This window comes from Vombatus ursinus, unplaced genomic scaffold (assembly GCF_900497805.2).
Source record: "Vombatus ursinus unplaced genomic scaffold, bare-nosed wombat genome assembly UNPS02014798.1, whole genome shotgun sequence".
Lineage (NCBI taxonomy): Eukaryota > Metazoa > Chordata > Mammalia > Diprotodontia > Vombatidae > Vombatus > Vombatus ursinus.
Genome location: NW_020954576.1, coordinates 50,460,890 through 50,594,708, shown reverse-complemented (window position 1 = coordinate 50,594,708; position 133,819 = coordinate 50,460,890). Strand labels below are relative to the sequence as shown.

Genomic DNA, 133,819 nt, shown 5'->3' with positions numbered 1-133,819 from the left:
TCTCTCCCTCTCTTACTCTTGCTCTTCCTTCCTCCCTCGTCTCTCTGTCTCTTTCTCCTCTCTCTCCAGGAGAGTAAAAATAGTTACATTTATTTATTGCTTTAAGGTTTACAAAGTGCTTTTCAAGTACTTTATTTAGTCCTCAAAACAATCCTGGGAAGTACGTGCTATTATTATCCCCATTTTACAGATGAGGAAAGTGAGGCAAATAGTGGTTTTAGACTTGGTCCAGGGTTACCCAGCTATTAAGTGTCTAAGGAAGGATTTGATATCAGGTTTTCCACCCTCTCCACTGCACCACCTAGCTGCCCAGACCTGAGCACTTGCCTAGCATCAATGCCCTGACGACCAAGGAGTGACTTTGGGGCTCACTCTCTCAGACGTAGCTAAGACAAAGATGGGAGAAGGAGGCCAGAGTAAAGCCAGTTATACATCCCCCTCAGAGTCCTGGGGGGACCCAGAGGGATTGGGGTATCTCTAATGAGGCCAAAGCATAATTGATATACTTGAACTTTAAAAAAAATCAACTGTGCAAGTATATGATGGGGGACAGACAACAGTCTACTTGACAAAGATACAGGCTTTTTTGGTGGACTCAGCTCAGCATGAGTCAAGTGTGACGTGGTAGCTAAGAAGCTAATATGATCTTAGGCTTGCTTTTAGCCACAATGAAGGAGGCCTTTGTGCTACATCCTGGTCAGCCCACACTCAGAGTATCGTGTTCAATTCTAGGCCTGCATTTTAGGAAAGATATTGATAATCTGGAAAGCATCCAATGGAAAGCAATCAGGATGGTGAAGAGTTTTGTGCCCTTGCCAAATACGGATCTATTGAAGAAACTGGGGGTGTTTGGCCTGGATAAGAGAAGACTGGGGCCGGGGGGGGGGCATAATAGCCATGTTCAAGTGTTTGAAGGGCTGTCATATGGAGGAGGCATTAGATGGTTGGTCCCAGAGGTGGGAACTAGGAGTAATGGTGGGAATTTCAGTGGCAGATTGTGGTTCAATGTAAAGAAAAAATTCCTCAAAGAGATTTGTGGAAGTGGAATGGTCTTCCCAGGGACCTAGTGGATTCCCCATCATTACAGGTCTTCAAGCAGGGAGTGAATACTTATCTATCTATCCATTTATGAGTTCATTCATTCATTCATTCATGACGTGAAAGACTTCCTCTTCAGGCAAAGACTAGCCTACATGACTTTGGAAGTCTCCCTGTTCTATGATTCAGTGACTTGACTGTTCCATTCAGTTTATTTGCCTTTTTCCATTGTGAGCTTTTAGAAGACAGAGAAGAAATCTGTAATTCTTTACGTGAAGTGCCCAGATTGTTGCTGTTCAGTCATTTTTTAGTCATGTCCAACTCTTTGTGACCCCATTTGGGGTTTTCTTGGCAAAGATACTGGAGTGATTTGACTGTTTTCTTTCCCAGCCCATTCTACAGATAAGGAAACTGAGGGAAACAGGGTTAAGTGACTTGCCCAGGGTCACACAGCTAGTAAGTGTCTGAGGCCAGATTTGAACTCATGAAGATAATGAGTCTTTCTGACTGCAGGCCAGCACACTATCCACTGCGCCACCTAGCTCTATCTAGGTGCCCAGAACATGGAAGTTCTTGAGGATAACAAAGGCTGTCTTCCTTTTAATTTGGAAAGTAGAAAAGCCCTCTACGAGAAAATGGAAGGGAGAATTTAGATACAAATACAGAAGAAAGTCCTTGGAGGATGAGCAGTGACTTGATGTACTGAAAAGATTACAGGATTAGCAGGCACAAGACTTGGGTTTAGTCTCAGCTCGGCCAGTACTGGCTTTATGCTCATGGACAAATCACTTTATCACTTTAGCTGTAAAACAGGGACAGAAACATCTGGCTCATCTACTTCACAGAGATATTGTGAGGATAAAATTAAATGAAATAGTGAATGTGAAGGCACTTTGGACTGCAGAGTGGTCCACAAATGATTATTCTGACATCATGAAGGTGAGTAGGATGAGTCCTCCCAAGAGAGGATGTGTATTCTAGTGACAAGCTATGGACTGACAGCCTGGAGACCTGGGTACAGTACCTGGCTTGGCCACATGTCATCAGGCTGATTTTGGATGGGTCACCTCATTTCTCTGAGCCTGTTTCCTCCTCTATAAAATGAAGAGGTCAAAAAAAAAAAAGGAAAAAATAATAAAGAGACATCAATGAATCGTTATAAAAGTAAAACAATGAGAGCAGGAGGAAATTCAGAAGTGGGCATAGAAAAACAGGGAAGTTCTGGAGCTACCATATTAAATTTGGATTATTTAAAAAAACAGACCCACAAGCTATAAAAAAGATAAAATGTTTATAACAAAAATTTCATACATAATCCCCCTCTTATTATTATTCTTTGCATGCTAAAAACGCTCATGTTTTTTGGTGTTTAAGTTCATAATAAGAAATTTGTGTTAAAAAAATTAATCAATTGTCAATAAACATTTATTAAACACCTACTGTGTGCCAGGCACTGTGCTAAGCACTAGGGATACAAATGTAAAAAGAGAAAGGTAGTCCTTGTCCTCAAGGAGCTTACAGTCTGATGGGGGAAGACAGGACACAAAAGGAAGTTGGAAAGTGGGGTTGGGGGCAGGGGAGAAGGTACTCAACTTGGAGCACAATGGAAAAGTCAGTCAGAGAAGTCCCAGAGTGCAGACAGGTGGGAGATGAGGAATTGTCTGAGCTGAGTTCTCTCCTTAAATGGAATACTGGAATTCATTCTTCCCTCCCCTCCCCCCAAATCAGAGAGGCCAAGAGTGGAGATGGAGTCCCTGCGATGATGAAAGCTTATGGGGTTTTCCCAATAATGAGCTTCCTGGGACATGATGGAGAAGTCCCAAAGTAGTGTAGCCGGGTGAGAAATGAGAGGAATGATGGGTCTCTAAGCTCCCCTCCAACTCTAAAATTCAAGAACTTAAATTTTCTCCTTCCCATTCCTGTCACAGCCTCCCTCCTTGTGCCCACTGTCCCTTCTTGGCCTTCCCTCATACCTAGTCAGCTTTACCAATACTTGCTGTGTGAATAAGATGTCCACTAACATCTTTTCTCAATTCCTTGTGGTAAGGAGGTGACCCTGAATTCTAGAAGAGGTTCTAGATCAAGAGTTAGAAGGGACCTAGGAGACTACCTAGTTCATGCCAGTGGAGCACATCCATGCACTAAGCACAGTGCCTGGCACATAGTAGGCACTTAATAAATGTTTATTGACTGACTGACAGGTCCTACTAAGATAAACTGGCTTTGAGTACTGATGACTGTAGTCTCTAGTCTGTCCTCCAAGGACTAGCCTGGCCGAGGTCTGGAAGGCTGGTCAACAGAAGGCTGGCTATTAGGTGTTGAGCTATTTCATCCATAGCAACTCATGAAGACAGAGACACAGAAGGATTGGGATTGGCATTGATGGGAGAATAACCATACTATGGGAATTATGGATCTTGGATGACTGTATTGAGGTTGTAGTGAATGGTGTCAAAGTCAAATAGAAAGAGATTCCCATGAGGCTGCCTTGACTTAGAAAACCACAAATTAACATTATCTATGTTTTATTGCATTTTTGTTTTATTAAACATTTCCCAATTACTTTTTAATCTGCTTCACCTCAGGGATCAAAGGAGACAATATATGCAAAATGCTTTGCAAACCTTTCAACTCTACATACATGTATTTATTATTATGTATGGAAATATTGAACCAGAGCATCAAAACATTCCTTAAGCTGAACTAGAATTTGGTAGGATCAGATATTTGAAACTGTAAAAGGGCATCTGGTCCAACTGCCTGATTTGCAGATAAGGAAACTGAAGCTCGAAGTGAGGAAGTGATTTGCCCAAGGTCGCGTAAATGGTAACTGTCAGTCAGTTGACTAGCATTTGCTAATGAGTGTCTACTATGTGCAGGCACCATGCTAAATGATGGGGATACAAAGAAAGGTTAAAAAAAAAGGCAAAATCAGTTTGTGAACCTTTGACTCTAAATCCAGCCTTCCTTCCCCTGTACCATCCTGCCTCTGAAGTCTCCTTCCTCTTTTCCCCATACTTCATTTGGTTTGATCCAAACAATAATGATAATAATAGCTGGCATTTTTTAAGATTTATAAAAATCATGTCATTTTATCCTTACAACTTGGGAGGTAGGTGATATTATTCTCATTTTACAAATGAGGAAATTGAGGCACAGAGAATTTACGTGACTTGTTGCGAGTCACACAGCTAGTAAAGAACTAGCCTGAATTGGAACTCAAGTCTTCCTGATTCCACACCCTGCACTCTATCCACTGTGCCCCCCAGCTGCTTCAATAGGAGAGAACTGAGGCTCAGAGTGGGAAAATGACTTAATTATCTACGGTCACCCAGGGAATTAGTGGCAAAGCCTAGATTAGAACCTGAGTCTTTGAGTTCCCTTTCACTACACTATAAAGGCTGGTGCCCTGATGCTGATTCTGTAGTATTTGCAAGCTATCTTCACATGACTTTTCCCTCCACTCCCTTCTCCTCTCTGCCCCCTCCTTCCCTGTAAAAGCCTGCCTTCCATAGGTGGGAATAAAGCCATACTCTAGACATCCCCAGGAAACTTGCCTTCAATCCAGGATCAGCCTGTTAGGGCACGAGGGCAAAGAATCAGCAGAGACCCAGAAAATGAGTCCAGCTATGAAGGATGTTGTAAGCACCCCTGTCTAGGAAGCTTTTTGAGAAGGTTAGCTCTCGGCCTGCAGAGGGAGTGTGTCCTCTTAATTAATTAACTCTGGATTCCTGCTGTGGGGATTGAGACACAACTCCTGACAACTTAGCCCATCCCCCTCCCACTGAAGCACCAGAAAATGAAATAAATGAAATTATCACTTGTCCAGCACGAAGAAAGGGGAGAACTCTGAGGCAGGCCTCCCCTATGTGATGCCCTGGCCAGGCGGTCAGGCACTGGAGAAATTAGCTTAGCTTTTGCAGTTTTCTGAGGCTGCTGTTGATTCCGATGCCAGTGGGGCTTGGGTGTGGTATAACAAGATATTAGTCTATCCACAAAATGGAGTCAGTCATCATTCCTTGGAGAATCGGGAACCAAAGAGGGAGATAAGTTTGTGGAGGAATCCAAGCTCCAGCTTATCTCACCCTCTTCACCATCTGCTTTAACTTCCCCTTCTCTGAACTGAGATAGGCCTATCTATATTATCCACTTTTCTGGTCACTTAATAGAGTCTGCCTCGTATTATTTACCTATTTGTCGTGCACCAGTTATGTCTCTGTAACTAAAAAGTAGGCAGCTTGAGGATAGGGTCCATATCCTTCATTTCTCTTGAATATCCCACAATCCTAGCACTGGGCTAGGCCCTGCTGTGAGCACTAGATCAGTAAACAATAGGTGGAATGAATGAATGAATTTCAGTAGAATGGGTATTAAAGCAATAGAAATAGAATCATCTACTGGTGCAGAGTCGGGGAGGGGGCTGAGAATAAGGGAATGGATGGAGTAAGAGGTTCCTTCCATCTCTGAATTTCTATGAGGCTGTGATGGTTTAGAGCAAGGGTGGGGAACTTGTGGCCTGGAGGTCACATGTGGCCCTCTAGGTCCTCAAGTGAGGCCCTTTAGTTTGGATTCAGTCAAAGGGCTGCACTTGAAGACCTAGAGGGCCACATGTGGCCTCGAGGCCACAGGTTCCCCACCCCTTGGTTAGAGAAAGCAGGTTTAGGTAATGAGACATTACCCCTGGGAGCTGAGGTGGGAGGGAGGGAAATAATAACATGCATTTTAAAACATAGGATGATAAAAGCATTTTATATAAATTGTCATAGCTGATAGAGCACTGGATTTGAAGTCAGGAAGACCTGAGTTGGAAATCTGCCTCAACCACTTACTAGCTGAGTGACCTGGGCAAGTCACTTAACCTCTGTGTGCCTCAGTTTCCTTACCTCTAAAAGAGGGATAATAACAGCACCTACCTCCCAGCATTGTTGTGAGGATTGAATGAGATAATATTTGCAAAGCATTGTTAGCTATTATTAGGAAGAAAGGAATAATGAGATAATATTTATAAAGCATTGCTGGCTACTATTAGGAAGGAAAGAATAAGCATTTATTAAATATCTATTATGTTCCAGGCCCTGTGCTAAGTACTTTATAAATACCATTAGAAAAGTTGTGACTTGACTAAAAACCATTCATCTACTAAATAGCAGCGCCAGGATTCAAACTCACGTCCTCTGATTCTAAGTCTAATCTGTTTATGCTGTGGAAACTGCTCTGTTCATACTTTCGCAGAAGAAAAGGAGAGAGCAGTGGCCCCTGGACACTGACCAGTCCCCTGGTCTCCTAGGGATGGTCCCAACCTCCTTGGAGAGACTTCTCTACCTGATCTGTAAAATGAAGGGAATTGACTGGGTGATCTATAAGGTGCCATTCAACTCTAAGTCATTGGATCTTATTCTAGACTTAGGATTTCTAACTTTGAAGAGGGTAGAAATGAGAAGGCAGAAATATTAGGAGACCTAATCGGGTCACACAGAAACTGGGATTCAAACCTAGGCCCTCTCATGCTAAAATCCAATATTCAATCCTATGATCTGCAGGAGGGATAAAACAGGAGAGAGACTTGTTTGAGGAATAAGGAAAAGGGAGAAGCAGCCACCAGTTGGGTGATTCCAGGCATAAGACTGAGGGAAAAGTAGCGGAGCTAGCCTGTGACCTTCCAGCTGCCTGAAGGCCGGGCCCCTCCCTGCTGCCACAGAGGGGCAACTCGACTTTCCCACATTAAACTGCTATTTTTATGGGTGGATTTATTTTTACCCATCCTTCCCCGCCAGCACGTCAGCCCTCAAACCTGCCTGCGGAAACCAGGCGTCCAGGCAGCTAGGGTCACTGCAGAGCATGGGATGCAGATGTAGGCCCCACAGGCCTGGAGGTGACAGGGTTCACCTGGCCCCTTACGCCCCTGTGCCAGGCGGGGCTTCTTCAGTCCCCTTCACTCACCGGCCTCAAGCCTCTCAAGTGGATGGCAGCCCTGGAGGCCAGGCATAGTCAGGCCTACCTCAGCTATCACTGGCCAGTTCCTCTTTAACGATTCAAATCAGCAAACATGTATTAAATGGATGGCTTGGGCAAGGCCCCTTGCTACCAACACAAAAATGAAATGATCATGGCCCTCAAGGCACTAATATTCTCCTAGGAGGGCATACACTATTGGGACAGGTATAAGGTATAAGATAATTTGAGGAGAGAAAGAACCCCACAGAGTACGGCATAGGTGAACAGGGAAAGGTGAATGAACTGAGGAGGTGGTACCTTAGCTGAGCTTTGAAGGAAAGGAAGGATTCTGAGAGGCCAAGATTCATTTAACTAGCACCTACTATGCTCCGTGCACCGGGAGATACAAGGATATAAACAAAACAGAGACAGTGAGGGAGTGCAGGGTATGACTTACGATAGTCCATGGAGCCAAGAGAAGGAATGTTGAGTTCAGAATCTAGTGAACACACAGTTCGACTGGAAAGGAGTCTGTGAAAAGGAGCAAAATGAAGTAAGACTGTGAAAGGCCTCCGATGCCAGGCTGAAGAGATTGCATTTTAGGATCAGAGCCCCAGAGCTGAAAGGGATTCCAGAGACCATCTGCTCCAACCATCCCATTTCACAAATGAAGTAACTGAAGCTTATGTAAGTAAGTGACTTACCCAAGGTCACACAGTAAGGATCCGAGATGGCATTTGGCTCCAGGGCTAGTGCTTGTTCCATTATACCGCTAACATAATAATTAATTGATTAATTATTAATAGGTACATTATTATTATAACCAGTATTTATATATCACTTTGAGGTTTGCAAAGTACTTTACAAATAGATCTCATTTTATCTTCATAACAACCCCTGGAGGTAGGTGCTTTATTATCCCCATTTTACAATGAGGAAACCGAGGCACAGAGCATTTAAATGACTTGCTCCATGTAGCTAGAAAGTGTCTAAGACAGAATTTGAACTCAGTCCTTGCTGACTCCAGGTCCAGGTTTTGATCAGAGAAGAGCCCTGCCCCTTCCTGTGGCCTAGGGAGATTACCATGACAGCTATGCGGTGGATGGACTAGAGGTCACATGGAAGATATTATAAAAGTGCTGGTAAGTGGTGATGAGATCCTGAAGCAGTGTAACGCCCCTGTGAGTGAAGAGACAGGGCTATTCAAGGTAGTTTGTGTGGAGGAGTTCTTTCTGTAATAAAATAAATGCTATATAAACATACATAATACAAATATTAAAATAAAAATAAGGCCCAAGTATCATATCAACCAGTGTATTTCCTTCCCCTATTCACTCCCAAACTCCCGTATCTCAGAGAGGGATACAGCAGGCAGCCAAAGAAATGGGCTCAGTCTTTGGAAGCACCCCACATCCAGCTTCAGTTGTGATACTCCCACGCCTTCCTAGGACCAGGGTATTGAACAGCCAGGCAATGATGCCATAACAAGTCGCTACAGACAAGTTTTAAAAATATTTTGATACATTTAAAGAGGATCTCGTTAGGTATTTTAGGGGCTGTGCTTCCAGTGATAACAAAACCACTGACACTCCCCATGCAAATAGAAAATTAAATTGTTATGATCCACCTGGAAATTTGAAAATAGGTGAAATATGGGATTCTCTTAAACGAAGTTCTTTTCATTCCTATGTTCTTCACACTTTTGCCATCATCTCGGTTCCCTTCTTTTCCTTCCCAGGGCCAACACTCCTACTTGGGCCCTGGTCATCATACAACTTAATTATTGCAATAAATTTCTGAATAAACCTTCCCCTTGAGCTGGTATTTTGATCTGAAGGCCATTGGTCAGCTCTGTTGTAAAGGAAAGGATATTGGTTTTGGAGAAAGACAACACATTTCTGGATTTGGGAGTTTATATCACTGGTCTGTCTATCCAAGTTATCTTTCCCATTACCTCCTCCATCCCAGAGCTTCACTTGGGGGAAAAAAAAGCTGGGTCCCAGGTACCCAAACAAGTCAACTTCATCTCCACCCAGACTTGAGCCAGCCTTACTGTGGTGGAAGCTGACATTCAAAGCCTGACTCTTTAAGGCCTCACAGTGAGGCAAGACTAGGAATACAATGGGTGGATGTTTGCAGAGAGATTTGGGGACTGATAAAAGAAACAATTTCCTAAAAATTAGAGCTATCCCAAAGTGTAATGGTCTGTTTAGAAAGTAATGCATGTAGTAGTAGATAGAATAACTCCATCATTGGAGGTATTCAAGAAGGTCCCAGGGAATCATTTCTCAGGATTATTATAAAAGGAATTCCTGTGCAAGTATTGGTAGGATTAGCATGATCTCTAAGCTCTATTTCCAACTCTGATATTCTATGACCTGAGTTTTGCAAAGTGCTTTCAGTCATCACAACCCTGTGAGGCATGTTGCTCAAATGTTATTATCTTCATTTTATAGAAAGAGAAACAGAGGTTCAGAGGGGTTCAGCAACTAACCCAAGGTCATACAGCTAGTTAAGTGGTAGAGCCAAAACCTGAAATCAGATTTTCTGACTCCTATGTCTAGTGCTCTTTTCATTAAGCCACACTGTCTGATTCGTGGTGGGAGTGGTGAGAAAATTTATTATTAATAACCGATGATTTGGGGAGATCCAGAGTTCCCCCTTTTTCTATATTCCTCATTTCAAAGTTCAGCTCTGAAGATTGAACTTTCTCCTCTATCAGATCTCACCCAACTTTAGAAGGAATCTCTAATCTAAGGTGAATTCCACCCAATCAAGCTTGGGTGGATGTGGATCCTTTGTCTAGATTGCCCAAGGCTGGAGGTGGTCTGGGTATAGGGATAGTCTCTCCAGGACATGTCACTCTCAGCCCCTCATTCTAATATTTGTTCTCTCATTAATTGTTAACCAGAGTTGATTGTCACCCTCAATAACATCCCTCTTCCAAGGGCATATAAGCCTTCAGCCTGTGTCATAAGGGTCTTTGACATGAGAGTGCCACTGACCTCTTTTTATTAAAATGCTGGCATTATTAATAAAATAACTAGTTACCCAGAAATTGTCTCTCAGACTTTTTAAATGTTACAATATGCAAGTCACCTCACTTTTCTAAGCCTCGATTCCCCCATATATAAAATAGGAATGACAGTTACTGTTGGGAGCTGTTGAGACAGAGACAGAGAGAGAGAGAGGAGACAGAAAGAGAGACAGAGAAATCAAGAAGATAGGTCAGATATATAGATGCATAGATACACATATAGCATTTATTATGTGCCAAGCACTGTGTTAAGCACTGGGGATACAAATGAAGGTAAACAACATGGTCTCTGCTCTCAAGGACCTTATCATCTAATAAAGGAAGACTACACATAAGGAGATCAGGGTTCAAACCCAAAACAAGATAGATCCAGTTCTAAAATTAGTTGCTCCAATCCTGTTGAAATGACTGTATGGGAAAGAAACAGGGGTACTTACTTGGGGGAAGGGGAAACAATAGCATAAGTAGCCACAAGTCAGGTAGGAAGAAATAATAATTTCAGCTTCCTCCAGGAGACTAAGAAGGATGAACATTAAAATTCAGGAAGAAAAGATCCTTTGGAAAATAACACATGGATTATGTCCACGGACACTGTACTAGCAAAGTTTTAGGGGTTTTTTTTTTTTCCCCTACTCTCTCTTCCATCAAATGTGCTGTATTTGGGATGGTACAAATAAGCACAGGGGGCTATTTTGGATATTCCCAGGACAGATGAAGTCAGGAGTGCCTGGGCTCCAAAATGAGGGACTTCAAGTTCTAAGCCTGGCTTAACAACTAAAAGCAAGGCCCTCTGTCTCTCTTGCTTCACTTTTCCCAGCTTCAAAATGGTGCATGTATCACAAGAACTTAGAGCTGGAAGGGATGTTAAAGATCATCTAATCCAATCTTGTTTTTTATTTTTTACAGATGAGAAAACACGTCCAGAGGTGAAGTGATTTGCCCAAAGTCATACATCAAATTGGCAGCAGAGCAGGAAATAAAACTTAAGTATCAATTTTATCCATTGCTCATTCCATTAAAACTTTAACCAGGCCCCTCAGCTATGGGGACACGCATGTAAGAGACAGGTCTAATTTAATTATACATAAACTGAGATGCTTAGCCACACATTGCTTTTATAAATCCTTGAGAACAGCAGACTCAGCTTCCTTTCTCAATCTCATGGAATATACCCCCTAGAAACTAAAGAAAATAAAAATGGAGAAGAACGAAAACCCCAGGGGGGGCATCATGAATCAATGGTGATTGAAAGATCTCCTTTCCCAGATCTGCAAGGCTCTAAGGCCAAATGTCTCAGGACCTGGTCTTCTGCTTGTGGAGTTTGCTAGGTCATTCTGGTATGGGAAGATTCCCTGAAGTGGTAGGTGGGACCTTTGGGGATTGAATGGGTAGAAAGAAAGGACATGGAGGTTGGGTGAGGAGAGGCAGCTCTGATGGTTCACTGGCTCTCTTTCCCTTCTATTAGAGTTATACTCAGTTTATAAGTAATACAGACTTTTCTTGAAGCTGAGTGGTTGTCACATATTTTACTCCATTCATTCCTTCAACAAGAATATAGTAAGCAGGCCCTGCTTGATGATGACGATAAGGATGAAAAGTATTGATAACTATATGTGCCAGGCCCTTGGGATGCAAAGAAAAAAAAAACAAATGAAATAATTCATGCCCTCAGAGAATTTAAAATCTATTAAGGATATGGTGACCACTAGCTATGATAGCAGCTAGACTGTACGGTGGATAGAGTGCCCAGCCACGACCTAAATTAAAATCCAGCCTCAGACACTTACTAGCTTTGTGACCCTGGGCAAGTTCCTTAAACCCTGTTTGCCTCAGTTTCTTCATCTGTAAAATGAGCTGGAGAAGGAAACAGCCAACCACTCTGGTATCTTTACCAAGAACACCCCAAATGTGGTCTCGAAGAGTGGAACACAACTGAACAAAAAAGAAATGAGAGAGTAGTATGACAGAACCAACATTGGCTCTGGAGTTAGAAGACTGGTTTTGTGACCACGGATAATTCACTTTGAAAGCCACAGTTTCCCCCTCTATAAAATGAGAGAATTGAGCTAGGTAATTATAATGGTCCTTTTTTCAGGTCTGTTATTTTAACGTTCTATGGTTAGAAATGGAAAGTGGTGGGTCATTGTTTCCATGGCCTAAATAGCATAAGTGTGAAGGCTGTCTTCTGTCAGCATGTAAATATGTGTGTGAGTTGTATGGAGGGTGTATGAATGTATCAGTGAGTGAATACGTGCAACTGTAAATAAATAGTGGGTGTCTCTGGGAAAGCATGTGGAGGAGACTAGGTAAAAGGATGAGAACAATTTATCTGTGTGTGCAAGTGTGTGTTATGACAAAGTGTATGAAGGTATCTGTGTGTGTGGTCAAAGGCACTTATGTGGGGCTGTGCATCTGCGTCTGTCGGTACATGATGGTGGGAAGGAGGCTGTAGATGTGAGCATGTGTGTATGAAATCTCACTGAGAATGAGTGTGGATGTGCGCACATCTGAGTAAACCCTTCTTTTCCGGCAGAGCTAGCTATAGGCTGCTAGCACCATCAGGGAGTTCTCGGAGTTCACACTGAATGTTTCGAAGTCCAGCGAGTGAAAGACGTGGTAGGAAAGGGACGCAGAGCTCACCACCTTTAGACGGCTTTCCCCTCCCCCCCCCGCCTTTTTTTCTCCTTTCCAGGGCTCCAACGGCCGAACATCTCTTCCCCCTCTCCCCCGCCCTTCCCCGCCATTTCTCTAGTCTCTACCGCCCTTCTCCCTCCCCCAAAAGCTTGTCCAGGCTGATCACGGCGAGGGCGGGGAGGACGCCAGAAAGACCAGAGAGGATTCCTCCCCTTTCTCTGCCCTCATTCCCCCTTAAGAAGATGCCAGGAAGCAGCCAAGGAATCAGACCACCTTAATAGGAGAGTAATGGCTGGGCTGGCAGCCTAGTCCCACCTCTCCTGTTCCTGCTCCTGCTCCTCCTCCTCTCCCTGCGCTGGGAGAGAGTGAGAAAGAGAGAACCAGAGCGAGTCTGGCAGGGTTGTCACTAGCTGTTGCCATGACAAGCATTTTCTGAAGAAAGATCAGCCGTTGAGACCGTCCAGAGCTGGGGGCCCACTAACTTGCCAGGACAAACCCTCTGCAAAGAGTAAGGGCCAACGAAACCCACCCCAGCCTCTCCTCCACCCGTTTTCTTCCAGGGCTCCCAAGGACCTTCTCCCTTGGAGGGCCAGAGTAGGAGACCCAGCCCACTCTCAGACCCGAACCGGGAAGGCGAGCAAGCAAACAGGCGTCTTTAGCAATTATTACTATATTAGGAGGGCCGGTGGGTGGTCCTGCCCACCCCACCCCTTCACTCTATGGAAGCCCGCTGGGAGATTCCCGCTTGGAGAAGTCTGGATTATTGCTAGGAGGAGAGGTAGGCTTGTGGAGAATGAATTGACTTGGGCTTTTCAAACTTTGCTAGCTTCTTTCCTCTTCCCATCCCTCCTGACACACCCCGGACTCTCCCTTCTTATCATGCCTTGGGTGGGTCAGGGTTTGTGAGATTGTTTTGTTTGAGATTTGGTGGTAGTGGTGGGGTAGCCGTTTGATTTGGGGGTGCAAAGATTTGTCCAGGCTTCTTTTCCCAGGCTCAGTTCGGAGGCACCAAATGATTGGTTTGTTTTTCTTCTTATTCCCTTTCAGTTTTGGTCAGGGCTGGGCCACAGAGAGAGGAGGAGGATCGGGGTGAGATTGAGGGGCTGGGGTAATGCCTCTTTTCTTGCAGTCCGGAGCTGATGGGGGCAAGGGGTGGGGGTGGGGGGTAAAGCGCTTTGGAAAATGCATATATTTCTCCCCCCCCACCCACCTCCCCTTTGGCTCGGGAATGAGACGCAGAATGGAAAACTGTTGCAAAAATATTTTCCGCGTCTGTTCCTTTTCTTGAAAGCCCCAAAGAGAGAGATGGAAAAAAATAACCCGGTGAGAAATCTTCAGCAGGGAGGAGGAGCCGCAGTGGGGACTGGAAAGGGGTTGCAGAGGGGGGTGGGTGGGAAAGGCAGCTGGGGGGAGGTAGGGGGGTGGGGGGGGTTGCAAATTGAATTTCTTTGGCTTTGCCTAGAAACCTCAGCAGTTTTCTCTGTGCTTCTTGCAAAACAGTCTCAGAACGCTTCAGACTTTCAAGTCTATAATTAGCTATGGAAAAAGCAGGGAGTTCCCTTGTACCGTTTTGTGTGTGTGTGTGTGTGTGTGTGTGTGTGTGTGTGTGTGTGTGTACACGCGCGCGTGAGTGTGAGACTGTATTGTTGAAAACCAACTGTAGGAGTGTATTCGAGGGGTGCAGCCCCACAGTTCTGCTCAAATATGGAACGTATGCATATTCTTTTGAAGTTAAAAAGTTTGCGATTTTTCAGGGATAGATACCAAGGTTGCTGTGGAGTGAAGCTGGTGACTATTTGTCCCTTCGGTTTTAGCTGTCAGGATCCTTGAGGGGAGAGGAACAGCCTAGGGGGGCTGCAGACAGGCTTGCTCAGGAGTTCAAACCCCCGATCCTCTTTCTCCCTCTATAGAACGAATTTTTGGCAGCTTTCTCGACCCTCTGTAAAATTCCCCGAGCTCTTCCAGAGGCTCTGATAGAACTGAGTAGGGCGGGCGATGGTGTTGACCACGAAGAGTGAAATGTGTCCTGGGCAAGGTTGATGTGTCTCCCTCTGGCACATAAGGGCAGAACCCACAGTAACTTGCAGGCATGATGCTGGCGGGTGGGGGCAGTTATCAGATGGTGGGATAGGCAGGCTTCCGGACAGACAGGCAGAGAGTCCAAGGAGGGAATATAAAATCCCATTCAGTTACGCATCATCTGGTGAGTTGAAGAGGAGTCTCCAAGAAACGCTGATCGCCAGCCCCTCCCCAGTACCCTTCTCTTGCGCCGCTTCTACGCCAATCCGGGTCCCCTCCCCCTCCCCCTCCCATCACACATGCCAGATTATCTTCTTTTTGTGTGGAAGGGGAGAAGCTAGTGGGTTGTCTAAACCGGGCTGGGGAGTCTGGTATGGGGAGGGGCTTTTGGACCTGGGATGTTGGTTAGGAAGGGCATTGAGCACTGGATGGCAGGAGGGAGCCTGTGGTGGGAATGGCGTGAGAGACTGTGCTGCCCACCTTGCAGAGGAGGGAGAATACGTTAGAGCTGTTTGTGAGATGTGGGATGCCACGACTCTGAGAAAGCCGAAGGAAGGGTGGACATGAAGATTGGAGGGTGGAGTTCAGCTCTGATTGATGAGGGGAAGGCACTAGGTACGGACTGAATAATGAAGTCAGGAGAGTCAGAGGTGTGTGTGTGTGGGGGGGTGCATTCAAGAGAGATGAGCTGCAGAGTAAGGTGCAGGTGAGTATGGGCAGAGGCGATCAGGTGCCTCTAACGATGAGGTTTCTGCCGCAAGCTTGGAGGAGGGAGACTGAAAAAGTTGCCCCTCCTACTTCTGGTGAAGCTTGGTTTATGTGAGAGGTAGTCTGGTCCTATCTGGGTGTGTGAGGTGGCTGAGGACACATTAAAATGCCATTGAAGAGAATCCTTAGGATGAATAAAGGGGGCTGGAATGTATATAGGAAGAGACATGAGGATCTGATTCACTGGAAGGGCAGAGGGAAGGAATGAACCTTCATGTTATGTTATATATAGTGGAAAGAATGTATTGCATTGGGAAATGGAAGTTCTGGGTTTGAATCCGACCTTTGCTATTCCCTGACCTTGGGCAAATTGATGATTCCTTTTTCTAGCCTCAATTTCCTCATTTGTAAAATTAGGAGGTTGGACGAGATGGTGCTAAATAAAAGTCCCTTCTGCCTCAGTGATGCTTTATTTCCAGAAGGGGAGGGTAATTTGGTTGTTAGATAACTCCTCTGAATTTGATTTCTATAGGAAGGAGTAGAGGGGTATGGGAGAGTGGGACAGAAGACTTAACACAGTGCTTGGTACATTTTGTTGTTCAGTCTTTCAGTCATGTCTGACTCTTTGTGACAAAGATACTGGGGTGGTTTGACAATTCCTCCTCCAGCTCATTTTGTAGATGGGGAAACTGAGGTGAACAGGGTTAAGGGACTTGCCCTGGGTCCCACACAGCTAAGTGTTTGAGGCTAAATTAGAACTCAGGTCTTCCTGCCTCCAGGCCTGGTGCTCTGTCCATTGTGCCACTGGGCTGCCCCTTCTTGGCACCTAGTAAGTGCTTAATAAATTCTCTCTGTCTCTGTCTCTGTCCCTCTCTCTCTCTGTCAATCAAAAGAAAAAAATCATCTTCCTTCTGAGAGCAATTGGGGAAACACTGTTTTTCTTTTGTTTTTGTTGTTCTCGCCTGTATTGCCCAGTGGCCCCAACTGAAATGTCAGGGCCAGACCTACCCCTTTATCCCTCAGAAGCTCTGTCAGCAGCTGAAAGAGCTGAGGGCTCACAGCTAAGCCTTTCATGTGAGTAATTTGAGAGGTACCATGCAGGACCTACCTTAAAAACCTTTTCCCTTCTCCTGTCACAGAGGCCTGAGTTTTCACCTTTAGAGGTGATATTTAGGAGTTGTGACATCTCTCACTGGGAGCAAGGCCCTCCCAGAATAAGAAAAAGCATCTGAGGGAAGAGGCAGGGATGTAGGAGAGTAGACCTGCAAGTCTCTGAGCTTGGATCCAGCTAACTGGAATCCAATCCTTGTCCTTTGCTTCAAGAGAAGAGAAAAAAGGAAATCCCTCCTGGAGAGGTTTGAGGAGCAGGGCATAAATTCTTGGATAAGAGGCATCTCTTGAGGAATGACAAATGACTGCCTGGTTAGAGCTGAGCTGGGCTGAGCCAAACTGAAGAAAAGGTAGAGAGAGGCCTAGAGATAGTTCAAGTAAGAGGAATGGTAGTGGCACAGATGATGCCTTTGTAATTAAAGCTTCATGGAATGATCATAGACATCTCCACTGTGTCCTGTGAAATAGGTTTGGGGAGGGGTAAGAATGAACAAGAGTCTTCCTAATGCCCCTTCACCTCAGCCCACATTCCCCTCATTCTGGGTCCTAAACTGGGAAAGTTGGGAGAGAGTAGCCAAGCTGACTGGCCTGTCCAGCCTAGTAGCTTGCCCTTCCCTATTGTCTCTGCTCCTACTGAGCCTTTAATCTAAGTGCTGGCAAAGGAGGTGCTAGCTGCGGAGTGGAGGTAGGAGGATAGACGCTCTGGCTGTCTTCCCTTCCTCTATGCCATGAGCCCTGCTGGTTTCCTAAGTTCTTGGCAACTTGAACTGGCTGAGCTTCATGTTTTTCCTTTGCTCTTTCCCATCTCTAACCCTGGTCTCAAGGTTAAATTGCAGGGTGCAAGGTTCTAAGTCCCTAATGAATGGAAATATACTGTGGTACAAGACCCAGTTGGAAAGTAGAGTTTAGTCATTTTTCAGTCTTGTCCAAGTGACCCCATTTAGGGTTTTCTTAGCAAAGATACTGGAGTGGTTTACCGTTTTCTTCTCTAGATCATTTTACAGATGAGGAAACTGAGGCAAACAAGGTTAAGGGACTTGCCCAGGGCCACACAGCTAGTAAGTGTCTGAGGCTGGATTTGAACTCAGGAAGGGGAGTCTTCCTGACTCCAGGCCCAGAACTCTATGATTAAATCCTGATTTTACTTTTTACTAACTGTGTGACCTTAAGCAAGTGACTTAAATTTCTGGGCCTCAATTTCCTCATCTGTAAAATTAGGGGGATTGGATTGGATCACCTCTAAGGCCCCTTCCAGCTAAACCATAGGATTATATTATCTGGAGATAAATTTAGTGGGTAACACAAGAGGCTGTTTATTCCAGAGTAACCCCTTACTTTCTAGATGAAAACTTTAATTCGAAAGGCTAGCTGAGTCAGATAGCAGTGATCTTTGATCTTAGGAGAAAATCAGAACAAAATCTGGTGGGGACAAGGTATTAAAAAACTCGATTTTATTTGCCAAGGCGTAGGTTGAAAAAATGAGGCACTAGGCTTGGATCATACTAAATGTGGTGGTTGTGGGGAGTGAGGCAGTGAGGTGACTAGAATTAGAATTATCTAGCTAGAAAGGTGATCTTAGAGATCATCTAGCCTAATCCCTCCCCTAGCACCACCAGCCTCCATTTTCCAGAAGGGGACACTAAAATCTAGAGAGGGGAATCCATATACAACAAGTCAACCATGGAGTTAATAGCAGAACTGATATTAGAATTCAAGTCTCTTAACCCTCAGTCCATTATTCTTTCCATTAAACCACATTATCTCTCTAAGATCTCTGAGAAAAGGAGGTTGAATTTCCTCCCTTCTCCCTCCCTGCTGTCTAGGGATGGGAGGAAGGGGAGGATGTCTTTGTCCAGTTGCTCAACTTGGCTCAGGTCAGCTCAGCTCTCACCAGGAAGCAACCTGTCAGGGAACTTTATCCCAGGATTCATATCCTGCCCCCACATTCCTCCGGTAGGCTCTTGACTTCTCTCCTGAGTCCCTAGCTTCCCCTATAATTCTCAAGGGCAGGTCAGTCCAGCCCACCTAGCTCAGTGTTATCCAGATCCAAGCAAGCATGTTTTTAGAAGACAAAAGTGCTCTGATCACCCACTCCCCTCTGCCTGTGGGACTCTGGATCTGTGGCCTGAGTCTCCTGTGCAGAATCAAGCAGGCAGCATGAACTATTCCCCTTTCCATGTTGCTCCTCAAGTCCCCTTCCCTCAAACCAGACTTTTATCCCATATCCCTTTAAGGTCCAAGACTTTCAGCAGGGCTCTGCCAGCTTCTACCCAAGTGGTTTGAGTGTCTGATTTGGGCTAAGCAAGTGGCAAACAGAGTAGAGACTAACAGAAAATATTTATAGATCATGTTAGCAGTTTACAAAGTGCTTTTATTTAGAGCATCACATTTGATTGTCCTAACGACTCCACCACTCCTACCCCCACCCCCAGGTGATGGATCAGACATTATTATTCTCATTTTAGATCAGGTACCTGAGATTCTGAGAGGCTGAAGGCCATGCAAGTAGGAAAAATCACAGGTAAGGCAAGTAGAGAAATGAGGACCCCCAAGTTTTTGACTTCAAGTCTAGTACCCTTTCAATCATACCATATTAGGACAGAGAGGACTTTAGACATCGTCTCTTCTGAACCTGTCATTTTCAAGTGAGGCACACCACTAAAGCAAACCATAGAAAAGATGGTGGCAGGTCTGCCATCTGGTGGAAGGAACCCTGGCTCAAGAGTTGGAGGAGGTGGGGTCAAACCCCCACTCTCATGTTTGATAGACTGTAAGCTCCTTGAGGGCAGGGACAGCTAACTTCATTTTTACCTTTATATACTCAGTGTACATAGTAGGCACTTAATAAATGCCTGTTGACTGATTTGTGATCTCTAAAGTGAGGAGATTGGACTAGATGACTCCTAGGTCCGTCCCAGCTCTATGACTTTAAGTAAGGCAGGATGCCTGACTTCTGTCGGGAGTCTAACCAAGCTGGAGTGAAGCTCTCTCACCCTGAAAATGGGATCACAATGGCGGAATAGAGCCTTGGGGCTGGTGGCCAAAAAAACCTGGATGAGGAGACCTCTGTTGTCCCTTTCCAGCCCTGAGACTGTGCTAGTCTATGAATGTTTCCCATTCAGCTTCCTCTCCCCTTTGTCTCCTCTTTCCTTTTTCCCTCCTGTGAACCATTCTTGTTCCACTGACTTATTTCCTCTGCATGTGTTGAAGCAGAAATTGCAGGGACTTCCTCCCTATTTGCCTCATTTCAGGCCAGCCTCTAGAGCCCGCTAGCCTGTATGAAGGTCTAATGGGGAGACAGGCCCAGCAAGAAGGATCCAGTCGGAGCAAGGGCTGAAAATAAGAAGGAACAGGTGGGGAGCCAGCCTGTTTGGGCCGGTACTGAATTGGCCCTGGGAATCCTGAAGCTCCCTTCTGTGTCCTGCCACAGTTTGGGGGAGGAGCAATTGAGGTGTCCCCTAGACCGATTTCTCTATTCCCTTTTTCCTCTCTCTCTTATCACTTCTTTGCCTTTGTTTCCTGTGTTTGGGACACATCCCTGGGAGTGTTTGGAGAAGGCTGACTGGGCCGGGCTCAAAAGGACCCCTGGCATCCTTTGTTCTCTCCTGGGTCACCAGGGGAGCTCAGAGTGAGTGACAAAGAAAGGGGATTACAGATCAGAAGGTTAGGGACTCCAGAGGGTGACCCCCAAACATAAGGAAGGTGACTTTCAGTTCCAGGCTAAACTAAGACACAGTAAGGTTTGCTTTAATATCACATTTGTAAAGCATTTAGCACGATGCCTGGCACATAGATGCTTAATAATGTTCCCTTCTTGTCCCTTCCCTCAGTCTGTAGAGGAATCCCAAGTAGGGAGTTTTGGGGCTTGTGGGTAGTGGTGGTGTTGGAAGGACCCACAAAGGTCAGTCATCTAGCCCATTCCTCTTCGTCTGAGTGACGCCCTTCCTAAGGTAGAGCCAGCAGATTCTGAAATATTACTGGGAGAAGAGTCCTACCACTTCCCTTGGCTATTCTCCCACTCTCTCCAAAAGCCTTATAGCTCAGCTCCTAAATGCTTGATGGGGGAGGAGGAAAGTAAGCCTTCCTGTCCCAGTGACTTTCTTCCAGAGAGCTGTTCTTCCCCATCCCCGTTGCCATTCATCCTTGGAGAGCTATGAGCAGCAGGACCCATTCACAGGCATCACACCAGGGTGGAGGACGGCTGGTAAGATGAAGGCACTGGAGTAGAGGAGGGAAGAGGGGATTGTAGGGAGAGCCACAGAAAGAGACCGGCTTCTGCCTAAGGGTGTTCAAACCCACTAAACCCTTGGATTCTTCTTAAGGTATAAATGCAGACTGTTGGAGAGAAGCCAGGCAGCCAGACAGATTCCTAGTCTCAAAGATGAGGACGAGTGCCCACAGTGCTGTCTTGACCAACCCTGTGCTGGAAGCTAAAAATGGTATCCCAGATACTCTCTTGGCAGTGCCAGCACACGTATGTTGCCTGCCTGTGACTCAAATCAAATCACCAACTTGTTCTCCCTCCCTCCCAGGGAGTTTCCCTCAGATTGTTCACTTCAGATTAAGTTCCCAGGTCTCTTCCTTTATCTCTCCTTTTTTTCTGTCTCAGAAAATACACTGGGCCCAACAAGACTCAAGGCTCTTTTCATTATGGACATGGCTGTTGATCACTTAGTCAATTGTCCAAATGTCTTCCTTGGGAGGCTCAACAGAGAGGAAACCACGGGAGAGGGAACAGGGTCCCTCTCTCATTTGAGGAGGTGATAGAGGGAGTTTAGAGGTGGAGGTCAAATGAAGTCTGGCCAGAGGAGCTTTGGGAATGGGAATGCTGCGAATATACTCTTGACTTGCTATATGATCTTGGACAAGAGACAGCCTCCTTGGACCTCCATCCTACTATAAAATGGATAGAAGATTAGGTAGGTAGCCTTTTGATTCTACTCTCTGCCTCACTTCCTTCCCTTTCTCCCCTATCCCACTTCACCTCCCACCCTCGACACAGAGGGTTTATAATTTATACAAAGCTTTAAGTATCATAAAGCTAGGCCTTCAAAGCAACCCTCTGAGATAGATTTTGATAGTAAGTTATGGCCATTTTACTGATGAGCAAACTGAGGCTCAGAGAAATTGTAGGACTTGCTCAAGGAAGAGCCTGATTTTGAATCCTGCTTTACTCCAAACCCAGCTTCTTCTCTGCCTCTCAAACCTCAATTTCCTACCCAAGCCCAAACTATTTTCATCTCACAGGCAGCTCGGAGTACTCATTCCACAGACCCAACTGTCCAGACAGGGGGAGATTTGGCTTTGACAGCTAGTTTACCTAGCTGGCGTTGATCACTGCCCATCAGCTCTGCCACCCCTGATTATGATACCAGTCAGGGTGAGATTGCAGCCGGTTAGCTTGACATATGGCCAGAAAGGAAGAGGTAGGTACTGGCAAGTGGATTTGGGCAGGGGGAATGTGGCCAGCAGTCACTGAGTGTCTGGAAGTCGGGCTGAATTTTGAGTATCCCTGCCCCGATTTGTCAGGGACAGTTATTTTAAAATAATAAGATCATAGAATTTAGAGCTAAAGAGACATTTGAGATCACTAGTCTTCCCCTTCATTTTTTAGATGAGGAAAATAAGGGTTAGAGAGACTAAAACTTGTTCAAGATCACAGAGGCAATAAGTAACAGGTTTTTGAACCCATCTCTTCTGACCCTCAAATCTTCAGTCTTCTTCCCACAAGACTATTTTGCACCCATTACTGTGAGACCCGGTACTAGGTACAGAGGGAGGGGGGTGGGAGGGGATGTGTAGAGATGACGGGAACAAAGAGGTAAGATACAATATTGGGTCACTAATCCTAGAGACCTTATAGTTTAAGCAGAGAAGATAGGCCCATGTTTAAATAACAAACAATATAAGGCATGTATGATAAATGCCTAATGAACTGAACAGTCAGGGTGGTAGGATTTCAGAGGAGGGGGAGTATGGCTCACTAGAAACCCTTGCACACATTCAGAGACAGGTCCCTCTTCTCTTCCCTGGCATTTATCTCAGGCAGTAAGCCCACTGGATGGACTCACTCCTCCTCATGTTATTTTTGCTTATATTTTCATATGTTAACATACATGTTGTTTCTCCTGATAGAATGAATATTCCCTTAAGGGAACGGGTCTGCTCCATTTTTGTCTTTGTTGTATTCCTAGCCTCTAGCACAGTGGCTGGAATTGAGTCAGAGCTTAATAAGTGCTGGTTGATGACTGGCCCATGTCATTGTTCTGGTTAGTGATTCCATCCCAAACCTCCTTAGGACCAGTCAGAATAACTCATTATTGGCTCTACTATTTTATGATTCTAATTCAGTCTGGGTTTCACTTTCTCCATCTGCACTATGGGGTTAATCCTTTCTTCTCTCAGGAGTAGAATAAAGTACAAGGGGGATCTAGTTCCCAAGAGTATTTATGTCACCTTGCTGTCCAGAAGTACTGAGGGTGTCCTGTGTATAGAGCATCATGGCAACTGAGAGTGGGAGACATCAGTGAAGAAATAGACAGAGACCCTGCTCTCAAGGAACTTCAAATCCATTGGGATGAAAAGGTGTTCTTGAAAATACACATGGCAAGTGCCCATAGCAACATCTAGCAATAGGAGGGGCCAGGCAGGAGGTAGACCTGGATTTGTGTCCCAATCTGGCCACTCACTCTGGGCCAGTCAGTTGTCTCTTAACCTCAGTGTCTTATCAGTGAAATGGGCAAGATCATTTTATTTGTGCCTTCCTGCCCCCACTGGGTGGATCTTGAGGATCAATAAGATCACAGAATTAGAGCTAGAAAAGATCAGTCCAATCTGTATCTGAGCTGGAATTTCCTTTACAGCAATCACCTCTCCCCTCCCTTCCCCCACCACCGAATGTAAGCTTCTTGGGGGCAGGGACTGTTTTGTCTTTTGTCTTTGCCTTCCCAATAAATCCTTGTTAAATTCAATTGAATTGGCATTTCCCACAGTGGTCAGTTTCTTCCTCAAGACTTCCAGTGATGATGGGAAAGGCAGTAGGCAGCTCCATTTGGTAGAGAATCTCCCCTTACATCCAGTCTAACTGTGTCTCTCTTCAATGTCTCTTGCTCCTGATTCTGCCCTCAGGAGGCAAGTAAAACAAACCTAATCCATTACTCTCCTTGATACTGCTTTAGGTAGTTGAAGACAGCTATCACAGCCCCTTCAATTATTCTCATCTCCTAAAGAGACTAAACATTCCCAGTTCCTTCAGTCTTCAGATATCATGGTCTTCAGTCTTCTCATCAGACTGGCTACCATCTTCTGGACCAACCTGTCAATATCCTTCCTAAAAGGACGTGTGTAGATAATGGGTGTACAATGTATTATAACCATAAAGTTGTACTTATTAGGGAAACCTGAGTCAGGTGGAATTAGTCTGAGAAGGCTTCCTGGAGGGGATGAGTGTAGAGCAAGGAAGGAAGGGACAGCACTCAGCTGGAAAGAATGTATAGCCCTACCCAGATGAAGGGATTTGGGAGCAGGTGGAGATAGTTCTGTCTACTCACACCCGCTGGAAAGCCTGCCGCTTTTGCCTGAGTTGGTGTCTTGGGATTGAGAGCATGATGGCATCTCCTTCTGCCGTACCCCCTTTCCCCTCACCCCCGTGGCCCATTCCTTGTCTGTCAGCCTGCTGACTGCTCTTTGTCTGCTCCGTGGCATTCACAGACCTTTCAGGTGATCTTTTGGTGTTTTTTCCTGTTGTCTGGCTGTCAAGGCTGTCTGCTGTTTGAGCTGTTGAGGCTGGTGCTGTTTAAGGGCACCCCTTAAGATGCCAGCCCAGGCCCAGCTGTCACCAAAGCATCAACAAATGTTCTAACTTTGTCCCAGGAGAGATCACCTTAGTTTGGTGGAAGTAGGGAATGAGGGCAGCCCCAAGCATATGTAAGATGAGTTCAGACATTTTTGGAATCGTAGTTTGTCAGAATGCAAAGGCCTAGAAAGGATTCTCAGCATAGAGTATATCAGATGCACTGGCAATTGAAGATGACCTAAGAGGTTATTTAGCTCAACACCTTCATTTTATAGTTGAGGCAATTGAGACCAGAGAGGACAAATGATTGGCCCCAAATCACCAAGTTAGACTGTGGAAGCATCAGGCCTGAAGCCTGGGTCTCCCAATTTCCAATCCTCCACTCTTTCCATCACGTCATACTGCATCATGTCTGAAACTGAGCCTGGTACCTGAGGAATGGGGTTAAATGACCTTCAGAGGGCCAGCTGAGTAATTCCTCCAGATGCTAAGTCACTGAACAGTGTCCATTTTCTTAGTCTGTGGCTGAATCCACTCTTTGCTCTCAAAGTACATGTTACGCTCAGAGACTACCAGGTCTGGATAATTATAATCATAATCATTCACTACTTACCTTACACCAACCTTAAAGGTTTATAAAGTGTTTTCATTACTTTTACAAGGAGATGGGTGAAGGGCACATGATTTGGGGTCACAGCCCTAGGTTTGCATGCTAGCTTTGCTTTTTATACTTAACTTCTCTAAGGCTCAATTTTCCTGTGAAATAGAGTGAAATAATGCTTGCACTCCCTACCTCACAAGACCGTTGTGAGGAGGGTGCTTCAGAAACCCTGAAGCCTTGTAGAAGCAGGAACTAGTTAGTAAGACCCTGAAGTAAGGAAAGGCTTGAGGACTCAGAGCCTGAAAAGGCAATGTAGTACCCAGCAAAGAACAATACACCTGGAGAGTCAGAATTTGAGGTAAAGTTCCAGGCCCAGCTCTGTTATCTACTAGATGTGAGACCAAGTTAGTCTTCCCCATGCCTCAGTTTCCTCATCTGTAAAATGGGGGTAGTAATACTTTTAAAATCTTTGTTGATACCTTTCATTTTTACATCCTCTTCATTGCCAGTATTTCCCTTCCTCCTCCCCAACCTAGAGAGTCATCCTTTATAATAGGCAGCTAAATGGTATGTTCCCTAAAGTGCATTGGAGTCAGGAAGTACTGAGTTCAAATTCTGTTTCAGACCCTTATTAGCTGTGTGACCTTGGCCAAGTCAGTTAACTTCTCTGCCACAGTTTCCTCATCTGGAAAATAAGGATAATAATAGTACTAACCTCTCAGGATTGTTGTAAGGATAAAATAAGGTAATATTTATGAAGTGCTTTATACTACATAAATACTAGCTATTATATTATATTATGTCATCTCATGTTATATATTATGTTATATTTTATGTATCATATCATATATTATTCCAAGAATATGCAACTCTTATTATGTGTGGTTAAAGTTGCCTTCATTCCCTACTTCTACCAAATGAATTATATTGTTTTTATTAAAAAAACTTTTTTTTACAAATAACGAAAAAAAAGGAAGAACAGTTCATCAAAACTAACACATCAAGCATAACTGACAGTTTATGCAGGAGTCCACACACATAATCCCCCACTTCTGCCAAGAAGAAAGGGGGTTTAGTCTTTCTTTGAGGTCAAGCTCTATCATTATAATTAGATTGCATTCGATTCCATTGTGTTGTTTTTCACTTACAACATTGTAGTCATGTATATTGTTTTTCTGGTTCTGCTTACTTATCTTTGCATCAGTTCATCCAGGTCTTTTTTGTGCTTCTCTGAATTCTTCATATCCATCATTTCTTATGGCCTAGTAATATGTAATAGTACCCCTTGTACTCCCTGTCTTCTCAGGTTTGTTGTAACAAGACACATTTTGTAAAGTGCTCAATAAACTTTAAGAACTATACAGGGAGTAGGGATCAGCTTATTAATATCTTAACCACAGCCTCAAGTCCCATTTGCCATCTCAGACTACTTGGTCAATAGTGATGCCTACCCTTGAGCATCAGAGTTTGCCCTCTGACGTCCTAGCTTCCTAAACTACCAGCTTCCCATCTCATTTGCTACATAATTCCCAAAACCAAGTATATTTTTGTGTAGAGGTTTATTTACAAGAAGAAAAAAAATGATCCATACAACACAAATGGGTACAAGGAACCACAGTGCAGAAAAAAGCATCTGGCCATGAAATGTACCCTAATTATAATAGCTAACATTCACATAGCCTTTTAAAGTTTGCAGAGCACTTACATTATCTTATTTGATCTTCACAATAATCCTGGGAAGTGGATACTTACAGGTATTATCCCCATTTTACAGCCCAGGAAACTGAGGCCCAATGAATTAAAGTGGTCTAGTGATCTAATAAGCTCCATACCTCTAAAATCCTTCAGGGGCTTGCCTAGTGTGACAGAAAGAGGACTACCTTGGAGTCAGAGAACCCTGGTGCTGCTCTATTACGTACAACCTGTGTGATTGCAGGAAAGTCACTGCCCTCTCTAGGACTTTCTAGCTAGATCAGTCAGTCAGCCAGCATTTATTAAGCACCTACTATGTACCAGTCATCAAGCTAAGGACTGGGAATACAAAGACAAAGTAAAACTGTTTTGATTCTAAATGTTCTAATGAAGCCCAGAAGTCTCTGGGATGAAGCTCCTGTCCTCATGGACCCCCAATTCAGAAATCATCATGATTTAACCCCAGTCCAATTTCCTGATCCCTAAGCTTTGCCCATTTGTTAGCTTTTTAAATCCCTGCTCCAATTAAATCCCCTGCCTTGGCTACCTGGTGAGCCTGTCCTTTGTTGATTTAGCCTTATATATTTTATCTCCTGGGGCAGCTAGGTGGTGCAGAGGATAGAGTGTTGGTCCTTACATCAGAAAGACTCATCTTCCTGAGTTCAAATCTGACCTCAGACACTTAGCTGGTGACCTCAGGCAAGTCACTTAACCCTGTTTGCCTCAGTTTCTTCATCTGTAAAATAAGCTAGAGGAGGAAATGGCAAACCGCTCCAGTACATCTGCCAAGAAAACCCCAAATGGGGTCAAAGTTGGACACGACTGAACAGCAACACATTATAGGTGTTCTTCCTAGCTAGGTCAGGCCTTCTTAGGCCCAGCTCTGATTCCTAAAGGTAACTGCGCAGTTGGGGCCAGCATGATCGACCAGCGGAAGGTTTCTTCTCTTTCTTGATGAGCAGATGGGTGTTCAGCAGACTGGATCTGTGCCAAGCTTGGAATTTGAATCCCACTTACCTCTTAACGCTTCCTAGCTGTGTGGCTATGAGCACTGCATTTAATTTCTCTGAGCCTCAGTTTACTCATTTGTAGAATGGGGATAGGATGCCTATGGTACCTGCTTCATAGGGTTGTTTTAAGTCTCAAAGAAGATAATGTCTGTAAAGCGCTCAACTAAAGCATTACATAAATGTCACCTAGTATTATTTTGAGGACCTGGAGAATAAGGGCCAGGGAGAACTGAGCACCCACCACTGCGACCACTGCTATCCTCCTCCCTCCTCCTTGGGTAAGGAGTGGCTGAGTAGATCAGACACTTTGTGGGTACCTAGCATATAGTAGTTGCTTAATAAATGCTTGCTGAATAGAATTGGCCAACAGTGCTGGCAGAAGATGAGACTCACAGAATCAAAGAGCTGGGACGAGACCTTGAAATTTTGAATGGAAAGGAATCTATAGCATTCAGTTTATACTGCCCACCATCATTATAGCAGAAGAAACTGAGGCCCAGAGAGGGGAAATCAAGCAAACACTTATTAGATGTCCACTACAGTTCCTGGCACAACACTAGATGGTGAGGATACAAAGACAAAAATGAAACAATTCCTGCCCTCAAGGAGCTTACATTCACTCAGAGGAGAAAAAAATGTACATATATAAAGTTACTTGTCTGAGCTCATTTGCAGGGCCAGGATTCAGACAAAGATCTCCTGACTCCCAGTTTGGTGTTTTTATCCATTGTACTTTGGTATGCATGGCATGAGAAGTTTGGGGTCAAATATTGGCCCCCTTTGGCACTAGGAGCCCTAGTAGCACAAGTGAACTAGGAAATAAACATTTATTAAGCACTTACATATACTGTGTTAAGCACTTTACAAATATTTATCTCATTTGAGCCTGACAGGGAGGTAGGTGCTATTATTATGCCCATTTTACAAATGAGGAAACTGAGGTAGTCAGAAGTTCTGAGTTGCCCAGCTAGTTAAATGTCTAGGGCTGGATTTGAACTCAGGTCCTCCTAAGTCCAGGTCCAGTGCTATATCCACTGAGCCACCTACCTGCCTCCAAAAGCACTACATAAGTCTGACTTATTTGTAGGATGCTGGTGTTCCTGGCTTTCATTTTCTTGGTGGGGAGGTGGTTTCCTACTGCCCCAATGTGTGCAGTATTCAAGATGGGTCTTAAAACTAATAAAAAATTTCCTCCCTATGTCAGTCAGCCAATAAACATTTATTCAGCACCTACTGTGTGCCAGGCATTGTGTTAAGCACTGGAGTTACAAGGAAAGGTAAATGACAGTCCGTATCCTCCAGAAACTCACAATCTAATGCAGAAGATGATATGCAAATGATCAATTAATATTAAGCACCTACTATATGCTAGGCACTGTGCTAAGCTTAGGGGATACAAAAAGAGGCAAAAGATAGTCCCTGCCCTCAAGAAGCTTACAATCTAAGGTGGGAGACAATGTAAATAACAATGTAGGAAAAAACTATATACGGGATAAATTGGAAATAATCAACAGAGGGAAGGTACCAGAATTAGGGATGACCAGGAAAGGCTTCCTGCAGAAGGTGTGATTTTAAGTAGGATTTGAAGGAAGCCAGGAGGAGGCCAAGATGAGGAGGGAGAGCTTTCCGTGCATAAGGGACAGCCAGTGAAAACATCTTCCTTTCTACTCTCTGTTCTGGTGCCTAGTCCCCACTTTAATCTCTACCACACTACCCATTCCTTTTTTTTTTTTTTTTTTTGGCTAGGCAATGGGGTTAAGTGACTTGCCCAAGGTCATACAGCTAGTAAGTGTTATGTGTCTGAGGCCAGATTTGAGCTCAGTTCCTCCTGACTCCAAGACTGGTGCTCTATCCACTGTGCTACCTAGCTGCTTAATTAGTCTTTTTGCTTCAGTCTCTCAGATCTTTTAATGCATCTGGAAACATCCACTGGAATTATCTTTCTGATAATGCACAGATCTGACCACATCACTCTTCTGCTCAAACATGTTCACTGGCTCCCTCTTGCCTATAGGACAAAATAAAAAGTCTGGCCCTCCACAGTCTGACTCCAACCTGACTTTCAAGACTTCTTTCACATTATTCCTCTTCACACACTCTTCCCAACTAGACTACTCCGCTCCTCTCTCTTGTTCTGAATGGCGTTCAAGGCACCAAATTTATATACTTCAGAATTTGTCCCTCTTTTCAAGCCCACCCCATCCTCTTTCAGGTGCTACCTCCTTCATGAAGCCTTCCCTGTTCCCTTGAAAATAAAATGGATTTCTCCCTCAAATTTTGCTAGTGCACTTTGTCTGAATCTCTCCTTTACCCATACCATGTTCTACCTTCTATAATGCCTGTTTCTGTGTGTATCTGTGCCCTATTAGATTTGTATTGGTTTCGATGACAAAGACCTAGTCTTTTTTCCATCTAGCCTTCATCTTGTCTCCATCTGGACAAGTGTTTAGCCTTTCTCTGTGTGATTCCCCCTGCAGCTGGGGGATAAAAGGGGTGGGCAGTAAGGGAGAGAAAGGCTGGAAGAGGAGTAACTCCAGTAGAAGAATAATAGGTCTCTGGTTTGCCAAGTTCCATGCTCCCTTTTAAAGACAGCTTCCTTCGGTGGCCCTAGTGATAGATTTTTCACAACCAGGCCAGGAGTTTTGGGGAAAGATGGTGAGGCAGACCCCTCCCCAGGCCCTGTCCCAAAGCCCTCCCTGCTTAAGGACTCTTGGTTTTTTGGTGGAGAAAGAAAGGAATTCAGTTCAAGTCAACAAATATTTATTAAGTATGTGTGCTGAATGTGCTGGGAAGATACAGAAAGTTCAGGTAAAATTGGGTCTTGGCCTTCTTGAAGCTTATTTATCTAATGGGGGGGTGAAAACGGACACTTGACTAAAATATGTAATTATATATACTCAGTAATTGCATTTGAGAGATACAAAACAACAAATACATAATAATACACCATGAGTACTTTGGCTTGGTATCTCGAGAGGCCCTGGGGCATCAGGCTTACAAAAAAAGGAGGGAGCCTCTAGAATTGGACTTTTAGTTGAATGGGTAGGCTTTCTACAGAAGTCATGAAGGAAGGATGGGGGAAGGCTCTTCCAGGTGTGGAGAACTGGATGGACAAATTCAATTCAATTCTACAAGCATTTATTATGCACCTATTTTGGGTCTGTTTCTGTGCCTGATACCGAGGATACAAAGAAAAGAAATGAAAAGTCCCTGACCTCAAAGAGTTTCCATTCTCCTGAAAGGTGGGAAACCACGGGGAGTTTTCCTGGCCCTGGGAATGAGTGTTAGGAAGAGAAGAGAAATTCCTTCCTAAAGAATAAGGATGCACTGCACCTGGGAGGTAGGACTCCTGAGTCCAGTGCGGCAAAACAAACTGGGACAGACCTCATTTGGGTTTGGATCGCTGAGGACTGAGGGCCTCCATTGCCCTGGCAGCCATCCAGCTTAGCAGAGGCCAGTCTCCTCCGGGGGTGGGCGGTTGCTTGGGTGCTAGCCAGATGACTGGCTTGCCTTTGGGGCACAAAACCTTTCGTCATCTCATTCCTCAGCCACCTGAAAGACTCGAGGCCGCAGCCTCCTCCTCTTCCCCTCCCCCACCCTCACCTTCCTGCTATTTTTCTCATCACATCAGCCAGCAAAGGCCCAGCCGTCTAGGATCTGTCTTTTCCTGGGGCCGAGTTACTCCCTCAGTGCCACCTCCCAAGATCCTGGTGCTTGCTGATTGCTGCTGGAGGATCAGATTTAGCAACCAAAGGAGAGAGAGGTTGGGGGGAGGACGGAGGAAGGGACAGCAATTGTGGGGAGGTGGGGAGGATGGGGAAAAGGAGGGAGGAGAGAAGCTCTCTCTCCACCTTGTTTGCTCTTGCTCTGAGCTCCCTCCCTGGAGGCCTGACGCTGAGAACACTGCCGGGAAATCTCCTGTTGATGGGATGAGCTGGGCAGGGTGGTGAGACATCATTTCCTTGCAGAAGCTGTTGCCCAAGGGTGCCATCCTGACATTGTGGCCCAAGACCTAGTTGCTAGCTGCCATTGGAGTAAGTCAGGCTGACTGCTATTGAGTTGGAGACCAATGCCCCTAGGGCAGTACCCTATCATAGATATTAGGAAGTGGTATGCTGGCCACTGTGTGTGTGTGTGTGTGTGTGTGTGTGTGTGTGTGTGTGCGTGCGTGCGCGCACGTGTGCACGGATTTTTGTGTATACACACACATATATATACACGCATATACACACATATGTATATGTATTTATGCACATGTATGCATAGTTGTATGTATACATGTATGTATGCATGTCCTTCCCTCCCCTCCCCCAGAATTTAAGCTCCTTCATTACCAGAGCTGATTTCTCGAATATTGGGCAGCTAGATGGTGTGGTGGATAGAGTGATTCACCTGGAGACAGGAAGACCTGAGTTCAAATGTGACCTCAGATATCTAGTAGCTGTGTGACCCTGGGCAAGCCATTTTTATAATGTCTGTCATGGTTTCCTTATCTCTAAAATGGAGATAATGATAGCACCTCCCTTCTAGGGTTGTTAAGAGGATAAAATGACATAATATATGAGAAGCTCTTTGCTAACCTTAAGGTGCTATAGAAATACTAGTTGTTATTATTAAAATGATTATTCTTTGTCCTTTTACAATTGGGTTGAGGCCCAGAGGACACAGGTCAATAGTATGAGATAAGACTAGAAACATTAAGTGGTGCCAGACTGTAGAAAAGGGATCTGAAATGATGTAGGGAAAGGAGTTTTCTGTAACACTAATTGTGCATTTCTAGATCATTTATTTATTCATTTAAAACATAATGATTGAGCACCACTAGGCACCAGGAAGATTCATTGCTAAGGAGGAAATAGAGAGAGGACAGAAACACAAAGGTTTTTATAAACTAGTTTTGATAATAGAATAGGATAGGAACTGGATCTGTGATTTCACTGGTATTAGGGAACTCTGGGGCAGCTGGGTGGTGAAATGGATGAGGTACTGGCCCTGGAGTCAGGAGGACCTGAGTTCAAATCCACCCTCAGACATTTACTAGTTGTGACCCTGGGCAAGTCACTTCACCCTGTTTGCCTCAGTTTCCTTATCTGTAAAAGGAGCTGGAGAAGGAAGTGGCAAACCACTCCAGTATATTTGCCAACAAAACCCCAAATGGACTCATGGAGAGCGGGACCGAACAACAACTGGACAAAATGACTGAACGACAACAGATCCATGGTAGACAGAAGGGGATTGCCCCCCCCCCCCGCCCAAAGCAAAGACCTATGGGAAGGATATTCTCTGTCTCTCTCCAGGTGAAGGGAAGGGAACTGTAATGGCTTGGAGTCCTTACGTACTCTCCAGTGGCCTGGTTTCCAGGAATTGGTGGGGATGTGTGATAAAATGGGACCCAGGTCAAACCTCTGTAGTGAGTCCAATGTCCACTTTTGAACAACCTTCTACTGCCTTTATCCAATAGGGAAAAATGGAGGATATTTTTTGGTTTTGAGTTTTGGGTTTTTTGGGTTTTTTTTTGCAAGGACAGTGTCCTACATAGTGGCCTCCCCCCCCCTCCTTTTGCTTTTTTTCTGGGATTTACTCTTTCTGTGATAGTGTCTCTTTATGATCATATAGTTAGATCTAGAATAGCCCTCAGAGGTCATTTGGTCCAATCCCTTCATTTTACAGATGTGGAAACTGAGGCCCATAAGTGACTTGTCCAAGATCTTACAGATAGTAAAGAGTGGAGCCATGACTTCAACTTATGATCTCAGATTGACTCCAGATCCAGAGTGCTTTTTTTTTTGTTTCCTGCATCCTGCTGCCACTCAAGAATGATGGAATTTTCAACTAGTGTAGGCTGATGTCTGGGTGTGACTGATATACAGATGGGCAATTAGTGGGCAGGAATCCTGAAGCTAGCCTGATTTGGCTTAATTTGTTCATTAAGTTCTTTATCTTTCCAATCTGGACATCCCATAGGATTGAGAATTCCCTCTATCTTTTGTGCCTGGTAAGGCCCTCATTGCCACCTCAGGAGCCCTCTGTAGGTCTTTCCGCCTCCTTTCTCTTCCCCCTACGATCTGCCCTTTATGCCACCCCCACCGTGGAGTGGTGAGAAGAGCTTGGAACTTGGAGTAGCAAGATAAGGAAATGAGTCTCCGCTCTGCCTCTTACCCTGTACCCTGGGCAAGCTGCTTCACAGCTCTGGGCCTCAGTCTTAGTGACAGAAAATCTCCACTACACAAGCTGGAGCTGCTTATTTTGGGGGTGAGCCAAGTGTAATGCCCCCCCCAAAGCTTTGGGTTTAAAGTAATTAACTGCCTATGGGGCACAATTGCTTCATGCCAAGATTGCCTTAAGCTCCCTGGCTTCTCTGAGTAAACCTTATTCTTAATCTTCCCAGATCCTAGTAATCAATCAACAAAAGCTTTTTCGGATCCTCGTCCCCTCCCTCCACTGCTTACGCACCACACTTCTCCCTTCTCCTGGTAGGTTTCATGATGATGATGACAGCCGACATTTAAATTGTCCTTCAAAGTCTTAAAAACTAGGGGCAGCCAGGTGGTACAGGGAATAGAGCTCTGGCCTTGGAGGCAGGAGGACCTGAGTTCAAATCCAGCCTCAGACACTTGACACTTACTAGCTGTGTGACCCTGGGCAAGTCACTTAATCCCGATTGCCTCAGCAGAAAGTAAAAACAGAACAACAACAAAATCTTTAAAACGATTTAAATTTATCTTATTGGAGCTTCCCAATAACTCATTTGAGAGTAGGGACTAGAAATGTTGTTATCCCCATTTACAGATGACAAAACTGAGGCTGAGAGATTAAATAACTTGCCCATTTATTTGTCTGAGAGCTAGTAAATATATCAGAGGTAGGATTTCATGGCAGGTTTCTCTGACTCCATGCTGTTCATCAAATAATTCTACCTTGGTAAAAGCATTTGTTGTTTTTCAGTCATGTTTGACTCTTCATGACCCCATTTGGGGTTTTCTTGGCTGAGATACATAACTGGCTTACCATTTCCTTCTCTAGCACATTTGACAGATTAGGAAACTGAGGCAAACATGGTGAAGTGACTTGCCCAGGGTCACACAGCTAGTAAGTGTCTGAAGCTGGATTTGAACTCAGGAAGATGAGTCTTCCCAACTCCAGGCCTGGCGCTCTATGCACTTTGCCCCCAGACTGCCCTCCAAGCATTAGAATTTCCCAAACGCAGTCTACTCATCCAGGTTTGCCACAGTGGCTTTTACTGCATGCGGGTGACCATTGGTATGGAGTGGTAGTTAAGACTTGGTCCTGGCACCCCTTCTCCCTGTTTCAATCCTGACGGATGAGCCAATGGAGGGGGTGGGAAGTGGGTACGATTCTATCAGAGAAGTGGAGACGTGGTTGGTTTTCAGCTGGCGGTCTGGAGCCAGGACGTAAAAAAGGCATTTAAAGGGCCTTGCCCAAAGATAAATGGAAACTGGTGGAGACCAATCAATTAAGCATTGTTAAGTGCCATACCTTGTGGTCTAAAAGTCACCGGTTAGGATCTAAATACCAAATCCAGTGACTTTTTCCCCAGTGCCCATCCTCCCTGAACTCTTTGCAGTCTTTGACCTTGCTGACCACCCTCGCATTCTGAGTACTCTCTCCTTCCTTGTGTTCTGAGGCACACTGTGTTCTCCTGTAATGCAGAGAACCCTGGGCTTGAAATCATGAGACATATTACTTTGAATATGCTATATGATGATAGGGAAGTCACTGAGCCTCAGTCTCCCTAGCTATAGAATAGGGATAATAACAGACTACTTCACAGTATTTAGGTAACATAACATAATTCACAGAAACAAAGTTGAGGTAAAACATGGTTCTTGTCTTCATACAGTACCTCATAAGTTGTTGCAAGAAAAGAATTCCATTTAGCCTGGCTCACTGGTCCTCTTCGAAAATGAAGGACAAACAACATTCCATTGAGCCTGGAATCCTAGCTCTGTACTATTGTCCAAGGTCACACAGGTAGTAACCAACACACCTTGGGCAAGTCACTTATTTTATCTGGGCTTTATGTTATGTCTCTTGCAAAGTATAAGCAGATTAAACCTGGTGACCTCTAGAGATCTGTGAGCTTTTGTGAATTACTATTATTATGACTCATCTTTTCCCCATTTCTTCCTGTTCTTCCCAAATCATTAAGGTAATTATTCTTCCCATGTTCTGTCTCTCTTTAGTCCTCTATACTGTCAACAGTCTCATCTACTTCCCCAGCTTCAACCACACAATGACTGCCAAATTTCCATTGTCAACATTGACCTTCCTTGTGATGTATAGACTGCATCTCTGATGCATAGACCTGCCCGTAGGACACCTTCTCCAGGCTATGGAGCTCAACCACATGCTTATAACTTTGCATATGATCTTTCTCCCAAATACTGTTCCTCCTTCTGACTCTTCCACTTTAGGGGAACCACCATGCTCAAAGACCTCAGTGGCATCATGGAGTTGTTCTAAGACTTCCTCCTCTTATTCAGTCAGTTACCAAGTCCAGTGCAGGATTTCCCCCATTCTTTTCTCAATTCTCATGACCACCATTCTAATGCAGATCCTCATTGAAGGCCCTTGAATATTAACTCTCTCTTCCCCCTTCATTCTCCTCCAATTCTTCTTCATCACCTATAGGAATCTTCCTCGTGAAAAGATCTGGTCACTCCTCAGCTTAATTCCCATGATGGCTCTCATGATGTCTGTCCATTGGATAGATTTCAAACTAGCATTAAAGACTCTCTGTAATAGGACACAACTTTACATTTTTTATAGTACTCTTTTCCTTATAGTCTGTGCTCTGATCAAACTGAACTGTTTGCACTAGCCTCCTACATATGCCTGGCTTTTCCTTCCTCCATGCCTTTGTTCATACTGTTTCCTATGCCTGTCTCCTTTTACCTATGGAATGCTTAGCCATCATTTAAAATCCAACTCAAGTGCCTCTTCCTTCAGGAAACTGTTGCCATCCCCATAGTCAGTAACAGTTTTTCCTCTCACATTCTGCATACAACACCTCTTTGGGCACGTATATTGGGTGTGAATTGTGGTTGTCCATGCCAGAAAACAATGATGAAAACTGAAACCCTGTCTTGCCTATCTATCACGTTGTCCTGAACTCAGTAGATGCGGTGGAGCAAATGTTGAATAGAATTGAAAATCTTTGGACAAATTCCTTCTCTTCCCTGTGCTTCAGTTTTTCTTTCTGAAATGTGGAGCTAATTCATAGTTTGGAGGGAAGAGGTTAAGCAGGTTAACTTTTGTTTGAAGAAGATTAAAAAAAAATAAACGCTTTTTTAAGAGGCTCCACTGACTGACACAGAGCCTTTCTTCAGGGCTCTGGAAGCAAGGAACACCCCATATAAAGCCTGTATATAAATCTATATAAATCTGTGTGTGGGATTACTCATTGATGACTGGAGAGACTGGTTCCTCATCATTGTTTTCTCTCTAAAACTTCTCTTTGGTTGCAGCGATCTTTGTGAAGTTCTCATGCCTTTGTTCTCCTGAGTTTGCGTCTGTGTCTGTGTCAGAAAGAGGGTTTTATGTGTGTGCAATTAAAAAAAATTCTTTTCAAAAGCATCTAGGAATTATGTGAGGTGGGGGAGGGGCAGGAGTAGAGAGAAAAATGAGAGTTGGGGAAGCCAAATAACTGCCCTCAGCTGTTTGGTAATTAGCAAGGTTGGTGTTAGAGATGAGAAAAAAATTTCTAGGATGATGGAAGGCGATATTGTCTCTGGCATAGGCAGCACCAGCTCAATACATTCTGGGTGTTTCAGAGTGGTGGTCCACCGTGGGCATGAGGAGGATATCCAGGAATGTTGGCTAAGTCTTTCAGAGGCAAGAAAAGGTCATCATCTGGAGAGGGACAACAGAATGCCAGGGGATCATGGGACAAATACAGACTTGTCTTAGGAATGCTCATGGATACTCTCTCACAGTATGAAGGGCTAGGGCATTTGTCCTCAACTTTATCCTTTTACTGACATAATCATACTGTGTAACCCTACGGAGGTCCCTTGGTCACTCTGTGCTCATGTTTTCCCTACTGTTACGTGAGAATAATAATAATTTTTAAAGTAGTGAAGGTTTGTGGATTGTTTATGCAATGCTCCCATTTTACTATGTGATCTCACTAATGGGGACACTTTTTCCATGACAGCCTATGCAAGCCATCTCATCGTGTGCTGCTCTTGTCTCCATAAGGCTTCCATAAAGATTTCACTCAATTTGCTAGAGACCTCCCCCTAGGACTTTTCATATTACCTTGGTACCTGTGTGACACTCCGTCTATCCATCTCTTTTCTTTTGCTTTTACTACATGATCAATCTGCCTCCTTTTCTGAGCACAATGCTTCTTGGCTGGTATCTTCTAAGCTGCTTGTCACACAGAAGTCATCTTTGGCCATAAACTGAAGTCAGCTTCCATCCTCTGTATGTCTCCCCACTGCCCTTTGTGTCATGCACAATTGTGATTATCCTGAGATTGTAAAGTTTAGGGTTCACAGCCATATAGCATCCCACCTGCATCTCAACATGGTTGATCTTTAAGCCCTCTTTGTGGAAGAAAGAGAGTTGGAAAGATAGTAATGTGTTTTTTTTTTAAATGAGTTTTCACATAAGGATTGTAATTTGGGCTCATCAGAATCTCTGAAGAGTTTCCCCAATACCATTCTAGCCTTTTCTTTTCCACCCGTTTGATTTGGGGCCTGGCTCATTGTCCACTTGCAGAACCTGTCCAGAATACATGTAGTGATAGGCTAACTCAGTGGGCTTCCCACCAACATGTCATAATCAGGACAGTTTCCTTACTGTTCCTCTCACAAGACACTCCATCTCTCAGTTCTGGGCATTTTCATTGGTGGTGTCCCATACCCACAAACAATGCTCTCCCTTTTCATCTCTGCCTCTTGGCTTCCCTAGCTTCCTTCTAGTTTCAGCAAAAATTCCACCATCTACAGGAATGCTTTCCTGATCTACCTTAATGTTAATGCCTTCCTTCTAAGACTATCTCCAATTTATCCTGTAGATAGATAGATTTAGATTTCTATATTTATGGATACATCTGTAGGTATATAGAGATGTAGATATGGATAGCTATATATTTATATCTATACAGGATAAATTGGAGATATTCTGTAGATAGATTTAGATTTCTACATTTATATATACATCTGTATGTATATATAGATATAGATATGGATAGCTATGTATTTATATATATATACAGGATAAATTGGAGATATCCTGTAGATAGGCAGATATTTATGTATACATCTGTATGTATATATAGATATATAGATATGAATAGCTATGTATTTACATCTATGCAGGATAAACTGGAGATAATCTTAAAGGAAAGGCATATACATGTATCTATGGAGATATAGGTACACGGCTATCTATATCTATCTATGTATACATATCTATATATCTTATTTGAACATAGCTGTTTGCATGTTGTCTCCTCCATTAAGACTGTGATCCCCTTGAGGGCAGCAATCTTTTTTTGGTCTTTGTATCTCCAGTGTTTAACAGAGTGCCTGGCATACAGTAGGTACTCAATAAATGCTTGCTGACTTGACCATAGGCATCCTTCTTCTAAATGACTTTTCCTTATAGATTGTTAGGCTTGTCTCTTTTTAGTGGTTATGGATCTCATAGAGGAAGCCCTGCCCTATTTCAGAGCTTGAGGCTATCAGTACATTGTCTTCCAAAAATGCCTGGAAGAACTCACCCTCTTTTTTGTTGTCGTTCAGTCATTCAGTTGAGTCTGACTCTTTGTCACGGACCACAGCAGGCCTGGCCCTTCTCTCTTCCGCTATCTCCTGAAGTCTGTCCAAGTCCATGTTTGTTGTTTCCATGACACTACCCATCTATCTCATCCTTGGCCATCCCCTTTCCCTTTTGCCTTCATTCTTTCCTGACACCAGGGTCTTTTCCAGTGAGTCTCATCTTCTCATTATGTGGCCAAATTTACCATCTTTAGAGAATCCTTTTTTCATTTGGATTCTGCCCAGGACCTCCCTGTCCCTGTCTTCCATGAAAGTGACAAATACCTCAGTGAGTAACCACCTCCCTGCCGTGTCCCTTGCTCCCTATTGATACTCAGATATCTGTTGAATAAAAATATCTCTGTGGTTACATCTATCAAAGAGTCTTATATGATCTAAACATAAACATGGGAGACCATTTTTGAAGCAGGGCCTTTTTAAGGTGCCATTTTGTTCTACCAAGTCAAATTTTTAAAAAAATAATGAATAGACCAAAAAACCCATTGGAAGCTTGTATTCTCTCCATTCTTCAGTAATTGTGCTTATGATCTCATTTTACAGACGATAAATTATAGCACGTATTATGTTTTTTTACAAAATGATTTCCTGTCAACAACTTTGTAAGGAGATTGCAGGGTAAGTAAGAAGTATAATTCCCATTCTCCAGTTAAGAAAGGCCTAGAGAACTGAAGTTATGTTCCCAAGATCACACTTAAAAAGTGACAGTGCTAGCGTTAGAATCAAGACCTTCTGGCTTCAAGCTCAGTGTTCTTTCCACATCCTCTACCGCCCTTTTCCTTGGGGATCCTAAGAGGACAAAGCTGCTCATTTGAGGCAAATACTTCAAAAGTTTCCCTTGCAATGTAAAATGTTCATTATTTGTAATGAACCCAAGCGTTTTCAGCTACGGTGTCCAACCTTACTTCCACCTCTTAGAATCTCTTGGGTCCTTCAAGACTCAGCTTGAAGACAGTCTTCTGCCAAGGGTCTTATCCGTTCTCCCCAGCTTCCAGTGCCTTCCCCTTTGAGATGAACTTCCGCCAGTTCTGTGGGTATCTTGTATGTGCTGCATTATTTACATATACTCTCTCCCATTAGAAGTTAAGCTACTTCTGGGCAGGGGCTATTTTTGCCTCTCTTTGGGTCCCCCAGTGCTTGAGATTGCCTGGCACATAGTGAACACTTAATAAATGCTTGTCGATTGGTTGATTGATTGATGGAAATAGAAGAAGCACCAGACTAAGGCTTGGTCAAAAGACCTGGGTTCTAGTCCACACTTAATCCTGACTATATATCAGACCTTGAGTGAATCATTTAAACTCTCTGAGCCTCATCTGTAAAATGGGGTTAATAACATCTTCGACATCTCCCTCCAAAGCTTATGGCGAGAATCACTTGAGATAATGGCTGTGAAAAGGCTTTGTAGATTGTTAACGAACTCAGTGGAGGCTGAAAAAAATGCTAGTTAAATGGACTCTTTACCCCTGCAAACCTTGACTCATTCTCTACAATGTATCTATCAGCTCAGCCGGAGTTTACATAACATTTTCCTATCTCCATGTTATTTATCTCCAAGACTCTCAAGCAGCTAGGTTGAAATGGTTAAAGTCTAGGACTTGTATTGAAGAAGGTCTGAGTTCAAAGCCTGCCTCTTCTACTTCCTAGCTGGGTGACCTTGGGTAAGTCTTTTAACCTGGCTATACCTCAGTTTACTCATCTATAAAGTGAAAATAATACCAGTACCTACCTTCCAGGATAAAATGAATTAACATATGCAGAGTGCTTTGTAAACCTTAAAGCACTAAACAATTGGAATTATTAGTGGCAGCTCAGAAGATAGAGCACTGGGCCTGGAGTCAGGAAGATTCGAGTTCAAATTTGGCCTCAGACACTTACTAACTTTGTGACCCTGGGCAAGTCACTTAACTCGGTTTTCCTCAGTTTCCTCATCTACAAAATGAGCTAGAGAAGGAAACGGCAAACCACTCCAGTATCTCTGTTACAAAAACCCCTAAATGAGATCATAAAGAGTCAGACATGACTGAAGAGCAACAGCAAAAACAAAAAGTATTGTTATGAATACGTCCTTGTGGAGGAAAGAGGAATGATTATGATCAAAAAGTTAGAGCTGAAAGAAACTTTAGAGATCACGTAGTGTTTGTCCAAACCCCTGATTTTTACAAAGGAGAAAACTGAGGCCCAGAGAAATTAAATGATTAGCCCAGGTTTCACACAAGTAGGTAGTAAGTGGTAGAAGGTCTGAGTTCAAATGCTAGCTCATAGTTGCTGAGCCAGGGATTCCAACCCAAGTCCTTAACTCTAAAGTCAGCATGCTAAGCTGAGCCATCTCCAGTCGTCCTGATCTATATCTGGCCGCTGGACCCAGGTGGCTCTGGAGGAGAAAGTGAGGCTGATGACTTTGCACAGCCCTCTCTCATTCAAATCCAATTCAATGCAAGTCAAGTCATCATCTCCCTCTTGTCATGGTCCTCTTTAAGAACGAAGGACAAACCACAGCAGCATGCAATAAGGGTTTCTGCCCCATATCTTAGCCAGGAAAACTGAGGCCCACAAATGTAGGATATTTATATATATGTAAGTAACACATAAATATGTTATAAATATATAAATAACATAAACATAAACATATATATAACATATAATATATATATATAAATAACATGTAAATGAAAAAAAATATATATATATATATATATATAAATAACAGGACCAGAGTGGCCCAGTGGATAGGCCAGTCACTCAGTCCAACTCCCTCGTTTTACAGGCGAAGAATCTGAGACCCAGAGGTTGTCACAAAGGATGGATTTTCATTCAGATCCTCCAGTTCCAAACCCAGTGTTTTTCCTTTCTGGAAGTCAGGATGCCCTGGAAAAAAGCCAAAGGCCTTCAGCTATATTGCTCATTCTGCTGGGTGACCTTGGGCAAGTCACTTCACTTCTGAACCTGGGTTCCCTAATTTGTCAAATAAGGATAATATCTTCCCTGCCCACCTCTCAAGCTCATTGTGAGGCTTAAATCCGATCATCTGTAAAAAAAAGTGTTTTGAAGATGATAAAGCCATTGAAATGTCTTAAGCAGAAGAGGATGCAGTTGAGGAACTGGGGCCAGGAAGGGAGCGGGCACTTGGACTGAGATGGAGCATCTGGAACCTCGCCCTCATTCCCCACTTGTGAACTGCGACTTGGGGCTTCAGTTTTCCCATGGGTCTAGCTCTTGATAATAGGAGACAGAGCTGGAAGGGCCCTTCAGAGTCATTTACTCCAACCCCTTTCTTTCCTAAATGAGGAAACGGAGGCTTTGAGAGGGGAAGGGACAGCACTTGGTCATTAAACACTTTTCATCGGGTTCAAATAAGGCTCTGTTCTCCCTCTCCACCCCATAGAGATTATGGTGGCTTTTGTTGTTGTTATTCTTGTTTAGTCGTTTTCAGTTGTGTCTGACTCTTCATGACCCATTTGGGGTTTTCTTGGCAAAGATACTGGAGTGGTTTGCCATTTCCTTCTCCAGCCCATTATACAGATGAGGAAACTGAGGCAAATGGGGTAGTGACTTGCCCAGGATCATAGTGTTTGAAGCTAGTGTTTGAAGACAAATTTCAACTTAGGTCGTTCTTTCAAAGTTGTTGACGGGATATAGTAGATATAGGCCCAGCGCTATATCTACTGTACTACCTAGCTGCCCTAACACACACACACACACACACACACACACACACACACATATACACATACACACACTGCCCTAATGTATAGTAATATATACACATATACTGCACAGTACTGTTCTGTTCCAGGACAATTCACATTTTGAGAAAATAAAGTGTGTAAAAATAAATAGTTAGCATTCATATAGTACTTTGCAAATATGATCAGATTTTATCCTCATTAACAAACCTGGCAGGTAGGTGATAAGGAAACTGAGACAGTCAGAGGTTAAGTGACTTGCCCAAGGTCACACAGCTAGCTGGTAAGTGTCTGAGGCTGAATTTGAATTCAGGTCTTCCTGACTCCAGGCCCATCATTCTGTGTACTATGGAACCATCTAGCTATCTCTAGGTATATAATGAAAAGCAGTGCAAAGTGCAAGTCTGGAAGACCTGGCTTGCAGGAGTAATGCCCTGTCACTTATTAGGTGTGAGAGCTTGGATAAGTTGTACCTGAGCATCTCTGAACCTCCCTATGAGATGGCTTTTGGGAAGGAAAGTGCTTGGTAAACCTTGGTGGGCTTTATAGAATTTTGAGTCATTATTATTTATGAAGCTTTGTAAAAGGGAGTAGCCTTAGTCTGAGTCCTGATTTGCAATTCAGAAAATCATGGTCATTTGGGGGGTGTGTGTGTGTGTGTAACAGAGCAGAATGTCCATCCCCACAATGTCTTGAAGTAACCAGACTGCCCTGCCTTGTGACATCAGCATTGGGTCTAATAAGTGACTGAGGCTGGATGTAAGTGTTAGAGATGGGATCTGAATCCACATGGGGCTCCAGAGTCAGAGAGAAAGGCTGGGAGAATGGGGAAAGCAGTGTAAAACGCTAGGTCTGGGGAATCTTGTCTTACAGGGGGACAGGCTCAGAGAGGACTAACCAGGGTTAGCAAGCTCTCCTCCAGGTGTGATGCTATGAGGCACAGGGTCCTGGGGAAGTGAGAAAGATTGGCAGGTTGGGTGTCAGGTGAGTCATTGGCCTCAGCTGAACCAGGGAAACTGGCAATATCCAATTCCTATGGGGCAGACAGGGTGTGACCAGGTCAAGCCTAGCTGGGTCTTGTGTGCAGCTGTGGTGGCCTCTGTGGGATTAGGTCGTTTCCTTCATGCTGGCTCCTCCTTGGGTTGGCTAGCTGGAGGCTGTGGGTGGAGATTTGCAGGTCAGAACTCAGCTCTCCCCCAGGGTTTAGGGTGTGGTTAGAGGAGTGGAGGAGGGGATCGAACTGGTGGAGGGAGTAGACCCTAGAGGAGGGGCCTGGCCTGGGCTGGCAACCAGCTGAGTGCCTCCTGGAGTGGTTGGGAGCACTGCTTGTGCAACGGCTGTCCTGTCTAGCCCACTGAGGCAAAGGCACTGGGTGGGGCTGGGCTGGCTGGAGAGAGAAGCCAAGTTAAGTGATAGCATGTGGGAACGCAGCTGCAAGAACAGGCCATAGCCCAGCCACATGGCCCCGGATCTCCCTCGGGGCAGCCAAGTTCCCTGTTGGCAACATCATGACGGAGGCAGTGTGGCATTGGGTTGGGGACTGGAAGCTGTGGGGCACAAGAGGGGTTTTCCTAGGGCATTCTCCAGGCTGGAACATTATATGTATTCCCAATGTCTGCCACACTGCTCTGTACACTTACCCAGGTCCAAAATCAGGATCTGCCGTCTCCTTGGACTCAAAAGAGCTGTGCTCACTTTCCTCACCCCTAGGCCTGGATAATCCCCAAGGCTCCAAAGTTTTGCAGATGAGAAAACTGAGGGAAAGGAAATGAAGTGATTTGACCACCCTCTCTGGAAGCCTTTGACGGTTCCTTCCCAATAGAAACTTCTCCCTCCACTCTAGACTGTACTACTAATAAGGCTTTGAGCATTTCTTTATGCACTTAGCACACACTACATTCCCTATAATATGTCCATGTACTTTGCTTGCTAATTTTTGTGGACTCCTATCACTCCATCTTAAATTATGCCAGCTAGAAAAATGCCAGAGAAGGGAATAATGGAGATCCGAGTTTTTTTCCATTGAAAATACATTTATTTAAGGCCTCCTGGGTATAGGTTCTGTACTCTGTTTCCCTCTCTTGAGCTCATAGTCCAGACCATCTTCCTTCCTGCCCTTTATTCTAAGATTTTAAGGTAGGGAAAGATGATATCTGATTGGAGACTTCAATTATTCGAGAAATACTCACTGGACCAAGGCTATTTGCCCAAGGCTTGTACCCGTGCTGTTTTAGTCATTTTCTTTTTTTAAAAAAATTTTTTATTAATCATTTTGATTTATCAACAATCACTTCCATAAGCTTTTGAGTTCTAAATTTTTCTCCCCTCCGTTCTCCCCTCCCTCCCCAAGACAGCGTGCAATCTGATATAGGCTATACATGTACATTCCTATTAAACATATTTTCATATTAGTGATGTTACAAGGAAAAATTAGGACCAATAGGAGGAACCACCAGAAAGTGTTTTAGTCATTTTCAAGGAAAATAAGAAGGACTTCTCCAAGACCCTCTGCCTCATAGCATCAGTCACACCTAGAAGAGGACTCCCAGAGCTCCTTATCACTTCTGCCCCACTCTGTGTGTGTGTGTGTGTGTGTGTGTGTGTGTGTGTGTGTGTGTGTGTGTGTGAACAATGAAAGTTGTCTGTAACAAGAGGCATCCTCCGAAAGCTCTGGGTGCTCTGAGGAGGGAGAGATGCTTTAGGGGAGAGGGGTAGAAAATGCTTCATTTGAGCTGAGCTCTGAAGGATTTCTAAGGGCAGAAATGGGCAGGGCATGAAGGAAAAGTCAAGCAGGCCGTTCGAAGATGTATGCCTTTTGAGGAGATAGACATTAGAGAATACATTTCTTAAGGAGATGACTCCTAAACATTCTAGAAAAAAGTGGATAACCACGTGTTGCCTATGAAGATTTACTTACCCAAATGAGGCTAACCAAACTAACCCCTGTTTGTTTTTGGAATAAAGTTGCTGGTATGACTGAGACAAAGGGTACTTTGATTTTAAGCAAAGAGACTCTTAGCCCTTGTGGATTAGGTGGTGAGAAGGGAGTTGAATAATAATGGGGTCAATGGAGCTCATACAATATGATTAGCAAGTATCTATTTAGCCTCTGGACTACTGCCTGCTTCACTTTCCTCCTCTGCAAAATGGGAATAATTGTTGCTACCTTCCAGGGATGTTGTGGGGTCAAGTGAGTTAATATTTATAAAGTGCTTTTGAAACCTTAAAACACTAAGGATGGGGATGCAAAGAGAAAACTGTATAGGCTGCTAGCATTCTAATGCTTAACAAATGGTTCAGCCTAGAGATAAATACTCCTATTTTATATTATTTCATTTCCCCTAGCTACTATCCAATTCAAATGTACCCCTTCTTTAAGTCCTGGACTTTTACTTAGCTTCCTGCTCCAGCAGTCATCCCTGTTTTCAGAAGTATTATTTTCTTTCCATTTTTTTTTTTTACTTGTTTCTTCTGGTCTTACTACAAATGAGTTCCACTTTAGTTTCTTTATAATCACTCCATTCACATTATCCTCCATCCTTACTCTTCAGGGATGACCTCCATACAGAGGACTGTTACCCATCTGTATCTCAGGCCTTGACCTTTCTCCTGACCTCTGGACCCTTCACTACTCTGCCTACAGAACATAACCATCTAACTATCTTACTGGTACCTCAAGCTCAACATAGAGGATTCATGACGTAGGACACAGAGGGATCCCTGCCTGCCTGCCTCATATTGACTTAGAAAACCACAAATCAACATTATCTATGCTTTGTTGTATTTTTGTTTTGTTAAGTATTTTCTAGTTTCATTTTAATCTGGTTTGGTCTTCAGTTGAGAGTGTTGCTCCCACTCATCTGACACTCCTGAGGTCAGTGTTTTAAGGACAACAAGACCTGAGTTCAGATTCTGCCTCAGATACTTCCTAAAGGTGGGCCTTAGTTTCCTAAAAATAAGGAGTGATAGGATCATAGATTAGAACTTTAAAGGTGATGGACTTGACCCCTAAGGTCCCTTCCAGTTCTAAATCTATGCTGTGTGCAAATAAAACTTATCTTTTCTCCCTTAGTGTGTTCATCCTTTATTTTTAAAATTTCTTGCAATAGTATCATTCAGTTAGTCTCCCCAGCACTTCCAGAAAGTCTTCCTTGATATCTATCCTCAGTAATGAAACTTTCCGCTCCTTAGGTTTTACATAGGGTGTTTTGGTGTAGTTTTAAGGTACATTAAGACTTTGGAGATGCTTCTGTATTTTGTACCTCTCATATAAATGTTATTGAAATATATGATAAATATGTTAGTATTTGATCCCTATTAGACTATAAGTCCCATGAGATTAGAACCTATGCCTTATTTAAACTGTATTTTGCTAAGCACCTAGTTATTATTGGAATTTTAACCTAAAGTTAAGGTTAACAAATACTTGTTGGTTGATTGATTGAATCTGGGAGGTGGTCTCTGGTGCCAAGCCACAGGGCCATGGTTTTGGCCACATTTCTTTTTTTTAAATCAGTGACTTGCCTGAGACATGGAAATCATTCTTATCAAATCTGCAGATGAAACAAAAATGGGAGGGACAGCAAATGTCATTAGCAACAAGACTCAAAGCTCTCTGGGCTAAAATCAAGATTATATTTATCCCTAATTAAATTTCAAGCCTTGAATTTAGATAGAAAAAAAAATCAATTGTTCAGGGCTACTGTGGAAGGTACCTGCCTTGGCAGCATCTTGTGTGGGAAAAGAATCTGGGGGCTTTAACTGACCAAAAATTCAATATGATCCAACAGTGCATATAATGTGGCTGCTAAGAAGTTCATGTAATCTTAGACTGCATTAATAGAAGTCCTGTCTAGTGTCCAAATCAAGGCAGATAATAGAACCATTCCCCAGGGAGGGATTTATTCACTAGAAGAGCACTTTTTAATGACTGAGAGTTGACCCTCAATAGAGTTGTAGGTTGCCTCCCCAAAGAGTGAACTGTCACTGGAGGAATCCAAGGAAAGATGGATCGGCAATGGTGCTGGAGAAGGGATTGCTACATTTGATTACAGGTTGCATTAGAAAACTGCCAGTATCGATTCCTACACTGACTTATTATTTTACTTTTTTCCTTATTCAGGTCTCAAAGGAAATGGTTGAAATATCCCTTCCTTCTGTGTCTCCCACTATCCCTATTCCCACTGGTGAGCAAATTCTTGGGAGTCTGATCCATCAGATGAGGTTGGGTGGATGTGATATTATTTCTGTCCCTCCCCAAGTGAGTTGTCCTGGTCTGTTTACAAAAAGTAGTACTATCCCATCTATCCTTCTGAGGCATCACAGAACTAGGCAATGAGCCTAGAAAAAAACTGTCTTCTTTCTCTTCTCCCTTTGGGTTTGGTTTCCATGGGACTCTGGTACAAGCAAGTGTTTGCATGCTCTGGGCAGAGAATGTTGGGGATAGGACAGGATCAGGGGAGACTAACTTCTTAAATTATTTCCATGGCTAACCTTGTCAAAGCTCTGGGCCAACATGTCTCCAGAGAGATAAGTTGTTCCCATCACCTTGTCCTTCGCCACCCAGCTTTCCTTAGTTGCCTAGTCAACCATCAGATGCTCTGCTAGACTTGTCCCGGTCCTGTTCTCTCCCAGCCCCAGGTGTGCTGGGGGCTGCTTGCTGGGATGACTGGCTCGTGTGCAGCTGGGCCGTGATTCCCCCACTCTTTGTGAGCTACCATCCTTGCTGGGCTGAGGCTTTTAGTGACATCACCAAGCCTGGTCGACAAGGGTCTAATTTGGAACGTAGCAAGCCAAGTTCCTCCCTGCTCTCCACCCCATCCCCTTAAATAATGGTTCTTCCATGTACTCCCCTCCCTTTAATTAAACTTTTCATGGCATGGAGCAGTTTGTGGTTATAAATGGAAACCTTGTAGGAGCTAGGACAAGCTGAGGAAGGGACAACTGACCCATATGGAGGGTGAGGGCTAAGCGGGCACCTGCAGCCCTGCTCTGGGAAGTCTTCTGGGTGCTGCCTTCTTTGGCACTGACCACCCAGTCAGTCAGAGGGCATTTGTTAAGCACCTACTGTGTGCCAGGCACCTTACTGAGCACTGGAGAGACAAAGAAAAGCAAAAGATAGTCCTTGGTCTACATGATAACAACTATATACAAATAAGATATGTACAAACAAAGTAAATTGTAATAAATCAACGGAGGGAAGGCTCTAGAATTAAGGAGGATCGGGAAAGGCTTCTTGTAGAAGGTGGGATTTTTAGCTGGGACTTGAAGAGAGTCAGGAAATGGAGATGGCAATGAGGAGGGAGAAAAGCCAGGCATGGGGCACAGTCAATGAAATGCCCAGAGTCCCGATGTCTTCTTCTAGTTCCTACACACTGTCCCAGGCCTCATGAGAAAGAGTATTTGGGTGACATCTTTGGCCTTTGATAGCCTTCTCCAAGGAAAGGGATTTATATTGCCTGGTCCAAGACAAGTGGACAAGAAGATGATAGGAGCTTGAAGGGAGCTTGGACTATCTAGCCCAATTCTTCCATTTTATAAAAACAATAGTAGCTAGCATTTTATTTAAAAAAAAAAACAATCCACTGCTGTATTGTGATCTCTATACATTAACTCATTTGATCTCATAACACTGGAATTCAAATACAGCCTTGGACATTTACTAGCTTTGTGTGACCCTGGGAAAAATCACTTAACCGCTGTCTGCCTCAGTTTCCTCAACTGTAAAATGAGGGTAATAATAGCACCAAGGGTTGTGAGGATCAAATGAGATAATATTTGTAGTGCCCAGTATATAGTAGGTGCTTAATAAATAAATAAAGCTTGTCCCCTTCTCTTCCCCTGTAGAAGTGGATAAATATTATTGTTCCCATATTACAGATACAGAAGATGTAAAGGATCAGTTTGTCCAAGGTCACAATAGTGAATAACAGAGCCCAAATTCAAACCTAGCTCTTCCGACTCCAAATCTCAGTACTTCAGTGGTGATTTTCAAAGTTTTTATTTTGGGGGGTTAATGAATTTCCCTCCATTAGGTCTGGCCCTTGGGCTGCTAGTTCCCTAGTTTTATCCTCTCTCTTGTCTTGTCTTGTTTTTATGGGTGTGCCCTGTCTCTTTTACTTTTTAGAGTGAGAGCTCCCCCAGGGCAGGGACCTTCTTTTCTAGCTCCTCTGGCTTCTCCTCCCAGCTCGGCGCCACCCTTGGCTCTGGCTTCCCTGCGCTGGAGCCTCCATCCAAGACACACACACACACATCACACATACAGGCTGGTGTCTCAGAGCTGGCTCTGAAAGGAAGTGAGAGGGCTCTATTATTAATCTCCCATTGAATGAGTCAAAGTAAGAATCCCCCAGCTCTGAGGCCTGGGGCCTAAAACTGGCTGTTTGATGACCTCATTGTAAAGGAGTCCTCGCCTTTGTTTTCCACTTGGTCCTGCCCTGGTTATCCCTACTCCCAGCCTCCATCTTTTCTCCGTTGTGCTAATTTCCCTTCTTCTTCTTACCTGCATCTTCTAGTGACACCCTCTACTTCTCCCTCTGTCTCTGTCTCTCTTCCTCGCCCTCCCTTCCTCTCACTCTCTCTCCCCCTCTCAATCTCCCTGTCTCTGCCTCTCTCTTTCTCTCCTTCTCTTCCTTTCCCTCCTTTCTGTCTCTCTCTGTGTGTCTGTCTCTCTCTCTCTGTGTCTCTATCTTTGTCTCTCTGTCTCTCCTCCTCTCCCTTTCTTTTCTCCGTATCTCTCTTCCTCTCCCTCCCTTTCTATCACTCTCTCTTCCCCTCTCCAGCTATCTCCCCCTCTCTGTCTCTGCCTCTCTTTCTCTCCTTCTCTTCCTCTCCCTTTCCTTTCTGTCTCTCTCTCTATCTGTCTCTCTTTGTCTCTCCTACTCTCCCTTTCTTTTCTCTCTCTCTTCTTCTCCTTCCCTTCCTCTCACTCTCTCTCCCCCTTTCTACCTCCGCCTCTCTGTCTCTCTCTCTTTCTCTTCTTCCCTTCCTCTTCCTCTTTTTCTGTCTTTATCTCTATTTCTCTGTGTGTGTGTGTGTCTGTCTCTGTGTGTCTCTATCTCTGTCTCTCTCTGTCTCTGTCTCTCCTCCTCTTCTTCTCCTTTCTCTCTCTCTCTCTCTCTCTGTCTCTTCCTGGCTGTCCAGGTGTCTTTAGTCAGACTACTAGAGAGAGAAGGGGGCAGACTGACATCTTTTTTTTTTCTTGCTGGTACTGGGTCCAGGGCCTAAGAGGTCCTGAATGGCAACAGGGTTTTAGTGAGTCCCAGAAACATGGAGAATAGGATAAAAGGGGCAGAAGTCTCTCATGTCTGTGCCTGACTCATTTGTCTTTGTAAATGAGCATTCCATGAAGGGGATAAACCTTTTTCTGAAACTGTATGATGGAAATTTGGGGGAGGGGAGAGTAATGAGCATGACAGAGCCAAGAAAAAGCAGGTCGGATACCATTTAGTGACTGTCTAAAGATAGGGAGGCAGTGGGAAGTGGGAAGCCAGATTTGGAGTCAGAGTACCAGGGTTCAAATTCTGCTTCTGCAACCTTACTACCTGTGTTATTTTGGGCAACATCTTTAGCCTTCCTATGCCTCAGTCTTCTTGTCTGTAAAATGAGGGAGTTGGCCTATTTCTTCTAAGGGCCCTTACGTTTTAGACCTCTGATACTGTGACCTTTCTAATGTATTGTGATATGGCCATGTCATGTTCTCATGGCCGTGAGAACCCAGGGCAGGATAGTTCCATGCTGTGGTTTCCCCTCTCCTCTCTTAAGTCCTAGAAAAATTCATTTGTCTGGGTCCTCAGGGCTGTTTTGGCATCTTTGGCTTTGTTTCTCGGTGTGTCCCTTCTGGTCACACTAGCACATGTCTGAATTTTCTTCCCTTGGATCCTTTCCAGGCCCTCTGTACCAAAGGTGGCAGGCTCTTAGAAGGCTCCACCGACTAGGAAGTCTTAGAAGTCTGGTGGTTGCAAAAGGCCCTACAGCTATTTCCCTTTCTAATCTCCTGGACAGGTGTGCTGAGCTAGGAGAAAAGTTATCATAGACATAGAGGGAGAAGGGATGGCAGAGGTCTTGTCAAATCGTGTCATTTTAGAGGTGAAGGAACTGAAGCCCAGAGAAAAATGACTTACCCAAGGTCACATGGGTAGCTGTGGTGCTAACTCGCATCCTCTGACTTCCTCCAAATCCTTCTTTTTACTGCACCCACTGCCTGGAATGAGAAGGAGAATCAAGGGATTTAGAGCTGAAAATGACCCGTGGGTGATACAGTTCTAATTCCCAACCCTCTCTCTGGTGAGAACCTCTTTCTAATATTAATTTCTCAGACTTCCCCCCAAGTTAAATATCTGGTTAGAGTTCCCAGAGGCACTGAGAGGTGAAGTGGTTTTCCTTTGGTCATCAAAGTAGGATTGAACCCAGGCCTTCCTGATGCTAACTTGGAGGCTTCTCATCCCTTCAGAGTCACTAGATTGGTAGTGTGGATCCCTGGATCCCTCCTCAACTCCATAGAAGGCGCGACCCACCTGATCCAACCGCTGCCTCTTACATTTTACAAATAAAGAAAATGAGGACTGCAGAAGGGAAGTAACTATAAGGAAGGAAACAAACATTTATTAAATGCCTACTATGTCTCAAACAGGCAGCTGGGTGGCACAGTGGATAGAGTGACGGGCCTGGAGTCAAGAAAACTCATCTTCTTGAGTTCAAATAGACCTCAGACATTTACTAGCTGTGTGACCCTGGGCAAGTCACTTCACCCTGTTTTGCCTCAGTTTCCTCATCTGTAAAATGAGCTGGAGAAGGGAATGAAAAACCACTCCAGTATCTTTGCCAAGAAAACTCCAAGTGGGGTCACCAAGAGTCATATTTGACTCAACTACAAAAACATGTGCCAGGCACTATGCTAAGCACTTTACAAGTAAAAGTGCTATTCCTTATTTGAGGAAACTGAGGCAGAGGTTAAGTGCCCAGGGTCACATAGATAGTAAGCATCTGAGGCTAGATTTGAACTCAAGTTTTCCTGACTCAGAGTCTGGCATTATATCCTCTGCACCACCTAGCGGCCTCTCTACACAAGTAGAAATGGCAAAACGGATTTGACTTGGTCCTCCGACTACAAATTCACTATTCTTTCCTATCTAGAGCAGAGTAGAACTCCTCAATGGGGAACAGCATCCGTCTTTGGGGGAGGGGCCAGAGAAATTTAGCTCAGAGAAGGAAGCATGAAGATCTGGTATTAATGGAAAGAGATATCAGTCAACAAGCATTTATTAAGCATGAGAATAGCTTACGATGGCTGTCTTCAAACGTCTGAAGAGACTTGACTTGCTCTGTTTGGTCCCAGAGGACGAACCTTTGTAGAAGCAATGGGGATAATTTGCAAGGAGACCGATTTAGGCTTGATAGGGGTGGGGGTGGGGACCTGGGGGAGTGGGGCACTACAAAAAGAGGTGTCCAAAAGTGGAGCAGGCTGCTTACAGTTGGGGCGGGCTCCCCTCGAGCAGAAGCTGGCTGACTACTCATTGGGTATGTAATAGTGGGGATTCCCGTCATGTAGGACAAGGGAAGGACAAGGGAAGGACGAGGGAGCTGCTGAGGTCCTTTCCAACTGTCAAATTCTGTGATTCTGTGTTTCCCTTCGAGATTCCCCAGAGAGTTATTGCCTGTGTGTCTCAGGAGAAGGGATCGCCTTAGCTGGTTGGCTGTATTCAACTGCCAGCTCCCGATGAGAGGACACTGGATTGTGAAGCTTGATACCATTCCATCTCAGCTCTGTGTGTGTGTGTGTGTGTGTGTGTGTGTGTCTGTCTGTCTGTCTGTCTGTCTGTCTGTCTGTCTGTCTGTCCATCTTTGAATCTGAGCCAGAAAGAGCCAAGCCAGGATCCTCCTGCTGGCTGTGCCTTAATGGCAGTTTGTAGGGAGGAGATGAGGATGTCTTGGCATTGGCTCCCTCAACCAAGCACTGTTTGGGGGCCAAAACCTCTTTCCTGCCTCCCAGTGGCTATGGATGTTGAGCTCACCTCTTTTTTAGGCTTCCCCCACCCCACCCACCATCTTGCTTTCTCTAAGGCCGTTCTGCCCTTCTGGAATGGCGTTTGCTCCTTCCTGGGCTTCGGCTGTCATGGGGTAAGGTAGTAGGAAGAGGCTGTGCTGGAGGTACCATTAAATTCATGACTATCTATCTCCACATGTTTAGCTCCTTTCTGGCTTATCACATTGCTTTAACATAAATAGCTGGTGTTAATGTAAGCTTCAAGATTGTGAAGCGCTTTACATCCATCATCTCAGATATGATTGTCTTAGGGCACATCCGGAAGGGAGTCATGACCGGAAGTCCTGGATTTTTATTTTAATGTGCATTGAGAGATGGGGAGCTTGATTTAGGGTGTTTCTCCTGTCTGTTTATCCCTTTTACCATTCTCTTCTCTCCCTTGACTCCCTTCCCTCATTTCACTAGGCCCAAGTTTCTGTTACAGTTTCTTGGTCACCATGGAAACCTGGCCTAGGCAGGACACTTACACCATCTTGGAAGTGGACACTCTGAGGCCTTGTAGTGAAAGTTATGAACATGGTAGCCACTGGTTTTTTGTTTTTGTTTTTGTTTCTTTCTCCCTGATGGTTAGGCCTGAAACTCTTTGGATATGCTGAGAGGAAAACATTCCAAACACCCTTTTAGTCCTGTCCCCTTCTCCTCTCTGTCCCCACCTCTCCTCCCCAACATATATTTGGGCCTCAGTTTCCTCATCTGTGAAATGAGATGACTGGATTCAGTGACAAATATTCAAAATAGGACTCAAATTCCAGTTTTGGGGATAAGAGCAAAACAATATATTTTTTAGAAAGACACTATATTTAAAGGCTCAATAGCCAAAGGTTGGGGCTGGGTTCAGCAGCTTTTATTCCTTAGCTGTCTTTTTTTTTCTTTCTTTTCTTTTCGTGATTTCCCAGAAACACAAATTGGAGGTGGTAGTTTTCAGCTGTTACTTTCCGCCTTTGTCCCCAGTCACCCCCACCTCCCACTCTTCTTTGACGTATTTGTCCTCCCTCTTCTAGGGCTACCTTTTAAAGGCCCAAGCTGGAAATCCAGGGAGCTGGGATGATTAACTAACTGTGGGAGTGAGAGAGGAGAATTCCACAGCCTTAGACGGCAAAGTTTCCATGGCCTCACTGCCCTGGGACTTCCCCCTCCGAGAGGAGACTCCTCTGTTCTTGGGTTTCTTCTCATGCTTAGCTAGAAGGAGGGAGGAGGAGGGTTCTGGCGAGGGAGGGCTGAGCTTCCTTGATGCCCAAGGGCACTGTGGCAGCAGCTCCAGTACGGGAGGCTGAGATACTGGACGGACAGGGACAGGGACACATGTGCTTTTCCTTTTGACCCTCAGCAGTTGACCTGGGTGAGGCAGGGAACAGTGTGATAATAAAACAAGCTAATGAAGTTTACATTAATGGGGAAATTCTTTCAAGTTCACCTGTCCACACTGTTTTGTCCCCACTCCAAACCAAAAATTAAAGTCTTACAGCTGTGTTAGGTTCAAATTGTGTTGGGGATGCCCTTCTCTAGTTCATTACTCAGCTCTGTTGAGAAGTGATGTCCTTCCCGCTCCTTCTTCCACACTCACATAATGATATTGGGGTGCTAATGCCCCCACCTCCACACATACACAGGACAACTAGGTGGGGCAGTAGATAGAGTCCCAGGCCTGAAGTCAGGAAGATCTGAGTTCAAATCCAGCCTCAAACACTTACTAGCTGGGTGACTCTGGGCAAGTCACTTAATTTTGTTTGCCTCAGTTTCCTCATCAGTCAAATGAGCTAGAAAAGGAAATGGCAAACCACTCCAGTATCTTTGCTAAGAATCACACAAATGGGGTCATGAAGAGTCGGACATGACTGGAAATGACTGAATAACAACAATCACACATAATGATATTAGATATGCTATGAGATCAGGAAATAGGTACTAGGTCTCTACAATCTACAAGTTCTCCATCCTGTTATCCTCATAGCCTCATCTCTTCATGGATAGCTGAAGATAACTGAGATGGGATGTTGGAGCCCTGGGCCAGTCTGGCATTAAGTATAAGTAGTTTGTGGGTGTTTTCATCTGTCTTCAGAAGCTTAGTGAGTGCTGTCTGCTAGCCTTCCATATTCACAATTGTGCTAGCCTGAGAATGGCAAACTGATTCCACTTCTGACATAAAAATTGTAGGGCTTGAGCTTTTGTTTTTGTTCCTTTAAACCAGAATAATGATATTCCTTTGACTCAGGAAGGTATGGCTGGATTACATGCACCTATAGACTGATTAGCCTAGAGCCTCTGATACATTCTTGCCACATCCCAGGTAACCATGGAATAGGGTCCAGAGTCACTGTGGATTCCCTCCAATAGGCCCAGAGTGACTCATGGATGCTGCCACCTGGCCTGGGGCTGTTTCCAATGTTGACATATATCCTACCGCACCTTTTGGCCTTGGTAACTCCCCCTGAGAGGATGCTATGACATGTGAATGGATGACACATGAACAGGAAAGACTTGTGGAACTGTGCCTGGGGTTCGGAGGGATTCGAGGGAAAACAGATTTTAGAGCTGGAAGGAATCTTAAAGGTCATCTCATCCAACTCCCTCATTTTACTGATGACACGGAAACCTAGAGAAATTGAATGGCTTCCCCCAAGGTCACAGAGGTAGCATCTGAATCCAAACTCCCTGACGCAATATTCTTTCCACTTCTCCATGTTGTCCCTCCTACTTGTGCTACCTATCCCTGGAAAGAAGACTAAGTCAGAGATTTGTTCACTAACACATTTTAATAAATATTAATCACCTCCTGTATACAGAGCGCATGACATGACTAGAGGGCTCTTGCCTTCATGAATTCAATTCGGTAAACTTTAAGCATCTACTGTGTGCCAGGTACTGTGCCAAGTGCCGGGGATATAAAAAGTGGCAAATGACAGTCCCTGCCCTCAAGGAGCTTATGATCTAATGGGGGAGAAAACATGCAAAAAGATATAAGCTTACTCTTGTTCAGTCACGTCCAACTTTTCACAACGCCATCTGGGGCTTTTTTGAGCAAAGATACTGGAGTGGTTTGCCATTTCCTTCTCCAGCTTATTTGACAGATGAGGAAACTGAGGCTGCAAACAGGGTGAAGTGACTTGCCCAGGGTCAACCAGCTAGTGTCTGAGGCTAGATTTGAACTCAGAAAGAGGAGTCTTCCTGACTCCAGGCCCAGTGCTCCATCTATTGTGCCACCTAGCTACAAGCTTAGTTTAACAGAGAATAAAGTACAAAGAGAAGTATAATACAAAATATTTCATATCTAATCACTTTAGAAGTGTAGAAGAAAGTGTTGTGTGAGGTCAGAGCTGGAAAATAATTATTGGTGGATCAGGGAAGTCTTCATATAGCAAGTCACATTTTTGAAGGAGGCTTTAAAGGATGGCTCAGATTCAACCTGGCCTAGAAGGGCGGGGCTAGAAGGCTTAGCCATCAAGTTGAGTCTGATGAAGCTAGGGATTATTCCTAAGACTTCTGATACTTATTTGCATTTTTCTAAATAAAATAAAACACTTTTTGTCACTCTCCTCCCCTTGTCTCCTCACTGCCTTACCCCCAAATTTCCTTCTCCCTTGGAGGTGCTATAGTAACTGATCAGTGTGTGGGAGTCTGGAGCCTCGTGGGTGATAGAATTTCATTTTCTTGTCACTTCATCTTCCCTGAGAGTAGGTGGGCTCTAGCAATAATTGGTTATTCCTCTGACCATCAATCTGAAGCCGTTTCCTTCTACCCTAGTCAGAAAAACCCCATAACTGTCCTGCTGACTTTAGGGCATGGGGCCTAATAAGAGAGAATGGTTTTACCCCATCTTACCCTGCTTTGGGAGAAAGATCTTTAGGAATTGGCAAATAGGAGCAAATTCTGAAGACTAGGTACTCTCCAAAGAGGTGGTGAGTACCTGCCCCTGGAGGTATTCAGGCACAGAATGAATCATTTGTCAAGGATTCAGGGATCCTGCGGAGGGGTGAACTAGATTATCTCTTGGGTCCTTTTTTTCCTCTGGAAATTTCATTATTTTTCCCCTTTGGCATTTTCATTGATATTCTTTGTTTTTACAGTGCCTTTATTTCCAAATGTATTCTTCCCCCTCCCTTATCCCAAGAGCCGTCTTTCTTTGAAGAATAAAAATGTTCAGCAGAAGCAAGCATACATGATTCACTCTTGTCTTCTATTTCTTTCTCTTTCTTTTAAATTATTGACATTTGTGTTTTATGTTATAGCCAGATACTAACACCTTTGCTTGCCCCAAAGAAAACCTGTTAAGCAAAACCATAGGGACAGCATTTGTCATCATATCTGAGTTTCTGCACCCAGAGGCCCTCACCTCCCTCCCAAGAGATGGGCAGTGTTTTACTGATTCTTGTATTGGTTTATAGGTCTGGCAGCCTTTATCTTTCCATTGTCCATGGAAGCAGGCTAGAATATAACAGTGGGGTCGTCATTTAGGTAGAAGAAGATTGTGTACATCTTCACGTATACCATTAAGAGAAGCCATGATGGAACTCCACAGCTCTGCTAGCTGCAAGATCATTAGTAAGGGACTCTCAACCCAGCCAAGGCTAGCCCAAGTCTGAGTCACCTCCATACTTTCCCATTGTCTGCCTCAATAATGGGTCCTGTGTCAGATACTAGGGCACAGGGCTCTTATGAATAGATGTTCCTTTTGGCAGTGGTTTTAGGGTGGGGGTGCATAGAGATGCTTACCCATAGAGTAGAGGTAGGGGGAAGGGAGGGGTAAATAAATATGCCCTGTGATTTGGAAATATGCTTTTTTGAATCCATTCTGAAGTACCAGACTATTCTGCCTTGGTTTGCTACCCCTTGACCCTGGAGACATAAACCATGGATAGATGGTACCTAGTGGCACAATACTCTCAATACCTTTGGACCTACTATCATCTTGCAAGGGATATATGTGACTGTGCCTACCCTAAGGAGTCGCATGATAATGGTGATGGTTAGTTGCAAAGACTTCGAGGCTTGGATTTCCCTGTTCTTTTGACCCTTAAGGTCCCGCAAAGATTGATTTCTTTCCGAAGATCTGATCTCTTCCACCAAGCCTTCATCAAGTAACTTGGACTGCTGATTAAAGCATTGTTGACTTCTTTCCCAGGCATTGTAGAATCTGAAGTCAGAGGACCTAGGTTTAAAACCTGATTCTGCCATCCTGATAACCTCTTAGATTTCTTATTCACTCGGAGTCTTAGCTACTTTATCTGCAGAATAACTTATATAGTATTTTAAGGTTTGCAAAGCACTTTGCGTTTGTTGTCGTTCGGTTGTTTCAGTCATGTCCAACTCTTCGTGACCCCGTTTTGGCACAATGGATAGAGTGCCAGGCCTGGAGCAAGGAAGACTCATCTTCCTGAGTTCAAAAGTGGCCTTAGACATTTACTAGCTGTGTAACCCTGGGAAAGTCACTTAGCTTCATTTGCCTCAGTCTCCTCATCTGTAAAATGAGCTGGAGAAGGAAATGGCAAACCACTCTAGTATCTCTGCCAAGAAAACTCCAAATGGAGTCACAAGGAGTTGGACACAACTGAAACAACTGAACAACAATGGCAAAGATGCTGGAGTACCCACTATTTGGTAGAGGCATCTGGGGGAATAATTAGTGGTAAGCTGAGAAAGGAGCCAGATCCTCTGTTGTGTGCCGTTCTCCATCTAGCACTGTCCCAGTTTTCTTCTCAGTTTGGGCGGGGCAGGGGGATTGGTTATCCTGTTAATGAGAATGTGGGTAGACTAAAGGAAATTGAGTTGATAATGTTCCCAATACCTATGTTAAGCTCTTCAGTATTCTAGCCATCTGGTTTCAGAAATTTGGAGAAGAGGGGCTCTTTTGCTTCCCCTGGGTACAATGCAAGGTTTGGCAACCAATGGCTACACATGCCATGGATGGCATGCTATCTTTCCTTCAATTGGCATTTGGACCAATGACTACTCTCTTGTAAGTGGTGACAGAAAGCTGTTTACCCTATTTCCTTGAGTCAGTGACTGGCAGTTGTAATCCCTTACTTGGTCTAAGATTGGTCAGCTATCAGTACGAACATCAGGGAAGATTATTTCTTTAGCCCACTAGAGCTTCTAAGAAACTGCTAACTTTATGACATACTCAGGGTTTGACCTTTGCACTGGGGCTCAAAGTTCATACTTTGAGATAGGACCATCTCCCACCTCCAGAGTTCCCTGAGCAATGAGATTTGAATGACAGGACACATGTTTCACTGGGATGAAAAAGGAAGGCGTTTGATAAATGTTTGAATATGCCACTTCTGGCATTCCCACAGGCTGGTGCCCATGATCCTGCTAGCAAAAGAGGAGCCAGTCTCTCTGCTTGGGTGGAGAGTGCCGGATAGGTTGGCATGTCTTTGGGCAGCCTCTGAGATATTTACCTTCTCTATAATGGGAGAAAAGGCGGCTTGGGCCATGGGGCTGACTGCTGTCTGCTCTTGAAGGATGCTTTTGGCCTGAGGAGACAAAGCCACTTGAATTAGCACAGAGGTGATTTCGACCACTTGGCTCTCTCCTTAATGTGCAAAGGATGAGGCAGGGTTTGGATTGTTCATTAAGCTGTTTGAGTTTGATGAATGGGTGAAGGGAGAGGGAAGAAGGTTCTTTATCTCAGACCTCTGACTTAATGGGACTTGTCTATATGACTGACTCTCTTTTCTTTCTCCAGTTTAAATTATGATCTTTGATCATTGGCTTATTCTCTTGGTTCCTGAGAAGACTGATTTAGAGAACCGTTAGGGGATGGGGGTAGGTAAGGGGAAACTTTTGAAATAAAATAATACAAACAGGCCACTTGGCTGTTATAGGCACATAAATAGCATCACTGTAGCTAGGCTATACACTCTCTTTGCCATAGCAACCTAAAGAGAGTGTTTATAACAGCCTGTCACCCGTACTGGAAAAACAGCAGCTGCTTCTCCCGCTGTAGCACCCTGGTGCTGGCTGTCCAGGCTCTTCCAGAGCCCCCTGGGATTGCTCCCAAGGAGGTGTTGCAGTCACAGTGGGCCCGGCCCTTTTGCTGGGACCGTTAGTTAGCAAGGGTGGGGTTTTTGGCAGGCGGAGGAAGGAAAAAGGAGCCTGGGCCCCAGATGTGAACAGGAATTGTGGCATCTCAGAAGCCAGATGTGATCAGAAAAGTATTCCTTATTTGCTTTGTTTCTGGTCTGTGTCTTTCTTGTCTCTCTCTTCTGGAATCTCCTGAGGAGAAAGAGAATAGGGATGGGGGAAATAGTTTCTGCTGACTCTGGGCCCTAGGGCCCTGGCATCCTAACCTGATGAAGTAGCTTTTGTTTACTTTCTGGGACTTAACTCTGGCCTCTGTGGTAGGCTGCTATGTTTTAAGTCCTCCCAGGTCTATTAAGGACTGGAGAGCAGGATTTTGGTTGGGGAGAAAGGTAATTCAATCCAGAAAGCTGACCTTTACCTCCTTTTATAGTGAGATTGAAGGTGGTAGAAGGGAATTCCACCCTTTCCCAGAGAGAGAGCTGAAGCTGCTGGTCTAGAGTATCTCAAAGAATTGTCATAGAATAGAGAACTGGGGAGAACACTGGAAAAACTGATAAACAGAAAGATTCCGGGTGATATTATGTGGGGAGCAGATGTTCCTACTCAGCCTGCTATAGCACATGACTAGGAGGCCTCCTGCCTTTCTCCCATTTGCCTAGGATGTCCAAGAATTAGGTCTGGGAATAAGAAAAATCTGGAGAGAGCCATAAGATTTTAGATGTAGAGCCCCAAGGACCCTGAGAAGCTCTCTCTCCCAACCCGTTCATTTGACATTTTCCAGGAAGCTGAGGCACCCCCAGAGAGGTCGTGGGACTTGTCCAAAGTCATACAAGTAGTAAGAGTTGCTATTTGAATGCAGGCCTTTTTAACTCCAGATCCAACCTTTTTTCCATTATACTATGATGCATCTCAAGGAAAGATAGGCTGGGGCTTGGGAAAGCTAGAAATTTATTTAGCAAAATGGCTCTGCTTTGCTCCAGATGCCCAACTAGCTTTTTTGCCTACAGGTGCCATTTTGTTTCCTTCACCTTGGAAAGTCCTATAGATCAAGTCACTGCCCATCTCTTTAAACAAAGAAGAGGTGTACACCATGGTGGTGGGGGTGAACTAAGTCAGTTAAATCAACCAATCAGCAAACTTTTATTAAAGGCCTGTTATGTTCCAACTATCCAGCTAGGTGCTAGGGATAAAAAGACAATAAAAAGATCTTACCTTTTTAAAGGGTAGATCCTACTGGATCCTTCACTGTGGCCAGGGACTAGTAGCAATCGTGACTCCAAGCAGTCAAGGGAGACTCAGACTCCAGCAGTGAACCCCAATCCCTCCCTTTCTTCCCTAGCATGGCATGCCTCGGCTGAAGTTTGTTTCTAAAAATAATACTGGAACCAATCTGGCTGCTAAAAAGACCCTTTGTTCCCTCGTAGTCAAAACCTGGAAGAACCGCAATGGCCTCAAGAAAGACAGTTTCTACGTGAACATAAAAATATAGAGACTGAGTACTTAATATTTTTTTTTTGTTTGAGGCCTATGCCCCAGCTGTTTCCTGTACTAGGTCTGGAAAGGTGGGTTGTCCTTGGAGGACATGTAAGATGGGAGCAGAGTGTCGGCTGCCAATACAACTCTGACCTTGCGACTTGCCCAGGGGACCAGAAGGGTCTCCCCTGCCCCCCTACATCTGCTAGTATCTTTTAGAATGTTAGAGGTAATGTCTTCTCTGCCAGGATGATATAAATTGGGTAGTCTGGGGATAGTCTGGAAGAAGAGAATAGATGAAGAGAAGTATATTCAGTATCTCTGGGGGAGCAAAACTCTACCATGTTCTTTTTGGTCACTTTGGTATTAATAGTTAGAATGGAATGATAGGTTCTAGAGGTGGGCATAAGAGAAAAATGGATTGGATCAGAGGACCTGGGTTGAAATCCTGGACCTGTTGCTTACTTCCAGTATGGTCTTTGGAAAATCACTTCTTTGGAACCCTGGGTCTCAGTTTTCCCCCACCTATAATAGGAGAGCATTGGACTGGCACATGTGATTGTTAGTCTATTGTCAGTTATAGTTGAAAGACCATGAGAGGGACCACAAGGCTGGAGAAGAACAGCTGTTTCAGAAAAGGGAGGAATACACAGTTGGAAAACTATAGGCTGGTAAGTGGAACTTAGATTTCTGAAAAAATTTCTTCAGTAGATTATTAGATGGTGGGCAAGCATTTAGAAAGGAAGCAATGATGACAAAAAGCTGACGTGTCTCCATCAGTAATAGTTCATGCCATACTAATTTTCTTTAATCCTAAATGTCTTTCCCTCTCCTCTCCACACCCCTCCCACACTCAGAAAGAAATATTTATAATGGAGACTCTCTAACCAGCCTCTGAGGCAAAGGGGCTACAACATGGATTCTGGAGATCAGACTTATAAGTGGGCTGCTTCCAGTCCATGCCTTTTTTTTTTCCTAACTTCCTTTGGTAACAGGGGCTGGGGAAAGTGTAAGGATCTGGGAAATGGGGATGAGGGGCCAACACATACATTCAGGATTCAGGATCAGTCAGTCAATAAATGTTCATTGAGCACCTGCTGTGTTCCAGGCACTGTGCTAAGAGCTGGTGATAACAAGAAAAAAAAAGGTGGTTCCTATTCTCAAGAAGCTCTCAGTCTACCGGGGGAGACAACATGCAGACAACTATGGACAAATAAACTCTATACAGGATAAACGGAAAAAATTAACAGAGGGAAGGCACTAGAATTAAGGGGGATTAGGAAAGGCTTCCTATAGAAAATGGAGTTTTAGCTGAGACTTGAAGGAAACCATGGAATTCAAGGGGCAGAAATGAGGCAAGAGAGCATTGCAGGCATTGGGGTGAAAATGCACAGAATCAGAAGATGGAGGAACTGTTCACAGGATTGCCAAGTACATGGAGGGGGTAGTGGGAGAGGCTCTGTAAGATGTAAAAAAGACTGGAAAGGCTGGTGGGGCAGGAGGGGGGCATGTTATGACTAGTTTGAATGCCAAATAGAGGATTTTATGTTTGCTTCTGGAGGTGATGGGGAGCCACTGGAGTTTACTGAGGGAGGGAAAGGGGATGACATGGTCAGATTTGTACTTTTAAGATCTGTGCTCTATGACCAAAGCAGAATTGAAGTAGCTCAAAATAAACTCGAGATATGCATATTTAGAGAACCCACTCCAAATGTTCACATGGACTATCTGTGCCCAACCTGGTAGAGCATTCTGAGCTCATGTCAGTCTCATCAGCCACAGTCAGCACATTGTATCTTGACTCTTAACATTTGGGTCCTCTTCAAGAACAAAGGACAACCATCACCAACTTTAAGGTCACTTTGACAGATGAATGGAGAATGGACTGGAGTGGGGAGAGATTTGAGGCAGGGAGACCAACCATCAGGCTTTTGAAATAGTCCAGCTGTGAGTTATTAGGGCTTACACCAGGGAGGTGGCAGTGTCAGAGGAAAAGAAGAGGCGTAGGCTGGGGATGCTATGGAGGTAAAATCAACAGGCCTTGTCAATAGATTGGATGGGGTTGAGGGGGTCAGAGAGAGTGAGGAGTTGAGGATGTTACCTGGGTTTCAAGCCTCTGTGACTGAGAGGATAGTGGTACCCTCAATAATAAGTGGGAAGTTAGAAAGACTGCACGGTTTGGGGGAAAAGCTTTTGAGTTCAATTTTGGACATAGTTTAAGATGTCTATGAGACATCCATTTTGAGATGTCCAATAGGTAAGTGGAGATGTGAGACTGGAGGTCAGCAGAGAGGTTAGGGCTGGATGGTAGATTTGAGAATCACCAGTATAGAGATGATCATTGGATCTATGGGTTAGGGAACATCTAGGACTTGGCATTTATTCTCCAGAAATAGAAAAAAAAACCCCTATCATGCCTGGGTCTAGGAAGAGCCAGTTCTCCACCATTGTAGTCAATTTTAATAACCACTTCTTGGCTGAACTCTAGCTTTCGCTTTTAAGTGGTGTTACCTGACTGCAAAATTATCCCATGACCTTCCTATGGATCTCCATGGCTTGAAAGTAGCCTAGAAGGCACATGGGCTGCTTTGTACAAGCAGTCGTAGGATTTTGAATTAGGAAGAGCTGACTCCTACCGTCCTCCCTTCTCTTCCCCCATCCTACCCTTCAGGGGAAATTGTACAAATTATAGAAAAATGAACCGGAGAGATGAAGTGACAGAAATTATCTCCCTAGGGTCACACATAGGTAGAAAGTATCAGAGTCAGGTTTTTAACTCCAGTCTTCAGAACAGGCATAGGAACAGAAAAAGTAGTCTTTTCAGTGACGATTTAGATTGGAGTAGTGAGACAGGACCAGGATGTGAGATAGGTATACCTATCTCTAGGTTATAAACTTCCTGTCCTCAGGAAGGTCTTCTTTTTAGAAGTGTAAGAACATCCAGAAGAATGAACCTCTGGAACCCCCAAGTAACAGCTTAGGAAATACCACTAGTAATGCAATGTGGTGGAGATGATCTAGGTTGCGATTTCCCAGGCTACCATGTTGAATGTCAAGGGAAAGAGACCTTCTTCTCCATGTCCGTGGGGTCTTCCAAGCTGAGATTAGTGATGGGTGGCTCATTTGAGAATAAGTAAGATTAAAACATCCAAGCCAATCTCTCCTAGGCATCCTGCATAGGTTGTGGAGGGAGGGCCAGGTACCTTCTGGTGTAGGAAGAAGCTACATTTTCTGGAATTGCAGAAAGAGCGAGGAGAGATTTGGCTGTGACCACCACCTTTAGAATACTCTAGGGGGCCATGTATGTATGTCCTCTAAGATCTCCACAAGACAGTTTTTCTTTGGGCCTTCCTTCCCAGCAAGCTGTAGGAACTCAATGCCCAGGGCCTCCTCTTTTCTCCCCTTCTTTCTCCCTGCCCAAACCAGTTGGTAAAAGTGTCTAGGGATTAGCATGACATGTCACACCTGTCAGCGGGCAGAGCTACATTATGGGCACACATGAAACAAAGGAATGGGAATGAGGGCAGTCCTGAAGAATACAGACATCGGGTTTCATCGTGGCTTGGGCTTATTACCTTTCCTGCCTTTTCTTTCTTCCTTCTTAGTGCTCAACATGGCAAGAGATGCTGCTACACAGATACCCAATGACATGGAGCTTTTCAGGGATATATCCAACTTGCCCCTAAAGAGGTTCCAGGTTGAATGAAGGGGGGAATGAATAGGGAAGCCTGCAGTTGCTACTGCCCTCTCCTTTATCAAACCCCCCCAGTGCCTGCTGCTAGGAGGACAGAGGTAGAATGCCGTTGTTTATTATTCCAGGCAGGTTTGTCTGCAGTACTACATCAGCCTGGAGCCCTGGCTCCCTGGGTCCTGCTTCTTCTTCTCCCCACATCCATTCACATTCCTGCCTCTAATCTTAACCAGATTCCATAACCTTGGGTACAGAAGTGGGGCTTATGTGTGGGATGGGGAGGTGGGGGGAAGGGGAGATACCATAAAGAGATGAGAACTTTCCCTGATTCCTAGTGGACTAGGGAAGGGTCTGGAGGAGCAAAACAGGCTGCGCACCGAAGTGAGAGGTTTTCTTTGTCCTTTTCTAGTCTGGGAGAATGCTCTCGATGAGGAAAAAGGTAATAGCTTCTAAAATGGAGGGACTCAGCTGGTCCAGGCCAGGATTCTGAACAACTGTTTAATGTTTTGTTCACTTCAAATAGCAGTGGGGCCTGGTATTAAGAACATTAGAGTTGGACTGCTAAGACCAGAGTTCAAATCCTAACTTTTTTAAGCTGTGTGACCTTGGACAACTCACTCCCTGCTCTGGACTCCAGTTTCCTCATCTGTACACTGAGAGGGCTGGACCTCTAAGGTCCTGTCTAGTTCCAAGCCCTATGAAACACAGTGATCTCTGGTTGCCCCTTATTTTTGGTATATGGTCTAACATTGGAAATTTGAGGAAGCATAGTGTTATCCTGGAGAGAGCATAGGCCTGGGGGTGGGAAGAGCTGCATTCTGATCCTCTTTCTGACTTTTCCTAACCCAAATGACCTTGGACATATCACTTAACCTGGGGAAGAACCACTTTCCTAGGTAAAATGAAGAGTTTTCACTCCATGGCCTCTGAAGACCCTTCTAATTTTAGGTGATCCTAGGCCATGTCATCAGGAATAGGGATGTATGCGTGCGGGGGAGGGGTTGCCTTTATTAAAGCTTTTCTGCTATCACTGGGTAATATCTTAAGGAAGGCTCTAAGATCCTTGAGGGCAGGTACTGTTTCATGTTTTGTTTTTGTATCCATAGCACTTTGCTCACTGTCTTGTTTTTAAATTTTATTTGCTCAGCATTTATTGAATTGAACATCTTTGCTAAAAGAGAGAGGATGTTCCCTATTCCCGGGAGGTGTCTGCATTTTTTTTTTTTTTTTTTTGAGATTCCTAGATGTTTTGTCAGACTGAAGGAGGAAACCAGCAGTGTAGGAGGAGCATTAGTCTGGGGAAGAGGGAGTCAAGAGCCCTGGATTCTTAGGCCAGCTTTGCCCCTAATGCGGGCAGCCTCGGTCACAGTCTCAATCTCTCAGGTCGTTAGTATCTTCTCTGTAAAGTAGGGATAATAGCATCTTACCTTCTTATAGGGATGTTGGATGTGAGCATAGATGTGAAAAATGCTTTGCATTTGTAGAAATACAAAGGTTTAATGTTTTCCAGGCTGTTATTGTTTAAAGGGAAGAGGTGAGTGGGAGTAGTGGCAGAAATGGAGGTAGAGAGGGTACTTCTCCCAGAATGCAGCAGCTGATGCTAACAGCAGCCTTGCCTGGGGAGAGATGGTATCCTCCTCTCCACTCCCCAGGAGCCAGCAGATGCTTGTTTGGGACTTTCTTTGAGGCTAGGGCAGTGTACATTTGAAAATTATTCCTTTTTTTTTTGCTTTTTGGTGACACAACCAGGGTTAAGTGACTTGCCCAGGGTCACACAGCTAGTAATGGTCAAGTGTCAGATTTGAACTAAGGCCTTCCTGACTCCAAGGCCAGAGCTCTATCCACTTAACCACCCAGCTGTCCCAATTACTGCTCTTTTGGCAATTGACTAATTAGGTTAGAGGCCATGCCAGCTAGGCAGCTGTATAGAACTATCAGACCCTCATTCTCTGGGTGAATTGAGAGAGTGGTGGCACCTTGCTGCCCAGTCTGGCTACTAAGAAGCTTCTGCAGCTGTACTCTTGGCCTGCAAATCCTTCTGAGCATGGGGTTACATTAGGTACCCAGATATCAGGGGACAAGTCTGCCGGGACCTCTTGGTCAGACTGGGACACAAACAACTTTCTTGCCCTTTTTTCCTTCCCTATTCTGCTCTCCTCTCCCCCCAATCTTTCTTGGGTGACCCAGAAGGTATTAGAACTTGGGGATGGCATCCTCCTGGGAGTATGGAGGGGGCCATTTTCTAGAATTTCCAAGGTAGATGCAATAAAGAAAAATCCCAGGTGGAGACTGAAGCTTTCATGTTTGTGTGTTTGTATGTTTGTTTGTTTTTGTTTTGGAGAAAAGGTGGAATATAATCCCTGCTCTTACCACATGGAAAAATAGAAGATAGAGTAAGGAATTTGTGCCAGTGGGACTAAACCCTGGCATATCTAGAGTGCAGACCCCCTGGAGAAGGAAAAACCTCAAGTAATACAGTCTGAAATTTAAACTGATTTTTCTCTCCTTTACTGATTCACTTTCTTTTCTTTATGGACCATATTTCCCTTGTGGTTGATTATCAGTTATAAAGGACGTTGTCTGGAAATTTCTTATGCTTTTAGCATGGGGTAAGAGTGGGTGTTTGGGTGTCGTGCAGGTGCGGGGCTGGAAGACAAGGAATCTTCCTGACAGTGAAAGATGGAAGGCCACAGGAATGTCTCTGATGATGGCCAGATAACAGATGTGAACAGCTCTAAGTACAAAATGAACTTTTTTTTCTCCCTTTATCACCCTATTAGATACCTTGGTTTAATTTAACACCTTCTGAGTTTTCTTCCAAGAGCTCAAAGCCTTTTGCCCATGTAAAGATCTCATCCATCTTTATCCTCCCCCTTCCCCAGGAGGTTGGGAGAAGGCAAGGCTGGCTCTTTCCTATTTGATGGATGGGGAAATGTGATCCAAAGAACGAGCTTTGCTAAAATGTAACCTGGGGACCAAAGATAATATAGATATGGCTATTCCCCTGAGCAGGGGCTGGAATCACTTTGTCTTCTAAATCCAGAGTCCAGTCCTCTGTCCACTAGGGTAAGCATTGACATTAATGCCCTCTCTGAAAGGTTCAAGAGCTCCATTTGAGTACTAGCATGGTATTCTGCTTACTTCTGCCCCAACCCTGTGCCTCCAGTCTTGGAAGAGAAGCTGGATTGAACCTGATTCCATGGCACAGCCTGTCTTACAATAGTCTGTGTGAAGTATGTGTGCTACATAGGCTCAGTCTCTATTCAGACATTCCAATCCCCCAAACATTTATTAAGCACCAAGGTCCGCTGAAGGCTTCTTCAAAATCAAAGATCTGAGGCTAACATAACCCTAGCACCTTGGTAGGTTCAAATGCCCTTAGTAGGAGAGGCAGCACAGAGTAGTAGAAACAGCCAGATTTGAGTGGCTCCGATCCTAGATTAGACACCTACCTTTGTAACCATGGGTCATCCCTCAGAGCTTCAGTTTCCATATCTGTAAAATGGGAATACTACTTATACCACTTACATCTATAGGATTGTGGCAAAGAAAGCCTAAAGCTACCCTACAAAATGTGACTTTGTTATCTTTCCTGAAGGAAATGATCTGGACTCCTTTCTTATACTCCAACTGTATAGATATGGAGGATTCCAGAAAAGAAACAACTTGGCTAGGAGGGGAGGAAAAAAAACCCTCTGCAACCCCAGGACTCTCGCGTGGGTAGAGTTCCCACAAGAGGCTTACTCTTTGGAGGCAGAAGAAGGCAAAGGGTGTCTGTTATTGAGAGGTGAGGTTACCTGCCTGCCCCTAAGGACCTGACCAAGAACTGGGCTGGCACAGTAGTGGTGGGGGTGAATAGTCTTCATCCCTGATGATTCTTGGAAGGCTAATTAAGGACCCTGCCATCTTGATCTCAATTAGTTGCCAGTTCCTATGGCTCTTTGCTCTTCTGAAGGTGTAATCTCCTTATTAGAGAAAGGGGTAAGCAAAGCTTCCTTCCCCAGTGTCTGAACTCTCATTAGCAGGAATCACTTAATTGGGGCAGGGCTCACCTTCTGCCAGAGGGAAGCAGTTTCACCTTTAAATGACTGATGTGTGGCAACATCTCCAGCAGAAAAATGCAGCTGTCTGCCTTCAAGAAGGAGGCTGAGGAGGTTTGACTTCTGCCTCACAGCCAACTTTTAACTTACGTGTTTTGGGGAAGTCTGCTACTCTGCCTCTCTCTGGGAGGAAAAATATTATCTGTTATAATAGCTTATATAGGCCTCTCCAAAAAAAGTACTTTCTTCACAACAACTTTAAAAGGTAGGAAGGGTATGTATCAATCTCCTTTTGCAGAGCGATAAACTGTGACCCAGAGGTTAAATGACTTACCTTGGGACATGGGGTTAGTTGACAGACCTGGAGCTGCTAGCCTAAGTCTCTTGACTTGCAGTTCCCTCTTCCCCTACACATACCATGCTGTGTCCTATGGTTGACTTATTGAACTAACTTCTTGAGAATTCTCGGGTGTGTTCATTCCAAAGCAGTTGAGTCTAACTCATCCCCCACCCCCTGCTGATGTATGTTTGGCCCTTTGCACATGCATATCTAAATTGATAAACATTTTATCCATATGGTCCCAGAGTACCTCCCTCTGACTCTTGAGAGTCTAAATTCACTGTGTCTATTTTCTCAGCAATTCTTCTTTCACCTCTCAAGAAGGACCCATCCTGTATCTTTAACTGCCAGAAACTTCAACTCATCAACCACATGCAGAGAGCTGTGACTAGGCCCCAGAGTCCTGTGCTTAGCTCTTAGCAAGTTAATAGCTCTGGGGGGCCTGAAGAGCCATCACATAGCTGGGGGGGGGGCCAGACACGCCAGTGTCCCCTGAGGATTTAGGCATGATCTGCTAGGTTCTCTCATCCCTGCTGTGGTGGGTAAAGGGAAATCAAGGCATGCAGGTGGGAGAGTTTCAATGACTGATATGAGCCTGGACACCTTTATTAAGCCCCTCCAACCTCTGGAAGACAGACCCCCAATAGAATCCTATTTGTCTTATGTAAAACCACACAGGTCACCCCAACAGGCAGGGAGAGCAACAGAACCTGAACATTCCAAGTCTTTAAAAAAGGTCTGTGGTGTCCTAGGGGAGGTAACTTCTTGGTGGTGGTTTTTCATTTTCAAGATGTTTAAAGCCATAAGAGTTGCTTTCGTTTTTTTCCTCTTTTTCCCTTTTGCTTTCAGGAAAGGGTAGGGGCCAGCTGGATTGTCTGTGTATACCCCTCTAAGCCCTTATATGCCTGTATGCCGAGAGCCATAGAGGAAGCTTCCTACCATGTTATGCCCCTACTCACCTCTTAGAAATCACAGGAAGGGGCTGTTAGAATGCCCAGGGAATATTAGTGATGGGGGAGGGTAGGAAAGGAAGGAAGGGCTGGGTCACTACCTTTACTTTCCCCAAGTGCCTAAGAGCCACCAGGGCCTAGAGTCAGGAAGACCTGAACTGAAATCTGGCCTTGAACCCCGGGCAAGTCACTGTAAGCTCTCTGTGCCTCAGTTTCCTCAACTGTAAAATTGAGGAAATCAATCTCACTGGTTTGTTGTGAGGCCCAGATGAGATAATATTGTAAGGTGGCTGGCACATAAATAGTAGGGGCTTAATCGGTGCCTTCCCCCCCAGGACACAAGGTAGCAGGAGGGAACTGAGGCCCCATGTGGGGCCTGGCTTCGTCCTGCACTGATTGCTGTGTCTCTCTCCAGGTACCTTCGATCTCCAGGGAGCCTTCCTCCTTGCCTTCATCTTGACCTGCGCCCCCGCTACCTCCTCATCCCAGGCCAGGCTCCACCTTTGCCAAGGATGCCTCCGTGGTGACATATACCTCCTGTTTGTACCTGGCTCCCAAGAAGTCAAGTTAGCCAGGCCCAGGGCCTAGGAAAGCCAATCTCCACTACACGGGCCCGTCCGGCACCTCTCCCTTCCCCCATCCCTGTGGGGCGCCCCCAGCCCCAGCCCCAGCCCCCACAGCTAGGAAGGGGGCCAGGGCCTCCTGGGCCTGAGTCCTGCCCCTACTTCTGCCACCCTCCAGCCAGGGCTGTGTCCTTCAGACACATGAAGAGTACTCAGGGTTACCTCGCCAACTCAACGAGCACCATGGCCACGACCAAGGACTTTGGCTGCACCGTGATGGAGCTGCGGCACCTCATGGAGCTGCGCAGCAGTGAGGCCGTGGCCCACATCGACGAGCACTATGGGGGTGTGCTGGGCCTCTGCGAGAAGCTGCAGACCTCGCAGGTCGAAGGTGAGGTCCCGCCCCCTACCTCAGTCTCCCCAACTGCTTCCCTGGTTTGTGGTGAGGGTCCGATGTAATGTGCTCGGCACAGTGCCTGGCACCGGGCAGACACTCGGTAAAGGTTTGCTAGTGCTGTTATTGTCATTATTATTAAGCTCTTAGCATAGTGCCTGGCACATAGGATGCACTAAATGTTAGCTGTTACTATCATTATCATTATTATTATTATTATTATTAAGCACTTAGCTCAGTGCCTGACACATAGGACACACTAAATGTTAGATAATACTACTATTATTATTATTAAGCAGTTAGCTCAGTGCCTGGCACATAGGAAACACTAAATGTTAGCTATTATTGTTATTGTTTTTATTATTATTATTATTATTATTATTACCTCACAGGGTTGTTGTGAAGATTGAGTGAGATAATAATTGGAAAGTGCTTACTTAGCATGGTGCTTGACCCATAGTAGGTGCTTAATAAATGCTTATTCCTTTCCCTCTTCCTATTTCTATGCACCTCCCCAAATCAATTCACAGGTGCTTGAAGAGCACTTGTTGTGTGCTTGGCATGGCCATGAGCCACAAAAGAACATTACCCCATGACAAAGAGCTTGAAACCCTAGTGGAGGAGAGACACAGAACAGTTAACAAGTAAGGAGCTCTAGGTAAATTACTGGATAAAGACAATTGGAGAGTTGTTGTTGTTTGGTTATTTTAGTCGTGTCCAACTCTTGATGACCCCATTTGGGGTTTTCTTGGCAAAGATACAGGAGTGGTTTGCATTTCCTTTTCCAGCTCATTTTACAAGTGAGAAAACTTAGGCACACATGCTTAAGTGACTGGCTGAGGGCCACACAGCTAGCAAGTGTCTGTGGCCAAATCTGAACTGAGGTCTTCCTGACTCCAGGCCCAATGCTCCAACCACTGTACCACCTGGCTGCCCCTAATTGAACAACAGTCTACCATATCATGTACATTGGAGTCATTCTCTCCCAACTTGGATCATTGGGAAGTTTTTCTTGATGCCGGTGTGTCGTGTTTCGTTGTCAGCATTTTTCTTCTCAAACTCCCTGAGGATAGACTTCAGTTCATTCTTGCTGCAGTCATCCCAATGCCCAATGAAACGTGAGAATAGGAAACATTCGCCTACTAGAGGTCTTGTGGGATTGAAACAGGGAGGACAGTGTGTGCCTCCTCCTAGATGCAGCTTCTGATGAGGCTTAAGTAACCTGGGCCTGGATCTCCGGGGAAAAGTGGAGTTCGATGAATGGGGAGAAAGAGCCAAGATTGTCACTCTCTTCTCCAGGAGGCTTGAGTCTCCTAAGCTTTCTCATTTTTGAGCCTTCCTGAGAGGCCACAAATTCCATAAGAAGAATATTGGATCCCAGGCCATTGTTAGTGACTTCAGATTTAGACCTCCTTGGAGGCGCAGAAATCAAAGCTAACATACTTTTTGCTGTCCTTAGATCTTAATTTCCTGTCATTTATATCCTGCCTTGACTGAGCTGTCCTAAATACCCTCTTTTCTATAGGTTAGTGTTTGCTGACTCCTCCTGTGCTCATGCTACCTTGGACCCCCCTATTTGCCCATACCTATATTTCTGTGACCTGTGTGAGTGACTAGAAGGGACACTTGGAAGATGTCAAGCCCGGCAGGCATGGGAAGGGTGCCTTTTATCGGGTTAACTCAGTTAATGTCCGCTTTTTAAATCTTTTCTCTTATTAAGCAGAGACCTGGTAGGGCTGTGGACCATTTTCACTTTTGACATTGTTCTTTGTCCTCCCCCTCATTGTCTAGCAGAGACCCACTTTGGGGCATTACCGCCTCCCTTCTCCCCTTCCCCATTCATCATACTGACTCGTTTATTTCCCTTAGCTTGTGTTGTTTTGAAAGCTGCAGAGTTTTGCTTCTGTTATTTCTCCTCACCCCCGACTACAGCCCACACTACACTCCTGTCTTTTGTCGAGACGATGGAGTTACTCTGCAAAACTCCCTAGGGTTTGGGATTCTGTTTGTGCTTTGACTTGCCTGCACCATTCTTGAACCCTCCAACCAGACACTTCCACCACACCATAGAAACTGGGAGTCTTGATAATTTCATTCAGCAAGTATTTGACTACCTATTCTTCACAAGATATTGTGCGGAAATACAAAGATCATAGAGTTCGAGCTGAAAGGAAGCTTACAGATGATCTGGTCCAACCCCCTCATTTTACAGGTGAAGAGGTTAAACAACTTGCCCAAACTTACACAGATAGTAAATAGCAGAGCCAGTATTTGAACCTAGGTCCTCTGACTCCAAATCTGGACTTCTTTCCCTTTCACCATGGTAGGCCTAGTTCTTGCTCACAAGGGATTTAGTCTGGTAGGGAAAATTCAATGCACCTAAATTAGTTACAATACAATGTGTTAATAGTCCACATTTCAATTTACAAATTGCTTTTCAGATATAAACAAAGTTCTGTAAGAGGCCAAAAGAGAAGGCCAGACTGGCTATCTTCAGCTAAGGGAGTAGAAAAGCCTTCCTAGAGTAGATGGCATTTGAATTAGCATTTGAAAGATGAATAGGATTATTCAAGTTGATTTGGGGAAGCCATTAAGAGCCAGGAGGCAAGACAGCCCAGAGATCAATTGGAAAATAGAGAGTAGTCCAGTTTGACTGATGCATAAGGTATATGGGCGAGAATAGATCAGCTAGATTCTCCTGAGCTCCCAGTAGCATCCAGGTGCACCATTTCCAACTTTCTACAGAGCCTTGCTCACTGCTAGTACTGCCTGTTATCTGATTCCCAAGGAGCTCCTGTTCCAAAAGTCAGAAGACATCGGATGTTAAACAATTAAGGACCAAGTGGGTCCACCTGTGGATGACTTTTCTTCCCTTCAGGTTTCCCCTCATTGTCGAAAATTGCTATTTCCACCAGGCAGTACCCTCAGTGCAACAAAACATTGGCGTACAGGACTTCCCCCTAAAAAGAGCTAACTCTGGCATGTTTGCTACCAGCCTACCTAGGTTCAGAAGAGTTCACCTTACTCTGCTTTAATGTAGAACCTACAGTAAAGCTGACACCTGAATTAGAAAGGCTGGGTTCTGTAGGTCCCGTGGAAAAGGTATCTTAGAAGATCCCTAAGCCCTCTCATTAGTAAGGGTGAGAGTGGGAATAGAAAAGAAGAAGCCAGGCAGCAGGGACCTCTTCTCACTAGAAAAAAAAAGGCAATGTTGTGCTAGTTTATTGGGCTGACAGAGTCGAGAACACCGGTATCCATGAGTTCCAATGAGCTGAGGCTATAAAAAGCCTGTCTCATTCACAGAAGATGGAGCTGAGGTGTCCGATGGTTTAGCACAGCTCTTTGTCAGCTCTGAGAGGCCGCTGCAGAATAATAACAACAGAGAAACCGACCTGATGTTTGAAGTCTGCTTTTTGGGAGCTAGGGTATGATAAGGTAGAAGAGGTTAATCTTGGGGAGTCTTGAACATTTGAAGTTCCCCTCTCCCCTCCCCACCTTTCCCTGTATCTCTACTCTCACCAAACTTAGGGATTGATGGGAATTATTGTTCAGACCCCTCTAGGGCACGAGACAACAGATATGGGACCTCTATTGTAGGAGGGTCCTAGTAGAACCACAAAAGTGTTATAAACACATCACGCAACTTTTAAGAAAAAGTATAGACCATCAGAATTGAAGGGGACCTTGGACATCATCATCTAGTTTAATCCCTCTGTTTTACAGAGAAAGAAGCCCCAGCAGAGAAAGGGACTTGTCCAAGATAACGTAAGGGTTCTGACTCTCAGACACACCCAAGACCCAAAGGTTCTAGCTGCCAAAGTTCAGTAGTACAACACTATGTCATGTGCAGTGACACAGATAATCCTCCAAACCCATTTTTGTTTTTTTCAGTCAATAAACATTTATTAAGCTCCTACTATGTGCCAGGCATTGTGCTAAGCGCTGGGGATACAAAAAGAGACAAAAGAGAATCCCCACCCTCAAGGAGCTCCCGATCTAGTGGGGGGAGACAGCAAGCAAACAGCAAGCTTTATACAGGATAAAAAGGAAATAACAGAGGGAAGGCACTGGAATTAAGAGAGGCTAAGGAAAGCTTCCTGGAAAAGATGGAATTTTGGAATGAAAAGCAAAGACTTACTTTCTGACTGCCCTTCCCTTTCCCACACCCACTTTAATCAAAAGTAAAGTAGGGAGCCAGATGGGCTACAAGGTGTATCTTTCCCTTATTCTTCCAAATTCAGAAACTTTTCAGAGCATCCCAAGGCTTCAGTTCCATCCGTTTTGAATTTTGACCCTGCTTTGAGTAGAAATAGCAGCCAAGTCCAGGATGCCTGGCGTGGGAAGTGGTTTGCCTATAACATCGGGCCTGTTCCCTTTCTCTTCTCTTCTGCCTTCCCTCTCTTCTTCCTCAACCCCCCAATTTCCTGCATCTGTTATGAGCCATCTCTGTACTGCCTATGGCCTCTTTAGGAGTTAAGGATGGTGTTTTCTGAGCGGGAGCTATGCTGGGCCCTCAGGGTAAATCCTAGGCTTGGACCACAAAGGGCGGTGAGGGGGAACCTTCAATAAACAGAGTAATCCAGTAGCACTGGGGCTCCTCTCAGAAGACAGAAGAACGTTTCTGTATTATTTGGAGTTGACTGTTTGTGGGATGAGCTTCCTGTCTGTGTTCCCCAGCACCTCCTCATTGCTTGCCCCCAGCAGCCCTGAGGGAATGAAATTGTAGTAGAGAAAATACTGGGCTTGGAGTCAGAAGACCTGGGTTTGAGACCTGGCTCTGACGCTTACTAGCTATGGAACACTAGGCAAGCCACCTAACAACTGAGTCTCTGTTTCTCCCTCCGTTAAATTGGGATGCTTCTATTTCTATTCCTTACTCCTGTAGAGTTGTGAGAAAAGCACTTTGTAAAGCTGTGGCGTGTTACGTCAGTGTGAGAGTTATTATCCGGTGAGGCAGAGATCCAGAAGGATCAGGAATGAGGGTGGTACCAACCCTGCCTGCTAAGGGCATCTGACATTTCTGGGCACCAACTTTAGGCAAATCTCTGAAGATTTAGGGACTTTACCTTTGAAAGTAGAACACAGGAAGTAAGAAAGCTTCCTCAAGCCCCTTATCTTGAGATCTGGGTCATTCTTTTCTTATTTGGGTGTTTTTATCTATTTCCTTGGTGCTAAATCTGTCCATCAGGCTCTGTAGCCTTCTTTCCCTTCCCCCACCCCTCACTCTTGGTTCCACAACGAGAATGAATGCCAACCTGGGCGCATATCATGATTCTGATCTTTGTGTGGATTTGGAGTTTCTGCTCTGACGAGTTCCCAGGGGAATGAATATTTGGTGGGAGAGCACACTAGATGAGAAACATCTAATGTTCTGGGCAAGTGAAGACAGACTGGATATGACCCCTGCTTGGAGTATATTCATTATCTCTAGGGATTACTCCTTATCTACTAAAGCCTTTGGGTTCTTGAGAACCCTACCCAATTTTAGATTTGCCCGACACTGAGCTTTGCTGGCCGCTTCTTCCTCATCATGCCTTCTACCATCATGTACTTCCTCCCTCGGTTTTCTCTAAGCACTTCAGTTGAGGCTTTGCTATAGGATTTTCAGGGAGAAGAGCATCCTGCCTCTGCCATCCTCCACCCAGTACTCGAGGAGAGGAAAAAGGAATCATGTCAGGAGAAAAGAGAATGGAACTCTGGGGTCTTAGGCGGCTGGGCCAACAAAGCATTTGTTAGACAGTGGAAGTTGTAAAGGAGACTCAGGCCAGAAGAGTGACTTGGGGAAAGGGGGGTAGGGGTGGAGATGGGAATGCAAGAGACAGATCGGTTCCAACAGCATGAGGAGCTAGACTGTTGTATGAATGAACAAGCTTAGGAAAACATAAGGAGGAAGTTGGCATGGACAATGCAGTGGTGATTGGAGAGGAGATGGAGGTGAAGAGGAGGAAGGGTCAGTTAAGTCCTATATGAAAGCCAAACAGGCCTTTCCTTCTTTCTTTTTTACCCCAAACCTCCCTTTCCTTTGAAAGAGACTCCACACCATAACTTGGAAACTGCCAAGATTCTATATGATTAGCTTTGGAACTAAAGTATCTGATTTTGAGTAGTTTCTCCCTCCTTGGCCTGGGTTGCTGCGTGATCTATTCCTATATTCTCCTTCCCATTTCTTCCTTTCTGCCTTAACTTCCCCCAGCTGGCCCAGCCAAAAATCCCCAAACTGTTAAGAGTTAGGAATCTGAGTTATAGGAGTTCTATTGCCTTGAGGAACAGGGCTGTGCCTAGGCTTTCCTGAGCCTGCTGTGAATTCCTACCGACCTACCTACCTGAATTACTACTATGATTCTCAATCTCTAGCCCCAGTGTTAAGACATATTTTAAACTACATTCCTTTGAGGCCCAGTAGAAATCTCTGCAGATTTTTTAAACCCTCTTGCTGCTTTGTTACATTTGAGTTATGGCCAAGGGCCATACCTCTGGACTAGCAAATATTCTTACATTATGGCTAAGGTAACACTTCCTTTTTGCTCCTCTTGGAAATGATGCCTTTTTTTTCTTTTTATAAAACAAAGCCATTGACTCAAGCATTAGGGAATGTTATAATAAAATAAGTCTGTGGATACATGTGCACAAGAGAGAGCACACATGTACACACACAAATACAAGTACAGCTTTACAAAACATGGCTGGTCTCAGTGCCCACAAACATGACGAAGCTTCCCCACACATTCACAGAATGTCATATCTGGAAAGCACTCCAGAGGTCTTCCAGTTATTCCAATCCTCCCACCTACCACCTGACCAAGAACCTCTCCACAGCTTCCCCAACAATTTGCTCTATCCATCCAGCTTCTACTTGAAGACCTCCAGTGAGAGGAAACCCTTTCCTTCTAGAGGCACTGTTTGGGGTTTTAGGAAATAATGGTAGAAAAAAGTAAAGGCAGGTTCACTACTTCAAATTCAGGGTAAGCTGTCCTGTATCACTCCCAGGGCTTGGTTTCTGGAAACTGTGAAAAGAAAGATTACTAACCCCCCACCCCGGGTCCCTGTCATTTTTTTGTTATGTGACCTTGAACACATCACCTCCTTTCTGCATCTTAACTGACAAAGGCAGTTGCTGAGCCTAGAACTGCTTATCATTAGCATGAAAATGGAGGTGCCAGCACGTGAAAGGTCCCTTGAACCTTTCAAATGAGGCACTAGGATGACATCTAGCTATTATCTACTTCTGGGTTTGGAATATACTTTACTGAGGGGCAGCTAGGTGGTACAGTGTATAGAGCCCTGGCCCTGGATTCAGGAGGACCTGAGTTCAAATCTGCCCTCAGACACTACCTGTATGACCCTGGACAAATCACTTAACCCTGATTGCCTCCTAAAAAAACCCAAAAAACAGAATATGCTCCACTTAGTTATAAATCTTGGGATCTGGTCTTCCCTACCCAAATAAGACTGAATTGAAACCACCTCAAGGACCTTTCTTAAATCCTCAGGGGAAAAGATGCCATTGCTTCCTTTGCTAAGGCAATCTAATATGCCCTAACTCAGACTGCTGGAAGTGCCTCATGATATCTATGCTAACACCACTGAGTTATCTCAGCAGCTTATTCTTGGGAGGTGTAAGGAGGCAGGGAGGGAGAGTAGCCTTTCCCTGATGGGGTTGGGCCACTTAGGGCTCCAGCTCCCCCTTGCAGGCTTTGGGTCCCAACCAGGCAGACGCTGATTTTCCATTGATGCTTTAGTCTCCCAATTCATCAGGAACCTGGGCAAGGGCTGTGGACTTCTCAGCATGGGGTGGGACAGATGACTTCACAGCCTGACACATTCTTTTTGTCTCTCCCAGCCCATGTACTCAGTCTGACTCTCACAGCCAGTGGCATTTCCGATCCAGACCTAGGGCTCTTTCTCCAAAGGTTCTAGGGAGTGAGATTTTCCTTCTCTACTTCCTTCTGGGTTCCTCCAGGGGAAACCATTTCCCTGTGGAAAAAGGCCCTGGAAAACTCCCTTCCTTTACTCTCTCTAGGAGCATGTGTGCGTGTGTGTGCGTGTGTGTGTGTGTGTGTGTGTGTGTGTGTGTGTGTGTGTGTGCATATGCACACATTTATTTTGCAGCTGCTGAGATCAGAAACTAAAATCTGTTCCTGGCTACAGTGTGTGTGAAATTACAGCTGTTGAGATGGGAGATTGAAAACCTTCTCTGGGGCAGGAAGAATTAAAATGGGAAGTCCAAAGTCAGGGACTAGCCAAGCTCTTAGTCCCACATGGTTCCCCACCCTATTTCACATGTCAGAGAGAGAGGATTCCCAAGTCAACAATGGGCTCCAGCTTTCCCCTCCCTGCTAATGGGCATGCTGGGAACTGGAAAATCCACTTAGATTCTTTAAGGTAGAAACCCTAGGTGACTAATGGTGGAGATGATAGAGCAGGCGTTAGAGATAGAGTGGGGTCATCTACATCTTGAGGGGGAACACCAGCAAAATCTGGTCTTAGGTTTATCATGGAGACTTTTGTCTCATTGCTCCTCCTAAAATAAGCAACGGGAATCTTTGGGTCCCTTAGTTTTTTCCATTTCTACAATGAAGGAGTTGGATCAGATGGCCTCTTCATCTCTCATAGAACTCTGTGTTCTAGAGTTCTGCATTTTTTTCTGATCCCTCCATCTCTGGTCTTCTAGAGAAACGACAGGGCTGATTCACTCTTGTTTTAAAGTGAGGGTGTCCCAGAGACCGATAATTTGTTTATAGGAAAATTCAGCACATCAGTATGGTGGTCTCTTCTCCTATGAGGGGAATTCAGATGGGTTCAACATCCCTTAAGTTTCTTCTGGGGCCACTCTATGGGTAGCTAGGTTCTCTTTGCTGTCTTACAGCTTCACATTCACAACCAAGACCAACTCAGTTGGCCTTAGGACAGTGGATGATGCTGGACTTCCTCCTTTCAGGAGCAAAGGGGATGCTCCTAGAGTACCTCCCGATGCCCGACATTCTGGTTATTTTTGGTGCTCTCTTGAAACTTATATATGAATGTCACTCACTTCCCTTTATCCTGTGAGCCCTGCATGTCAAGGAGCATCTCAGGTCATCAGAAGGGCTCCAAATCCCTGAATCCACTTGGCAGGGCCCTACCATCTCAGGGCCCTCACGGAGAGACCCAGCTGGGCTCAGTCCCCTGGCAATAACTATCTCTGCCTTGAGCATTATTTTGCCAGGCTCATGTCCTCTTTTCCAACTGGGAACTGGGCCCCTCTGGCTGAGGGAGACAGGGAGCCTGCTGGGAAACACCCAAGTTCTCCTTTTTACCCAGTGAGTCAAATCCTACTCCCTCATTCTTCATGACCTGAGGCAATAAAGAATTTATAAGAATAGCTAGCATTTCTATTGAGTTGTGAGAATAGAATGTGATTATGTCTGCAAACCTTAAAGATGCAGAAATGCTAGCCACTGTTGCTATTATTATTATTATTATTATTATTATTATTATTATTATTAACTTTTCTCACTACTCCTTGGCACTAGCTTCTCGATGTCATAGAACCAAATTGGATTTAATCTAGTTTATGATAAGTAATGATTGCAATAATAATGATAGCCAGTATTTATATAGAGCTTCATCTATATTATTTCATTTGCTCCTCACAACTCTATGAGGTAAGTTCTATTATCATCCCCATTTTACAGATGAAGAAACTGAGGCAGAGAGTTTCAGTGACTTGCCCACAGTCACACAGCTAGAAGTAGCCTCCCTTTACAGAGAAGTTTAGGGATTTTCTTCCCTAATTTATGTGTTGTTTGTCTATCCTACTCCCTGAAGACCAAGCATGGCCTACTAAAAAGTACTCTCAAATCCTAAATTTCTCATATTTGCTATCACAGCCTTGCCTCCAGCCAGAGTCTCACCTCTAGTCTAGTAGTATATCTGTTCTAGTTTGGTTGAGGTTTTTTGTTTGTTTGTTTTTAGGTTTTTGGATTTTTTTTTGGTGAGTTGACATTTTTGCAAAGCCCCGTCTCAAAGTTCTTCCTCAAGCTGTAGTAGGAGATATTTAGGTTAAATTTAAGATCATTTCCTTTGATTCTCCTCTCAGTAGAAATGATCAACTGCTCTTCTACCTATATCTTTGTAGCATAGCCCTTAGTGGAGCTAGTCAAGTATAGACTTTCATCATTCCTCTTTACCTCCCTCTAGAGGTCTTTACCAATGGCTCTCTACTGGCCACAATTACTCGAACTTCAGCCAACACTGGTGTTCCCTCCTGTGCTTCAGTGCTTTCTTGGAGACCCGTATTGCCCCCACCTTCAGCTTCAGGGAAACTGTAAAGGACTACATCTAGCAGTCTTAAGTGCCAAATTTATGACTAAATTGCTGTGGCATATAAATAAACTGGTAAACACCAACTGGCATTAATTGCCAAGTTAAATTCTAGCTCCCCCCTCCCCCCTTCATCTTGGCATTGGGGCTGTTGATGTTGGGAAGAGTGACTGAGAATTTCCATCTTTGGCCACCTGGCCTCAGGAAATTGCCTGGATGTTTCCAACTCCAAACTACCCCTTCTTCCTTCCTTTCCTCCTTTTTTCCCTTCTACCTAAATAATCCCAGTGATCTCCTTCAAAGAGGGGAGGGGGGCCACCATGAGGAGAGAAAAGACCAGAACTAGAACCTGAGATGCCAGAACATCTAAGATCTTCCTATCCCTTGGAAGTCTAGTGGAAGAGACCCTAGGCTGAGAATCAGGATATATCCCCCCTGCTTCTTGTGACTTTTGGATGTCCGCTAAGAGTTGTCAGAGAGGACATGTGAGAAGATACAGCCAAACAATAATTTGGAGTTTTTGAACTGCGGCTTCATTGATTAAGTAAGCACCTTCTACCAATACACATCAGCACTTGCTCAGCAACTTGGTCCAAAAGAGTTTCCTGGGGGCACTGAAGGTAAATATTTTGTTTAGAGTCACATGGCCAGAATGAAGCAGACTTGGGATTAGAGCCCAAGACTTTTGACTCTGAGGCCAGTTGTAGGTTGACTCTATCCAAGCCAAAAAGAGTAGACCTTGCCTATTCTTGGCACCCTTGTCTGGGTAGAAATAGGCTATAAATGAACTGACTTCTTGAAGAATCTTTCAACCCAGAGGATTTGTAACTTATATAGGTCAAGGAAGAGAGGTAGTTGGGGATATTTGGGGAAGGTAGAGTCTTTTTTTTTTTTCCTTAAAGTTCCTTCTAACATCTTTATTTCTTCTTTCACTACCCCCTTTCCTCTCTTCAGGACTGTCTGGGAACCCTGCAGATCTGGAGAGACGCAAGCAGGTGTTTGGACAAAACTTCATCCCCCCTAAAAAGTCCAAGACCTTTTTAGAGTTAGTGTGGGAGGCTCTACAAGATGTCACACTCATCATCCTGGAGATTGCAGCAATCATCTCCCTGGGCCTGTCCTTCTATCATCCTGCTGGTGATGAAAATGAGAGTGAGTATCTTAGAACTGGACAAGACCCTAGTTCAGTCCTAGCAGTAGGCGTTTAATATTGGTTATTGATAAACTATCTCCACTTAGATTTTTCCCCCCGTATACCCAGAATGATTAGTTGAGGAAGACGGCTAATTAATTCAGACTGCATCAGGACATTTTGTCCAGTACCCAGGGAGGTCCATTTCTGCCATAGAATTCCTCTCTCTGTCTCATCCTTCACTCCTAGTGACAAATAGAATATTGCCAGTCCCCCAAAGCCCTGCCCCTCAAAGTGCAAGCCCAAGTGCATCATGGGAAGTATAAGCCCAAGCGCTTGGCATCGTGTTGGGCAGAAATAGTCTGACCCCTTTGGAACTCAGGTGGTTATTTGCATGTGACTCGCCTGATATTTGCATAGGCTCACAGCCTGGACTATTGAGTCTCTGGCTCCTTTCGGGTTAATACTGTGGTGGTGCAGGTGATGAGTGGATACCCAAGTCTGGTTTTCTCAGCGGTGCTGGTTCCTCTGCCTGGGAGTCTGCCTACCTTCTTCTACCCTGCCCTATCCCAGCTCTCCCAGAGAGGGTTAGTGATAGCATGAGCTCCCCTTACCATGTCAACAAGGACCTTCTGAGTGACACCCCCTCCTTTCTCTCTCTCCTTATGCAGCAGAGTGTGGGCAATCCAAAGTTAGTGTGACAGATGAAGGAGAGACAGACACTGGCTGGATCGAAGGGGCAGCTATCCTATTTTCAGTCATCGTTGTGGTGCTGGTGACGGCCTTCAATGACTGGAGCAAGGAGAAGCAGTTCCGGGGCCTACAGAACCGTATTGAGCAGGAACAGAAGTTTGCTATTATCCGCAAAGGCCAGATCATCCAGTTGCCTGTGTTTGACGTTGTGGTGGGAGATATCGCCCAGGTCAAATATGGTGAGAATCCCGTGCTGTAGGTACCCCTCCCAGCCTACCTACTTTGTGGGCAGGTAATTTTTGCACCCCATTTCAACTGGAGAAGCAGGTCGAGATCCTGGGATACTACAAGGAGATTGCTTGGGGAGGTTGCCACAATTGGAGGGTTGGAGCAGGAGAGAAGTAGAATGGGACAGGATGGATAAAAACCTTACTTGGGGCAAAGCAACAAGGGTGATGAAGCCAGCATATGGCAGCTTTATATTTCAATTATTAAAATTATCTGAACATTTTAAATTGTATTCTTGTAATCGAAGTCCTAGGTTCAATTGTTTCAGTGAGACACTGACAGCATTCTTAGTGCCATTTGAATGCCCTGGTATAAAATTCTCAGCCTAGTCGTAGATCAACTCACCCTGGTTCTGGTTCTGGTCTTCTCCATTCTCCATTGCTGTTATATACCTTTTATGCTTCATTGCTTGATGGGCAAAATAGTTCTCTCCTTGGTCTCATAGTATGAGAGGGGGTCTAAGAACTATTGAAGGATCTGGGTAGATTATATTCTTCTTTATCAGCTTCTGAATTCAAGTTTAGGGAAGTTGTAAGTCCTTCAGGAAAGGAATAGTCTGAGACCCTACTATGGTGCAATTTTATACAACCTTGCTGCTCTATGGAATAACCAGCATGTTTTTCTGGATCCTGGGGGCAGTTATCAGGAATAGAAATACCCAGAGCCTTTGGAGGTTGTCCCATATTTTGCAGGGACTTTGTCAATCCACTTGCTACCTGCTTATCTGTGGTACCTGCTTATCTAATGCACTTCAGGGAACCTCCATGGGAGAAACACTAGAGCAGAATAGAACCAGGCCTTCCCACATTCTCTTTTTGTCTCTTACGATCGTTCTCCATTTTCTCCTCCTCTCTCCGCCCTCCTCCCTTTTTTTCTTCAGGTGACTTGTTGCCTGCAGATGGGATCCTGATCCAAGGGAATGATCTGAAAATTGATGAGAGTGCCCTAACTGGAGAGTCTGACCATGTCAAGAAGGCTCTAGAGAAAGACCCCATGCTACTTTCAGGTGAAGTGTTGGCTCTTCTACCAGTTCCCCTGTGGCCCCCTCATTCTTCCTCATCACAGATGTCCCCGTTGACCTAACTCTACCTCTTCTTCAGATCGCTGTAACAGTGCCACACAGATGGCTTTATAATAATAGCCAATGGCTAACATTTACATAGCACTGACTGTGTGCCAGGCACAGTGTTAAGGTCTTTACAATTATTATCTTATTTTATCGTGACAACAACTACTCTGGGAGGTAGGTGCTATTATTATCCCCATTTCACAGATGAGGAAACTGAGGCAGACCATGGTTAAGCAACTTGCCCAGGGTCACACAGCTAGTAAGTATCTAAGGCTGACTTCTGGCCCAGTGCTCTATCCATTGCTCTCCTGAGCTGCCTCGGATCTCAGCAAATCCAGCAGCATGGATGAGGTTTCTTTGATTCAGTTACAAAGGGTGGGAAGAGATTACCTAGTCATCTCTCATACCTGCTACCCTGTGGACTACTCCCTTCCACAGTATCCCTACCAAGTAGTCTCATGAAGCATCAATGGAAAAGCACTCCCTGCGAAGGCAGTGCTTGGGTTCAGACCCCAGTTCTGCTGCTTACTGCCCATGTGGACACTGGCAAGTCACTTAATTTTCTTGTACTCCAGATCCCTCCTTCATAAGGTGAAGGCGTGGAGCTAGCTCTTCTCTGAGGTCCCTTTAGTTTCAGTCCTAAGATGGACTTGAGCACTTTCTGAAAAGATTCCCGTGGAGTCCAAAGATGGACCCTGGGATTAGCTAATTTTTGCCCTCTAAGGGCAAGAATATTGAAGGGAGCTGGGTCCTGTGGAGTCTCAATGTTAGATTGCTACACAGAGCAAGGTCGGGGGTACAGAAATATCACCTTTTCTCACTCTTTGCAGGGACCCATGTGATGGAAGGGTCTGGCCGGATGGTAGTGACTGCAGTGGGCGTGCATTCCCAAACTGGAATCATTTTCACCCTTTTGGGGGCATCACAGACTGATAAGGGGAAGAAGGAAAAAACCGGTAAGCCCCACCCAGGTCCCCCAAGCCCCTTGTTGCCTCTTCCCTAGATGGACTAGGCATCTCTGCTTAGATGAGTCAAGTGACTTGAAGACTGTCCTGCTGGTAGACAGCTCGAGTCCAGGGGGCATTCCCTGGACAAGGAACCTGTTGAAACAAGGTTGACAGACCCTCCAAACCCTTTGGAAAAGCAGAGAAGAAACCATTTTGGTACAGCCATCTCTGACTCCCTAGAGAACATTCATGAAAACCAGATCATGCCTACAGGCTTCCTTCCAAACTGGTTGCTCTATGGCTTTGCTTTCCCATGCAGGTGGGTGGAGATGATAGGTTCTTAAAGATTACCAGGCACAAAGATGGCTAGGAGCTCTGACCTCTGCTGCCTGCCTTCTTTTCCCCATTCCCTTTGTCCCTCTTCCCTAACCAGGTCTCAGGATGAACAGTCCAGGCTTAGGGAAAACTCAGGGGAAAAAGGAAGTGCCTGCACTTAAGTGCTTTAGGCTTTGGGGACAGATCAGAAGCAGGGGACCAAGGCAAGGTGGTCTTTACCCCTAGAGTGAGAGCCAGTTCTCTCTCTGGAGTTCACTTAACTCCAAAGGGGAAAAAATCAGAGAGGGGGAGAGAATTTCAAAATGCACTGAAACCAAATCTCACATGCCTCTTTTCAAAATCCCATTCACACTCAACATACTAGAAAAGGGTCTGCCTGGGGAGGTTTAAGACTGTGGAGAGAAAGAGAGAGAGACAGAGAGAGAAGTTCCAGGCTGGTATGGTATTAGAGAGTCCTGCCGTTCATTTCTGGTTGTTTTTGGACAGGAACCTTTACAGTCTGGACTTTTTGTGAAGGGGAAACAGCTTAACATCCTTGGAGCCATTTTTATGCTCTCTGGGATGTGTCTCAGAACCCAGTGTGCTTTCTTCTGATGGCACCTGCAATTGAGCAAGGAAGCAGGAATTCATGGGCCTGGATTCTATGGGCCTAAGCAAAGATTCCTGTAATAATCATCAAGCCAAATCATAGAATAGAACCTGGGTTAGAAAAAAACCTCCAAGGCCATTTAGTTCAACTCAGAAATATTTTATCCCTTTGGGTGGGTGGCGAGGGGAGGTGCCTACCTGCCGATTCTGACCTTCTACTCGAATGGCAGGAATCCCTTATTGCCAATAACTTTATTAATGAAGAAGGATTGGCTGAGAGGGGGTGTGTGTGTGTGTGTGTGTGTGTGTGTGTGTATGTGCGCGCACACACATGCCTGCTCTGTATCACAGGGATCCTATGAAACACAGGTGTATGTAGTATGTTTCTTTTCCTGTGGCCTCCCTGCCCCTTTCCCCAACACTGATAATCTGGAGAAGGATGTTCTGCTATGCTCCTGGGCCCGGGCAGAGCCTTCACCATGTTGGCCACTTGAGCTCTTAAGGACACCTTTGGCCCCTCAATGACACAATCGGAGGGTCTCCACCCCCCTTTTTTCTTTCTTGTTCAAACAGGTAAAAAACAAGGAGCCCCTGAAAATCGCAACAAAGGTAACCTTCTCCCCCCCACCATTCACCCACCTCCCCCCAAACCAGACCTCCCAGGCTGTCCACCATTCTTCCTTCTTCCTTCCCATGAGTCTGTTCTTTGCTGAGCTGGTAGAGGCATCTGGAGGGTGCAGCGACTAAGACTTTTTGGTCCACCTTCCCTTTCCCAACCTGAGCTGAGGCCATAGCACCCTCTGCTGTCAATTTAGGAAGGCCAGGACCTAGGTTGCTTCTGGAATACTGTGGGAGACTGATCTGTTCTATCCCAAGAAAATGATCTCTTTGACTACCTGGCAGAAATGGCCTTTCCCCGAGTTTGTTATTGGGCGTTCTATGTTTTACAGCCTGATGTGCTCCATCCCCAGGACAGGACGGTCCCCTTATCCCTGCAGGGATTGCATAATCACTGCACCCTCCTCCTCTTCTCCTGGCCTGCCTCTGTCCATGTTCTCTCCTGATCTGGGCTGCCCTTTCCACTGTTCTTCCCAGGTGGTATATGGAGAGCCCTGTCTTTGCCCTTCTCTTACCATATCTCTCGCTCTCTCCTTCTTTCCACAGTTTGTTTTTCTCCTCTTGATCTGAAGTGTGTTTTCTTTCTGGTGGTTGTGTTTTCATTCTTTCTCTGTCCTGTCTACGTCTGGTGGCAGAAGCAGCCTCTCCCAAGAGACACGATGTACACAGGCACGGGAGGGATATGGGGATGGCTCTGCTGGAGGACAAGACAGTTCACAAAGATCTCTTCCTTTCCAGTCCAGATGACATTGACCTCTAAGAGCAAAGCTGTTGTATTTGTTAGAGAACCAGGCCTGCTCAAAGGAAGTGATTATCTTTATTTTTAGGCTTATTATAAACCTGTTTTTAAAAATGAATAAAACAAACCGGTCTGTTCATATGTTTTCTCTCTCTTTATCTCCCTTCCGCTTTTCCAGTGGATCCCTCATACCAACTGCCTTGTAAGGAACTTGGTTCCAGGGCTCCTTTTATGTCTTTCTTCCCTCGTGGGGTACTAACCAAGAACTCCCAACTCCAGTTTGTATTGGAGGGGGCTGGAGATGCCCAGCTTTATGATCTTTCTTGTTTTGTTTTTTGTTTGTTTAATGATATCATGTATGTGGGGATCGAGGTAAGCATTTCAAAACAGAATCCAAATTCCAGTGTCCCTGGCATATTTGCCGACTGCCTACTAGCTCAGCCATATTCTGTATTTTCGGAGTTCATCCATCCTAAACACTGGCTTCTTGGAAAGATGGTTTGAAATTTTCTATTGCATTAGTGTGGGTAAACATATATATTTTTAAAATATTTAATAGAGTAACACGGTACAATAAATCCAATTCTGGATGCTGAGCTAGTGATGGGAGACTGGCAGTAGGGAAAACTTATACCCTGCCCTGTGTCTTGCTCCAAAGGATCTGATCAGAAATCCCTGTGGGCTGAATTAAAACGGTCAGCCCTCAGGTGGGATGGGGCAGGCTGGGCTCAGAGTATTGGTGCTGGCTGTCCAACACCAACCTGTGCTTCAAGGAGACAGGCAGAAAGGCATCTTGATTTCTTGGCTCTAACCTGCCTAGTCATCTGTGCTGCCGAGCCTCTGGCTCACCTACTATTTATGTGTGTGCTCCAGCTAAGACCGAAGATGGTGTGCCTCTAGAAATCCAGCCCCTGAAGAGCCAAGAAGGCTTAGAGGAAGAAGAAAAGAAGAAGAAGAAGAAGGGGCCCAAGGAAAAGTCAGTGCTACAGGGCAAACTGACACGCTTGGCTGTTCAGATTGGGAAAGCTGGTGAGTAGATCCAGCTGTCTGGGGGCCAGCTGGGGGGAAGAGCGAGAAAACAGTAGGATATCCCATGAGCCTCTCTTCTACCACTCTCCCCACCCACCTACCCCATACAGGCCAATTCAGACCAGAAACCTGAATGTCTGGTGTGAACCAGAAGATGAGATCCTGGCTTTACCTCCAATTCCCCTTTGAATTGATATCACTTCCCCTCAGGTGGAATCGTCACCAATAAGGAAGTCTCTGGAGTGGAGTGCGTCTGAGTCCTCAGAGTCAAACCTGAGAGCTAAAGAATGTGTCTTCCGAAGAAAAATTAAAGTTCACAGTTCACTGAACTTCAGCCTGGGGAAGGCTGGTGGAACCCCCAATAATTATCCAGCCTTGACTTCACATTCTCATGGGATAGTGAAGTCACCATGTCCCAAAGCAGCCCATTTTGCATTGGTAGAGTTCTATGTGTTAGGAAATATCTCCCCCCCCCCATTGTGAGCTGAAGCCAGAGGAAGTTAGGCTAACGTGAAGTTTTTAAAATATTGGTTCTTGTCAGTACCATTGGCTCTAGCTTGTAAATTCCTCGAAGATAAGGTTCACTCTTCAGCTAGCAAATACTAATCACATAGGCGAAGAATAAGCAGATTTGGCCCTTCTGATTATTACACGATCACAAATAGAGAGAGATAACAGAGCACTTGGACAGAGATTTCTAAAGGATTTTTTTTACCAAATAAATTGTCTGCAATAGAATTTGGGATGGTACCCAAGCAGAAGGTCTCTCCAGCTGCCTTTCCATTACCTTGGTTGCTGTGCCTTCCCTGTATATCAAAAGGAAAGACATTTCTTCTTCAAAGTTCTGACCCTAGATTTATGACTTTCCTCTCTGCCTAAAGCACTGGACTAGGAGTTAGGAACACTTGAGTTCAAAGCTAGCCTCAGACACTTACTAGCTGAGTGACCCTAGGCAAGTCATTTAGCCTCTGTCTACCTCACTTTCCTCAACTGCCAAAGATAGATACTAATAGTACCTACCTCCAGGATTGTTGGAAGGATCAAATAAAATAATACTTATAAAGCACTTAACACAGTACCTGGCACGTAGGAGGCATTTAATAAATACTTATTTCCTTCCTTCCCTCCTTCATTTCTCTTTTTTCTTCTCTGACCATACTCCTTTTTCTACCTCATCCAGTTCAGTCAAAGAGTCAACAAAGCTTAAGAGATGGAAAGAATCTCTCTCTATGCCTCCGCATTGGCTATTCCGAGGGCTTGGAAACCACTCCCTCCTCACCCCCACCTCTTAGAATCTGTAGTTTCAGAGCAACTAGGTGGCGCAGTGGTTAGAGCTCCGGCCTTGAAGTCAGGAGGACCTGAGTTCAAATTCGACCTCAGGCACTTGACACTTACTAGCTGTGTGACCCTGGCAAGTCACTTAACCTCAATTGCCTTACCAAAAAAAAAAAAAAAAAGGAATCTGTAGTTTCTACTGAGCCTTAGTTCAGGGACCCCTTTCCACATGACATCTTTCCTGTTCTCCGAGCTATGAAGGCCTCCATCTGAAAATTATCTTGTATATAGTATTATCGTTGTTAACATTAATAATAGCTAGCCTTTACATAACATTGTAAGGCTTGCAAAGTACTTTTCAAATACCTCATTCGATCCTCACGACGGCTATCAGAGGTAGGTGCTATTATTATCCCCATTTTTACAGATGAGAAAACTGAGAAACTGAGAGAGGTAGTGACTTGCCCAGGGTCACACAGGTAGGTTGGACTTGAACTCAGGGCTTTCTGACTCCAATTCAACAAATGTTTGTTGATTGATTGACCTTAAACATCTAGTCCAACCTGTATTTCAACAGAATCCCATCTATGACATCCTCAAGAAGTGATCACCCTGCTGCCAGTTGAGGATCCCATTGTGACGGGGAACTCACTGCCTCCCCAAGTGGGCCCGTTCCACTTTTAGGTAGCTCTGGTTGTTAAAAAGTTGTTCGTTTCTATTGAGCCAAAATCTGCTTCCCTCTGGCTTCTACCTGTGGTTACTAGTTCCCCCTTCTAGGGCCAAGTAGAACCAATTTCACCTGTCCGAATATCTTTGGGCAGCGGGATGTGCTTCTCCCCACCAGTCTTTGTTTCTGCGTGTTAGACAGCCTTATTCCTGCTGCTGAACATTGTGTGGCACGGTTTTAAGTCATTTCACCAACCTGGATTTGTTTTTCTTAAACTCAGATGTAAGAATTTTTACGCTTATCCTAATTACATTTGAACCGCTTAAATCCACACTATTGTCACTCTGACCTTTATACCCTTTGGGGTCTTGATCATGACTATGTCATTAATGTAGTAGCTATCTATCCCTCCCCATTTGGGGGGACAACTAGGTGGTGCAGTGGGTAGAAGTGCTAGGCCTGAAGTCAGGAAGACTGATCTTCCTAAATTCAAATCCATCCTCAGACACTTACTAGCTGTGTGATCCCAGACAGGTCACTTCACTCTGTTTGCCTCAGTTTCCTCATCTGTAAAATGAGCTGGAGAAGGAAATGGCAAACCACTCTAGTATCTCTGCCAAGAAAACCCCAAATGGGGTCATGAAGAGTTGTCTACGACTGAACAACGATAACAGCGCCCCTTGTCTTTACAACAGAATGAGGGAATCTGCATCTCACTTTTATTTTTGTATCTTCAGTACCTAATGGTACAGAGTATGCATCTATTTAATAAATGCTTGTTGAATGAAAATTGTTGGTTTGAACTTAACACATCTGTATATAATTTATGGTCAGTTTCTTAGCTTTTACCAAAGGCCTTCTCTGTTCAGGGCTCTATACTAGGTGCTGGGGAAACAGATTTGATTGTTCCTTATGATTTAGCAAAGTACAAAACATTAAGTAGATACCCACATCCTTTTCCTCTATACCTGAGCTTTAGAGTTTGCTCTTTGCCTTACTAATACCATATACCCTGGCCATGGAATCACTTAGTTAAGGGATAAATTAGCATGTAAAAAAGAGCTACCATCTATATCTATCTATCTATCTAGGCGAGGTAGGTTTGTGATGAGCACCCATAAACTTAAATCATGAATTAAGGGATACGGCTGTGGGGGAGGAATTAAGCTCATCTCCTTACTCAGCAACCATTAATAAAACACCTGCAGCATTCAAAGCACTGTACTAGCTACTAGTCTTTGTGCTCTAGGGACTTATTATAATAGATGAGCCACCTATAATGAACAGACATAGGGAGAACAGCAGCCATAGAGCATTATGTCCAAGGGAAGGGCTAGGAACAGGTGACCGCATTGTAAAGTGAATGGAATGACTTGTAGGCAGCTTTCTCATTTTGACTTTATCTTGGTACAGGGTGTAAGACGCCGGTCTACGCCCAGTTTCCGCCATACTGTTTTCCAGTTTTCCCAGCAGTTTTTGGTGAATAGTGATTTATTGTCCCAGAAGCTGGAATGTTTGGATTTAGTAGATTAGTGTCGTCATTGACTGTTGTGCCTTGCCTAGGCAGTTTTCTAGAGAAGGGAGTTCTGAACCTCCAAGTTCAGGGGCCTTCATTTCCCAGTAGGGGTCTCTGAGTCCAGTCTAATGTGGCTTGTATTCCCCGGACAGGTCTTTTCATGTCTGCTCTCACAGTTCTCGTCTTGATACTGTCCTTTCTGATCAACACGTTTGCGGTGCAAGGTCAGAGTTGGAACGTGGAATGCATCCCCATCTACGTCCAGTACTTTGTCAAGTTCTTCATCATTGGGATCACTGTGCTTGTAGTGGCCGTACCAGAAGGGTTGCCTTTGGCTGTCACCATCTCGCTGGCCTATTCCGTCAAGGTGGAGTGGGGTCTTCATTCTTCCTTCCTATAGAACATTGAGGGGAAGGGAAGGTTCTAACAGCAAGGATCACCTCAGGGCATGGGTCATGTTCCCTCAGGACAGAGAACATGCCTACCTCGCTTTCCCTCAGAGCATTAGATGAAATACAGCATCCAGGACAGAGAGGGACCCCTGTCCTATTTGGTCATCATTTCAATGTCCCTAAAAGACTTTGATTTTTAATAGACCCCATAAAATTCATCTTGGATTTTTTTTTTTTAATTCAGAGGAAGAAGTTAGTGAATGGGAGAGGAGAGGATAGGGTTTGAACTGGAAGTCTCCCAATTTCTGTACTTAAGAGAAGTCCTGCCGATTCTCACAATTCTCTTCTTCTGGCAGAAAATGATGAAGGATAATAACCTCGTGCGTCACCTGGATGCCTGTGAGACTATGGGGAATGCGACGGCCATCTGCTCAGACAAGACAGGCACACTGACCTTGAACCGCATGACGGTGGTGCAGGCCTTCATAGGGGACACTCACTTCAAGGAGGTCCCCAGCCCAGATGTCATTGCACCCAATACTCTGGACCTCATCGTTAATGGCATCGCCATCAACAGTGCCTACACATCCAAGATCTTGGTATGCTCTCCCCTGACTCTAGGCCTTGGGTGTATAAGAGAAGGGAATCTCTGAATTTCTGGGCAAACCAAGAAAAGGTTCAGTGACTTGCCTGAGGTCACATTTCTAGTAAGTGGCAGAATCGGAATTCAAACGCAGGTCCTCTGATTCCAAATCCAGCATTCTTTCCCCTGCACTACAATATGTCACCCCTGAGCATAGCATGTGAAGCCTGATGGAATGAGATTAGGAAATATGGATGTATGAGGGGAGTCATGGGCCCTTTAGGTACCTATCAATTCCCAAGGAGAAGCAACCTTTTTAGAAAGAGATCCTTGCACTTCTAGCAGAGAAAGTCTCACTAGCAGAGTAAGGGAGGGGGTGACCTTTTCCAGAGCAGGCTAGGCAATCTGTCTAGGGGTTCAGGCCACTTGTCTTCTTCCTCACCATCTCTCACTACCCTTGAAACAGGTAAAATGTTACATAGTTGGGAAGTGACCAGCCTGTGCTGCTAGGGCTGCAAGGAAAGTCACGATCATTTCAGGTACCTTCGGCTGCCTTTTTCCTTGGCCTCCTGGGCCCCCTTAGTTAGGTGCTTCTCAGTTAGCCTCCATGTTATTTCTTTTTCAGCCTCCAGAGAAGGAAGGAGGGCTTCCTCGGCAGGTGGGCAACAAGACAGAGTGTGGTTTACTGGGCTTTGTCAAAGACCTGAATCACGACTACCAGGCAATAAGGAATGAGGTGCCGGAGGAGAAATTCTACAAAGTCTACACCTTCAATTCATCACGCAAATCAATGAGCACAGTTATCCAGAAGCCAGATGGGACTTTTCGAATGTACAGCAAGGGGGCCTCGGAGATGATCCTGAAAAAGTGAGCCATCCCCTGGTGCACTTCACAAGGTCCTTCCTCCAGTAAACCTTCCATAGAGCTTTCTCCTAGCCCTTGGGCAGCTGGAGTCTCTACCCTGACTCCCTCCGTGCCAAAGTGGTGTGTGGCCACATTCAAGCCACTGTACCTCTCTAGGCCCTACCTCTCTCCATCTGTTCAATGGAGACAGCCCTCCCTACTATTCCCCACCTCTTCTCCCAACTCCACCCTGCACCCCTATCAGGACACAGAGAAAGAAAGTCAGATAAGACACCAGAGGTGGAAAGATAGGAGCTAAAACGAGGGTCCTTGACCCTTTTTGGTGTCCCGGATTCCTTTGGCAGTCTGATGAAGCCTATGAACCTCTTGTTATAATTATGTTCTTAAATCATAAAATAAAATACTGAGGATTCCAAAGGAAATCAATTATATTGAAATTAAAGTGTCATTTCTTCCCCCATCCAAGTTTATGGACCATCTGAAATCTCTCCATAGATCCTACCTAGGTTAACAAGCCCTGAGCTAGAGGGCAGCCAAGGTTTTTAGCATTGTTATCCTAAACTCTCCCACACTGGGTATGGTATCTTTATGAGAGGACACCTGGTTAAGAGTGCAGTGGGTTGAAGGTAGGGATGTCTCTGATGGTGGGGTCATGAGCAGCAGTCCTTCACTCTCCCCTCCTGTCCACTCATATACATTCCACTGCCTCTGCTTAGATTTCCAGAACCCCTCTACAAGGAGTAGCACAGCCCCACTTCTGGGAGTCCTTTAGATTGCCCTTTGGTAGGGAGGAATTCTCTTTCCATTCACTGATAAGAAAAGCTTAATCCCAGAGGGAAATTCTCCTTGGCCCCACTCCCTCTTCTATACGAAGCAGAGAATCTACCCTAATAAGCACTGTTATTGATAATAATACCACCTATTTGAGGGGATATCTTTTCTATCCTAGCCTGTCTCAGTTCTCCTGCCCCAGGTCAGAGCGTGGACTGGAGGAGGATAGCAAAGATGACCACAAGAAAGCACCCCATAATGATGGCTCTTTAAAACTGAGTAGAAAACAGGTGACCAGTTTTCACTGGAGAGGGAATATCCAGAACAGAAGTGTCCTATGACAACAAAATCACAAGTCTGGATCCTCTACACATCTTCCCTGCCCCCCCCCCAAAAGAGAAAGCCTTCACTCACATTTATATATTGCTTAAAGATTCACAAAGGAGTTTCCATTCAATAGCCCTGTTAGGTAAGTAGGTTACATATTATTCTATTTTACATATTAAGAAACTAAGGCTCAGAGGTTGTGGCTTGCCCAGGGTCATGAGCTAATCAATGTCAAAGCCTGGCCTCTAATTTAGATCTGAGTTCAAGACCAGTGTTCTTTCCAGCATACCAATGTAGCTCTCTTCTTTGATACTGAAAGGGAAGAGAAAAAGTGCAGATCAGCCCAAACTTCCAAGAAGCATTTTCTGGAGCTCACTGTGACTTCTTTTTTTCTCTTTGGTAATATGTTTCTCTTCCTAACTATCTGATTTAGGCTATAAAGTCATTCTGAGCCACTCCAGGATTGGGGAATAGGGGTGGGCAGAGGCATTCAAAATATTGAGGAAAGCCATCTTAGAAGGCTTAAAGAACCCAGGATTGGGGGTCTGAAGACTCGAGTTTAGCTCCTAGGTGTAGTGCCAAGCAACCTACTACCTGTGTAACTCTGGGCAGGTCTCGTTTCTTTCCAGGCCTCAGTCTCCTCATCTATAAAATTGGGTGTTGCACTCAGTGTTCCCTTCCAGCCCTGATACTTCATGATTCTGTAGACATTCGTTGCACACACTTCATAAAGCAGCCAACCCAAAAAGAGGTCTTTAAAGATTGATTTTTTAACTGCAACACCAGCAGCAAATTGGTTCATGTAGCCAACTCCCCAAGGATTTATTTAATCAGAAATGGAACTGAGGCTTCAAAATAACAAACGAGTCCAAAGAAACTGTCTTTGATAGACAGAGACAGACACAGAAGAATACATGTGGAGAGAAAGATTCTCACCTCGGTGACTATGCCATACCCCCTCAACCACAGATCTATGATTTACTGCCCAAACAGCTTCTATCCGGCTAGAGGCAGTAGAGTAGGGGCTCCTGATCTGGGGTTTATGGAGTCCCAAGGAGATCCACATATAAACTTCAGGGGATCCATGAAGTTGGATGAGAAAACAATTACATCTTTATTTTTGTGATACTCTAACTGAAATTGATCATTTCTATCATTTTTAAAAACTTGATTCTGAGAAAGGCTTCCCCAGACTGCCAAAGGGGTCCAGGTGAGGAAGCCATGCTGTAGAGTTCACATAGGGAATGAAACTTATTGATACAGACATCCATACTTGAATATCAGTGATCTCAGCTGCTCCTTCCTCCAGTGCAGATGTGAACTGGCCATTCTGAGTCATCATGTCACCTCACAGCCAAACCGCTGGCAATAAGTAGCTCTAAGTTTTACTAAGCTGGTCAGCAGACAATGGGCACGTTCTCTTGTGGGGACTCTCCACAGAGCCCTTCCAACTTCATAGGACCTGTCAGAACTCGAGCTCTCATCCTGGCAATGGCCTTGAAAACCTAGGACGACTTCCATGTCCCAATAAGGAAATTGGAATCAGACTTTTTGTGGAGGATAAATAGCCATAGAACCAGACTTTATGGGATGCTGCCACCTGACTCCACCTTTTCCTCAGGTGCCTCTGGGTCCTGGACAAGAATGGGAACCCCCAGACGTTCAGGTCCAAAGAACAGGATAGTATGGCACGCTTTGTGATTGAGAAAATGGCCTGTGAGGGGCTTCGCACCATCTGTCTTGCTTACCGAGACTTTGAAGAGGAGCCTGACTGGGAGAACGAGCAGGAGGTCCTCAGTAAGCTGACCTGCATCTCCGTGGTTGGCATTGAAGACCCTGTGCGCCCAGAGGTAAGACCTGTGCCCTAGCTGAGGGAGAGGGCAAATAGCTATCGGCCTTTTTATTTAGCATGACCTAGTGACAAAGGTCCCAGGGTGTCACAATGACGTTGATTCTAGCTCTGTTTTCACCATGTGACCCTAGGCAAATTAGCTATCTCATCCACCTCTTATCCCCCATTCTTTAAGAAGAGGTAATCTTATATCCACTCTCATCACAGAAGGTACTAATGAATATTGAAGATGATATAGTTTGTGTTGGTGAGTAGTTTTATTGGTTTTGCTATCTAAGTAATGGGGAATAAAGAGGCTTAGCTGAATCCTCAGGTGGGATGGGGTACCAGCTTCACTCCTGCCTTGTCCACCTTAATTCATCAGTCTTCCACTTAGGCAGCTAAACAGAACAGAAGAGCCAGGAAGATCTGGGTTCAAATTTGGCCTCAGACACCTTCTAGCTATGTGACCCTAGGCAAGCCGCCTAACCTTTGTCAACCTCAGTTTCTTTATCTGTAAAATGGGGGTGATAACACCACTCAACGTCCCAGGGTCGTTGTGAGGATCAAATGCAATAACATATTTAGAGTGCTTTGAAAACCATAAAGCTCCATATAAATGCTAGTTATTGTTTTTGTTGTTATCATTACTTGTCATAAGCAAGATTAAATACAGATCTGTGCTGTGACATTGGGTGCAAAGAGGAAAGCTGGTACCAGGCAGTAGTGAGAAGAATTAACTGTACCCTGAAGATGCTGGTGCTGCTAGAGGGGGTGGTGAAGAAACGACTTCCAGCCAAGAAAGGGGATGGTGGGTTAGGTCCAGGGCATGCTGCAAGTACTAGCCTTGTTTTCTTCCGATAGTCATCTTTGCAGCGGCCCCTTCTTCCCACGGTGCCCCTGCATAGAAGCGACTTACTTCACTGGGTGTAACCACCGCCTTCTCTTTATCTTCTCTCCTCTCCCCACATATTTCCTAGGTGCCTGAAGCCATCCACAAGTGCAAAGGGGCCGGCATCACCGTCCGAATGGTGACAGGAGACAACATCAACACAGCCCGAGCCATTGCCACCAAGTGTGGCATCCTGACTCCTGGTGATGACTTCCTGTGCTTAGAGGGCAAAGAGTTCAACCGACTTATCCGAAATGAGAAGGGTGAGGTGAGTGCTGGGACCCCAGAGCATCCGGGGCTTGAGGCTGGGTGCCAGAGTAAAGAGGAAGATGGATGAGCATCTATGTAACTGATCCACAGGTTGGAGAGGACAATCAGGTCGATTCTTCTATTGCTTTTGAAAGCAGTACCAGAGTAGCCTGGCTCAAAGGACTGTGGGTTCCCAGGGTGCTAGCCAGGGATGGACTGAGTGCTCTGCAGTTAAGGGATTTGGGGGGGAGGGTCTCCTTCATCCTTGACTGACCCATGGGGGTTGGGCTTATTCATTGCTGACAGGTGGAGCAGGATGAGTTAGACAAGATATGGCCCAAGCTTCGAGTGCTGGCCCGATCATCCCCTACTGACAAGCACACACTCGTGAAAGGTGAGACCCGCTGACACAGACTTGTGTAAATCAAAGAGCAGTGGGTACACACTGCAGCAGGAACTCAGACCTCCGTCCCGGGAACCATTTGGTGGCAGATTCCTGTGCTAAGGGGAGAGTCGGCAAGAAAAAGACGTGCTCCCTGCTTTGGGAAGCTCTAAATCTACTGGGGAATGTATGGTATATCCATAGACTTCAGTTAATATAGAATTCCATGCTCTCAGGTCCCATTGGTTTTTCAGCCCTGAAGGCTACCGTAGCAATGCTGGTCAGGGTATGGCCATGGAAAAGCCCAAGGCACGTAGAGAAGAGAAGGGAAAGAGAGGGACGAGAAGACTAATAAAAAAGGGTGGCTGGCGTGGGACACCAAAAAAAGGCTCAGTGGGTGGGGGTAGGCAGAATCCTTGTGACTGCTGCACTCAGCACATGTGTGTTACAGGCATCATTGACAGCACTGTGGGGGACCAGCGGCAGGTGGTGGCTGTTACTGGGGATGGTACCAATGATGGGCCAGCCTTGAAGAAAGCAGACGTCGGCTTTGCCATGGTAACCAGCTCTCTCTTTGGTTCAAACTGCATTCTCCAAACTAGAAGCCAACACAGGTTTCTGGTGCCCTTGCCACTTCATGTTCCCTCACCACCCCCCCATCCTGTATGACCCTTCCCTAGCTCTCCTTCTACCATATGATGGGGAGTGGAAGAAACTGGAGAGAAGCTTGGAAAGGCCAGCTCCCAGGCAAGCAAAAACAATCCTTTCAACTTGTAATTCACCTAGAAGCAAGCCCCACTGCACATGCACGATGATGCTGTACACGGGTCCATTCATCCCACAATTATTTATAAAAATTGAATACCCAGCCCTAGCTAGCCATTACGGTAAATACCAAGTAGAGGAGAGTCTCTGTTCTTAGGAGCTTACGTTCAACTGGGAAAATAAAGGCAGGTTGGTAAGAAGACTGCCAATAGTACAAGGGATTAAGCCCCAAATGAGCAGAGGCAAGAAGTGGGCTCTACTGTGGGTCAGGTAAGTGAGAAAGTGACTGACTGGATCAGGGCCTTCAGAGTCGGTGGAGATGTGGAGCGGGGGCCAAGGAAGAAATGATGAGATGAAAAGTGTGGCCAGGCAAACATCTTTGGGAGACTTGTCTGCATGAGTGGGAAGGATGACGAGAATAATGAGAGGTTAGGTTACTAACTAGGGTCAAGTAGTAAAGGATCGTTAATGTTAGGCATAGGCCTTTGGGCTTCAAGTTTCAGGAGACGTTTACTTTTCACATACACTCCCCTGTTCGTAACTCTCTGCTGGCTCTCTCTTGCCTGTGGAATACTGTGGCAGGGGAGGGGGGAGAGAGCAGGGGGAGACCATACGTAAGGATCTCTGTGGGCCGTTTATCGACTTAGAAAACCAAATATGAACTTTACCTATATCCTATTGTATTTTTACTTATTTTGTTACGTTTTTCCAAATTATATCTTGATAGTTCATGTGGGCTGTGTGTTTGACACCTCTTGTGTGCAGGATGGATTGGAGGGGAAAGACTATAGGCAGGCTTGTGATAGGTTAAGTGATAGAGTCTGGACTAGGGTGGTGGTGGGAGGGACAGGAAAGAAGGGGTGAGTGGCCATGCATGACACATACAACCAGGGACTTCCTTTACTCTTTCATATTCCTGAATGTAGCAAAAAGCTGGGGGAGGACCAATGATCTGAAGATCCAAACAACAACAAAAGAAAGGGGGCTGAGTTTACTCCTGAATTGATCAAGACTTTCTCCTCTGACCATTTCCTCTCTTTTCCTCATTGTGAGTCACTGCCCAAATAGAATCAGTTGCCAAGGCCTACCAGGTTTACCTCCATGCCCTAGTCCAGGATCTCATTACTTCTACCTGGACTACTAATTCCCATCTGCCTGGTCTGCCTGGCTATCCTCTCTCTAATCCACCTTCATATAGCTATTAAAATATCTTCTAGAGGCATGAGTCTGATGATGTCACTCCCCTGCTCAAAAATGTTCAGTGGCTCCCAATTGCTTAGAGAATAAAACACAAATTCCCTGTATTAGCACCGTGCATTTAAGGGTCTGCACGGTGGGAAATAAGCCTTCTGTGCTTATTTCCCGTTACTTTATGTCTGACCTACTGTTGCCTGACTCTGCAAGGACACAGGCTTTTCCCTCTCCTTGGAATGCACTCCCTTCTAAGGCTCAGCCAAAGGTTCCATTATCTGGGCTTTATTAAAACATGCCTTGGTTCTCCCCTCCTCTTCGCTGGCCCTCCTTCACCCCCAGCTGAGTGTTCTCTCTCCCTTTTCCTAAGGTTTTCTGAATCCCCCTTTTGTCCCCATTGTTCCCTACGCTCTGTAGAATGTGAACTTGAGGGGGAAAGCTTCCATTTCATTTTTGTATCCCCAGCACCTATCACACACTTGTATTGGGTAGAATTCTTAATGATTTTATCCGTTCTTCAAGCCTTCATCTTCCCCTTCGGAAGATAGACAACAGCACTTCTTTCCCTTCTTCCATTAGAATGGAAGCTCCTCTTGAGTAGGGATCATTTCATTCCTCGTACTTGGATCCCCAGTCCTGGGCGATTAACAAATGCTCGCTAATCTATTAGCTCACGTCTACCACAACGAGAGAACTCATCAGCTTTATGAAGAGACCCTGTCCTCCTTCTCCCAGCTCAGTTACTCGTATGTGTGCCAGGAGCGCCCTCTGGTGTCAGTGCCTGGTTCCGTAGCCTCTTAGAGGTCAGACGGGTTCAGGGTGGAAAAGGAATGTAGAGGTCATAAAGTCCAACCCCCTAATTTTGCAGATGAGGAAACTGAGGCCCAGAGAGATGAAGTGACAAAGTCACACAGCTCGTAAGGATCTGTTGGGATTTGACCTCCAGGTCCTTCAAATCTAGGGTTCTCTGTACTGTTGTCACGTTGCCTCAGATCCACAGGATTATAAATCTAGAGATTCATAAAATTATGGAATGTTAGAGTTTGGAAGGAAATTAAGGATTATCTAGTCCAAAACCAACATTTTACATACGAGGAAAGTAGGACCTGGAGTTAAGATGACTTACCTAAAGCCGCACAGTTGAGTAGTAGCCAGCTCTCCTGACTCCTGGTCTGACAAGGGTCCTGATTGCCCTGTGGTAGGTTGTCCTTTTCCAGTCCCTCACTGCCTGCTTTTCCTTCTATCTCTCCTCTCCCCAACAGGGCATTGCAGGTACAGATGTGGCAAAGGAGGCGTCAGACATCATTCTAACAGATGACAACTTTACCAGCATTGTCAAGGCGGTGATGTGGGGTCGAAACGTCTACGACAGCATTTCCAAGTTTCTGCAGTTCCAGCTTACTGTCAATGTGGTGGCTGTGATTGTGGCCTTCGCTGGGGCCTGTTTCATTCAGGTGCAGTGAGGGAGCCCATTCTGGGGGATGGGTCACAAGTTGACTGGGAAACGGGAAGTACGTCAGTTAGGAAGGATAAAGGAGACCGCCATGCTGTTAAGGCAGATGAGAAGCCCAGGCCGTTCCTGGCCACTGACCTGCACTGTGACCTCTGCTGTCCTTTGGGGGTCTTTGTGAAGAGCTCCAGTAATTATAAACCTGAGTTACTACGATTGAACACTTTATGGCTTACAAAGCACTTTGCTCATACCAATGCAGTGAAAGCACATGATGAAGGCAGTCATCTTACACATAGAAGGCACATGGAGATTCAGCAAAGTTACAAATGCCTTGTCCATGCTCACTGGCTGGGAAGTGTTGGGACTAGAGCTTGGTTCCAGGTCTCCTACTGCCAGAAATTGGGTGCTTCTTCTGTTTAAGAGAGTAGGGACAGAAGGAGGAATGGAGCTAAAGAATGGGAAGGGTTTGTGGGGAAAAAAAAACTGAAAAGAAAAAATCCTCTTCTTCCCGCTAGGATTCCCCACTGAAAGCTGTGCAGATGTTGTGGGTGAACCTGATCATGGATACTTTTGCCTCCCTGGCCCTGGCTACTGAACCACCCACAGAGTCATTGCTGTTGAGACAACCCTATGGCCGAGATAAGCCACTGATCTCCAGGACTATGATGAAAAATATCCTGGGACACGCCATCTTCCAGCTGAGCGTCGTCTTTACCCTTCTCTTTGTTGGTGAGCCAGGGCAAGGGTGAAGAAAGGAGCCCCAGAGAACAAGACTTTTGGGGAGCGGGCATGGCATTTTGTTTCTTGAGAACTGGGGTCCTTTGTCCTCATGGTTTCCCTTAACCCCCCTCCCAACCTTGTCCTGTCTCCCCTACTTAGGTGAAAAGTTCTTTGACATTGACAGCGGGAGGAAAGCCCCCTTAAACGCCCCACCCTCCCAGCACTATACCATTGTATTCAATACCTTCGTGCTAATGCAGCTCTTCAATGAAATCAATGCCCGAAAAATCCATGGTGAGAGGAATGTCTTTGCAGGCATATACCGTAACCCCATCTTCTGTTCTGTGCTGGTGGGCACATTTGTCGCCCAGGTAAGACAAAGTTTGGATGGGCAGGGTCCCAGGGAGAGAGCAGGAAGGGCAACAGACCACCCAGGGTGGTGTGGGGCTGAAGCTGGGAATTTAGATATCCTTCATGTGGGGCTCCATATCATCTCTGAACCTAATACAGGATGTGATCAGTGAATGGGACTGGGGCTTGGGTTAAAAACCTTGTGGATTTCCTAGATATCTCTGTTGATCCATCATTGTGGAAATGGAAAATTATCTTAGAAGTAAGTACAGAATGCAACAATGCAATGAGATTTAACAAGTAACATGAAGCTCCTGCCATTGTCATCATGCTAATTTAGGGGAGGAACTTAGTCCCTAAGGAAAGAGTTGGTATGATAGGTAAGAGGGCTGTGCCTGCCTTGGCTAACACCTTTCTCTGAGATCCTGCCTTTAACAGTGTTCACTCTGGGAATAGAAAGGCAGGTTTCTTCCCTCTCCATTTTGCCCGTGTGAGTGACGTGGATTTCTAGGGTCCTGATTGTCATTATGTCCATGGTGTTAAACTGGTTGGGGAGGGCTGGGGGGTGGGGGAGTATGATTTCTCACAGGAAATCTTTGCAGAGTACTCAAAGCCAGGTGAAGTCATTTTATTGACTCTGGCATCTCTATAATGACCATGTCGATAACTCTGTGTCTGCTGCTAGATCTGCCCTCATTCCTCTGTGTCGTGAGTGTAAGTATGCACATGAGTGTATACAGGTGTATGGTGTATATGTGTCCTGCCTTTCCTCCATTAAATCTGAAATTCCCAAAAAGCAAAGCTCTCCTTCTTCTGGATGTCCACTTGTCTCACTGCTCTCCTCTTTTCTTTCTCTCTCCTTTCTTCCGGCCGCTTGAAACAGGTCTCTGTGTACTTGTTATAGGGTGTTTGGCTGATGTGTTTTGGTAGACCTGAGAAGAAGCCAGACGTGTTGACTATAACAACTGGGGCTTATAGGATCATAAATTAAGAGGATTATAAGTTAAAGGAACCTTAAAGGTCACCTCGTCCAGCCCGTTTATTTTACAGATAAGGAAACTGAAGCAGAGACACGGTGGTTTAGTAGGTAGAATATACAATATTTCTCCACATAATCATCCCAGATTTTATGCCAAATTTTTTTGCAAGAAAGTGGAGTACGATCATGATGTGAAACTTTTTTTTTAATTGTGCCGGTATTACTTAAAAATCACTTATTACTAAGCTGTCTTTGATGCAAGGTTAGGATGCATGGCGTACTCATGAATATATGTTACAATTGAATACCGACAATGCACATGCACTGAGAATTCTAGGCTCTTGGCTCGCAACGCAAGAGATAAATACATATTGATATGCCACTGGTGAATGTGTAGCTGCTCTGTTTACCTTTTAAGTGGCATGAAGAACAGAATTATACCAAGTGACGATTATGCGATGAAGGTTATAAACCAATTTTTGGACTGAAAAAACAGTGTGTGACAATTACTCAGTGAGAACTGTGCTGAATTTGGAATCAGGTAGCCCTGGGCCAAAATCTTTGTTCACCTAAGGGCATAAGGACTCAGTGGCCAGTTCTCCAGCTATGATCCTGTTAATCCTATAAAACCCAGAATGGTAAGTGACTTGCCTAAGGTCACACAGGCAGTAAGCAGCAGAGCTGCTAAGCCCATGCACTTTTTTACTGATTGATAGGGCTGACTTTAGGTCAAAAGAACTATGCTCAAACTCTGCCTTTGGGACCTTAGTTAGGCAAGCCACTCTCTGAGCCTCAGTTTACTCATCTGTAAAAGGAAGGCATTGGACTAGTTGATTTCATTTCTCAGTCTTTTAGAGTCCTGGCTGTGTCGCTTGTTAGCTATGGATCATAAGCAGATCACTTCCCCTCTCTCAAGGCTCAGCTTCATCATCTCTAAAATGATGAAAAATACTTTCATGACCTCCCTTACAAAGTTGTCGTGAGGGAAGCTCTTTGTAAACTGGAGGTCCTATGTGAGCAACAGCTGCCACTATTCCGCCACTCATCTCTGCTCCGACCGTGCCTCCTTTTTCTCACAGATCCTGATAGTGGAAGTCGGGGGCACACCCTTTAACTGCACACACCTTTCCTTGAGCCAGTGGCTTTGGTGTCTTTTCATTGGGATTGGAGAGCTGGTTTGGGGCCAGGTGAGTCACTTGACACACACACACACACACTCACACACACAGACAGAGACATGGATGCACGCTTATCTCGGATGCAATCACCGAGTATTAAGGGGTTTATTAAGCACTTTCTGTGTACCAGGGATAGTGACGAGTGCTAAGAAATGTGGTCACCGTCCTCAAGATCACATTTGGATGACCCCCATCATCTCTCTCTAGTTCCATTAGATTTACCTGGGATTCTAAGTTTACCATTGCCATGCCTTGGCCTCCCCTAGAACCTTTGAAGGAAAGAGTAATTTTATTATATTCTCATAATACAACTACTTTTGAAGAATACGCGTGTGTGTATGTGTGTGTGTATGTGTGTGTGTGTGTGTGTGTAGGTAGGGAGGGGAGGAGGAGGAGAGAAAAGAGAGGAGAGAGAAGAGAAAAAGAAAGAAATTACCCAACCTCCTCTACACTGTTTCTATACTCTTTTTTGTATTTATCTAAAATAAAACCCAGTGGTTCAGTGTAAAGAACGCTGAATCTGGAATCGGAAGACCTGATTTCACATCTCACCTCTGACACTACCCGTGTGACCTTGGGCAGGTCACATGCCTAGATCCAGTTTCCCCAGGTGTAAAATGAGGGAGTTAGACTACGTGTCTTCTGAGGTTCATCCTAGTTTTAGACCTGTGATTCTCCAAGTCCATATATTACAATAGAAAGACTACAGAAGGTCCTTTGTTAGAATGCACATACATGAATGAGGAAATGGAGACAGGGCCCTCAGGTACTGGTTAAAACCTCTTTGTTCTCTTAGAAGGTAGGAGGAGCCAGGCCAGAGAAGGAGTGAGGTATGTGGGGCTGGAGCGAAGGAAATTAGAAGTGAGGTAAGGAAGCAGAAAGTCCTTTCGGATGGGGGTGCCAAAAGGTAATAACAGGGTGTGCACCCCTATGTTTTGAAGAGTATCAAGATCATGAAATCTTGAGGCCCTCGAAGCTAGCAATCTATTCTTCCCAGCACTAATTCTTTTTTTTTTTGGTTTGTTTGTTTTATTTTGGCTAGGCAATGGGGTTAAGTGACTTGCCCAGGGTCACCCAGCTAGTAAATGTTATGTGTCTGAGGTCAGATTTGAACTCAGGTCCTCCTGACTCTAGGGCTGGTGCTCTATACACTGTGCCACCGAGCTGCTCCTCCCAGAACTAATTCTTCTACACAGTACTGGTACTGACTGGAGCGGGGCAGGGAAGACGGGAGAAGTCCTCACTCTTCTGCTTAGGTCCAGCATGACCTTACGTCACCTCATCTGTAAAATGAAGGGATTGATCTAGATGATCTCTATGGATCCTTTCATCTCTAGATCCTGTGACCAAACCCATCATACTTTAGGCCAAGATACAGTCAGGTTGGCCCAGCTGTTAAGTATGATGAGATTCTTGGCCCCTTCCCCACGTCTGTCTTCTTTCCAGTTATGGACTCCTGGATCATGACCTCCGGTTTGAGCCAAACTATACTTCTACCTTTATCCTTAGGGTCCTTGCTAGCTGCTAGCTGAGGGAGGTGTTTCTCTACTTGGTACCGAAGATTCTTCCCCTAGACTGTAGACTTTTTTCCACCGACTTAGCAGTTGCCTCCTTCCCCACTTTCCTGGAGGTCCCTTGTTCTGGGCCATGAAAGTCATGCCCTCAACCCTGAACCCCTGACCCATTTCTCTATTCAGTTTGCCTGAAGCACATTCACTAGCCAATCACTGACTCAGTTCTGTATTTTGAGATTGCCACTATCTGCACTATCATCTCTATGCAGGTGAGTCTGAGCTCAGGATAGCAGCACCAGCTACCTGGAGATCCCAAAGGCTCCTCGAATTCACTGTGTTCAAAACAGAAAACTCTCTCGTTTTCCATTCCCTTCCCTGTTTTCAGTCACCCAGATCCACAACCTCAAAATCAGCCTTGACCTCCACTCTCCCTCACTTCTCATCCAATCAATTGCCAATTATCGTCTCTTCTATCTTCCCAGAATCTCTTGTATTCATATCCTTCTCTCCACTCATCACCTAGTTCAGGCTCTCATCATCTCTTGCCTGGATCATTATCGTGGCCTCCTCACCTCCACATAGCTGTCAGTCAGAGTGATTTTCCTAAATTCTAGGTTTGAATCCAAGACTGATACTGTCATTGGAAAGGGGTTTGGAGTGGGGCCTTGGAAACTAGCTGCGGCAGGTAGCAGAAAAGGAATGATTAAGTTGAGGTTGGCAGAGAAACAATAAGCCCACCCACTAGAGCAAGCTTTGGGAAAGAAGACTGAAGAGGGACCCCAGGAATCATTGATGTCACAGATGGGCCCAGGAAAGGAGTTCAGAAGTACTTTAGAGGGAAGCATTTAATAAATTTTATAGCCAGATCCATATGAGACTTAAGTTTAGAATGAAGCCAATTAGATAAATACAGGTTTGTATCTTTGTACCAACCGCTAATTTGAATGTTAGTACAGATAGATGGTTTTATAAGCTTAAAGAGCAAAATGAGAGAACATTTATTTACCTTTCCACAGGAAGCTAATGAGTAATGAATTGTAGCAATAAATATTTTTTTCTACAAGATACCTTATTCCAGGAGCATCTCTGTGCAGCATCAGCCTCAGGAGCTACATAAGAGAGGGAATTTTGATCTGTCATCAAGGCAATGAAAAGTCTCCTTTCTTGGCAATGGAACTCCAGGAACATATCTGAACCTACTTACATAAAATGATAGACAACTAAACCTTATGCTTTGTTTCCCTGCCCACTCATGTCCAACTCTCAGATTTATCTGTAACCTGAGCTTTTGCCTACCTTAAGAGATTTCACCTCTCTCCTTGTCCCCATCCCTACAGCTAATCAACACAGTGCCTACTTCAAGACTGACTTTCTTGAAGGAGGCTGGGCATGCCACCACTAAAGAAGAAATCACCGAGAAAAACCTGGCTGAGGGACTAGAGGAAATTGACCATGGAGAAATGGAGCTGCGCCGTGGCCAGATTCTCTGGTTCCGGGGCCTGAATCGCATCCAGACTCAGGTACAATGTTGGGAACTTACCCTTCATCGATGACCTGGAAGAAATTCTTTCCAGACCAAGGATGATAGTGAAGGAAAGTAGTAGTATTTAAGCTGAAATGCCCTCACCCCTATCCACACACCTAATGAAAAGGCTAGCAAGCAAGCCCTCCATCCCTGTGCTCAGGACTGAGTATCTAGGATATAAGGTGGCCCAGGATTGGGACACTCAAGTATTGCTAGATTTTTTGATTAGCAGGGTAGTCCTAGGATGGGCAGTGTTCAATCCCCCTCCAGGAGAGAACTCAAATAGTGTCTCCTTGATGACAGGATCCCTGTCAGATGCTTGCCAAGTCTCCTTTTCTAAGCCACTGCTGCTCTTTTCCCTGCCATGACAGTAGGGTGAGGAAAAGGACAGGCAGGGGAATGCTTGGCCAGAGCCCAGCCCCATCCCCCATCCCCTGTCTTTGCCTTACTAACTTTAATGCTGTAGTGAGAGATGTGTTGGGTGCAGGGGAGTAAAGAGCTGTCTCTTCATGACCAAGTTTCTTTTGCAGGAGCAAACCTTGCTACCAGGAAGAGGAGACGCCAGCTTCCTTTGGCCCTCTATTCATCTCCCCGCCCTTATTACAACCTCAGCTCCTTCCCTCAGCCTGGCAGGGACCTCATCTAGTAGTTACCTAGTGATTTCCCTATCTTCATTCAGCCAGTTCTAGGAATTGGCAATGCCCATGAAGGGCACCCACATGACCCTATTCATACCATTTTCCAAATCAGCTCATGAGACCTAAGGAGTTAAACAACCTTTCAATTAGTCTTATGGTTTAGAAATGCCCCAGTCTGCCTTACCCATAGAACACCAACTTGGTGATATTGGTATGTTGAACTATGCCTTCAAAAGACCACTGTCCCCATGAGCAAAGACCTGGTCTCCAGGTTGGTAACACAGCTGGGTTTTATGAGACCCCGAATCCTTTCCCTTCCTTGCGTCTTCAGAAACTCCAGAGCCAAAACCCTGGTGCCGAGGTTTTTGGGGTGCCCCTCCCCTGAGGTGGTCAATACTTTCCTCTGGCTCTGCACTTTTCAAAATAACCTAGGTTTTTGCTTTTCCTCCAGGGTCTCCTGCCTCCTCTTCTCCTAGCCGGATTCTGTTGTTGCAGCATCTCTCGGCTCCTACCAACCCTGCTCTTGGAGCCTAGGGTGTCTAGGTTTTCCTCTCTACACTTATCCTCCACCCTCCTTCCCTCCAAGCCACAATATATACATTTTTATATTTGGTGTGACCTCCCATCTGACTCTGGTTATCCTGGCATCCTTTGAAGGGTGATAAGGGAATATAAATCTATATAAATATACATGTGTGTATGTGTGTGTATGTGTGTGTGTGTGTGTATTAAGGGAATATAAATCTATATAAATATACATGTGTATATGTGTGTGTGTATGTGTGTGTATATATATATATATACACATATATATATATATACACATATATATGTATATACACAAAGTCACATGTAGCCTCAAAAGCTGATCTCAGAGTCAGGAAGCTCTGGGTTCTCTATTCCTTCTTCTAGTGTATGCAGGCTGTTTGACTTTGGACAAATCACTTAACCTTATATATATATAGAGACAGAGAGAGAGTCAGGCCAAAATCCCTGGACATCTCCCCTTCTTCTTGTTTTCCAACTCAGAGGCTGTCTGGCTCACTGATTCTGTAGCTTTTTGGACATCACAGCAAATTCATCATGACAGAAATAGATTATTCCAACGTGTACTGAGCTTTGTGAGCAGAGTCTACCTTTGTTCCTAATAGCTAAAGGTTTCTCAGAATTACAATACAATCACCTTTTCCAACTTCATCAGGGCATTGTCAGTGGCTCCTACTCTCAGCCTGCTAATATGCCACTCATCCCTATCCTGGCTGGAACATTTGGTTAAGGAATATAAGGGCCCCCATTGGGGAAGGGGGGTAGTTACTAAAATGACCCTGATTTTAGTCTGGATTCCCACATTCTCTGATGCTAAGTCACCCCTCCCTCCCCTTCCTTTCCTATGATTATCAAGTAGCTAGAATCACTGGAGGACTGGAACACTTGAGCACTGAGGGACAGAGCCTCAGAGGAGAATATTTGAGAGTAGGGGAGGCAGCCAGGCTCCAGCTGCATTGGGAGACTTTGAGCCTCTACCCGATGTGAGCAACAGGGAGTGATGCCTGGTGATCATCCTAGTCTGGACATGCTGTCACAGAGGGGATTAGCTATGTGGAGCAGTCCCTGGACACCCTACTCCCTTGTGGTAGGGAAGGACCATCTGTGCTTTCCCTAACCCATTCAGAGCCAATGGAGAATCAGGTCCCTGATGTGATGCAAGAGAAGATGCATAAGCTGGGTAGGGTAGTGGAAAGGATGATGTTTCAACCCATACTATGTCCTGAATTCAGAAACCTATTTGGAGCATTCTAAGTCTTCTCAAACAACCTACTGAATAAGAATGACTAATTGACCCAAAAACAGTCAGCCCCTTTGCTTTCCCAACTTCCCCATCCCCTGGGAAAGTGTCATGGGGAATAAAATGAAGGAAACCTGACCCTCTTCTAGTCCTTCGATAGATTTGGGGAAGGAAGTGACATGCCTGCTTTCAAGACTGTTCTACAGAGTATAAGCCTGGTGTAGTATATGGACTTGTGTACACATTTTGGGGGTTGGAGGGTGGTACTTTCCCACAACTCTGGTTTTTGGTCTTTACCTGTACCCAACAGCAGGATGGTTTGGAGGGGGGGAGGGTTGATGGGATCAAATAGGAGGGGAATGAGTCCTGCCTGTCACTGGGCTGACAATATGGGGTGCCAGAAGGGCAGAAGAACTGATGGTGTTAATTAATGCCCTCTGCCTCTAAGGGGCAAAGCAATTTGGAAATCAAATATCCTCCTTCCATAGGGCCAGAGTAGCAGGTGTTCACCACCACCACCTCTACCACCTCCTCTCCTTTCCCTTTCTCAGTTTAACTTTCAATGTATTCCCAGCACCTGCCAGCCATGAGGATCCTTGCAGCACTGGCCTGGCTGTGGCCACCTCTGTAGAATGGTCTGGCTCTTGTTTCTAAGCTGGAACTATTTGTGCCTCCCTTCAAATTCAGTCCCAAAAAAGTCTGATTGGGAGAAGAAACCACGGTGCTAGGAAATGAGTCCAACAATTGAAAGGCAGAATAATGTCACATTCTGCACTGGTTTTGTATCTTAGCCTTCTGTACCTTTGTGGCCCTCAGTTTCCCCATCTGTAAAATTGGGGGATGAGATGACTCCATAGTCAATGCTCCTATGATCAACCTGTTGATGAGGGATCTTCCCACCAGGGCCACCTGTATGCCTATTGGCAATAAAATTCCTTTTCGTTTTTCCCCAGTTTCATGGATCCCTCTCTGGCAGATCTGTGAAAATAAGCATTGTTTTGTTTTTGTTTGGCTATCCCAAGCATCAGAATTCAGCTGAACTTATCCCTGTCTCTGAAGCTGTGCCTTAATTTTGAGCATTTGGGTCACTGAGATCTATGTCACCATTCTATACAGGCTTTCTCTGCTCCCCACCTTCCAGTTCTTCTTTCGGGGTAATTCTTTGTGCTCGGGGAGACAAGTAAGCAAAGGAAGTCTGCTGTGTCCTTATCTCAACTTAAAGAGAGGGGAAGATGGAACTTTAGTTTGGTTTTTGGACTTCATGGAAAACCAGATTTTGAATAATCCCCAATGAGTTTTCCCTTCTCTTCTTCGTGACAGTTCTGTGTTGGGGGGGGCCCTCACTTTCTGTCTCCTGCTTCCCTCTCTTTTTTCTCCCTTGTTCCCTTCCTGACCCCTCCAACTCCTGGGGCCCTCCTTCTCCTTCTCCCTCTCCCTAGTCTCTGACTGTGGAGCAAAGCTATTTCACTCTCTGATTCTTTGCAGATCGAGGTAGTTAACACATTCCAGATGGCAGTCGGCTCTTATCACAGAGCCCTGAGGAGACAGAACACCACGAGTCTGCAAGATATAAAACCTGTTTGTACCCCAACTCTTGTAAATCTTTCTCCAGACAATTCTACTCCCAACACTTCTGTTCCTGCATCTTCTTCTATGGGCAGTGAGTTACAGTCTATTATAATGCATGATTTGCTAAAATGACCACACGAGAGCGGGTAGGATCCACTTTAACCAACTTCAGTTTTCTCTTCCTTTTGGTTTTTCCCTTGATCTTTTGGCTTGAGAGAGGGAAGGAAAAAAAATCCGACCCACCCCCAAACCAACCAGACTGTTTGAATTTATTTTTTACTTTTAAAAAATCATTGCTTCTTTACCATTACAAAATAAAAACCATAATAATAATAATCCTATCTTCTGGTTGTTATTCTACATTGCTTATTCCTTGTTTTTCTTGGGTTTTTCTTCCTTTTCCCTCCCCACCTCCCTCCACCCCACCCCCCACTCTTCTTGACAGGAACAGTATGATGATTCTTACTCTAAGAAGTAGGCCCAAGATTAAGACAACTGGGGACCTTACTTTATTGTGTCCACTGGGAAAAGTGTTTTGAGAAGTTTGAGGAAGGGGGCAGGGCACAAAGACAGCTCCTGAAGTTCTTTTATTTGTTGCTAAACTGGTAATGTAACTGAGTTTGGCCATCAGTAAGAAACGAGTCCTCTCACCACCACTGTCTCCTGAGGTGGAAATATCAGTTTACAAGCTGTAGCTGACATGGGAAAACAATGAGTGATGCCAAATTGTATTGTGGACCCACCTTGCCATTTCTAATTTACTTTTCTGAAGCCTAATTAGGCTCAATCCTAGTAGGAATATCAAGCAACTTATATTCTGCCGGATAGAGTGGGATAGGGGCATTGATTGTCTTAGGGCCTCTACATTATTGGTGAGTTTCCTCTGTGAGTTAACTGTGCTTTTTTCCTGCTTTGTCCATCACTACCATTCTCAGCACAGATAACTGGCTTGTCTGGATTTCTTTTTGGGGAACCAGCAGGAGCTGCCCCGTGTGTTCTTCATTTCTACGTGGCCCACTAAGATGGGGGAGCATCCAAAGAATGCCAAACCTTCCCTCTCTCCTATACTCTCCTCTACTATCTCCCTGGAATGACTCTCCCCCTCCTAGGTCTCTGTCCTTCCTCTCTGCCTCTTGGAGAGAAGGTCTGAAGTTAACTTCTAGCTGACTACAGTTTGGACAGAGACCTTATAGGATCCAATGGGAGGGGTAGACCTGGGGATCTAAGAATCAATCAAGGGAAATAGAAGAGGTGGGTTGGTACTAGCTAAGTTTGTCCAACAGCTCTCACCTTGGGTTCTGATGACTTGGATTTTAGTTACCCTTCTCTTTTTTAAAGTAGTGCTACCCTTCACGGAAGCCTCAATTTGTGAAGCTTCAATTTCCCCCAGCCTCATTTGGGAAGACTTCCAAGGCCTCCCTCCATGGAACTAGGGAAGATGAAGGAGACTTTAATCTTTTCTCTTCCTCATCACTCTTTGCCATCCCATTTCAATTTCTAGAAGGAAACAAAGCAACAGAACAGCAGCTGAGGAAATAGTGGTGGCCATCTATTTCCCATGCCTCTGGAAGAGTAGTCCATCAGATTTGGGGAATGATATTCTTCCCTTCATAATGAGCTATAACAAGGCCTTGCTCACTTGCTGGTCAGCAGAGGCCTATTCTAGTTGGGGCTTATGGAAAAAGACTTCCCATATTCAGCCTGTTCCCCTTCTCCTCCCCAAGGGATCGATAGTCTAAAGAAGATGGGATTGGGGCAAGAGAAGCAAACCCTATTTCTCTTTAACTCCCATGGGTATGGGCTGTGAAGGGGAAGGGAGGGAGGGAAGACTGGTTAGGTGGAAAGTGCCTACAGCTGCCACAGCATCTGCTTCACTGGCTGTGTCTTGCACCCCCCCCTCCACACACACACATACACACACACACATGCTGCTCACACACAGGGGCACCATGCGTTAGGTGGTGGGAGGGTAGCAATGCTTGGGGATGGTTTGCGTTGTGTTTGGCAGTCCTTGTATGTGTGGTTGTTGTAAGGGTCATACTCAGATATAGGATGAGTTCTGGGATGGGCCTCCCCCACCGAGCACTTACTAACTTTCTTCATGGGTCTACTCCTTACCCAAGTTTCCCTTGCAGGTGGTTGGTATCCCCCTGGATTTCAGGAGACCTGCAGTCTGGCTGAGTGATTGCTTCTTATTCTCCCAAAGAAATTCCTTTCCTATTTTAGACATTCTATCCTCCTCACTCTCCATCTCTTGTCATCCATTACACAGAGGCTGCTGGACATGTGGCACATAAGTAAATGCATCTTACACTTCTCCTGACTCCTTTGGGAGTGTAGAGCTCTCTGGAGCACAGAGGGGTTACATCCATATCTCCTACAGGGTGCTGAAGCTTGCACTTGACCCATGTATGTCAGCAGCAGAGAAGGAAGCCTTTGGGTTGGGTCCTATCTAACCCATCAGGCCTTACTCTATAAGCTTTGGTACAAGTAATCCACCCCAGGAACCTCTCAAGGACCAGGAAATGCCAGGTCATGAAGGTAGGAAAAGAGGGAGCTTATAACCTACCTTGAACTCTCAGGTCTGAGGCAAAGGGAATAGAACCATTCATTTAGAGGTTCAATGGGTGGGGCTGGGGAGGTTGAGATGGCAGGGACCTCCCCCTCAGCCTTTACTTTGTGTGTTTCTTTGACTCTCCTGGGCCAAGTAGTTAAGTTGATTTTATTGTATGGTAAGGAGCCTCTTAGCTTTCAGAGCTATGGACAAGGTTGTTTGGGGAAGGGGAGGGGAAACCTTGGTCATTAACTTCTGCCCTATCTGCTGAGGCCAGGCAGAACAGGTGATGTCACCTCTTGCCAGTTTCTGTTTGAGGGCAGATGTATACATGCAGAGAAGAGCAGAGACAGATAACCTATTAACAGATTGATTTACCCAACTGGACGTCATCTAGTCTCCCAAATCACTTTCTGTTGCCTTCTCTTGAGGACCTCAGCTTTGCCTAGGGTGGCAGGAGAGAATAAAGTTTCCTCTACATCTGTGCTTCTTTGTCCCCAACCCCCGGAATTACCTGCCCCTTGGGGTAAGACCAGTAAAAGCTTTAGCTCACATTCTTCTGCAGTATCCAGTGAGTGGGCCTGACAGTAGAGGTGGCTTCAGCCATGCCAGGTGGCTACTTGTGTGATGAAGAATGGGGAGGCAGCCCCAAGCAGCCCATGCAGCGGGCCAGGAGAACAGAGCCTCAGTTCCAGCCCAGACCCAGCCTCTGTGGCAGGTTTTGGAGATTCTCCAACCCTGCCCTGCCCACCCCACCCCACCCCACCCCAAGTTCTCCCAGTGTGCTCCACCATTCTCCCAGATGGCCATGAAAGCAGGAACAGAAGGTGAGGGGAGAGGGCTGGCAAGCAAGCAGGGCCAGGGTCCCCCTGCCCCATGATACTCATGAAGGGAAGGGGGTAGGACTTGCTCCCCCCTCTCCTTGATTGCTGCTCTGGGGCCTGCTATCTCAAAAGAAGATCCAAGAGCTGGCTCCGGGTGGGAGAGGTCACCAGGGTCCTCTGCTGTGGGCAAGGCTGCCCACATCAGCTCTCTTCTTCCCATCCCTCCCTCCTTCCCTCTCTCCCTCAGGCCAGGGCTGGACCTAGCCAGGAGCTCACACCCACTCTAAGAGCCTTCTTCTTCTTCCTCTTGCTCCTTTCTCTTCCCCCTTTTCTTCCTCTTCCCCCTTTTCTTCCTCCTCCTCTTCTTCCTCCTCTTCTTTCTCCTCCTTACTCCTTTCTCTTCCTCTTCTTCTTCCTCTCCTCTCCTCTCCTCTTCTTCCTCCTCCTCTTTCTCCTTTCTTCTCCTCCTCCACCTCTCTCTCTGGTTCTTTCCTCCCTCCATGGTGTCACTTTCTTTTCCCTCCCTTCTTCCTACAGGCAGCAGCTCTTCCTGAGGACCAGTTTCTTAGTTGCTTGTGTCCCACATCTCAGCCCCCTCCTCTCTGGGCTGCGCTAAGCTAGATCTTCCTTTGGACAGTAGAGCCCCACTTCTTGGGGAGGGGGAGAGGTGGGGCAGGGCCAGACTAGCGCATGGATGTATGTGGATGCGTGTGCACAATTTGCCCAAACCCTGAGCTGCCAGAGTTCTCATTGCCTGCATGCCACTGAGAGCCACCAAGCCTGGTTTGTCTGGCTTGTCCTTGCTGCATGGTATGTGGAGTTCACTGTTGTCACCCCGAAATGTGTATACACAGATCTGTGGGTCGGTTCTTTGCAGGCTCTAAATAGAGATGTGTCTGATTCAAAACACAGAGGGATGTTTCCTATTCTCCCTCCACCAGATGTTTGCCTACAGCACCAATCCACATATCTAAATCATTTCTCTGTTATTTGATTTCTACTTCCTTCCCATGTACATTAAAAAATTAATGCTTTTTTTTAATTATGTTTCGATCTGAGTGGTTTGTTTGGGAATGTCACGTTTGTGGTGGGTTTCTACTTTTTTATGAAGCTTTTGAAATGTCATAGTTGGGTTGCCATCACTCTTTACCCCACTCCACCACCATTATTGAATTTTGAACCATGTGATATTTATTTCTTGTGTTCCATGATGTCCTTATTGTATATTTATTTTTAGTTTTTGCTCAGTGGTGTTTTATGTTTTTCATTTTGTTTCTCCCTTCAAGAATCCAATTCCTCTACAGGTTTATCTCACTTCCATGTTTTTTCCTCCTTCCTTCCTTCCTTCTTTCCTGGTATAGATCAAAGTCGTGAAAGCATTCCGTAGCTCCCTCTTTGAAGGCCTTGAGAAACCCGAAACCCGAAGCTCTATCCATAACTTCATGACTCATCCCGAGTTCACCCTGGAAGAAGATGAGCCAAGAATGCCACTCCTAGATGGCAGCGAGGATGAAGATAGCAAAGAGCCTGGGACAGACAGATTCCCCAAGGCTACTGGGAGCAAAGAACCCCCATCTTTTCTATCCAGCAATGAAAACTACAATGCTTTGGACTCTAGCCCAGTGCATATCACAATATCCAACTCAGACAGCACCTTACACAGCCTGGAGACATCAGTTTGACCCTTAGAACTCTAGCTTCCATCCCTGATTTCTTTCATTTCCTCCCTTATCTGCCCCTTTCATGTGATATCCATGTGATAATGGAGTTTTTTATTGTCATGTCAACTGCTCCTGTGTGTGCACCAGGTGTGGATTCTCACCCAACCATTAGAGGCAAGAGCAGACACATTCAGGGACACCCAATTGAACTCTGAATTGGTGTTTGGGGTCAGGGGCTTCATAGCTGATGCAAGCAGTGCTGGGGTCTCCTCATGTTGGGCTCTGTAAATCAATAGTGGTTTTTATTAGCATTTTTTAAAGAAAGGCAACAGCCCTTGTCAGCCCCCCAAAATGATTTCCTGTATGTAGGCATAGAACACAGGAAAACCTCTTGGCTCCTATGAGGCAGTGTGAGCTGTTAGCTAAACAAGGATACAGAGGGAGAAAAAAATATCTAAAAGGAAATATATAGGATTGGGGTGGGAAGGGAGGGGAGAATGGGATTTGCAGAATCAGCCTATAGACAATGATTGCTTTTAAATAAGTCTTCCATTTTGAAAATTTCTACTTAAGCTCCTTAGCTCTTTCAGGCCTTCCTTACCTATCTCTTCTGAGTTCTTTTTATGCCTTTCCTCCCCTCTTCCCTACCTCTTCTCTCAGTGATAATAAGAGAGTAAGGAAAATGCTGAGTGAATTGAGTGACCGGGTCACAGGTTAGTTTGCCTCGGTTTAACTGAACTCCCTTCTGCCTCTGGAGCCAAGGGAGACTTCAGTTCTGGTTTGTGGAACCAGTTTGGGTCCTGAAAGGATTCCATTTGAACAGTAAAGTAACAAGCAATTTGGGTGTGTTGTGTGTATGTGTTTGCCCTGTTGGTGTAATGTGCCTTCTTCTCGAAACTGCCATGTGGTCAGAAAGGGGAGAGGCCAGTTTTTAAATGTCAGAGAAAAAGGCCTTGACTTTGGAGAGGGTCATGCTTTGAGTGGTAGGTAGTGCTGGATCTGACTTTGCTCCAGCTGGACACATACGAGGGCCCAGAAACTAGCAGATCTTGGGCAAGATAAGCCATTAGAGTAGAGAGAATCAGATTGGGTTTTCTGTCTAGCATGACCCTTGGTACTTGCAAAGCAGTCTGCCAAGGCTCTGCTATCTCAGGGTGTCAGGATGGGTAAGGACATCAGTGTTTAAGGAACTCTCAGGAGAGGATGAGGAAGGTTGTTCAAGTCAGAGCCTGGGCAGGCCTTGATTCACAGTGTTTAGAAGATCAGGGCCTAACTGCCTAATTACCAGCTTTGACTCCCCTGTGATTTACTAAGTCTGTTTCCTTGCAGTCCTGTGCCCCCTGAGGAGTCTCCAGCACACCCCAGAACTTAGCTTTAAAACTACCTATAATCAACTAGGTGCTCCAGTAGTATTTGGCTAATTAAGGCAGCAAGAGGAGCTCACCCTCTCACCCTTGGTTCTCCACACACCCCACCCCACTCCCGTGACCTTTCCAGCAATGAGCTCTAACCGCTGCTACCCAGTAAAGCCCTGTGCCTTCCCCCACCACTACCGTCACCCCACCACTGCCCAAAGCCTTTCAGCTTGGCACTCGGGAGTTAGAGACTTTGATGAGAGATTTTTTTTTTAAGTGTTTCTTAACAAGGATGAAATGGAGCTGCGCTTTCTGGGAGCTCCATTTTTGTTCCTGCTGACGTTGACTGATGCTTTTCTGAGCGTGGGTCTGGCCTATCACTCCTATTCGCCACTTTCCGTCTCCAGTGGATGATGGAAGCGCCACCAAGAAAGAGGGATGGGAAAAGGTGGGGGGGACCTCAAAGCTCTAATAAACTGCCAAATCACCAAATGCTTTTCTAATTGTGAGGAGGATCCTCCTGCTCTCGCCCTTCCTCCCAGAGTACCTCTCTGCCAGTTTTCACTTGAGCTTATAACTTGGGAGACATAAGGAAATAAAACATTGCTTACTCACGGCTACATCCCCCAACACTACATAATCCATCAACCTAGGAAATAAAAGGAATTTTGGTTTGGTTTTTAGAGGTTATATGCTTCAGTAATCATTTTTCCTATATTAAATAAAGGTGGAAAACAGCTCAGTTCACCCAAGGTGGTGTTAGGATCTCGAATATATGTGTGTATGTATGTATACATATATACATGTATATGTATGTATATACATATGTATTAAAAACACATTGGGAGATACTGATTTAGTTGTGTCAAATCTTTATTACCTCAGATATGTTTAAAAACAACTCTGGAGGCTACTTTACCATATTCATTCCCTAAAGATTTTCTAGGTGCCTGACAGGTTACCCTTGAGGGCCTTGTCTGCTTTCTAAAGGCAAAGTTTTTTTTGTGTTCTAGTTTCCATAGTAAAAGAGAGAATATATAAATATACAAATATATATATAGTTTTCTTTAGATCAGAAACTGATATTTTTGAGTCAGCCATATGTATTTTGTTTAAAAGGATTAAAAATAAAGAGCTGTCATGTGGCCCAGCTGAAGGGCTCATGTAAACCAGCTGTTTGATGGGACAGGTGACTTAGTATACCTTTGATGGGTTCTAAAGGCCAATTAACTACTTCCTTTCTCCAAACAGCCATCTTTGTACTTAAGAAAAAAGAAAAAAAAATTAGTTGGGTTCTAGAGATGTTTTTTATATAAATTATATTGATATGGCTGGTTGAGTAAGTTTAAACATTTGTGTGCATACTTTTTTATGTAAAATTGTTTTCTGTTTAGTTTCAGTGATACAACTGGCAACAGGTCAATGTGGCTTAAGTTATTCAAGAAAATTCCCTCCCTCCCTTCCCCCCCAAAAAGTAAAATGGTGCTTTAGACTTGAAATGGGTAGAGTAGGGTGGAAAGGGATGGGGAAGAGTGAGGTTTCCATTTTCGATTTCTCTCTAGATAGGTCATGAAGCATAAGGAGGGGGATTAGTCTGCTAATGGAAAGGGAAAACATTCAGCAAGAAGCCCTGTGCCAGATGGGAGATGGACTCCTACCCCCATGTAATCAATTGGATTGTCAGCTCTTCTCACAGAGTTTTCAGAAGTCAGGGGCCCCTTATTGGCTTTTGTTTTCTTGGAAGTAATTGGCAGATTGGTACCAAAGACATTTACATCTCTTCTAGTCTGCGAGGGTGATCTCTTTTAGAGTTTACAACTTCTGTAGTCTTTTCACTGTTTGTATATCTGGGTTTTAACATTAATACATAGCATGTAGAGAGGGTTTTTAACATGAGAATATGAATGTTTTCCCCCAGAAAGGTTTTGTGCTCAACAAGGAAGGAAATATCTACCCCAAACAGGAAAAACAAAAACTGGTTCTAGTCATGGTTGTCCGTCTCGGGGAACTGTCTAGACAGGACTCTCCCCTGTCCTCTATGACCCTCTTCCTCATTTAAGAATTGGAGATTCATCTCAGAACCTCTTGGGGGAGCTCGGTGGACTCCTTTTAACTTCAACTTTTTTCAGTTTCTTTCCCTCTATCCCCCCCGACCCAAGTCGAAGAAGGGAAAGTTTGTACAGTAGAATTTCAAACCACTAAAACCTAGAAAAGGCCTTGGCATGTGGAGCTCACATGTACCATGAGACCTCCTGCATGAGTCCTGTTTCCTACCAGTCAGTGGTGCCATTCCCAAATATCCTTGGTCCCACGCCCACCCCCTACGTCTTATGGGACATCTCACTGTAGCAAGAGGGGGTTACCTGTAAACCTTATCCTTCAATCATTCCAAGCTTCTTTCCCTTTTAATAGACCAAATCCCTTTATTTAGCTCACTACCATCCCTGTCTTAATTTTGCCCTTTGTCAGCCCTACCACACCATCTCCTCTTCCTAGGTGAAGTTTCCTAAGAGGAAGATGTATGAAGATGAGCTCAGGTCACCCTCCCATGACTAAATGGGCCTTGATAAACATTTTCCATATCTATACATATATATGCATATAGGTATTTTATATATATGACATATATATGTGTGTTTGCCAATGAATCTAACTCTTAGGTCTTTCTTTTGCAAGCAGCATGCAAATAGGAGTTCTGAGTTTCTTTTTTTTCCCCAGTAACTCATAGCAAGCACTGGTATTTTTGTATAAAAAGCAAAAAAAACAAAACAAAACAAAACAAGAGACTAAGTATTTGTGGTATGCATGACATAAAAAGTAAATGGTGGTTTCAAAGCAGTATGTACCCTGGTGTGTGTGGCCATATTCTGCAGTTCTGCTTAACAGTGCACCCAGTCTGTACCTGCATTCTGATATTATTTAAGCTCTATGTACAATGTTTTGCATGTATTTATATGGTTCTTGGGGAAAAAAATGGAATGAACTGTCAACACTTCTGGAAACATTGAAACTTAAACTTGTCAGTTTACTGAGATGAGAAGACTGAAAGAGAGGAGACATTTAAATAAGAAGAGATAATTTTATTTTATTTTTGGGGGAACCAATAATGCTTTTTGCTATTGAGCAGAAACAAATGCCGCTGTACACTGAGAATAAAAACCCCATGCCCACTTGTAACTGTTATGTCCTCAATGTGTCTCCACCAACGTCCCTGGTCATCTCCTGAAGCGGAGCTAGGCACATTGCCACAGCCTTTGGAATGACTCCTTCCCAGCAAATGAGTAGCTCCAAATCTACATGTCCCCAACCTAGACATCCTTTCCTCTCTTGATTTTTAACACTGATAGCTCAAACAACTTAATTTTCCTACATTGCTACCAAAGCTCAGCAGCTTCTGATGTGTGGCTCTCCCTCAATTAGGCCTGGGGGAAGGGGGTGGGGGGAGGGACTGGGGACTGCCCCTGGGGGTTGCTTAAAGTGGATGGATTTGGAGGGAGTAGGGACAAACCAGGCTTACCAAGCAAGCACATACATTTTCTTAGATTCTTTTTATTTTGGAGTTTCAAGGACACTTGACTACTGCTGGTTTCAAGGATTTCCACATCACTTTTCCCTTCCCTCCCTGCTATGCCCCCTGCAACTTTTCAAACCATAGCCCAGTATTGTTCAGGTTTTGTTCATTGCTCCATTTACTGGGATTTTATTTCTGTTCCCCAGACTTTCTTAGGCAGCCCATCTTCATGTGAGAGTAACTATTCTCTTCAAGCAGGGAAGCTCCCCAGCTTTCCCCTTCTCTTCTGTTCCTTCTCTCACTGCCTTAATTTTTTTTTTTTTTGACTGTAACTTAAAGAGAAGTTCACATCTCCCAATAGGCCCTCTCGGCAAGGGGATGATTTTGAAGAGCAATGTAAGTCTTGGTACTGATCCAGATAACACATCTGGAAATCCTAAACCTAGATCCTGGCTGTTAAGAAGGAACCAGTTTTAGAAGAGGCAGACTTGTCCAGGCTTCCTGGCCCCACTCCTCTCTTTAGGGTGCTCTGTTCGAAATAACTCGATTTTATAGACCATCAGCCCTGCCTAAGACAATGGTAAGGCCTTTAGCTACTCCACAGCACCTTAGAGGAAGCAGGTAAAAACTTTGGTTGCTCTGGCCACTCCTCTACCCAAATCTCATATCTCTGCCTCCAAATCCAAGGGGCTTCAGGGGGACTTGAAAAGTGCTGCTCCCCAGCTGGGCGGTAAGTAATGAGGATTCTCCAGACTCCACTTCTGAAGATTGTGAGCTACAGCTTAAAACAACAGACGGGCTTTGAGCCACTGCTTTTTCTCCCTATTAAATCTCATCTCTTTCTCTTGCGGTTCTTTGCAATTTTGACGCGTTCTCTGGTTCTCTGACCTGGTGCTAATGTGTCCCTGTATACACACCCTTCTCTTTCATCTCCTAGCCTCTTTTAGTAAGCCCTGCTGCTAGGGCAGAGACTCCACCCAGTCCCACATCTATTTCTGAGATATCAAAATGCAAAGCTAAACCAGGATCTTTGGATGAATATTTCTTCAGCCAGTATGGTAAAAGGTCCCTAAAAAGCAAAGTGCTTTCAACCTTCAGTCCTGCAGGAACCAGCTTGTCCTTTGGGAATTTAGTTAGTTAAGTAGGAAAGCCAGCCTGGGTAAGGACCCTGGCCAGGAGTCAAAGCTTGTCCCCTGTTTTACTGCAAGAGTGAAGGATACCATGTCCTTTTTGTGTAAAACATGTTTTAATCCTGTTATAAATAAAAATGTCACCATCTCTTTCTGTGGAGTCTTTGATGTCCAGTTGTGTCAGGCGTGAGCCAGAAAACAAACGTTTTCTGAGTCATGGCAGTTAGGTTGTCCGCCAAGTTTGTAGAAGGGAAAGGCTTTGGACTGACCAATGAAATTCTTTTGGGTCTTGCTCTTGGCTTGACCCAATGTTCTGTTTCTTCTCTGAGACTGTCTCCATCCCTCATTTCTCAAGCTGAGAGGGAAGAATTATTATAGAGGTGCTATATATCTGGAGAGGGGTGGGGTCCTCTCCATCTTTTTTCTCTGAGAAGTCGAAGGGCCTGAATCGGGGGGTGGGGAGCCTGCGGCCTCAAGGCCACATGTGGCAACATGGAGAGCCACGCCTGTGAGTCCCTGATCTCTGGGTGTTTCAGAAATCTGTGTCCCTTCTTTCTTTGGGAATTATCCTTGTCACTCTCTCTCTTTTCCCCTAAATACCATTTCTCTCCTCTGTGGTATGTTCTCTGTGAGTCCGCCATCCTGTATCTTCTCATAACATTGTCTGGGAATGGGGGTGGGGGACGTTTCCTATGTTTTCTGACTTCTGCTTCAAGATACTCAGCTAGGCTTGTGCCCATTGGAACTCTGATGGAGTCCACCTGGCTTAGGGTTGGGTTTTTTTGCTTTGTTTTCTAATTTGAGGTAATATTAAAGAAGGTGATCATTAAGTACCCTCTCAGTCCTCTAAGCCCCTCTTAGGGATTGGCTAAGCTAGATAAGAGGAGAGCAGCAAGGTGAATCACAGACTATGTTAAGTCCCTCTCCTCTCGGATCAAGGGTGAGGGCTTTGGTTTAAACACCATCCTACTCCAAGGCTCTTGCTTCTTAGAATCAGCCCGGTTGGTAAGGAATAAAGTTCTAGGTCAGATCTGCAAATAGGGTCCAATAGTGAAGTCGTATTTAATTCAGACATTTATTAAATGCCTACTGTGTACTACATATCTTATATCTGGGGATACAAGTATCACTCAGTAACCATTTTTTCAGTGCCTACTGTATATCAGGAACTGTGCTAAGCATTGGAGATTCAAATACAAAGAATGAAATAAATCTGAAAACTTACACATCTTTAGCTTCAAGGAGATCAATTCTAATGAAAAGGAGGGATAGGAAAGGTTTGTAAGTATGACACAAAGTAGACTGTGTAGCAAAGTACTACAAGAAATTTGAGGAGTTCAGGCCTCAGATGCTTGACACTCACTAGCTGTGTGACCCTGGGCAAGTCACTTAACCCCGATTGCCTCACCAAAAAGCAAAAACAAAAACAAAAGAAACTTGAGGAGAGAGAAAACATTCTTACTAGGTTGGTTCAGAATGGACTTTGTGAAGGAAATGCCATCTGAGTTGAGTCTTGGAGGAAATGAAGGACTTACATGATGGGCCAGTCATGCCTGGTATAGGCACTCAGGGCCTGATGGGTCAAGTCAACAACTCAATTTAATGAAAATATATCCAACAAGCCCCAGGTAAGAACAATCTTTGTTGTTCGGTCACATCCAGCTCTTTGTGACCCCACAGATCATGCTGTCCATAAGGTTCTCTTGGCAAAGACACTAGAGTGGTTTACCATTTCCTTCTCCAGTGAATTAAGACTGTCAAGTGTCTGAGGCCAGATTTGAACTCAGGTGTTCCTGACTCCGGGCCCAGCACTCTATCCACTGAGACACCTAGCTGCCTCCCAAAAGCAGACTAGCAAAGTAAAAGGCCACCAGCAAGAACATTAAAAGCAGTTGGCAAGGAAGTTCCCCGACTATTAGGCACTCACAGCTCAAATCCTTAAGCCTTTGAATACCCTCCTTGCCCAAAGAACCCATGGCAGTATCCCACAGATATATGCCTGGATGCAAAATTAACTCAAATGGCCCTCATACTGCTTCACAGAGTCCTGGCTTATAGCACAGATGGGCAGTGGTATGGGAGTATGAGGTTAACCCAAGGCTCTCCAGTTCCAATAGTGTCGTGGCCCCTGACAGATGAAAATTGGGGTGAGAGTCTCCTCCAACCACGAAGGACTGTATGAGAAAAGACACAGAGGGAGGAGGAGGAGGAGGTGGGGGAGGAGGAGAATGTAATCAGAAAGGATCTTCACCGGACCCAGACTGGAACCAGGTGGTGATCTCCTCATTGGCTTATCAGGAGCCAATATTTGCTAAGTTCCCATGGAAGTCAATGAATAAACATTTATTCTTACATTTACATACTATTACTATTACATAGTGGGTAAATATTCAGTAGACAGTCCCTGCCCTCAAAAAATTCACAGTCTAATGGGGGATACACTATGCAAACAACTATATATAAACAACATCTATACAATATAAACTGGGAATAATAAACAGAGGAAGTCAGACCCTCCTAAAGCTTATACCCCCAGGACTCAAGTTATTTATCTAGCACAATTCTGTAATACAGGTGCACCTCATTTGACACAACAGATATGCATTGTCATCATAGGATCCAGATTTATAGCCAAAAAGAAACTCAGAGGTCATCTAATCTAACCCCCTCATCTTAGAGATGAGGAAACTGGGGACCATGACTGTGAAGTGATTTGCCACAGGCAGCAAGTATAAAATATTATGTTCCTGAAAAACTATATACGAACCAAAATTTAAAAACGGAATCATGTTTTAAATGCATAAGCAGGTATTACAGTTAAAGGAATCTTAAAGCAATGGGGATTGTTTCCTCCCCTTTATTTATTGATTGTAAATCCAACTCCAACTATAAAATGAGTCTATGCTACCTTGCTTAAAGCAAGCTACGTTTGTGGTCTGAAATGATTTAGGAGAAGGGGACAGGGAACAGAAGAACCCAGTCTATAGCCTAACCCAGCAAAAATATAAACAATGGGGAAATATAGTTAAAACTAATTCTTTGTGTAGCCTCGGCCCCAACAGCATAGGGAGAGCAGAGACAATCTGTCAACAAGCATTTATTAGGCAGTATCTTCCTGAGTTCAAATCTGGCCTCAGATGCTTACTAGTTGTATGACCCTGGGCAAGTCACTTAATCCTGTTTGCCTCAGTTTCCTCATCAGTAAAATGAGCTGGAAAAGGAAATGACAAACCATTCCAGTATCTTTGCCAAGAACACTCCAAATGGGGTTATGAAGAGTTGAATACAACTAAAAAAAAAAACTGAACACAACAACCCACACGCAAACCACACATATGCAGTTAAGCAATTTTGCTAAAAGAGCAACTTGAAAGCAAAGTAGATTGAGATGGATATCAGTAAATATAAACATTCAATAAAATTTGGGTGAAGTCAAAACCCAGAGGGACCCAAAATAAGATCAAGATGTTTTGGGTGGATCCAGGTTGTGAGGGAGCCCAAAATTTATCGTAGCCATCTCGGATATTTCTGGAGAGTTACTGAGGTCAAGGTTATATTCTGGGTTCAAATAATCTCTAGTCATATAAAGTTAAGTTCAAACAATGTTAATAAATGATAAATAATAATCCATATCAGTGTTAGGAAATTATCTGAGGAACAAAGAACCTGGGAATTGACTCACAAAAGATCACACACTTCGTAAGTATAAGAGGTTGACTTTAAACTGTCTTCCTGCCACATAGTAGGCATTTAATGAATATTTATTCTCTCCTTCCCTGATATGTAGCTTTCTGACTGCAAGTCTAACACTCTATCCACTACACTGCATTGTCTCACAAAATATGGTGTACATAGTAGGTGCCTAATAAGTACAATAATAAGTATTTAAGTGAGCACCTACAAGTATAATTTGCATAGGCTTATATCCAATTGTTTTAAGTTGGTATGTGTAACCATACATGTGACAAATATTTGTCATTATAATTGAATGGCTGTTTCAAAGATATCAGCCATTGAGTACGTGTTCTAGATGTATTTCAGGAAGTGATGGTGCCAGTTTATTCATGACAAATGAAAAGAGAAGTATGGGAGTTAGAGGAAAAACAAATCCAGTAATTTGTGGTTCCCAAATGAAAAGAGAAAGAGCCACATAGCGGGGAGGGCATATGCATTTATTAAGCACCTACTCTATGCTAGGTGCTTTACAAATATCCCATTTGATCCTCAGGACAACCTTAGGAAGTAAATGCTATTATTTATCTAAATTTTACAGGTGAGAAAACGGAGGCAGATAGACATTGTGACTTGCCCAGGATCACCTAGCTAATAAATATCTGAAGTCAAGATTTGAACTCAGCTCTTCCTGACTCCAGGCTCAGTGCTATATCCCACTGTGTCACATAGCTGCCTCTGAAAAGAGGAAGCAAAGGATTATAGGATCTCGGCATTCAAGTTAGAAGGGACATTGGAGATTATCTAATGCTGAAGATAGTGTCTTTTTCAGTTAATTAGCTGCTCTTCCTTCCAATGCTCCCTTCTATCATTTTTCCAGGAAATTGTGTGATCATAGCAAGTCACTTCACTACTCAGAATCTCAGTTTCTTCCCCTTTAAAATGAAATGGTTGAATCTTAGGCCCAGAGAAAGAGGAAGAAATGTTCTTCTGTCCTCATAGTAGAAAAAAACTTTGAGGCACAGAGGTTGAGATAGAGGTGAGGATGGAGATGATAACTGTCACAGTGTTGCTTTATCAATTGAGTTTTGCTCCAGTTTTCATTTCTTTTTTTTAATTTTATTCTGAACTTAAGAAATAAATTAAGTATTTCCATAGCATAGTAGAATAGAAAAAAAGAGATTATGCATGAAACGGCAAATCTATTCTACACAACTTGCTATTCTTTTTAAATATATAATAAAGATATATAACTTTCATTTTTTTCCTTTTTTTCTTCCCTCCCCCCACCCTGCCCTAGAGATGGCTACCATTAGAAATAAATATGTATATAGATATAGATATAAATATATATTTAAAACCAGCCTATACATACTGGTATTAATCAGTTCTTTCACTGGATGCAGATGGCATCTTCCTTCACAGGTCCTTTGTAATTAATTCGGATATTTATAATAGTCAAAATGACTTAGTCACTCAAAGTTGTTCTTAAAGCAATATTACTCTTACTATATACAACTTCTCTTGGTTCTCCTCATTTCATTCTTCATTATTTTGTGCAAGTCTATCTACGTTTTTCTAAAATCATCAAGCTAATCATTTCTTATAGCACATTAGTATTCCATCACAATCATATACCACAACTTGTTCAGCCATTCCCCAAGTGAGGGGCATCCCTACAACTTCCAGCTCTTTGCCACCACAAAGAGAGCTACTATGAATATTTTAGAATGTATAGGTTCTTTTCCTTTTCCTCTAATCATCTTTGGAAACTTGGTAGTGGTATTGCAAAGTCAAAGGATATAGGCAATTTGATCATTCTTTGGGCATAATTCCAGATTGCTTTCCAAAATGGTTGGATCATCACAGTTCTACCAACAGTGAATTAGTGTCCCAATTTTTCTACATCCCCTCCAATATTTGTTGCTTTCCCCTTCAATCATTTTAACCAATCTGATAAATGTAAAATGATATCTCAAGGTTGTTCTAATTTGCATTTCTCTAATCAATAATGATTTAGAGCATTTTTATATGATCATAAACTATTTTGATTTCTTCATTGGAAAACTGTCTGTTCATATCCTTTGACCATTTATCAATTGCAGAATGACTCGTATTCTTATAGATTTGACATATTTGAAATATGAGACCTTTACATGAGAAACTTTTTATAAAATTTTCCCCCAATTTTCTACTTTCCTTCTGATCTTGGCTACATTTGTTTTATTTGTTAAAAAAAAAAACACAACAAAACCTTTTTTAATGTAATATAATCAAAATTATCCATTTTATACCTCACATTGCTTTCTATCTCATGTTTATTCATAAACTGTTTGCCTATCCATAAGTCTAATAGGTAATATAGTCCATATTATTCAGATTTTTTTGTACTACCTCTTTTTATATCTAGGTCATGTATCCATGTTGACCTTATCTTGGTAAATGACATAAGAAGTTTTCATTTCTATAAGAAGGATTCAGTGTAGGAGCATAGAGATGGGAGTGGTCTATTAGGAAGTAATTTTAACATTTTAATAAAAGGCAAAAATTATTTACCGGAAAAAATGAAGAGGTTGGACAAGATGATCTCTAGGTCTCTCCCACTCCATAGACCATAAGGAGACAAGTGGATCAGCTCTTTTTCGAAGTGATCTCTTTGTTGGGATATACCCAGTGTTGGCTCTCCCTCCAACAACTAGTGATGTGGAGGGAGCTGTCTCTTCTCATTCCTTACGACCAACAGAATAGGAGAATCTTCCTGACTGCATCGCCAATCCTCTTTGGCACAGCTGAATCTTGCCATGTCCCCTTCCTCTGACTCTAACACACACACAGAGACACACACAGACACACACAGACACACACAATCAGATACGAAGAAACCAACCAGGATCCTCACTCTGGTACACACCTTTAACAAGGGGCCAGAGCACAAGTGACCCATTGGAAAGAGCCAGGCCCATCTCCACATATACTCATTAGGAACATCCTTGCAGTTTCATCCCCATACAGAGTCCATAAGAAGGGTTCTAATCCCATTCTCCAATACATTGGGAAGAAACTCATCTGTGTGTATGTATATTTATAGTCACACATATGTACACATATACATACAAAGAGAAAAGAGAGGGGGAAGGGAGAGGGACAAGGAGAGGGAGAGGGAAAGGTAGAAGGAGAGGGAGAGAGAAAAGGAGAGGGAGGGAAAGAGGGAGAAGGAGAGGGAGAGAAAGAGGGAGGGGAAGAGGGAGGAGGGAAAGAGAGTGAGGGAGAGGGAGGGGGAGAGGGAGGGGGAGAGGAAGAGGGAGCAGAGGGAAAGAGAGAGAGGTAGAGGGAGAAGAAGAATATGCTTCCAGGAGATCTTTGAGATCTCCAGAAGCCAAAGGAAGTATTTGCCAGTATTGAAGCCAGGGGGAAGACATTTTTAGAGGCCAGAGAACAAAGGGTATTCTCAACCATGAAACCAGGACAAAATCTTTTCATAACCATGACTCACAGTGCCTAGTGTGAAAGAAATGACTAAGAGATTTTTTTTACTCCGCCTAGAAGCCAAGAAGAAAAATTCATCGGGATGGGAGGGGTCCAGAGGAGGAAAAAAGGAAGTACTTACTGCAGTCCTGGAACTCCTACAACTGGAGCTAAGGGTTAAAGAAGCAACTCAAGAAGGGCTGAGCTAAGTATAGCTTTGCCAAACCAAATCATAGGATTTTAGGCTATAACAGACCTTTGAAAGAGTATATACAATTCTGAAACTTAGAGATGTCTGACCACAGAGATCTTTCTGAACTTTGCAATGTTGTGCTTTTTGCTATTTTTATGCCATATATGTTTTTGTGTGATTCTTAGCAGCAAAACACCTAAAAGAAGGACTCCATGTTATTTTCAGAGAACAGGGTAAGGAAAAAAATTCTCACAAGCAAAGCTGTGGGTAATCTAGTACCTAACACAGTGTCTGAAACATAGTAAGTGCTTAATAAATATTTATTGACTGACTAGTCAGGGATGATGATGATAAAAAGTGTAGCCCATTTCATGGAATTTTAAGGTTTACCAAATACTTTCCTTTGCTACATTAAAAAAAAAAATAGCATGAGTGACTCCATTTTGCCTTTTTCCACCATTTTGTGAAGCTAAGTTTCAGTTGCTTGAAAATCACCTAATTTTGGAGAAGTCACAAGGTTACTTCCCGTCCCAAAGATTACCTACTTAAGGAATGTCATAAAACTACCCCCTCTGCCTCTCACCTTGGTGTCTCCCTGATACCCTCAACCAATGAGAAACTAGATGTCTCAATCCCTTTAAGTGTGTGTGAAGTGTTAGGTTACTGGGAACTCTGAAATGTCAGGGTATAGGGCAGCATCCACCTGGAATGAATTCACACACTCAAACTTTCTTCCAGTCAAAGGGCAGTTTATTGTAACACCAATAGAAACAGGCAGGGTCCCTAGTGAACCTGCAACTTAATGGGAATGAGACTGATGCTTATATACAAAAAGAACAGTGAAAGGATCTGGATGGGATTCTGGGCTACGAAAATATATGGGAAAATTCAGGATCTGGGATGCTTTCAAAGACTTGGCCTTTGCCTTTTAGGGGTCCAGGTACCATTATCCCATCATGTATGTGTATGTGTGTGTGTTTGTCCTTGGGCTACAGAGAGCCTTGGTCCAATCAGTCTCTGCAACTGCATGCCATGCTAAATAAATCATTTCTCTGGGTGATACTTCATTTCTTTATTTCATTGTAGCATCTTACATAGAGGTTAGAGTTCCAATATACTTTACCAATCATCGCTTTTAACCCACAAATTTTATAGCTGAGGAAAGTGAGGCTCATTAGACTTGAAATAATTTGCTCAAGGCCATACAGGTAACCAGGGTATTTCCTCCCCTGCCTGAATCTGGGCTCTCCAGTTTCAGAGAGGCAAAGTAATAGGTCTCAGAAACCAGAAAGAAGCTCCAATAAACAAAGTTCTAGTACTTAGCAGTGGAAGGAAAAAATGAGTCAGAAGGTGGAGTCACAGTTAAATCAACATGTATTAAACACCCTCTGTATATAAAGCCCTGTAAACCAGGCACTCTTTAAACTTCCTGTAATTAGAATTTATAGCTCAGCTACAGGTCATTACCTTGGAGTGAGTTCAACACCCACATGAGCATGAGGTCATCTGTAGTGGTTCTGTCAATGTGTACTCAGGGCCAGCTGTACTGGTAGTGGTAACCACTGTTCAAATTTCTATAGATCTTAAAGCACTTAGCAATATGAGAATTGTTATTATCTTCACTCACAGATGAGGGTGTTAGGGACCAGAGGGGTTTAAAGACCTTGACCTAGGTTACATAACCAGCAATTGTTAGAGCTAGAACC

General features: G+C 44.6%; 1 protein-coding gene across 7 annotated transcripts; it reads left to right on the top strand.

Moving 5' to 3' along the window:
* Positions 1 to 12,822: 12,822 nt before the first annotated feature.
* ATP2B4 (ATPase plasma membrane Ca2+ transporting 4) lies at positions 12,823 to 123,319 on the top strand. 7 transcript variants are annotated; one of them, XM_027871643.1, is made up of 22 exons: positions 12,824 to 13,421; positions 72,048 to 72,586; positions 83,846 to 84,043; positions 84,695 to 84,955; positions 85,885 to 86,010; positions 86,904 to 87,029; positions 88,518 to 88,553; positions 90,175 to 90,330; positions 93,941 to 94,155; positions 94,537 to 94,779; positions 95,389 to 95,630; positions 98,347 to 98,575; positions 99,537 to 99,716; positions 100,004 to 100,091; positions 100,531 to 100,637; positions 103,298 to 103,489; positions 104,004 to 104,217; positions 104,368 to 104,579; positions 106,618 to 106,725; positions 109,568 to 109,750; positions 113,665 to 113,775; positions 118,488 to 123,319. In XM_027871643.1, the coding sequence occupies exons 2-22, from the start codon at positions 72,397 to 72,399 to the stop codon at positions 118,806 to 118,808; spliced, it is 3,738 nt and encodes a 1,245-aa protein (XP_027727444.1). In that variant the 5' UTR covers positions 12,824 to 13,421; positions 72,048 to 72,396; the 3' UTR covers positions 118,809 to 123,319. The 7 variants fall into 7 exon arrangements, with proteins under 7 accessions (XP_027727442.1, XP_027727444.1, XP_027727443.1 ...); XM_027871642.1 differs by having other exon boundaries at positions 113,665 to 113,839; positions 118,488 to 118,608; XM_027871641.1 differs by lacking the exons at positions 113,665 to 113,775; positions 118,488 to 123,319 and adding an exon at positions 110,845 to 111,087 and having other exon boundaries at positions 12,823 to 13,421.
* The last annotated feature ends 10,500 nt before the right edge of the window (positions 123,320 to 133,819 follow it).

What these genes read in the sequence shown, in the direction of transcription:
- ATP2B4 (XM_027871643.1), top strand. Translation starts at nt 72,397, where the DNA reads ATGAAGAGTACTCAGGGTTACCTCGCCAACTCAACGAGCACCATGGCC. An exon ending in TATCGCCCAGGTCAAATATG is followed by an intron (nt 84,956 to 85,884) that starts GTGAGAATCCCG and finishes TTTTTTCTTCAG; the next exon opens with GTGACTTGTTGCCTGCAGAT. An exon ending in GGGGAAGAAGGAAAAAACCG is followed by an intron (nt 87,030 to 88,517) that starts GTAAGCCCCACC and finishes TTGTTCAAACAG; the next exon opens with GTAAAAAACAAGGAGCCCCT.